The 111,689-nt window shown below is 36.9% G+C and overlaps 14 protein-coding genes, 4 non-coding genes and 3 pseudogenes across 19 annotated transcripts in view; 14 read left to right on the plus strand and 7 right to left on the minus strand.

Annotated features, from left to right (window-relative positions):
- LOC137746924 (disease resistance protein RUN1-like) overlaps window positions 1–6,516 on the minus strand; it is an 8,269-nt gene extending 1,753 nt beyond the window's left edge. The window contains exons 1-3 of the mRNA XM_068486933.1: window positions 5,984–6,516; window positions 335–1,427; window positions 1–132 (exon numbers count right to left, since the gene is read on the minus strand). The exon at window positions 1–132 is cut by the window's left edge and continues 153 nt beyond it. Coding sequence (XP_068343034.1) covers window positions 1–132; window positions 335–1,427; window positions 5,984–6,516 — 1,758 coding nt within the window. The remainder of the gene's footprint in view (window positions 133–334; window positions 1,428–5,983) is intronic.
- A 3,784-nt stretch (window positions 6,517–10,300) lies between these two features.
- On the minus strand, window positions 10,301–17,908 carry LOC137746865 (disease resistance protein RPV1-like; annotated as a pseudogene).
- A 6,778-nt stretch (window positions 17,909–24,686) lies between these two features.
- On the plus strand, window positions 24,687–27,854 carry LOC137746871 (protein LIKE COV 1-like). The gene is made up of 7 exons (XM_068486889.1): window positions 24,687–24,993; window positions 25,679–25,731; window positions 26,233–26,342; window positions 26,641–26,808; window positions 26,898–26,995; window positions 27,140–27,266; window positions 27,457–27,854. The coding sequence occupies exons 1-7, from the start codon at window positions 24,835–24,837 to the stop codon at window positions 27,546–27,548; spliced, it is 807 nt and encodes a 268-aa protein (XP_068342990.1). The 5' UTR covers window positions 24,687–24,834; the 3' UTR covers window positions 27,549–27,854.
- A 1,111-nt stretch (window positions 27,855–28,965) lies between these two features.
- LOC137749112 (small nucleolar RNA Z43) lies at window positions 28,966–29,063 on the plus strand. The gene has a single exon (XR_011070181.1). It is a non-coding gene; the product is annotated as a small nucleolar RNA Z43 (small nucleolar RNA).
- A 354-nt stretch (window positions 29,064–29,417) lies between these two features.
- Window positions 29,418–29,499, plus strand: LOC137749114 (small nucleolar RNA U83). The gene has a single exon (XR_011070183.1). It is a non-coding gene; the product is annotated as a small nucleolar RNA U83 (small nucleolar RNA).
- A 71-nt stretch (window positions 29,500–29,570) lies between these two features.
- Window positions 29,571–29,659, plus strand: LOC137749109 (small nucleolar RNA snR60/Z15/Z230/Z193/J17). Its single transcript, XR_011070179.1, has one exon. It is a non-coding gene; the product is annotated as a small nucleolar RNA snR60/Z15/Z230/Z193/J17 (small nucleolar RNA).
- Window positions 29,660–30,048: 389 nt separating this feature from the next.
- On the plus strand, window positions 30,049–30,138 carry LOC137749113 (small nucleolar RNA Z43). The gene has a single exon (XR_011070182.1). It is a non-coding gene; the product is annotated as a small nucleolar RNA Z43 (small nucleolar RNA).
- Window positions 30,139–31,393: 1,255 nt separating this feature from the next.
- LOC137746870 (uncharacterized) lies at window positions 31,394–34,165 on the plus strand. The gene is made up of 3 exons (XM_068486887.1): window positions 31,394–32,790; window positions 33,306–33,491; window positions 33,577–34,165. The coding sequence occupies exons 1-3, from the start codon at window positions 32,338–32,340 to the stop codon at window positions 33,853–33,855; spliced, it is 918 nt and encodes a 305-aa protein (XP_068342988.1). The 5' UTR covers window positions 31,394–32,337; the 3' UTR covers window positions 33,856–34,165.
- A 5-nt stretch (window positions 34,166–34,170) lies between these two features.
- LOC137746869 (chloroplast processing peptidase-like) lies at window positions 34,171–36,664 on the minus strand. Its single transcript, XM_068486886.1, has 5 exons — window positions 36,107–36,664; window positions 35,316–35,453; window positions 34,891–34,977; window positions 34,680–34,747; window positions 34,171–34,555 (listed from the first exon to the last, which is right to left on the minus strand). Exons 1-5 carry the CDS (start codon window positions 36,593–36,595, stop codon window positions 34,327–34,329), a joined length of 1,011 nt encoding a protein of 336 aa, XP_068342987.1. The 5' UTR covers window positions 36,596–36,664; the 3' UTR covers window positions 34,171–34,326.
- Window positions 36,665–37,008: 344 nt separating this feature from the next.
- LOC137746868 (pentatricopeptide repeat-containing protein At5g21222-like) lies at window positions 37,009–40,184 on the minus strand (annotated as a pseudogene).
- Window positions 40,185–40,317: 133 nt separating this feature from the next.
- On the minus strand, window positions 40,318–44,327 carry LOC137746866 (disease resistance protein RPV1-like). Its single transcript, XM_068486885.1, has 5 exons — window positions 43,653–44,327; window positions 42,415–43,519; window positions 41,927–42,220; window positions 41,000–41,836; window positions 40,318–40,899 (listed from the first exon to the last, which is right to left on the minus strand). The coding sequence occupies exons 1-5, from the start codon at window positions 44,183–44,185 to the stop codon at window positions 40,318–40,320; spliced, it is 3,351 nt and encodes a 1,116-aa protein (XP_068342986.1). The 5' UTR covers window positions 44,186–44,327.
- Window positions 44,328–46,487: 2,160 nt separating this feature from the next.
- Window positions 46,488–48,880, plus strand: LOC137748550 (uncharacterized). Of its 2 annotated transcripts, none has more exons than XM_068488717.1 (3): window positions 46,488–46,807; window positions 48,061–48,155; window positions 48,235–48,880. In XM_068488717.1, exons 1-3 carry the CDS (start codon window positions 46,655–46,657, stop codon window positions 48,644–48,646), a joined length of 660 nt encoding a protein of 219 aa, XP_068344818.1. In that variant the 5' UTR covers window positions 46,488–46,654; the 3' UTR covers window positions 48,647–48,880. The 2 variants fall into 2 exon arrangements, with proteins under 2 accessions (XP_068344818.1, XP_068344819.1); XM_068488718.1 differs by having other exon boundaries at window positions 46,490–46,807; window positions 48,064–48,155.
- A 2,129-nt stretch (window positions 48,881–51,009) lies between these two features.
- LOC137748568 (subtilisin-like protease SBT6.1) lies at window positions 51,010–56,165 on the plus strand (annotated as a pseudogene).
- A 2,243-nt stretch (window positions 56,166–58,408) lies between these two features.
- Window positions 58,409–62,825, minus strand: LOC137747052 (proline-rich receptor-like protein kinase PERK1). Its single transcript, XM_068487055.1, has 8 exons — window positions 61,898–62,825; window positions 60,632–61,195; window positions 60,310–60,396; window positions 60,122–60,192; window positions 59,803–59,879; window positions 59,392–59,539; window positions 59,140–59,301; window positions 58,409–58,977 (listed from the first exon to the last, which is right to left on the minus strand). Exons 1-8 carry the CDS (start codon window positions 62,442–62,444, stop codon window positions 58,654–58,656), a joined length of 1,980 nt encoding a protein of 659 aa, XP_068343156.1. The 5' UTR covers window positions 62,445–62,825; the 3' UTR covers window positions 58,409–58,653.
- A 6,660-nt stretch (window positions 62,826–69,485) lies between these two features.
- On the minus strand, window positions 69,486–73,374 carry LOC137747679 (probable chlorophyll(ide) b reductase NYC1, chloroplastic). The gene is made up of 10 exons (XM_068487835.1): window positions 72,852–73,374; window positions 72,140–72,218; window positions 71,911–72,046; window positions 71,582–71,656; window positions 71,288–71,480; window positions 71,071–71,139; window positions 70,825–70,964; window positions 70,557–70,679; window positions 70,153–70,345; window positions 69,486–70,047 (listed from the first exon to the last, which is right to left on the minus strand). The coding sequence occupies exons 1-10, from the start codon at window positions 73,212–73,214 to the stop codon at window positions 69,862–69,864; spliced, it is 1,557 nt and encodes a 518-aa protein (XP_068343936.1). The 5' UTR covers window positions 73,215–73,374; the 3' UTR covers window positions 69,486–69,861.
- A 1,938-nt stretch (window positions 73,375–75,312) lies between these two features.
- LOC137748244 (uncharacterized) lies at window positions 75,313–78,642 on the plus strand. The gene is made up of 7 exons (XM_068488363.1): window positions 75,313–75,577; window positions 76,417–76,527; window positions 76,665–76,763; window positions 76,861–76,971; window positions 77,060–77,363; window positions 77,519–77,658; window positions 77,754–78,642. The coding sequence occupies exons 1-7, from the start codon at window positions 75,440–75,442 to the stop codon at window positions 78,288–78,290; spliced, it is 1,440 nt and encodes a 479-aa protein (XP_068344464.1). The 5' UTR covers window positions 75,313–75,439; the 3' UTR covers window positions 78,291–78,642.
- Window positions 78,643–79,062: 420 nt separating this feature from the next.
- LOC137747160 (uncharacterized) lies at window positions 79,063–82,821 on the plus strand. The gene is made up of 3 exons (XM_068487191.1): window positions 79,063–81,217; window positions 81,512–81,641; window positions 82,523–82,821. Exons 1-3 carry the CDS (start codon window positions 79,160–79,162, stop codon window positions 82,558–82,560), a joined length of 2,226 nt encoding a protein of 741 aa, XP_068343292.1. The 5' UTR covers window positions 79,063–79,159; the 3' UTR covers window positions 82,561–82,821.
- Window positions 82,822–84,567: 1,746 nt separating this feature from the next.
- LOC137748466 (uncharacterized) lies at window positions 84,568–87,268 on the plus strand. The gene is made up of 5 exons (XM_068488619.1): window positions 84,568–85,044; window positions 85,154–85,191; window positions 85,839–86,115; window positions 86,200–86,486; window positions 86,678–87,268. Exons 1-5 carry the CDS (start codon window positions 84,691–84,693, stop codon window positions 87,117–87,119), a joined length of 1,398 nt encoding a protein of 465 aa, XP_068344720.1. The 5' UTR covers window positions 84,568–84,690; the 3' UTR covers window positions 87,120–87,268.
- A 1,413-nt stretch (window positions 87,269–88,681) lies between these two features.
- LOC137748983 (polyol transporter 5-like) lies at window positions 88,682–90,997 on the plus strand. Its single transcript, XM_068489166.1, has 2 exons — window positions 88,682–88,959; window positions 89,269–90,997. The coding sequence occupies exons 1-2, from the start codon at window positions 88,842–88,844 to the stop codon at window positions 90,657–90,659; spliced, it is 1,509 nt and encodes a 502-aa protein (XP_068345267.1). The 5' UTR covers window positions 88,682–88,841; the 3' UTR covers window positions 90,660–90,997.
- A 6,009-nt stretch (window positions 90,998–97,006) lies between these two features.
- On the plus strand, window positions 97,007–97,997 carry LOC137746421 (transcription repressor OFP8-like). The gene has a single exon (XM_068486441.1). It carries the CDS (start codon window positions 97,048–97,050, stop codon window positions 97,927–97,929), a length of 882 nt encoding a protein of 293 aa, XP_068342542.1. The 5' UTR covers window positions 97,007–97,047; the 3' UTR covers window positions 97,930–97,997.
- Window positions 97,998–103,548: 5,551 nt separating this feature from the next.
- LOC137746925 (uncharacterized) lies at window positions 103,549–104,262 on the plus strand. The gene has a single exon (XM_068486934.1). It carries the CDS (start codon window positions 103,573–103,575, stop codon window positions 104,260–104,262), a length of 690 nt encoding a protein of 229 aa, XP_068343035.1. The 5' UTR covers window positions 103,549–103,572.
- Window positions 104,263–111,689: the final 7,427 nt, after the last annotated feature.

Consider the following 111,689-nt stretch of genomic DNA (forward strand, 5'->3'; position numbering starts at 1 on the left):
CTTGAGCTGCACGTTGTTGAGCTGAAGCAATCTCAGTTTCTTCATATTGGTAAATGCTTCTGTACTGAACTCATAGCTTTTGAAATCTAGTATTGATAAATGTAGAGAAAGTCCTTCAACTTCTTCAGTTCCCTGTTAACAACACGTTATATTGTGGTAAGAAAAGGATTATCTGCATATATTTTCGTCCTTTTGCTTAATGGAGCTTTCCTTGTGCAACCACATAAATTTACACATGAATGTTGTTTAATATATAATAGACATACGTGGTATAATGTATAATGCTTTGCTTATACGGTGCATTAATACAAAATTCTAAAGGAAGTGTACTTACAGATTTATTTATTAATACATTGATGACCTCTCGAGGATTCCACAACCTACTCCAATTTCCAGGATGATCAAGGGATTTTTCAGAAATGATTACTCTTGCCATTTCTCGAAGCAAATCATGCATATTCAACTCGTTGCGTTCAACAGTTACAAGGCAACGTTCACGAAGGACACTAATTTCTATTGCTGCAGAAAATTCACATTCATCTAATACTTTTGCGACATAGTCCTTATCCCATCCAATAAAGAAACAAGATATGTCAAGGAATATAGCCTTCTGTGTATCATCTAGCCCTTCAAAGCTTATTCTTAGTCGTTTTATTATTCCTCCAGCAGGAGTTCGTTTTAGTTTCTCCAATTGACTTCTCCACTCTGCTACGTTTCTTTTAATCAAAAAAGAACCTAAAACTTCAAGGGCTAGTGGCAAACCTCCACAGTAAGAAACAACTTGTTTTGAGAGTTCATAATATCCTGTGTTAGGCGATGTATATCCAAAGGCATGCCAACTAAAGAGCTCCAGAGCTTCTTCTTCATTCATTTTCTGAGCCATAACTGTCTTATCCACTTGATTTAGTAAATGTTCATCTCGTGTTGTTATGATAATTCTACTGCCTGGACCAAACCAATTGCGATCTCCAACTATTGCATCCAACTGTTTGACTTCATCAATATTGTCCACGATGACCAGTACCCTTCTATGTGAAAATTGTTCTTCTATCAGATTGATACCTTCATCAACATTGCTTATTTGAAACTTCTGTTTCAAGACCTCAGAAATAAGTTTTTCTTGCAAATAAACCAGACCATGTTTACTTGTAGTGTTGCTAACGTCGGCAAGGAAACTTTTGAATTCAAACTTATGGTGAATTTGGTTATAAATGGCTTTGGCAACTGTTGTTTTACCCAATCCACCCATCCCCCAAATTCCAACCATGACAACGTCATTTGATCCACCACCTGAAAGATAACTGATAATATCTCGAACGCGAGAATTGATTCCAATTGGGTACTTGGCCACATTTAGTTTTTTTACCCTTGGAAGCCATTCCGTAGTAATCTTGTCAACAATTTCTCTAACAAGCGTTGCTTCATGCCTGAAAATTGAATTCCAAGTGGGACTCAATGAAGGCTCAGTATAAGCTATCAGTACATAAACAATTTTCTTTCCTTCGTATGTATAATATATATATATATATAACTATAACTTTAATCCTTAAAGAAGGTTAAAATTTATTAAAAATCTGGTGTTAGATATTGATTTTAGTCATTTAAGGTGCATTGTTCTAGGGATCTGAAAAGGACCCTAACATACTAAATTCAAATTCATATTATATTTTTGTTCTAATATTTAATAGATATCTTATTTAATGTCTCCTCATTAAATTTTAAATTTATTATTATATACACTTTAATTCATTAATTTTGTTTAACTTCCTCTAATTAGTGTACTTAAATGTCCGTATCATAATATATTTTACTAAACTAGTATACCGAAATGTCCGTACCTAAATATATTATAATGAATTAGTGGCACATAAGAAAATGTGCAAAAACAAAAGTGTATCGAAAAGTCGGTACATAAACATATTATACTAAACTAGTGTACCGAAATGTCTGAGCCTATATATATTATACTAAACTAGTGTACTGACATGTCTGTACCTAAACATATTATACTAAACTAGTGTACCGAAAGGTCCGTACCTAAATATATTGTAATGATTTAGTGGATCATAAGAAAATATACAAAAACATAAGTGTACCAAAACGTCTCTAACAAAATATTTTCCTATATAAGATACTTACCATAAATTGTTGATAGAAAATGTCAACAAATAAAAGCTAATTTATCTGAATTTCAAATGAGTGTTTTGATTTAAATTTTTTTCATAAAATAATTCATGGACACCTTATAAAAAAAATAATAAAAAAAAAGACATTAAATGCATTTGCTGACATTAAATAGAGTCTAGAGACTAAAATCAAATTTTAATCTTGTATAAGACATTTTTCTAAACTTTTTCTTATTTAAGGATTAAAATCTAATTTTCTAATGAGAAAATTAGAATTAGATGCCTCATTTTAGACTTTTGTAGATTAAACATTTATACTTTTTGAGTTTTTGATTAAGCTTTTGAAACATTTGATTAAGATACTCATACTTGAACTACTTCAGATTAATTGAAATTAATTTACATTTAAATATCTGCTATATATTTTAAATAATTTCAACTATATTTAAGTCTAAAAATTTAAGCTTATCAAATCTAAATGTACACCACGCCAAATGTGTTACATCTCACATTGCTCAGAGGGGTGGATCATATGTGCCTTATATATATATATATATATATATATTCTCATCTCTACCTAGCACGAGGCTTTTTGGGAGCTCACTGGCTTCGGGTTCCATGGGAACGCCAAAGTTAAGTGAGTAGCGCGCGAGAGCACTCTCATGATGGGTGACCCACTGGGAAGTTCTCGTGTGAGTTCCTAGAAACAAAACCGTGAGGGCGTGGTCGGGGCCCAAAGCGGATAATATCGTGATATGGTGGAGTTGAGCCCAAGATGTAGTGGGGGCCCGGGCTGGGATGTGATAAAATGGAAACGTACCAACATTAAATAAAAACGTAACAATGTCAAATGAAAATGTACCAACCATGAATTAAAACGTACCCGATTATAAACTATATTAAAATGAATATTCATCTGTTTGGAATGTTTTAAAATATGTTTGATTCATACACAATGCGCTAGATAGTCTTATTTTTTGGTAGATAAGTCTCTGGAACAACTTTTAGTTGATCGGAGATAAATCCTTATTATTGTAGATAACGCTTAATAATAACGATAAATCATATAATTTTGATTTAATAAAAAGGCTATTGTTCGTTGATTAATGACTCTTTTTATAAAAAAAAAATTAATTAATTAAAGTAATTTAAACTTTTACATTGTTAACAACTCTTTCTATATAAAAAAAAATTAATTAAAGAATTCCTCATTATTAGGACAAAAAGTAATAAAATTTATGTTTTGAAAACAAACGTACCAAAAATTTAAATATACCCAAATGGACCAAAAATTCAAATGTACCATTATAATCAAATGTACCGATATAACCAAATGTACCTAATAACGAGTTTTGTTACATTCTATTTAATTTACTAAAATAAATATTTTAATAAAAAATAACAAAAATCTTAAATCATCATAATAAGAGATGCATAAAAATATGAGGAAAAAAAGGGAATGCTAACGTGAATAGGCTTCTAATGAATTAAAGTACCAAAATTGTAGGGAAAATGTTTGATCAAATTTGCAAAATGAATAGATGTTTAGTCTATGACATTTAAAAACGAGGCGCTTATATCAAAACGTCCATTTTCTAATATATGTATACTAACTAGCTACTAGCTAGTATGTGATTTTGTGACCAACTTGAATAAAAGAACGCAAGTCATTCATTGGTATATAATAATTAGATGTATTAATTAGACACTAATTATGATTGAATAATACTTAAGTACTCACTAATGAGTACTTTATATATTCACTTTTTAGATGAGTAAACTTGATATAAGTCCAATTGTAAGTCATTATTGAGTTTAGTTCATTTTGTTGATTTAGGGCCGTTCATTGATTATCCACATCAATTTTTTTTTATCTTTTATTAAATTGTGATAAAAAAAAAAGTTATCTTTTATTTATAGGATTATCTTTTACTTAATTTTAGGATTAAATATTGTTTCTCCTACTCTCAATCCGTATCTCAATTTTTTCTTCTACCTACATGACAAGTTAGTTGTGTTAACTATGTTGTACTTACAATATATAAAGGGAATTGTTATTGTCACTCCAAAATTCTCATTTGGCACTCCAAACAATTTCTATATTTAAAAAGAAAAATACACTTGTGAGGAGTGCAAATTGAGATTTTTGGAATGCTAATAACAATTCATTACACACACACACACACTAATATGTATTTATAATGTAAGAACATTAATTTTCTTTGAACTATATATTTTCATGCATGATTCGTAGATTAAGTTTTATTTATTTTCATATGTTCTACCTTCATCATAGGTTGAATGTATATAGTCAATCTATTGTATAGGTATCATATATGATGACAAAGGTGAAATTGAATCACAGTATTATGGCAAGCCCATTGTAGGGTTTAGCCAACTCCCTTGCACCCTTAATGCAAATACTATCGTTTGTTAAAAAAAATATTAAAAAAAACTAAAAATATGAATAAAGATGCATAAATCAAAAAGTTTAATTAAAAGAAAAAAAATAGAAGTTGAAAATTCAACAACAGTTCAAATTTTTAGATCTAGATCAAAGCATCCCTTTTTAGATTTGGCACAATGATATTTTAAGTTTTTTTATTGTTTTAAAAAATAGTGAATATTTTTTTTTTAAAATTTTCTTGGATTTTAAATAGGAGCTTTAAGATCTAGGTCTAAAAATATAGATGGTTTTTAGGAGTGAGTCCAGTTATCTAAATACATGTTTTTTTAAAAAAAAAAAATTTATACCCATTTTAGATTTTCTAAAAATATTAAAAATCAATTAAAATCTTCTAATTAATATTATGTATTTTTCAACTCCAAAAATTCTAATTAATATCTTATAAAAAAAAAAAACTAATATACTAAAATAAATCTATCTACAAAACATGTTATCTACTCAAGTAACAAATATATGAATGTATATTATACTTATAAGCGAGATATGAAACCTAACTAAAAGGTAGAAAGAAAAAAAAACATAATATACCTACAAGCAAGAGGAAGAACAAGAAATATAACTAACATGTGATATAGGTTGATTATAAAAATTAAAAATAAAATCTATAAATGGAGTTTAAAGCAGGAGTAAGAACAAGAAATAAAAAGAAATCATTAGAAAGAAATTTGATTTTGATAATAAATCTTATCATTGAAGAGATAATTATTGATAACTCATTAATTAAATTTAAGAAATTGGATTTATTTTAATAAACTAGACTATTTCTACTATTGGCTAAAAAAATTGGACTTATAAACACGTGTCCTATTTTAATTAGGCCACAACAGAAAGTGAATGTATCCTTGTTGGTAAGTACCTAAGTATTATTCATTATAGTTAGGTTTTATATGAGAGATTTAAGGTGTATTAATTAAGCATGTTAATAAGAGTAATACAACTTAAAGATGTCTAAATTTCAGATCTATTTCTTGATTTTATAAATAAAAAATTCTACTATGACCACCTATTTATATCATCATTTGTAACATCTCTCTAATATGGATATAACTCATATGCGTTGGCGGGCCCTACCTTTATTAGAGAGATGATACAAATAAGTGGTAAGTGTAGCATTACTCTTTATAAATTCGTATTTTTTTTTTCTTTGAGTGTGGTACTCACTCGTCTAACAATTGTCCACTAAAATGTTTCAAGAGAAATGTTAATAAGCCTATCAAAAGTAGGGCTTCCCGTAGACTCTCTGTCACCTCATATTTTATGCACAATATTTTATAATATTGACACGTAAATTGACGTTAAAATGTAAGGTGACGTGTAGTCCATAGAGAGTCACTTTTGAGAGTCCCCTTAGCATTCCTTGTGTTTGAAATCTTGAAAAGCAGTGAGTTACCCATTGTCAGTGATTTGAATAGGGTGGCCAGACAAATTTGCAGCTTCAGTAAGAGCCTCTCTCCACTGCTTTACCCTTTCTTGTTTAGCTTCACGTTTCTTGTCATCTTTTTCTGCACCGATTCTGTTCTCGTGCTTCTGAAATGCTTTGGCTAAATCTCCGTCCTGCTTCCTAACATGTGAAGGATTAACATGATAGAATATTGGCAAAACACGTCGCCCCAGTTTGGATCTGCACTCCATGATCTTCACTAGCTCGTCAAGACACCAACTTGAATTAGCATACCTCTTTGAGAAGACAATGATAGAGATCCTCGACTCTTCGATTGCCAAGAACAGTTTCTCTTTTATTTTTTCCCCTCTTTCTAGATCGTCCTCATCAATAAAGACCCTGTATCCTTTGTCTTTTAAAGCCGCGTGGAGGTGGCCCGTGAAGCCCTTGCGCGTGTCTTCGCCACTGAAGCTCAAGAACACGTTGTAATTCCAAAGTTTTGACTTGGATGAAGATGAAGAGGAGGCTTCGTGGGCTGTCATGGCGGTATCCACCATTATGGCACTGCAGGCGTTCAGATCACGACTGAAAAAAATGGCAATGTTTGTGTTTGTGTTGCCGAACAGATGATACTGAATTACCTAAACCCAAGTCCACAAAAACAAAAGTTTATAATATAATACTATTCGCATATGGACTTGAGAAATGAGTCATAACATACCGCCAGCCAGCAAAGTGTAGAGAAAGAGTAAGAGAGAGGAAAAAAAAAAGAAAGAAAGAAACGAACACAAAAGGACAAAGCCTATCAATAGATTATAACAATGACTTATTGGCAGTGATTAAAGCTATTCAACTATCAATAATGCATTATTTTAGGTTGAAATTTGAAAGTATATGAGCAATAGCATGACATCAACCATATAAATAATTCCTTTCAATAAAAGCTTGGCATCCCACCATTTAAAGCCGCGTGGAGGTACGTGACCTGTGAAGCCATTTTGTGTCTACACCGCTGAAGCTCAAGAACACGTCATAATTCAAAATTTTTGATTTGGAAGAGGATGAAGAGGAGGCTTCGTGGGCTGTCATCATATTCACCGTTTAGCAGTGCAGTGTTTGTGTTTGTAATATGATAATAATGAACAAAAATTAATATAAATATTGTTCGCGCATGGACTTGAGAAACCCATATGCAGCCTGGCGGGAAGAAAATAAACAGAAAGGACAAAGACAACCAAAAGATTCTTGGCGGTGATTACAGCTCTTTAACTATCAATAATGCATTGTTTTAGATATGAAATTTGGAAGGGTCTGAGATTTAGCATGGCAACTACCACACAATGAATTAATAAAAGTGAAAAGAGAAAATACCCAAATGTGAAAGGATAATTAAAAACAATTTATTTAAGATGGGCGATAGATAGACGTTCCTTTGGAACGAGGATTCTCTCCTGATCCTTTTTGTGAGGATTTTGGGGATCTTCCAATCACGTCCGTGCATCGGACATCATATGGCCAGTTTTCGTCAGGTACTGTTTATATTCAATTTAAGATAAAAAATTTACAATGATTTCTAACCGCACGATGTACGATGAACAGACGTGATTGGAGGATCCCCAGAATCCTCACAAAGAGAATTCGAAGAGGATCCTCATTCGGTCCTTTGTGAAAGGATAGTTAAAAAACAATTATTTTTGGTGCAATAAAAAAATTGCTCTTTTGTAATCAAAATGCCACATGTTTGAGTTGTGGAAACAGCATTTTTGCAAAATAAGGGTAAGACTGCGTACGACAAACGTTTCTCTCCCGACCCTCGCAAAGCTGAGAAAGTTGTTGGTTTGGGGTCATGCTTTATGCAAGATGGGCAGTAAATGATTCAGTCATTTATAAAATTTGAACTTAGGACCATGATCTACTATATTGTTGTACTATTAAATGCCACTCTAATATAATTATTAGGAATTTCAAGGAGGCATCTGGGGGTGGATATTTTTTAAAACTGCGGCTATACAAGGAAATTTTTATGGAAGTTTTAACAAAACAGTCCCAATATTGTTTACTTTTAACGAAAAACCACATTTTCACATTTCCCTGGTACTATGCACTACACCTTTATTCGTTATTTTTCATTAAAACTTTTTAGACTTTTCATGAGTTTTCCTAAATTTTATTGATTAACGAAATAAGAAATTACATACAAAGGTGTACCATATGATACACCCAAATTGACCATTTTTGGGCTCCGCTGACAAAAATTATTGCAAAATGAGCATTAGGATTAAACTTCTATTAGCTATCTTTCCACAACAGTTTCAATATATAATTGGAAGTAAAATAACAAATAAAACTAAAAGTAAATACATAATGGATATTAAACAGACTCTGAGGAAATTTCCTGGATTTGAAACTAGAGGCAAATGAACCATAGAATACAACCCAAATGGATCCATATATGCGTACATAAACAATGTTTTGAAGGGACAAGGGAGATAATTTACGGTGTCTTTTCATATGACAAATTTGCATGCAATGACTTTCTTTGGGGTGATTAGCTAGTACACTAAGTGAACAGTAAACATGGTTTTGTACATCAACTGTTATAATACAAGCGGTTGAATTTTTTGTTTTCAAGTATCCAACTATTTATATTATAACACTTGGTGTATCAGATCATTTTATTCGCACACTGAAAAATCTTTCTCTATGAAATAAAAAAAAAGATGCCACACACACCACTATTTAATAATTGGGTTTCTAGTGCAATCTCGTAACTTTATCATACGGGCTTCGAATTGAGTTCCGTCTTCACTATGCTCTCGTGCTGAGGAGTACAACTTGAATAAAATACTAGGAAAATGAAATTACGATTAATTTAGGGGACCGGGTATAACACTTAGTACGGTGGGTAGATGTCGAATTTGTGACAACCTTTCGTCTCTGCCTGCCGAATAATTCGCAATTGGACGATAAGTGATGCTTCCGCCGATTATGTCAAACATTGATCTTGCAGATGAAAACCCTAAGGCAGAGGAAAAAGAAATCTATGGATCTTAGAGTAGAGGTATGGCCTTTCTTGAATTGCAAGTAACTTTACTATGCAATGTCAAATGTTGACTTTTAAGTATAGTGATATTGGTAAAATGAGAGCGAGGTTTGACCTTGTGTATAAGGATTTATAGATACAAAATCAAACATAATGAGGAAACTCAAAATGGTAAACTGATGTGATTACGAAATCATCTAGCTTGATTGTCGTCATCTCTTCCCTCAAGTTGAAGGTGTTGGAACTCGTGAAACTTGTGGGATCTTTAGTCCCACATCGCCCATTCCTCTTTTGAAGATCCACTTTATAAGTGTGTTTCCACACTTATGGTTTGAAAGAAATTGGGCCAAAGTCATGGATCCTGAGCCTTAAACTTGGAGAGTTTGGGTGCATATATTAAATGTCAAGGATTGGCCTTGGGCCTTGGGGCTCGGATGGACGAAAAACACAAGTATCATTTTTACGTTTTTTATTTTTGCATTCAGTTTTTTCTAAAAGGATAAAATTGTTCACGTGAACAGTTACAACTATTCTTGAAGATAAACATGAACGGCTTTAACTGCTTCATCACGCCATTATAAATATGGTCGTAAGATCAGAAACCGAAATACAATTCCATCACTTCTTTTTCCATACTTCACAGAGAAACACCACAACCAATTCGCCAAGAATCCAAGTTCGAGTGCAAGAACTTGGATTAGATAGTTGTATTGTGCAAGATAGATGTCCGTTGAACTACTGCACTGGTGTAGGGGCGAATTTCTGTCTTAGGAGATTGCTACTGCAAGCCTCTATCTTCCTAACTAAGTCAGTGTTTTGTGATTTATTATTCAGTTTTATTAATTGTTTATATTGTGAGATATATTGTATCCTTATGAAATTTCTATTCGAAATAAACTGTGCAATTGTTGTATATTATATACTTGACATTTGATTGGTCTCCAACAGAAGGGAAAAAAAATCCCAAACAGCCGTAAAGGTCCAGCCGTTGGAGAAATGGTGGTGTGGGCAAGGGCGAGGGTACTAAATACTAATGTTGATGGCGGTGGCATGGGCTGATTAGTACATAAATTGGCAAGGCCGAGAGGAACATGGTGCAGTACCGCTAATTGTTCACCTTCATCTGTAGTACTACTTATCTGATTACTGAGATGATCAGATGCGTCCTCGCTTGCTCCTGCCTCGTCATATAACCAATTTGGATGTGGGTCAAAACGATACAAAGGAAGATACGAATCATGCACATTTTCCTTCATATATTTGTCCCGTACTATATTAATCCCTATTTTCTTCACTCTCACGGAATCATCTGCAGTGTCAACAAAAAATACCAACTTTGTCCGCACTTTGCAAATTGAGCTTATTATTCGATAAATGTCCGTCTTCAAGTGATTCCCCAGTACGCTTGGTACAATTTATAGCAGTAATGCCTAGAGGATCTGCATCTTTTTTGTTTGACGAGTAAAGCAAGCACTAATTAAACCTTTAAAATCACAGCCATTACTTTGAGGAATATCGAAATCAACTTCCTTGCCCTCATCTACAAACTCGGAACACTCAGGAATATCATAAATTCCATTTAGAAAAATGCCACCAAATCCGCAAGAAGTCCATTCCTACACAACGTACGCTAGTGTCACCAGGGAACAATATGCTCCCGAGTTTCGCAAGTCATTAGTCAGTAATCTTTAGCATCGATATTGTTGTTCTGTGAAATCTTTAGCATGAAGTATTAAATTTTCTTGTTGTAGACTGTTGCTTAGCACAAAAGTTTTAATGTGCTTTTGCAGGGTTCTCTTGTCATGCTTGGCAAGTTGCAGGAAGCTTCACATTAAATGTCTCACTTGAACAAAAACACAATTATGTGACGGAGTTTGAAAAACCGAGGCATTCTGCGGATGGTTTTTTGAGGAGTGGAAATGAAGAGCTTAAGAAGGTGATCAGAGACAGCCTTGTGACTCAGAAACTGGTGGAAAATACAGAATCTGTCGAACAAGGTTTTACTTTTGCTCTCGAAGATAATGGATTCGTGCTTGGATACTCCCTCCACCAGCTCAAGCCAGAGTTATATGTTTCATACCACCAGCGACTCCGCCATTGCAACAACAGCTGTCTGGGCCAAATCGAATAGCACCCCTCGGGACCTTTGCAGGCCGCCTTGAAAAAACTGCTCAAGGAAGGTGAGAAGACTGTTTCAAGTCAGCAGAGATCTATGTTTGATATCGATAGGCCAAAAGTTAGAAACCCTCAAACTTTAGCTCAAAACGTTGATCACGCAAAGAGGACCTTGGGGGAAGTTCTCGAAACGATGCAATTTAAAGGACTTTTGAAAGGCCCTTCTGTGGAAGAGCATAGGCTTGATTTTCGTCAGTCCAATCACTCCGGTTCCACGAAAATATTCACCAATGATAGCCCTCCCATTGCGCTTGTAAGGACTTTTCCTGTTTCAGAATTGGAGGAGCCTCATGCACCATTGGTTCGAGGAGAGGAAACATTCTACACCAAAAAGAGGCTGAAGAAAGAAAGGCCAAGACTCTAGACAAGTTGGTGGAGGAAGTTTGTAGCAGAATCGAGAATCTGAGAAATTCAAGTAAACTTGCCGGTGAGAGGCTTCTTGCGGACAGTCTGTATTTGATGTTTGAGAGGGACATAATGTGCAGAGGAGTGGTGAACAGGACATGGGATTTGGGTTGAACGGATTTTCGAGAGATGAAGCCGAAGCAAGTAGTGAATGACAGAGAGAAACTGGTTGTAGTTGTAGAAGGATTGATTGAGGAGGTGATTGCATAATTTCTGCTCTAGTAATATCATACACGTGCAAATAGTGAATTTATGTACACAAAAATAGTTCTCAGATTAATTAAAACGGTGTAGAAAGTATTGACTGGCATCTTGAGGCTATCATTATTTTTCTCACCTTAATAGTAAATTCCTTGAATATGTGGTGGAAGTAGAGCAAGTATTTCTGCGAATCTGAGTGGTACTTCTCGAATCATCGGATGAGTGTCTTATATCGGTTTTTGTAATGTTGAAATGTTTCTAGATGCAATATATCTTTAAACTTCAAAACAATTACTTACCGAAAAAATCATAAGAATTTGTAATGTTGAAATGTTTCTAGATGCAATATATCTTTAAACTTCAAAACAATTACTTACCGAAAAAATCATAAGAATCTGAGATAAGTATGAAATATCGACTTGCTGATGATGAAGCCGGTGGTGATCTGTAGTCCAGAAATTCAGATATGTGATGACGATGATGACGACGCATGACCCCTGATGATGACGTTGCATCGCTGTCTTGATCGTGCCTCACCATAGAACCGATCTGGGTGTGACTTAATCTAGACAAACGATGTTTTCACTTCAAAATTTTTGCCTTTTTCCATTCTAGTCATGTGTAGTAATTCTCATCATAGAACCGAGCTCGACGTGGGTCCAAATCATGCAGGTTTTCCTTCATAGGTTTGTTCCCTACTAGATTAACCCATGTTCTCTTCAATGTCCCAGAAAAATCAGTAGAAGAAGGGGACTAATTGCTTAGCAAGTACATATTTTCAACTCTGAGTCTTTCACTCTCTCTAAATGGTAAAGGCCAACAGAGTCAGGCGTCCGGCTGAATGTGGGTTGAGAAAGTAGATGAATGATCAGGAGACAAAGAAAGGCATGCAAAGGATTTGCAAAGGCGTGCAAGAAGATCATCGTCCAATGAGTTGGATATCTGCTCTCCACTGTCACTGACCGCCAAACCATGTGGGTGCCGCTGGAGAAGAACTGGTAGATTCCGTGGACTTGATCGAGGCTGAGAGTGAGGCCGTCGTGAACGACGCTGGATATGACAGCCTGCACGAGGAGTATCAAGAGACAAGGAAAGACGTAAATGTGCAAGGCCGAGAGGGTCATGATCATGCACTGCTACTGCTAGTTGTTCTTCTGTACTACTCATAATTTGATTACTACTCGGATCATATGCTCCCATTGGGTCGGATATCTGCTCTCTACTGTCACTGACCGCCGGACCTTGTGGTTGTCGCTGGAGAAGTACTGGTAAATTCTGAGGACATGATCGAGGCTGAGAGTGAGGCCGACGTGAAAAACGCCGGATACGACGGCCTGCATGAGGAGTATCAAGAGACAAGGAATGATGTAAATGCGCAAGGCCGAGAAGATCATGATCATGCACTGCTACTGCTAGTTGTCCTCCTGTACTACTCATAATTTGATTACTACTCGGTTCATATGCGCCCATTGAGTCAGATATCTGCTCTCTACTGTCACTGACCGCGGGACCCCGTGGCTGGAAGAGTACTGGGAGATTCTCATGACGAGTTTGAGGCTGAGAGTGAGGCTGAAGCGAATGAGTCTGTCGCAAGCGAGGCTCAATACGGCGGGCTGCAGGAAGAGTATCAACAGACAAAGAAGGACGTAAATGCGCAAGGCCAAGAGGATCATGATCATAGAACCGAGCTGCATGTGGGTAACCAGCTTGGTCCAAATCATGCATATTTTCCTTCATAGGTTTGTCCCATACTGGATTAACCCCTGTTCTCTTCACTGTCTGAGGAAAATCAGATTCCGCAAAAATTATATCAACTTCAACTTTATCCTTGCCTTGCAAATTGAGCTTATGGTTCGATAATTGTCCCTGCCAAATATAATGGGCTGGTTTGTTATCTATTAGCCCTTCCCAATCTTCTCTGACTATGCAATCCCCCAACTCTGTACATTTGGTATTATTTATTATAGTGATACTGGCAAGAGGAAGAGGACGATTAAATCTGTTGCCTGAGCAATAAAAGCAAAACAGAGTTAACCTTTCAAAATTGCAGAATAGAGTCAACCCTTCAAGATCACGCTCATTACTTGGGCGAATAACAAAACTGACTTTATCGCCTTTGTTTACAAACTCGAACCAATCAGGAACATAATTTCCATGGAGGAAAATGCCACCAAATCCACAAGAAGTCCATCCCTACATATACAATGCAAGTGTCATATATATGCACATGTACATGTGCGTTTGTGTGTGCATGCGCATGATAGGAAGGCAATAGAGAGAGAGAGAGAGAGAGAGAGAGAGAGATATACCTGTAGGATGTTCTTCCTAAACTCAGCTGTGAGATTGGTGCACCTTTCCATAGCATTCCATGTCATGGTGTTTAATGACTTACCGGAGCCTACAACCTTAGTGAGTTTGGTTGAATCACTTACATTCAACTGTCTCACATCTGCCATTTCTGAAAACTTTGGCACAATTCTCAATGCAGGGCAATCAAACGCATACAAAAATTTCAAATTTGTTGGTAGATCAGGGATCGTTTGAAGCTTTCTGCATCTACTTAGCCGTAGAGTTTCAAGCTTTGAAAGACCGGTGAGGCTGGGTAGGCTAAGAAAATCATTCCCTCGAAGATTCAAATCTTGTAAGGAAATTAGACTCCCAAGATCCTCAGGAATTGCATAATCACGTAAATGGCACGCTGAGAGATTTAATTCCCTTAAAGAGTGTAAGCCATGTAACGAAAGGGACAAATGAATAGGCATCCCCAACAATTGCACACATTTTAGGGACAAACGAGTGAGATTTTTCAGTCACACCATGGAAGGTGGTACTTGCCTTATGGCTGTATTCTCTGCTTCAAGTACTCTCAACGATACCATCTCCCCTAAATCCTCATGTAGTTCTATGAATTCTAAACATCCATTAAGAAGAAGAGTCTCAACAGATTTCGACTTATAGAAATCCCTTGGAAGAGAACGAAGCTTGTAACATCTTGTAAGGTTCACCAAAGACAGTCTTTCAAGATGACTAATGGAGGGGTGAATCTCGGACAAACTAAAACAACATTCCAATATCAGCTCTTCAAGATTTGGGAGTTGGGAAAACTCCGGTGATTTAATTAGTGAACGGGAACAACTGAGATTAATGATTTTCAACTTCAGCAGCGACTGTTGCACAAAAGCAAAGGAAAATTGAAATTAATCCAAAAGGAATATCTCATAAAAAAGAGGAGGGAATCCAAAAACAAATAGAAACAGAATATCATCATGTGTAATTGATTGTACCTTGGAACCCTCCCAAACTTGTACCAGTTGGCTAAACTGCATGTCTAAAACAACTAGTCTTGGTTGATTAATAAAGTCATCTGGTATGGACTTTAAAGGGAATCCATGCCAGCACAACCATATTAACTCGTTGGGAAGATGTTTGTATTCTCCATTGAGCTCTACGAAGTTGAGCTGAAGCAATCTCAGTTTCTTCATATTGTTAAATGCTACTGTAGTGAAACAACTGGTCCTTGGTAGAGCAAGTCCTTCAACTCCTTCAGTTCCCTGTTAACAAAAGGTTATGCTGGTAAGAAACATATTATTTGCATATGTTTACAAGATTTTGCCTAATGAATTATACTTGCAGTCCCCCTTTCAAGTAATGTTTCTTCTTCGTACAAATTTCATATCCAGAATCATTCCATTCGTTAATCTTCATATGGATATCATCTTTAAAAAAAATCATTTGATAAAAGATCATTTAATCTAGTTATCCAAATGTATCAAATAAATGAACAATTCATCATTAATATGTTACTTGGTACTTACACTATTATTTATTCGATATATTTGACTAAACGATCTCCGATTATGAAATTTGCAACTGAGGGAATGAGCTCACCATCCCTAAAGGGAAATGCAAGTATTATTCATTAGGTAAAATCACGTATGTTGAATATGTGCAAGTACTATTGTTGGCTAAATGAACTTTCCTTGTGCAACTACATATACACATGAATGTTGTTTAACGTATAATAGACATACGTGGGCTATATATGTTTTTATTATACGATGCATTAATCTAAAATTGATTGGGAGTGTACTTACAGTTTTATTTGTTAATACATTGGTGACGACTTGAGGGTTCCACAACCTACTCCATTTTCCAGGGTGATCAGGGGATTTTTCAGAAATGATTACTCTGGCCATTTCTCGAAGCAAATCATGCATATTCAACTCGTTGCGTTCAACAGTTACAAGGCATCGTTCACGAAGAACACTGATTCCTATTGTTGCAAAAAATTCACATCCATCTAATACTTTTATGACATAGTCCTTATTCCATCCAATAAAGAAACAAGATATGTCAAGGAATATAGCCTTTTGTGTATCATCTAGCCCTTCAAAACTTATTCTTAGTGGTTTTATTATTTTTCCATCAGGAATTTTTTCCAATTTCTCCAATTGACTTCCCCACTCTGATATGGTTCTTTTAATCAAAAAAGAGCCTAAAACTTCAAGTGCTAGTGGCAAGCCTCCGCAGTAAGAAACAACCTTTTTTGCGAGTTCAAGATATCCTTTGTCAGGCCAACTATTTCTAAATGCATGCCAACTAAAGAGCTCCAGAGCTTCTTCTTCATTCATTTTCTGAAGCGGATATATCTTGTCCACTTCCACTTGCTTTAGTAAATGTTCATCTCTTGTTGTTATGATAATTCTACTTCCTGGACCATACCAATCACGATTTCCAGCTATTGCATTGAGTTGTTCCTTTTCATCTATATTGTCCACGATGACAAGTACCCTTCTACGTTGAAAGTGTTGTTCTATCAGACTGATACCTTCATCAACACTGCTTATTTCAGACTTCTTTTTCAAGATGTTAGAAACTAGTTTTTCTTGCAAATAAACTAGACCATGTTTACTTGTAGTGTCGCTAACGTCGGCAAGGAAACTTTTGAATTCAAACTTACAATGAATTTGGTTATAAATGGCTTTGGCAACTGTTGTTTTACCCAATCCACCCATCCCCCAAATTCCAACCATGATAACATCATTTGGTCCACCACTTGAAAGAAAAGCGATAATATTTTGAATGCGACAATTGATTCCAACTTGGTGCTTGGCCACATATAATTTGTTTGTGCTTGGAAGCCATTTAGTAATAATCTTGTCAACAATTCCTCTAATAAGCTTTGCTTCGTGCCTGAAAATTGAATTCGTAAACATTAGTGGGACTCAATGAAGGCTCAGTAGGAGCTATCACTACATTAACAATTTTCTTTCCTTCTTTCCGTCATATATACCTGCTAGCTAGTATGTGATTTTTGACCAACTTGAATAAAAGAAGGAAAGTCATTCATTTATATAGTTAGGTGTATTAATTAAACTCCATTCAAGGTTTAGGTTTTATATGAGGGATTAAGGTGTATTAATTAAGAATGTTAATTAGAGTAATACAACTTAAATCTTGAAAAGCAGGTGAATGATTACCTATTGTCAGTGATTTGAAGATGGTGGCCAGACAAATTTGCAGCTTTTGTAAGAGCCTCTCTCCACTGTTTTACTCTTTCTTGTTTAGCTTCACGTTTCTTGTCATCTTTTTCTTCACTGATGCCCTCTTCGTGCTTCTGAAATGCTTCGGCTAAATCTCCGTCCTGCTTCCTGACATGTGAAGGATCAACATGATAGAATATTGGCAAAACATGTCGCCCCAGTTTGGATCTGCACTCCATGATCTTCACCAGCTCGTCAAGACACCAACTCGAATCCACGTACTTCTTTGAGAAGACAATGATAGAGATCATTGACTCTTCGATTCCCCGGTAGAGTTCTTCTTTTATATCTTCCCCTCTTTTTAGATCGTCCTCATCCATATAAGCCTTGTATCCCCTGTCTTCGATTGCATGGTAGAGGTGGCCCGTGAAGCCCTTGCGCGTGTCTTCGCCGCTAAAGCTCAAGAACACGTCGTAATTCCAAAGTTTTGACTTGAAGGAGGATGAAGAGGAGGCTTCGTAGGCTGTCATGGCGGTATCCACCGTTATTGCACTGCGGTGGTTCAGATCACAGACTTAAAAAAATGGCAGTGGTTCCGTTTGTGTTGCCGAACAGGGAATGGGAGAGGAAAAGAGGAAGGAAATGAACACAAAAAGACAAAGAGTATCAAAAATATTCTTGGCCGTCATAACAGCTATTCAACTTCCTAGATTTCCTTAGTGAGATGAAGGTTTTAGATTGAAATTGAACTACCTCTCTGAATGAGAAGCCATTTAGATTACACAAAAAGATTTTATTTTCCTAAAATTTACAAACACTGCCATTTTCAAACAAACAAACAAACAAAAATCAAACATTCGGATTTATTTTTTTTTTTAGCAGAATTTAGTATTTCAAATTCCATTAAAAATTATCATTATCCTACAAATCTAGAAATATTGGCTTTATGGAATTTGAATTCAAATTGTTGATAGTTACTTGCTTGCTCAATAAATGACAACGATTATACCTATATTTTCATATTACAATGAACCAACTAGCCACACTAGAAATATATACTATTGTTAATGTACTATTTCCAAAAAACTAACAATAAGAGCATATCCAAATTATGTCAAAACTGACACGTAGATATACAACAGTAAAAAATGACAGCAAACTCTCTCCAACTAAGCTTTCAATTTCTTACGTGGCGCTGAGTCAATTGATTTCAAAGCCTTTTCCTACCAAATTTGACATCAAATGTCAAATTTATTAAACAATTTTTTAATAGATTAATATAATATATAATAAATATTGTTGTGTTTTCAAGTATGTAACTCAAACAATTTTTTAATAGATTAATATAATATATAATAAATATTGTTGTGTTTTCAAGTATGCAACTCTGAAACCAAAACGAATGTAAACAGTGCATGTGAACTGCACGTGAAGCTAGTCCTTGGCCCAAGACAGTACAAATAACTAAGACACACCGTGCAAACATGTAATAATGAGCAGATAAAATGCAAGAATGTCATGCCACAAGTTTATGCTCACAAATAATATTAAAACATAAAGCGTACAGAAAGCCTATTTGTAAAGCTAAACATCACATGTCGTATCATTATATATAAAGCAGTTGTTAGGAAAATCACATATACATACATACATATATATATATATATATATATATACACGTAAAAACAAAATACCCACTCACATAACCATAGCTTGATCAGTCTTGATAAGCTTTGTCATTCGTCAAACCGAATAAGCTTGTCCCTATACCAAGTCACATTGACTTAACAAAATATTTAAACATAAATCATACACAAAATGGGCAGATTAACTATAATCTGTCCAAATTTTGCATTTTACCAAATTGCCCCTAAAACTAGAAGTAATTGCAAAAATACCCCCAACTTCTTAGAATTACCAAACAACCCTAAAGCTTCAACAATTTTTTGCAGTTTGGTCCTTGTTGTAAAAACAGTACAGCAACATCATTCTTTTCTAAAAGGGTAAATTACATTTTCATACCTCAAATTTGGGACTTATTTCAATTCCTTACAACATCTTTAAAACGTTTCACTTTCATACCTTAAGTACTATTTTATTTCAAAATAATACCTCCGTTACATTTTTCATCCATTGATCCTCTAAGTGCTGACGTGGCTGTCAAATGTCTGATGCGTGGTAAAAAAATTTTTTTTACTTTTTTTAAAAAAACACCCTAAATCTTCTAAAAAAAAAAAAAACCAAAATAACCAAAAACAAAAGCTAAACCCGCAACCCCTATCCCTCCCTTCCCCCCAACCCAACCTCCAACCAAGAAGAAAAGAGGGAGGGAAAAATAAAAAAACCCATCTTTCATCTTCCTCCCCCTCCCGTCTTCCCCAAACCCACCGTGCACCCACCCTCCACCTCCTCCTCCGCACCCACTACCTACAACCCAAGAAAAAAAACAAAAAACCAAAAGAAAAGAAAAAAAAACTCTCTATTTCCATACAACCCAAATCCCGTTTTCCCCAATGAATGTGGATTTAAGGAGTGGGGTGTGTAGAGGAGGGAAGAGGTTGCATGCGAGGGTGGGTGCTCTGGGTTTTTTTTTCTTTTTCTTCTTTCTGGGTTGCAGGTTGGACTCAAGTTGGAATGGGGAAGATGGGAAGATGGGTGCACAGAAGAGGTGGAGGATGAGTGCGGAGGAGGAAGTGGAGGATAGAAGATGATGAGGCTCCGACACTACTCGAGGGGGGGTGTTTGACAGGATCTGGGGAGGAGGGTGTGCGGGACCTGGGTTTTCTATTTTTTTTTTCGATTGAAGGTTTACGTATGGGGGGTTTCCCGGGGAGGGTGATGGGATCTAGTTTTTTTTTTTTTTTGGTTGAAGATTCAGGTTTTTTTTTTTTTTTAAATTAAATTTTTTTTTTTTTTTTTGGCCACGTAGAAGACATTTGACAACCACGTCAGCACTTAACGGATCAATGGATGGAAAATGTAATGAATGTATTATTTTGAAATAAAATAGTACTTAAGATATGAAAAGGAAATGTTTTGAAAATGTTGTAAAGAATTGAAATAAATTCCAAATCTAATGTATGAAAATGTAATTTACCCTTTCTAAAATTTCCCACCAAACAAGCATATTCTAACATTGTATAATTTCTAACACCCAACGTGATTAACGAAATATACATTTTCCGTCAAAGATTCCGTTAAATTTAACGGCGGTCGTTAGATTTCACGATCACCGGAGTTCACTGGAATCTGCATAATTTTCCCAGAAAATTACAGAGCTTCGGTTCAACTATTTTCATAAGGACTTTCATTCCGGTCTCAGTTAAAATCATCTAAAAAGGGTTTATAAAATTACCTAAGGAATGATTAAGATGAATTGGGGGAGGTTTGTCATGAATTTCATCGGAATTGCTCAGGCGAAGGTTCACCAGTTTTTTGGAACTAATTGCAGAGGATGAACAGAGGTGAAACACCTCGGTTCCGAAAGACTTTGTACTAGAACTTCACCAGAAATTGAGGTAATTCATCAGAGCATCAACACAGACGAACTCGAGTCGAATCCACTTCGGATTCGACAGATTTCCTTCGAACACACTCGACAGTTTCTGGAAAAATAGAAAATGGAATGCATACGTACGTTAGGGTCTGCCATAAGGTCACGAATCACTTCGAATTCATCACCAACACCTACGGGTTTAGAATCACCGTGAGAGAGACCCCAGCAGGCTTCGAACTCAACGGCTCTCGCCGGAGTTCGTCGCCGAGGCTGACGATACACTCACAGACAAATGGCGGAGACTAAACCCACGGGTTTCAACTCGAAACACATAAAAAACCAGAGAATAACTCAAACAATTGAAGTAGGGCAATAACCTCACCTGGGTTTGAGCAATGGAAGCTTGAAGCTCTCGGCTTCAATGGTGGATCACCCAAATGGTGCTCTGATGATGCCTGCAAGGATATATTCGAGTTCCTCTCATCCAGGGGATTAAGATTTCAGAGTATGTTTAGTTTGATTTGCTTCGGTTTCGAAGAAGAGGAAGGATGAGAGCTCTCGGAGCTGTAGAAAGAGAATGAGAGTGTCGAGAGCTTAAAGAGAGAGAGAGAAGTTGCAGAAATGAGGGGGAAGGGTTCAGTCGGCAGAGAGAGAGAGAGAGAGAAAGAAAATATATTTTAATCAAAATGTAAATGAGTGATGTCTGATGGTGTTTATCGGGTAGAGAGAGAGAGAGAGAGCGGGAAATGATGGTGTCATATAGGGTTGGAAAAATGGGTTGCATTTCACTTCAATTTCCACCAACAACAAAAGCATGTCTTCTCATTGTACGAAGACCGACCCAGACACTCGATAATGTTCCAGCAAAGGTGCGTGCTGCAGGAGGGAAATTTATAAGTTTAAGATTTGCCTTAGATATTTTTACTAAGTTTTAAACCTAATTTGTTATAAGGCCATTTGTTTGTAAAAATAAATACTATTCGAAAATAATAAAATAAGACTGAAAAAGTGAAAGAAAAATTAAGGTCCACATGAAAGGCCTAAGTAATATATCAGGGGTATTTTGATAATTTTACTATTACTGAGAATATAATACAATAAACTCGAAATGGAATGTCACATCACATAAGCCATCAAATATCATTTTGATGTATAAACTTAACACTTTTTTTGAAGATGTTCTAAGTATATATCCAATAACTTTCAACAAACATATTATTAAGGAGTTTTTTGAAATGGGTCCAAAGTAACTAAAAATTGGATCTATTTTAAAAGTAAAAAATCACTAAAAATTGAACATATTTCAAAAGCTAATCTATAAAATTGAACCTATTTCAAAATTTTCCTATTAAAATAATAAATTCGAATAAACATACCTAACTATAGAGCAAACCTACCAATACTTCCGACAAAACGTACCATACTGTAGCTTTCATCTCTGATTTGAAACCTTCATTGGGCCAAGGGTGCATTTTCATGTCCAAAATCCTATCCTTTCTAGGCTTTCTCTTTTCTGGCCTTTTATTTTCGGCCTCATTTCTATACACGCTTTTTTTTTTTTTTTTATCTTTTTTTTCATTTCAAATTGACGAGGATGGGAATTCAAACTCAGAAACGAGGAAGCGGGGATGAGAACTTGGAGCTCCTCTTTCGGTATTGTTAGGAAGAAAGGTATATGCAACTAGAGGCCAGTGCAAGCAAGCAGTCAATGAAGCTCCTCGAACTTCAACTTTCAAAAATGTTGCAATCATAAGAAAAGAAGATGACCAAGTCCATATCCCAAGTCATTTTATGTCTTTCCTTCCCTTTAACAAAAACCTACTTAAGTTCATTTATTTTTGCTTCCCTTTGTTCATGTACTAATGCAATCTCCAATAAGATGATATGTAAAAGTTATTTATGTATATACGTTGAGCTCCACTTTTAACTTTAATTGTAGAAATAGGTGGGCATGGTGGTTTAAAAAGCAATAATATAAGACAATGTCAAAATTGACAGCACATAGTAAAGCCACTATTTCACATGATTAAAACATTTAAGTTAAAGTCAAATTCAATTGGAAACGAAATCCTTTTCGAATCTCACAATCCGAAGCTGGCGGATTGAGTAATCTGAACCAATCATTTCAAATCTTACAACCCACCTTAGTCGATCTTACTAGCTCACCTCACAAAAATCAAGGGTCAGAATATCTCTCTCCCTCTCTTAAACAGTCTAGATTACGTAGTCCGTCAGCCCTGAACTACTAACTTTGTAGAGAATCCGAATTCATTCAATTGTATTTTATTAACGTTAATTATGTTACTATATATTTGACATCTCATTTAAAAGACATCCTTATCATTTTTTAGTTTAAGCCCAGCTTTGCTCATCCCAATCCAGCTTTTAGGAATCCAATACTTGGGTTGAATAATTTAAATGATCATCCAAATTACACTCCTAATTAAGAAGTGGGTATGTATAAATAGTAGAGATTCAACACTCTCTTATCTAAATATTGCATTGCCACAGAAGAACACCAAATTGCAGGCCAAAATTGCTGGCATCCTATCATTGGAAGAGACATCTCATCAAACATGGCATCCTATCATTGGAAGAGACATCTCATCGAACATCAACACACAGTATAAATTCAGAAACAAAGAGAGATTAAACATTAATTTATCCTCCCATTTTTTTAATTAGCGGTAAACAAAACACAACATTTCCTTGAAGTCTTTAGATGCGCGTAATATATTAATCCCCACAATATTATAATTATATTTCTAAATAATTGAAAAAAATGTCATTTTCGTCAATTACTTTAGAATTTTTGTTCAAATAAGTCACATGTCGCGTATTAGGGATTGAATCAAAGAGTAATTATGAAAGTACCAGATGTAAAAATTGTAGCAATAGTTCATTAACTTTAACGTCCTTTAATTTTAATCTAATTGGAGCAATGATCCTTAAATTTTAACGTCAATGTAGTACTAGTTCTTCCAACGTGACTTATTTTAATAGAAGTTATGACGAAATTGGTGAAAATGACCATAACTACATGATTTAATGAATTAAAGAACCAATGATCACATATTTTTTAGGTTAATATTTAAAGACCGTTACCCTAAATTTTTTCAATTCCTTAGTAATCCTCACCTAATTAAAATAATAATTAACTAGCATATGGCCTCACACAAAGTGTGCGAAATTTTTTTATTTTTGCTTTTGAAGTAGAAGGAGAGAAGAAGAGAGAGTGAGAATGTGGGAGTGGGAGTGAGCTCTAATTTTTTATTTTTTTTTAGTTTTTTAGTTTTTATTTAGAGATATATTAAGACTTGTTTGGATGTGTTTTTGAAATGACTGAAAGCGCTTTTGGTGAAAATATTTTTGAAACCAATCGTTTGTAAAAATGTAAGAAAATCCTGGAAAAGCACTTAAAGTGCTTCCTAGAAGAAGCACATAACTGGTGTTTCTTGCAGAAAGCACTTCAAGTGCTTTTGAAACTCAAAAATATTTTCTTTAAAAGCGTTTTCATTCATTTTAAAAGTATATCCAAATGAACCCTTAGAATCACATGTAAGTAAGGTTTTTTTTTAATAAAAAACAACAAAATTTTCATGTGTGAATTACGTTTTTGTCCACATCTTTTATTCGTGTTCAGTTTTAATTAAAGAATTAAACATGTAATTTCATATAATTTTAATTAACAATTAGTGTTTTATTATTAATATGTAATTTAGATTAAATAAAAAAAATTAATGAAAATGGTTTGAAAACTTTGAGTTTTAACTATAAAAATAAAATAAAAGATAAAATGAATAGTATTAAGATTGATTTTTAATGTAAAAGTATAATTTTTTTTGTTAAGATGAACGGTCCGGAAACTTTTCCTTAAAAGTTCCCTAAATAAAAACCGAATATTTGAAATGCCAAATTTACAAAGGAAGCAAAACGAGGATCAGGAGAGCTTCTCTCTAATCAAAGTCCGTCGTTCTTCTGGAATTTCACTGGCAAAAAAGCCCCCGCGTTGCCGCGTTGAAACGGCGTCGGATATCAATTTGGGGGTCTGCTGGTGATGGGCGATGAGAAGTCGTCGTCTTCGATCGTAATGGCGAGCAGAGACAGGGAACCGCGAGATCGTGAGCTTCTCATTCCGGTGGCGGACTCCGGCGACGAAGATGCATCGTCGAAACCCTCCTCGTCTTCCTCCTCCTCCCACCACACCGGCCGCGAGGTGAGTCTCGATTTCTGTTTCAAATTTCATTGCTTTGTGTGTTATGTTGTGTTTGGTTGCTGAGAAAATGGAGGAAAATTCGTGGAAGGGGCTGTAATTTTTTGCATAGGTTGCGAATTGAAGTTAGTGTATTTGTGTTAATTGGGATTTATGGGTTGATTTTTGCTATTAAGTTTCTAATTTTGTGTTTGACTTACTGTTTACCGAGGCTAATGGAGGAGCAAACTCAGATTCGGGTCTTGTTTTGTTTTTCAAATATTCATCAGTTCATTTGGACTTGTAATGTGCTAACATGGATTTTCGGTATTAATTTATGTTCACGGTTTGAAATTTGGGTGTGAGTGTAGCTCTATTTCGCTGCTCGAGCTTCCGAGTAATGTGATAAGAAGATCAAACAATTGATTCGCGTATATATAGGCATTTCGACAAGAAATCTGGTGACATCGTTGCGTTTTACTTTTAGTCAGTTTAAGGGTGTTGCTGCTGCATTATACTACTGATACGCACATAAAAATTTGTCTCGTAAGTCAGCAGTAATTTATCAAGAAACGGTTACAGTGTGTCAAAGTTTGTTACTTTTTGGTGGCCTAAGTTGGGGCATAAGTTTTATGATGCTTCGAGCGTTTGTGCTCCTTTTTCTTAATCTTCATAACTGTCATTCTGATCTCTTTTTGTCTCTGTGCAGACGTTTTCCAAAGTTGTAAGAAGTTGGGCATCAAAAAAGTTCATGACAGGATGGTGGGCATTTCTTTCTTCAGGCTCCTTTTTCGTTCAAATCATGTTCATATGCAATACTATTTTCTGTTTGATACTGTGTGTGTAAACCATCAATTCTATGTTGTGGGGAGGGTCAAATATCTTTAAAGTTGGTGGATTTCTGATTATTCTTAAGATTTAGAGTTGAAAGATGGAATGCTTTAGTAGTGATAGGAACTTAAACTTAGATTGTTGGCATGCATTTATAATCTGTTTTTCTATCTTTCTGAGTAGAAGTATATTACAAGTTAGCTAAGACAGAGAACTAGCTTCTTGCCAGATGAATTCAAGAAATGTACAACTTAGCTTATTACAAGTTTTAGACTGAGCCCATTTCATATAATTACGCTAATGTCATATGTTTGTGGATTTTTTTTTTGATGCATCCATTATGTAGTAGCTAATGATATCAAAGCTTTGTTCTCTTTCTTGCTTTTTGCTCATATATATCATATTAGCTGCTCACACTTTGCTCTTTTGCAGTGTGATCCTATTTCCAATAGCGATCACTTTCTATATCACGTGGTGGTTTATTCACTTTGTGGATGGTTTCTTCTCTCCAATCTACGCTCAACTTGGAATCGACATTTTTGGTATGTAGTGTTCTGAAATGCATCCTTAAATCCATTATTTTGATTGGTACATTCTAACTTGCATTAGTTATGGTCTGGGGTTTGACGTTGCTGAGCTTGTGCTAAGTATCTAGTCCATTTTTTCTCTTTATCTAATCATAGAGACAATAATTTTGGTGCGATAATTCAACTTCAGTAAAGATACCGCCCATTTATTATGTATTGACTTGTTTACAGTCAAAACATACGCTTTCAGTGATTCATTTTTGTTTTGGTCTTACAATGTATAACTGACCTTTCAACTTCATATACATGTTAGGTCTTGGATTTGTAACTTCTATTACATTCATATTTCTCGTTGGGGTGTTCATGTCATCATGGTTGGGTGCATCTGTCCTCGGCCTTGGAGAGTGGTTTATCAAAAGAATGCCGTTTGTTCGTCATATCTATAATGCCTCCAAGCAGATTAGTTCTGCTATATCCCCAGGTGAGCTCTATAGAAATTTCAGTTCCCTTGGTTGGAATGAATGAATTAGATGGGCAAATCTTTAATCCTTAGCTCTTTATAATTTTTAGATCAAAATACACAAGCTTTCAAGGAAGTGGCCATAATAAGGCATCCACGTATTGGTGAATATGCATTCGGGTTCATCACTTCATCCGTTGTCCTTCAGGTATGCTAGTAACTTTTTATTGTGAAAAACGAGGACACAGCAGATGAAATGATGCTGTGCAGCTTGTGCTTTAAAATATAATTGGTTTTTCAGACTGTAGTAATGGTGACTTTATTTCTCCTTGTCCCCAAAATTATTTTGCAGAGCTATTCTGGAGATGAAGAGTTGTGCTGTGTTTATGTTCCCACGAACCATCTTTACATTGGTGATGTGTTCCTAGTCAACACCAAGGATGTTATCAGACCAAATTTATCTGTACGGGAGGGAATTGGTGAGTAAGCTTTTGTATTCTACTTCAACTAGAAATAGAACGGCAGGGATGAATGGACTTGAGCCCTTAGCTTGAATTTTCCTACCACGTACCAAACCTGAAAATGAAAGATTAAACTAGAGAACTTTTATCTTCATAGAGTTGTATTTATCACGATGCGGTATCTTATCAGTTTATCCTTTGAATGCAGAAATTGTTGTGTCTGGAGGCATGTCAATGCCCCAGATCCTGTCAACGCTCGATCCACGGATCATGCCAGTTGAAGCTGAGGGAAGGCGTTAGATGTAGCTAACTTGCTCTTTAATTTGATTACCTTATTTGGTTCTGCAATGTCATCAGACTGGCCATGCAATCAACGTGCTGCTTATGCAGGATTTAGGATTAGATTATCGAGTGTCAGATTCTGGTGACATTTGTAACATCGGTTTTTAGCGGTCAAATTCGTAACATCGTTGTGATGTTAGAATGTAGAATTTCTAGTGTTTGCTTGAAATATAGCTAGATGGATGAAGTGATAATACAGGCGTATTATACCTTTGTTTTGATGTTGAGTTTTCATATTTTGTCGTAGAAACGCTTTCTGTATTATAGCCTTGTTTTGATTTTGAGTTTTCATATTTTGTCATAGAAACGCTTTCTGGAAAAGGAAGCACTGAAGTGCTTATCTAGAAAGCATATTTTGTTCCTTTTCCACAAACACACTTCTAACAAAAGCAACTAAAGTGCTTCCTACATAAGCGGTCACAATCTCAGCCTGTAAGACCAACTCCAACCCATGAAGTAAGTCTCAAATTTTCCCTTCTATTCTCCCATTTCCTTCCAACCCTTATTCTAAAATGGAGTTAAGTGTTAGAACTAAAAAAAGAGCCAAATTTCGACCAAGATTTAGGCCAAAGTTAGTGGGTTGCCCCACTTGTGCGAGTTGGAAACCAGCAATTAGAGATCACTTCCCCAACTGACGCGTCATACTCTCCCAACTCTTTAGCGCCTGCAAGGTGGCGACCCCATCCATGTGGGTTGTGTTGGCCACTTGTCGGCAATAAAGTTGGGCCCAACGGCTTTTTTTGTGATCAACATCTCACATTCAAATGACCGTTCCAACGGTCTACATTTAATTTAGTTAATGTTTTTGTTTTATATTCATTCTTTAATAATTTGGGGTTAAAAATTTAGGTTTTAAGGGTTGGAGCAAAAAAGTTGTTTCTGGGATAAAACATAAATTTTTAAGGCTCAAAATTTTAGGTTTTAACCCAAAATTTAGAGATGGTCTAAGGTAAGCGCATCACCTCCTCCAATAAAATAGAGATGAGGTTTGTTTTCTAAAATTATTCTTTTAAAAAACTCGAGCCAAAATGGGCCCATTTAAAAGGTATATCCTTCACTATAATGGGCCGGCCTTATGTGGATCAGTTGTTGTTGTAGCCCAACTTCAACGCCATTGTGAAGGGCGCACTCTATAACCATACACTCAATTGTACTGTATAATTAACCCCATTCCGAAGGCCCTAAAACCCGAAACGCAAAACCCTAGCCCCGAAAGCCTTTATAAATCTGCGAATTCTTCCGCTCTAAAACACCAAGAATCTCCACTCGGCGGCTTAGGGTTTCGAGCTCCTCAGGAATTAGGGTTTTTAAACTTCTTTCGTCGCCATTTTTCTCTCTCTGTTTTCGCTTTTTCAAGTTTCGATTTCAAATTTTGGGGCAATGACGATTCATTGATATAAGGTCTCGTTCGTCGTAACGGCCGTTAAGGCCTTGCCGACCATCCTGCTATATCACCACCCATATTCTGAGTCTCTTTTAATCTAATTTCCCAAAATTCAAAAGCTTTTTGTTCTTGATTTGTTTCGAATTAGGGTTTTATCGTACTTAATCGCTTTTAGCTAAGCATAAGTTCTGTATTTTTTGGGTTTTTTTTGTGTCAGCCGATGATTAAATTAAATATTTAGACAAGCATATGTCTGAATTACACTATGTGGAACAAACTAATCTTCTCTATGAGGCTGATAATAATTTTTTCCAAACTTTAGGAACATTAAATTTTGACTCTTTTTATTTTTATTTTTTGAATTTTTCTGGGTTTGGATTTCTGAAGATACCCACCAAATTGTTTCACAAAAAAATGAACATGATTTAGGATTTGAGCTCAGCTGCCAATGACGATAGTACGGTTTTCGTGTAATCTATGATAATCTGTGATTACATACACACCTACTGCCTTCCTTCTGAGGCCGATCTCTTTTCTTAAAATAGTAACATACTTTTGATGAATTTAGCGTAGATTATCTTATCGATTATAAGTAATAGGGTCGTGTGATGATTTGACGCATAGTTCAACTGAATCTCTGTGATTAAGTAATTTTCATGTCTTTCGCTCCTATCTGACGACCCTTCAGTTTCTTTCTCAAATTTTGTGTTGTAAACTTGGTTTTTTGTGTCCAAATTGTGCTTTTTACTGCCAATAAAAAATTTCCCTTTTGTTTTTGCATTGTTTGACGAATGTGGTAGATAATGCAGATGTTCTGTGATGAATTACGTTCGGGATTGCTGCAGCGGGTTTTGGGCGGTGCATGATCTTGTTGAATTATTGATTTTGCACCGTTCAGGAATGATTTTTTTAGAAGAAAAATGTCTTTAACGTTAAAAATAAATAGTACTAGGAATGTTTCGTTAAAATTTCATTTTATAAAACCCCCTACAATATATACCTTGATTTGTTATTTTGTTTGTCAACTATCTCATACTACCTACGGCAACACGGATTCGTCATACGAATCTGACTGGACTGTGATGATTTGTATTTTGGTCTCTCGTCGTAATGGCCTCATTGGCCTTGCCGACCACTGTGATATTGCATCAGTTGTCTGAGTCCATAAATTCTCTAAGCATATGCCGCTTCAACAGCAATCTTCTCTATATCTAGTGTTCGTTTATAATTTTATGTAAGTGTTATTTGTGGTCTTGGCTTTTTGGATTATTTTCTCGCAGGTGATGGTATGGATAATCGGTGAACCGTTGTTGAATTAGTCTCATGATGATCGAGGCTCTCCGGCCGTGTGAAATCACTTGTTGAGCTCCCCCATATGAATCACTCGTCAGTTTATAGCTGGTTATGCTATTGTTCTAAGGCTTGGAGCATAGATGGTGTTGGTTCAAAGTGCTCACGAATGTATGCTTAGGCCTCCAAGCTCGGACTATAGTCAGTACTAATTATTTCAGTCGGATAGGATAAATAGCCACCAAATAGTATTGATTAAATTAGTGTAGTGTTTAATGCAATATCGAACTAATGACTATATTATTTATATTGTGTTAATATACTGAATAAGAGGAATTCAAAGTATTATTACTTTTTTAAGATAAAATTGGATGATTAATGGAAAAAAGGGAAAAAATATTTTACACTTGAATAAAATTCACAACAACCAAATGGATCAAATTAAAAAGTATTATTACTTTTCTAAGGCTTGTAGCATAGATGGTGTTTGGTCAAAGTGCTCAAGAATGTATGCTTATTGTATTACCCAATAAACATTATGATTCAGATTGTAGGCATGTTAATTGTTGTCCTTCATTGCTCATTGTAATTTATTGTTAATAAAGTTGGCTTTTTCTTTAAAGTGGCATGTCTTGTATATATGGATTTAATGTGAGAACAGAGTGTTAGTTGTCGACGCTATCTCTTTCCATCTGGATTTGAAAACCTCCTTACATGGTTACATATGAATGGATTTCTTATGAAACCAAAAAAAAAAAGAAAAAAAAAAAACTCAGGAGTATGAATCACCTTTTTAATAAATTATACTATAGATGCACCGATTATGTGATAATTTATCTTCTCAATAATATAGAGATAAACTACATATATTATTGATGAAATCTCATATCGTATTATGAAAGTTCTTTTACCTTCGAAGTTAATAGTCAATTGTAACGAGTTTCAAACTGAACTCATCTATTGTATATTTTGGAGTGGTGAATACGTTTACAAGTGTTAATCTAACCCAAAAATCTTAAACCAAAATCAGGCGTCAATCAGTACCCGCCACCGTGACAACGTCGCTATCGCGCGCGCCAAACGTAACGCAGCTACACTACTAACCCGTCAAAATTCACATGGGCAACGCGGGTAACGGGAAGAGTGAGAAACTGCCGACACCCAACCTAAATCCAAACCCTTGCTATATCTAAGCCAACATTCCTCTGACTCCTTCCACTCCAACTCCGTCTGTCTCTCACTCTCTCTGACTGGCCAACAAAAAAAAATGATGATTCTGCAGTATTGTCTCAGTGCTCTGCTTTTCTCTGTGTGCCAATTCACGAAAACGCCACTCTAGAGAGAGAGAGAGAGAGAGAGGATAACACACCGACTGTCCGAAGTTTCTGAACCACCAAAGGCACGTACTTTTCTGTTCAATTTATGCTCTTTCATCTTCCTTCTAATTCTGCCATTTTCTGTGTTTTGCCACCAACGCAGTTGATTTCCGAGCAATCTCGCCAAAACCCAGATCAATTTTCCTAAAAAAGTTCGAAATTTCCATCTGGGTCTAATCGAATTCAGTTTCTGAGCTGAAAGATTCAATTTTTTCTGTTTAATTTGATCAGTTTGCTGTTTGTCTTCTTTCCAATTCTGGTAATTTTTCTCTGTTTCATTCAAAACCCAAATCCAATTTCCAAAAGACCTTCAAACTGTCCATCTGGGTCTAATCAAATTCAGCATTTTTTGTTTAATACCAAAATCTCTGTTCCCGAGCTCACAGACTGAAATTTTCTGTTCCATTTGCTCAGCTGCTCTTCATCCTCTTTCCAATTTTGGCATTTTTTCCTCTGTTCTCATTTAATCAATTCACAAAATCCAATTCAAATTTCCAAAAAAGCTTCAAAATCCCCGACTGGGTCTGATCAGTTTCATCATCTTTCACCAATTCTGGGATTTTCCTCTGTTTAATCAAAATCCAAGCAATCCCCACAAAACCCAAATCAAATTACCAACATAGCTTCAAAATTTCCAACTGCGTTCTAAGCAAAATTAGTATCTTCACACATTAAATACTGCACCCCTACAGTAATTATGATGCACGCGAAATCCGACTCAGACATGACAAGCCTATCCCCATCATCACCCAGATCACCCAAGCGCCCGCTGTACTACGTTCAAAGCCCCTCCAGGGACTCCAACGATGGTGATAAATCCTCCACAATGCAAGCCAGCAGCCCCATGGAATCCCCCTCGCACCCCTCCTACAGCCGCCACTCCCGGGCCTCCTCTGCCAGCCGGGTCTCGGGTACTTTTCGGTCCTCCAATTCCGGCCAGAAGGGGGGCCGGAAGCGCAACGAGAAGGGGTGGCCAGAGTGCAATGTGATCGAGGAGGAAGGCGACTACGGAGGGCTTTATGGGAACAAAGGAGTTTCCAGGAGATGCCAGATTTGTGTTGCTCTGTTCGGATTTGTTGTGATTTTCTCTGTTTTTTGCTTGATTCTTTGGGGGGCTAGCAGGCCGTACAGAGCAAGGCTTGATGTTAAGGTACGTTGGTTAATTAAAGTTCGGCAAATTTGAATTTTGGCTTTTCTAATTCTTTATTGTTTGGGGGGTTTGGTGATGCATTTTGGATTATTTTACTGATTTTTGAGTAAAGTAATCTTTTGCGAATGTGTGATTAGTTTTCTAATCCTAATTTAGTAAACTCTCTTTGTTGGGTAATTTTTCCCGTGATATATTCTCTCGTGTCTATCTCTTTCATAGCCAAAGATGAGAGATATATACATTCAATGGAAAATACGATTGGTTTACATAGCCAAAGATTTTATTAGAAAATGATTTCCGAACAATCCTTTTTGTCACACCGCTGTTTATTTATGTGTCTTGATTTATTTAATTCAATGACTAAAATCAAAGACGAATGGGCATGAGAAGAAAAATGACGTATATAAATCACTTTCTTTTTTTTTTTTTTTTTTGCTGATTTTACTTTCTATTGGTAACTATTTATGTTTCAAATGACCTTTAACTGAAGTGTTTTCAAAACCCTTTTCCTACAGAGCTTGGTTGTGCATAACTTTTATTTCGGTGAAGGATCGGACATGACTGGCGTGCCTACAAAGATGCTGACAATGAACTGTTCAGTGAGGATGACAGTGTACAACCCCGCTACCTTCTTCGGTATCCATGTCAGCGCCACGCCGGTTAAACTAATGTATTCAGAGATTGCAGTCGCAACTGGTCAGGTAAGAATTCATACATTCAGGGTGTGATTTGAGAAGCTGCTCTACTTTCTTCACCTTGTGCTTATTGGTAGCAAATTCAATGCAGTTGAAGAAATACTATCAACCGAGAAAGAGCTACCGGACTGTGACCGTGAACCTCCAAGGGATCAAGGTTCCTTTATACGGGGCTGGGGCAAGCTTAGCGGTAGCTGATAACAACGGAGGAGTTCCCATGATGCTGGTGTTTGAAGTCCGGTCGCGAGGGAATGTGGTGGGGAAGCTGGTGAGATCAAAGCACCGAAGGCATGTATCTTGCACCATGGAAGTCGGCTCTCATAATACCAAACCCATCAAGTTAAAAACGAGTTCATGTACTTATAAATGAGTACCAAAGGCGAATCTTTCCATCTTGCTGGCGGAGTTTTTTCATGGAACAAGCACATTTTTATTACAGTTATCGTGGTTATCGTTGTGTGATGGTGTGAAGTGTTATTGTATGCCTTCTTCCTAGTTAATAAGCTTCATCTTGTCATGCAACATTTCGCAAATTTCTGCAGAGAGTGATTATACTAGTTGGATCGACGATATCCATCTTACATGACAGTAGTTTTTGTTTCCAAGTTATTCGTTTATGTATGTTGAAAGTAAAGCTAGAGTGAGCAGATTTTGAAATGAGAATAAGTTACTTAAATCGAGCGTCGCTTTGCAATGTACAATGTCAATAACTATGAAGAACTAGGGCCTTCCAAAAATTTGCCCGTATGCGTGTTTCCTTAGAACAGAGATGTTACATAAGGTCGAAGGCAAAAAATGAAACAATTTCAAATAAAGCGCCGGAAGAAACTTCATATGGTTACTAATTCAATGATACACCTTCCTTTAGCTGAGACGCTGGAATGCTCTCCTGACCTTCCTTTACCTGAGACGCTGGAATGCTCTCCTGACCTTCCTTTTGCTGAGACGCTGGAACACTCTCCGGCTTATCAGCAGCACAGCCAGTCTCAAGAACCGTGGGACCGATCCTTTTTGGTGGCCAATACCGAAACAGGGATCTTCCTAAAATATTCTTGGTTGGCAATGGACCCCTAAACATTTTCACAACTTGAACGATCAATCAACAGGAGGAGGAACTAAAAGATAAAAAGTAAATCGAAGTTCTTGAAACTAAACATATCTCGCAATTCTGCACTTGGGTTTTAGAAACATTACCATACGTGTGAGTCATAGCTGTTGTTTCGATTATCACCCATCACGAAAACTGAGTTCTCAGGCACACGCTGTGCAACATAAACACGAAGAAAAAGATGCAAAGTTAACTCTCTAGGTAACATTCTTCTAGAAAAGATCTAAAACGTGGAAACCACCACATCCCCTCAAATAAATAAATAAAAGAACGTAAATGTCATAACATAATTCTTACAATAGGGGTCATATCATAAGCAGGTGGTTCAAGGATGAATTTTTCATCTCTCTCCACTCCATTAACTATGAGCTTCCCATTGCGTACCTGCAATCAGTCATCGTTTTTTGTAGTTAGGTTCCTAAAATTCAGATATTGATAGATACAAGACAACTTTCTTGACAGACATATAGAAACCGTCGCTGTATTAGTATAAATCTATGAACTTTCAAAGCAAACCAGAATTAAATTTTAATATCTAGATTGTCATATTACTCGTTCTAAACAAAACTTATTGAGATTTCACGTCTCACAGTAGACATGGCAAGGTATATTGGTCCGATCAACCTCTTGGTTGACATCGGGATATAATTAAGTGTAGCAAGAATTATGAAACAAAAAAGTAACGTCACGAAATTTATGACATGCAAAAGTGCTAGTCTCACCTCTACAGTATCACCTTCCTTGGCAACAACTCGTTTAATGAAGACATCATAGTCAGTATATCCTACTTGTTGAAGGACTGGTGGACTTTTAAAGATAACTACATCATTGGCACATGGCTTTCTGAAATAATATGAAACCTGACAATGTTAAGAGGAAGAGTCCGTCAGGTAAATATTCGACAACTTATCATTAAATGTCAAACAAAATAACATCACAAACTATAGACAAAGCAACTCTCATAAGACTTTACCCAGATCAGTGGTCATACAAGCGCACACAAATCTGATCAATTGAGTTTGAAATTATGAGAAATCTCTCACTATGTATAAAATGCATTTCCACTATCTCCTCAATTGTCTACCACTCATTCTAATTTTGTGCCCCGAAAGATTTTTTTCTTGCGAAGCCTCGTCCCCCGAAAGTTCAATCTTCATCTGTCATCCCCTTCTTCATCATCCTTCTATGTAACCTCAACCTCTCAACCATTGCATTTCAAGAAAATGGTAACTCCATTCTCACCCCCCCCCCCCCCCCCGCGGGTAATACAAGACCGATGCGTAAACTGGTCATTCGAATTCAATGGCTCCATCCAAATTCTAATTTCCGAAATCCGAATTATAATCACTAATTAACTTCAAACATAAGCTTCATCTAAAAATGTAGCTAAGCAGCAATGTTGCCATTACAATTACGACTTCTAAAGCGAAATCAATACGTTTCAAACCTCAGCAAACAGAAACCATACAGCATAAGCAATATAATCACCAGAAAAAATAAATAAAAATCTGACCTTTTCTGCTACAATTCGATCTCCCACATCCAAGGTCGGATACATTGACAACGAAGGAATGAACCTCGGCTCAGCTACGAAACTCCGAAACGCAAGCGACACTGCAATCGCCGCAAAAACCGTCTTCGCATCGTCGGTAGTGATACTGAACCATTCCGGAAAAGGCCCACTCTTTTTCTCCACCTGCTCATCATCCCCTCCGTCATCACCACCGCCTCCTCCGCCATCATCGCCACCCCCACTGCCCAAAACCGGCTTCGTTTCATCGCCGGTGTCTTTCAGAGCATTGCAAGAAAGTTTTCTGAGCTGGGTTTTACAATTAGGGAGCTTAAATCGTAGAAAGTTCTGGGCTTTGAAGTGGGTTTTCGGAATTGAGTGGAGACTGAGGACAGTGAAATTAGGGGTTTGGATTGGGGTGGAGAAGTGGGTAGGGTTGAAGTTAGGGTTTTGGAGGGAAGGTGATGGAGGGAAGACATGTAGAGAGAGCATCTCTCTTTGGTTCAAGCTAAGATATGCGTTCAATTCAGTCTCCGCAAATTTTGTAGCTTTTGGGTAACTTCTCTCTCTTGTTTGGAATTTTATCTGTTTTGGGTGGAAAATTTTGATCCAGCTACCTGTGCATGATTGGCTCTTGTCTTGTTTGTGGGTCCTACTGGGGTGTAAAACAGTAAAACAAGTGTTGACCCCAATCCAGCACCCATTTTTACTTCTAACATTTTTTTTAATTTTCCACCGTCGGATCAAATGAATTAAAGAAAATCAATTAACAAAAATTAGCAAATGATATGTAAGAAGTAAAAAATGATGTGTGGATAGCACACCCCTTAGTTTAACTTATCATTTTTTACTTCCTGCACACTTTTATATACAATCACAAATTAAATGAATAAATTAAAGCCAAATCAAGAGACCTAACTTAATAGCAAACGAAAAAACACACTGCTCTAACCAATTGGGGTAAGTTTGGACATGTTGTCTTTTCTTTTGTTACGTGGGTCGATTGGTTTTGTAGTATCTTTTGTTCAGTAAGGCTCTAGGTTGCATTTGGACATCCAGATGTAGATTTTTTAGCCTTGAATTATGAACACATATAGTATATGTTACACAATTCATGTAGCAAATTACACAATTTCAGAACACTTTAACTTGCACAATTGATCAGCAACACCAAAAGGATCAAAATAATCATCACCACTTTTGAATTCAAGAGTCAGAACCAAGGAATCCTTCTGCTCGCTGATCACCGTGACCGCCTTTGTTTCCTCGTTTACATATTTACACCACCGGACGTGTATTTACAAAATGCCTGAACATCCCAACTCGACACTGAAACTGCCTCCTCATACAAACAGTGGCTGCTGCCCTCTAAACGTAGATGATGTAGTATGCTAAGACACATGGTTTTAGCAGCATTGTGCTGCATACTTTCAGCTGAAAACCCAAATCCTCTTGAAATCATATGACCTCGTATACTGGCAGCAGATCCGCCGGTATCAGAAACTACTACTCTAGGTATCTGTAAAACATTAGGATAAGAGTACTTAAGTCATCTCCAAGCTCTGCTCAGGTACCTTGTCCCTCCTACTTTCTACTCCGAATCATTTGAGACTCTCATGGCTTCGATCACTAAACCTATTGAGCGCCACGCTTCAGCCACAAGCTGGATAGTTCTCCTCTGAGGAAAAACACCCTTCTCTTCCATTATATGGAGTAAGTCTTCGGCTTTCCACGGTTGCTTAGCTTCTCCATATCCCCATATAAGAGTCTCAAAAAATTTCAAATTCAGGGGATTCCCATTTCGCACATTTTCTCATAGACACTCAGGGTATGCTCCATTTTTTCCAGCAGTGCACCACCCGTTTATGATGGTTGTGAAGATTACAACATTCGGGTGCATGCCATACTTTCCCATGGATGTCATAAGTGATTCGACCTTCCCAGGCTCACCAGCACACACATAAGCTTTTGCAAGAATGCTGAATGCATGGATGTTGGGTTCTCTGTCAGATTTTATCATGTCATTGAAGACCTCCTGGCATTTTTGATTTTTCCATGAGTCCTGCTGAGCTCCATCCATCCATTATGGTGCTAAATGTTATTACATCCGGTTTCATCCCAAATTCTTCCATCGACATTAGTACCTGTGAAGTTAAGCTCTTTGTGTAAGTAAATTTTTTTGTGAGAAATTTGAGGAACTAAGTGCTAAAGCATCGAAGGTAAAAACTCACCTTGTCAACTCCATCAGTGTCAGTAATGTCCAGAAATCCTTTGATAAGAGAGTTAAAAACAACAAGATTTGGCTGCATCCCGAGATCCTTCATTCTGTATACAAACCTCTAGGCATCTGTCATGCTACCTTCTTTACATTAGCCATTTACTATGATGCCACAAGTTCGCTTGTTGGGGTGCACCTTGTTGTTCTGCATCTCGAGCATCAGCCTTTCAGCCATATATGTCTCTCCACTCTTGGAGTAAGCCCTTGTCAACGTGTTGTAAGTGGCTACATCGGGTTGAATACCAGATGCAACCATCTTATACACCACATTCCAGGCTTGATTCATTTTCCCCTCGCTACACAGGATCTAACAATAATTTTATACGTCCTGTCATTTTGTTTTGTATTCTCATCCTGCAACATAAGCTGTAGCAGTTTTAAAGATTCTTCAGGTTTACCAGCAATTCCATATCCTTTGATAAGAGTGTTAAAAATGCTGGTTGTGGGCTTACATCCACTCTTCTCCATTTTCTGAAAGATTTTCATGGCATCGTTGATATTTCCAGATTCAGAGGAAGCATTGATCATGGCATTAAAAAGTAATGAATCGGGCTTCGTACCATTCTCTCCACCAGAGAGGAGCGAGGGAATAGACTTGAAACGCCTCTGGCCTGTCAAAGCAGCTTCTAGAGTTGTGCAGGTTATAAGAGTTGGCCTGTGTCCTTCTCCCGCTAAACTCTTGAAAACGGAATGGGCCTCATGAGGCTTCCTTTTTTTCAATCAAAACATTCATCAGTTTCGTTCTTGAACGCACTACTTGACAACTGCTCCTGCCCAAACACCCTAGGCAGCGGGATTGGATTCCTGAATCTACCGGAGTTGATCCCTTCTTGCGCAAATGTGGCTCCTAAGTAGTCACAACGATCAGAATTAGGCCATTTACCATGCTTAACCACACACACGTATAAACTACGCCTATGTACAAAGGTTAATGAAAGAGCAACGCATTGTCAGTCTAATTAGTACAAGTAATGCAGATTAAGGAAGATACAGAATGCACATTGATCATTGAACCGTAAAATTATGTACGCTGCATACCTGAGTACAGATGATTTGTTGCCCAAATGGAATTGTTACCTCTTGGCGTCTACCCATGAGCTGAGCCCCTAACAGCACCAAACTCTCCCAATTCTTTTCTCCACTCCTTCCTCAATTTCACATGTAACTTTTTTGATTAAATTCAGATTTTGACTTCCAGTGCATACCTGCAGTGGACAAATTTGAGGCATGTACATTCAGTATATCAGAAATTTATCAAGTCTTAAATTTGAAATCTCAATTTATCCGTAATAGATTTTAGCTCGGTTGGTTAACAGCATTCGTCTCTGAACAACCCAAGGTCCCCTCTTCAATTCCCTGCTTTCCCAATATCGCTCGTATCAAAAGAAAACATAAAAATGAGGGAAAAGAATCTCGCCCAAATTAGAAAACATCCCAACCCACATCTTTCAAGAATCAAATCTTCATGCAATCAAATGGGTTTGTGGAAACCATCACAGTTATCATAACCAATGATTAAAAACACACTTAAAGAGTACAACTTGGGCATTTTACACAGCAGTTAAGTTCAGTAAACTTCAAAGCTACAAAATTTAGACCAAAATTACATGCTTAAAAATCCAATTAACTTAATGAATTAAGCTGCCTGGGTGGTAAGGATATCTACCTATTCAGCTGACAGTGGCAGAGGTTGGAGAGAGAGGTGGAGCCGACAGTGGCAGATGTTGAAATGTTTCTAGGTGCAATATATCTTCAAAATTCAAAACAAAAGAGGCTGATGATGAATGTTGCAGTGATCTGTAGTCCAGGAACTCAGATATGTGATGATGAGGATGAGCCTGATGATGACGATGCATACCGCCTTGTTCGTGCCTCACCATAGAGCCGATCCAGGTGTGGATCAATCTCTAGACAGATGACAGATGCTTTTTTGTCTTCAAAATTTTTGCCTTTTTCTGTTTCTGTCATCTGTAGTAATTCTCATTCGATTACTGGGATGATTATCAGATGGCCCATCATAGAACTGAGCTGGATGTGGGTCAAAAACATAACCAGCACGATCCAAATCATGCATATTTTCCTTCAGAGGTTTGTCCCATACTAGATTAACCCCTGTTCTCTTCATTGTACCAGAAAAATCGGAATCCGCCACAAAAATAATTTCAACTTTATCCCCGCCTTGCAAATTGAGCTTCAAGTTTGATATTTGTCCCTGCCAAAGGTAATAGGCCTCAGGTTCGCCACATGTTATCCGAGAATCCTCCCAATCTCCTCTACCTATGCAGGCTCGCAACTCAGTACGCTTGGTAGTATTTATAACAGTAATGGCAAGAGGAAGATGACAATCAAAACTACTGCCTGAACGATAAAAGCAGAACAGAGTCAGCCCTTCAAACTTACGACCATCACTCGGGGGAATATCGAAACCGACTTTATTGCCCTCATTGACAAACTCAAACCAATCAGGAACATGATTTCCATGAAGGAAAATGCCACCAAGTCCGCAAGAAGTCCATCCCTATATATACAATGCAACTGTCATACACAGATACATGTACATGTGCTTTTGAGTGTGTGAGCGTGTTACAGAAAGATAATTTAGAGAGAGAGAGAGAGACCTGTAGGATGTTCTTTCTAAAGTCAGCTGTGAGATTGGTGCACCATTGCATATCAATCATTGTCATGGAGTTTAAGGACTTATCCAAGCCTGGAACCTCAGTGAGTTTGGGTGAATCACTTACTTTCAGTTCTCTCATATTTGACATTTCCGAAAAATCTGTCATTGTTTCCAATGCTGGGCAACCAAACGCATACAGAAATTTCAAATTTGTTGGTAAATCAGTTACTGTATGAAGATTTCTGCAATCATTTAACCTCAATGTTTCAAGCTTTGAAAGACCGCTGATGCTCGGTAGGGTACAAAAATCATTCTCTTGAAGATCCAAATATTGTAAAGAAATTAGACTCCCAAAATCCTTAGGGAGTGCATCATCAGTTAAATTGCAGCATGACAGTTCTAATTCTCTTAAAGAGTTTAAGCCATATAACGAATGGGGCACATGAACATCCCGTAGAGATAAAGAAGTGAGGTTCTTCAATCTTACTATTGAAGGTGGTACTTGTCTTATGGCTGTATCCTCTGCTTCAAATATTCTCAATGATACCATCATCCCAAAGCAGTCAGGCAGTTCTTTGAATCTCCAACAGCCAGTGAGCCGAAGAGTCTCAACAGATTTTGACTTGTAGAATTCCCCTGGAAGTGAACAAAGCATTTCGCATTCATTCAGGTTTACCAAAGACAGTCTTTCAAGATGGCCAATGGAGGGGTGAATCTCATACAAACTCACACAACCTTCCAATATCAATTCTTCAAGATTTGGGAGTTGTGAAAAGTCTGGTGATTTTTTTAGGTAATCAGAAAAACTGAGATCAGTGCTTTTCAATTTCTGAAGCGACTGTTGCATAAAAACGAAGACAAATTGAAATTAATATCCAAAAGAAAGATCTCATAAAAAATAATAATAATAAAAAATAATTGATTATACCTTGGAACCCTCCCAAACTTGTAGCAGTTGGCTAAACTGCATGTCTAAAACAACTAGTCTTGGTTGATTAAGAAAGTCATCTGGTATGGACTTTAAAGGGAATCCATGCCAGCACAACCATATTAACCCTTTGGGAAGATGTTTGTACTTTCCATTGAGCTGCACGTTGTTGAGCTGAAGCAATCTCAGTTTCTTCATATTGGCGAATGCTTCTGTACTGAAACTGGACTTGTTAGAGCTTTGTACCGAAAGATGAGGGAAATCTAGAGCAAGCCCTTCAACGTCTTCAGTTCCCTGTCAACAACACGGTGGGTAAGAAAAGGATTATTTGCATATATTTTACGTAATTTTGCTAATTGAGCTTCTTAATGCAAATACATATATTTACACATAAATGTTGTTTAATGTACATAGACATTCGTGGTATAATGTGTAATGCTTTTCTTGTACGGTGCATAAATCCAAAGTTTTATTGGAAATGAACTTACAGATTTATTTGTCAATACTTCGGTTACCACTTGAGGATTCCACAATCTACTACATTTTTCAGGGTGACCAGGGAATTCTTCATAAATGATTACCCTGCCCATTTCTTGAAGCAAATCGTGCATCATCAAATTGTTTTCTTCAACAGTTACAAGCGACCGTTCACGGAGGATGCTTATACCTATTGTTGTAGAAAAGCCACATCCATCTAATATTTTTGCGACATAGTCCTTGTCCATTCCAACAAAGTAACAAGATATATCAAGAAATATAGCCTTCTGTTGAACATCTAGCCCACGAAAGCTTATTCTGAGTTTTTCTAGAATTTCTTCCTCAGGTATCGTCTTCAGTTTCTCCAATTGGTTTTTCCACTCAGCTTGGCCTCTGTCAATTAGTAAAGAGCCTAAGACTTGTAGTGCCAGTGGCAAACCTCCACAATAAGAAACTACCTTCTTTGACAGTTCATAATATCCTTCATCTGGACAACGATTCTCAAAAGCATGCCAACTAAAGAGCTCAAGAGCTTCCTTTTCATTCATTTTTTGAGCTGGATATATCTTATCCACTTTTAGTAGCTTTAGTAAGTGTTCATCCCTTGTTGTAATGATAACTCTACTTCCCGGACCAAACCAATCACGACTCCCAGCAATTGCATTTAGTTGGTCAAACTTATCTACATTGTCAATAATGACAAGTACCCTTCTACGTTGGAGATGATGTTTTATAACAGTGATCCCTGCATCAACGTTACTAATAATCTGAGGCTTGGCAAGTTGTAAGATGTCAGAAACAAATTTTCCTTGCAAATAGACCAGACCATGTTGGCTTGTAATGTCACGAACGTCGGCAAGGAAACATTTGAATTGGAACTTATGATGAATTTGGTTATAAATGGCTTTGGCAGCTGTTGTTTTGCCCAATCCACCCATCCCCCAAATTCCAACCATGATAACTTTATTCGATCCACCACTTGAGAGATGACTGGTAATTTCTTGAACACGAGAATCGATTCCAACAGGGTGCCTGGCCACATGTAATTCGTTCGTGCTGGGGAGCCATTCCCAGATATTCTCATCAATAATTCTCCTAATAAGCTTTGCTTCATGCCTGGAACACACAATTCGTGAGGAGATACAAATGGCAGTGCAGCCTTGTAGTTACTTACTATTTGCAAGACTTAACCAATCAGAAGAAAATATATATTGTTGATAAAAAAAACGTAGATGAAATGCGTGGTTACCCGTTGTCAGTATTTTTAAGGTCCAGACCAGACAAGTTTGCAGCTTGAGTAAGAGCCTCTCTCCATTGCTTTACCCTTTCTTTCTTGGCTTCCCGTTTTCTGTCATCTTTTTCTTCACGGATGTCATCTTCGTGCTTCCGAAATATTGGCGCTAAACTACCTTCCTGCTTCCTGATGTCTGAAGCTTCAACATGATAGAATATCGGCAAAACATGTCGCCCCAGTATGGATTTGCACTCCATGATCTTCACCAGTTCGTTGAGACACCAACTTGAATCCGCATACCTCTTTGAGAACACAATGATACAGATCCATGACTCTTCGATTGCCCGGAACAGTTGCTCTTTTATTTCTTCCCCTCTTTGTAGATCATCCTCATCGATATAAGCCCGGTATCCCCTTTCTTTCAAAGCCGCGTGGAGGTGGCCCGTGAAGCCATTGCGCGTGTCTACGCCGCTGAAGCTCAAGAACACATCGTAATTCCAAAGTTTGGACTTGGAGGAGGATGAAGAGGAGGCTTCGTGGGCCCTCATTGCGGTGTCCACCGTTATGGCACTGGCAGTGGTTCAGATCACGACTGAAAAAATGGCAGCATTTGTGTTTGTAACGACTGAGTTCCGGCCGGTATGGGGGAAGAGGAAAGAAACTGAGAAACTGAGTGAGTGTTTTTTTTGGTCAAAGGAAAGAAACTGATTCCGGAAACTACGGCCGCCATAGATCCATTAATATTATAATATAAAATAACAGTGACGCACATCTAAGGCCCTCGTTCACGAGTCCGGATACTGATCGGATCTGAGAATCTGTAAATCGTGTATATCATTATATATTCTATTATTATAAATTATTTTAAATATTTTTATTTAAAAATAAATATAAATAATATTTGACAAAAATTAGCCGTATGATTTATGATAAATGAACACAATTTATGAATTTCTAAAATCCTCATCAAAATAATCCAGAGAATATTCTGTTGGCTCATTAACAGCCTCCAATCGAATCGTTTCCACTTGGCGTCTACCCATGAGCTGAGCCCCTGACAGGCTGACAGCAACAAACTCTCCCAATTCTTTTCTCCACTGCTTCCTTAATTGCATTAGTTCCACAATATTATAGCTTATTTTATTTGAATCTAAACGATATTATCTAAAATTATATTAATAAAATTTTCTTTATTAATCAAAGGAAAGTAAAAAGATATTTTTATCTTTTACTATAAAACAAAATCATGAGCAGTAAAGTAAATTCATACAAACTAAATTTTACTGTTTTTTTTCAAAACCTCACCCAAGAGTGATCCTAAGTCCTAACATCCTCTAATTTTAAAAAATAAAATATAAAAAAAAAAAAACTTCTCTCTCTAATCCACATTCCTTTTTCCTCCCTCTCTCCTTCCCATTTTAAAATTAAAATAAAAAGTATTTTCACACACGAAAGTGTGGGGCATATGCTAGTCTATACTAAGAAAACAAGTAGGTTTAGTCTCACAATGAGCTAACAATAACATATCTCAAACTCGTCTTTGATCAAAACTTATGTTTGTTTTTAAATGGGAGGGAGGGAGGGAACGTGAGAATGAGAGCGGGAATAGAGGTTTTTGTTTTTTATTTTTTATTTTTTAATATAAAAAAATCACTTGTAGTTCAAGCATCATAAAAAACAACAAAATTTGATTTTATGAAATTACATTATCTCTCATTATTTTTTTATGTGATAGATTACTAAATAGTATTTTTACCTTCTTTTAATTGACAAAAAAATTTATGTTAATAGCTAGTTTGGATTATAGTTTATTTTATTTAGTGGTCGAAAATTACAAGGACCACAATATTATCCTCCTTTTGTGTTTTTTTTCTTTCTCTTTTTGGACCATTTTTTTTCTTTATTTTGTACCACTTGAGTTCAAACCTTTGTGGTCATTTCTCCTTGTCTATTATCCAAGATTTCCTTATGCAAGATTTTTCCACAATAAAATCAACAAAATAGGAAAAAGGGCTTAACAAAATATCAATCAAAATCAACACTATAACCAAAGAGAAAAGGCGGAAAAGAACACCATAACCAAAGAGAAAAAGCGGAAAAGAACAAGACTTGGTTGCTGAATTTTTAGCATCTATTCCTGCTTACACCCAATCTTGGGTGTCAAAACTTGGACACGTGTCCACACGGGATTGGGTGTAAGCAAAAGTGGTTGCTAAAATGTTCAGCAGCCAAGTTAATTCCGACGGAAAATATCAAACTTTACATATCCGAGCTCGATTCTACCTTTTTCAATGTCCTTTAAATATTAAATATGAATTAGAATAGAATATTCACCTTGTCACACCGTGTTCAATTTTTTTCTTAAAGTACTTTAGAATATCACAGTTTCTTTATTAAAAATGTTGATACGAGTTGTAATTTAATAAAAGTACGTAAGGTTAGAGTAAAGTATCAAACTTATTAGAGTCGTTTAGAACATCATTTCAAAGAATGACTTTCATAACACAAATTAGTCATCGTGACATTCGTTAATATCAAAAAGGCAATATATTTGTACTAAGTAAGTTGTTTTGATCTCTCGCATATAAAGTGTTATGTTGATAACCTCGTAGTATCTCTCTTCTTATTTATTAATTTTTATCAAAATTAATTTTTAGTTTTTTATTTTCTAATTTTTTTTGAACAACCTATATTAACTACAGTAAAATAAGGTGTTGAGAATCGAATATAAAAACTCTTACTTACAGGTGAAAAGGAACTACAACGTATCAGTAAGTCCTATTTTAGTATTAGCAACTAGCAAGTCAGACAAATTACAATTAGCAAAAATAAATCAAACTCCCTCATTCCACGGTTGGCAAAATCAAGAAAACGATCAGTCTTACCAACTTGTTCACAAATAAAGGGACCTCCGTTGTCAAAGCTTCTACCTTCAAAGAAAAGCCTCCAACCTCCTCCGCCGTTTGCCGTCTCTCCTCCCACATACGCCGAGCACCGAGTCGCAGTAGCCACCACAAATGATGATGAAGCTCTGGAAAGGGTACCAGAACTGCCTCTCTTTCCACCCACTCAAAACCCAGGTCATCAGCTCCGGCGTCCTCTGGGGCGTCGGCGACATTGCCGCCCAGTACGTTACTCACTCCAACGCAAGAAGGCGCCTTCACCTTTCTGTGAGTTGGGTTTTTCTAATTTCGTATCCGGAACCTGTAATTTCATTTCTTCGATTCAGTTTCTTGGTTTCGGGAACTGGGTAGCTGCATATTTCTCCTTTTGAGTTGGGTTTTTCGAAAAATGTTCGGTAATTTACATTGCTTTGTGTAATTGTTATTTACTTGTTTTAGAGTGAAGTTTCCTGTTTTTTGAGAAGTAGATACCTTGTTTGTTTGAACTCATGAATCTGTTCTTCTGAATTCGAGAACATTGATTGTGGGTCTGTTTCTATGTCTTGTAGAACTCGATACTTTCGACAGTTTTCAGTGTATCATTTATCATCCAGAATAAGGATACTATGGACTATAGACTGCAGATAATGGAATGATTCAATGGCTATGAACCGGCAATGGCTTCATTTTTTGTAATGGCCAAATTGTTTATCAATTAAATCGATGAATTCCGTTACAGAAAATGGATGCCATCGCAACCAGAGATGATAATTTCATGACATGATACTGGAAGATTATCTACTAGCGTTTGCAGATGAGCTTATTGGTTTTAGCTATGCAACCCATGCTATTTGCTCACACCTGCAGTCGGTCATCCTTTGATTTATAACTACATAAAGGAACCTTGTTTCATTCAATTCTCTTCTTTTATATTTTACTTATCAGCGAAACATTGTTTTATTCTGAAATAAGACATCGGATTAGTATTTGATATAATTGTCTTGCTCAGATGGTGCATAATATCAGGACTACCTTGTTGGCACTTTGCTTCAAATATGTTTTTCCTGTCATTATTTTTTGTATTTAAGTACTAGGATAGGCTTGTCAAGGAACTACTTTTATCATGTGCAGGAAAAGATACTTTTCAGTTCAGTTATGTCTTGCAAAACGAAAAATGAACTATGAAATTCAGGTACCACTGAAATATATCATTTTGTGCGTGTGCGCGTGCGTGTGTATGTGCAAGTATGGGTTTCCAATGTAGCTCTTTCTATCTTGTTCTTTAATGTAGATTGTATCTAATAAAGCCTTGATCCCTTTTTCTCTCCACTTATTTGTTTGCTCAAACTTTGTTAGTTGTTGGACTTAACATCAAATGATGCAGCTGAACTTTGTGGAGCGGAACCTGATTGATTTTTAGTTCTAGTCGTTGTTGGTGTCTGTTTGTTCACTTCAAGTCACTGTGTAGTTAAGCAGTTTAGCATTTTGTCCATCAACTACCTTCTCTGCACATATGATGAAAATTTATATATTTCATGCAGCAGGATACAGACGCAGACTTCAAGGTTAACTGGAAACGGGTAGCTATCACAAGCACATTTGGATTTGCCTTTGTTGGACCAGTTGGCCATTTCTGGTTTGTTTTACCTAAATGTTTCTTTTCCCTCCGGCTATAAGAAAATAAAAGGAAAAGGTATAACATTGCTTGTTTGTAGGTACGAAGGCTTGGACAAGTTTATAAAGCTGAAACTTCACCTACAACCCAAGTCAGCGCGGTTTGTTGCTGCTAAAGTGGCAATGGATGGCCTTATCTTTGGCCCCTTGGATTTGTTGGTGTTTTTCACTTACATGGGATTTTCCACGGGCAAGAATTCTGTTCAGGTGAAGGAAGATTTGAAGAGAGATTTCCTACCAGCTCTTGCGTTGGAGGGTGGTGTGTGGCCAATTGTTCAGATTGCGAATTTCCGATATGTTCCTGTGAGGTACCAACTCCTCTATGTAAACATCTTTTGCCTGTTGGACAGTGCCTTTTTGTCATGGGTCGAGCAGCAAAAGGATGCCGCTTGGAAGCAGTGGTTCACATCTTTTACTTCGGTTAAGGAACGAGGAGGTCAGGGCAGATTATGATTATCTTCTGCTTCTACCAATTTTCTGTTCTTTTCTTCGCTTCTTCGGTTTAGAGTAGTACAAAATGGAGGAAAAAGTATGTGCTTTGGGCAGAAAGCATCATAAGCCCTCCTGGGACTACCAACCGCTGGTTTTCGATGTTGGGGTTATGGGAGTGTGATGCAATTGTTTTCAAGTTGTATGTGTTCAATAACACTTTTACAAGGAAATGAAAAACACAGTTTAATTTTTTCAGTTTTCCGCCTTTTTCTTCGTGTTCTTCATAAGTAGATTAACGCATCATATATTGACTCAAGAAATACATTTTTAGCGTACAAAATGTTTCCCCAATGGAAATTTGGGGTTTGAAGCTTGCTGGGGTAAAATACATGTTGCAACATAATCCAATGCAGTACAAAATTGGGGCTTGAAGCTGGGGGTCATATATCGACTCCAATGTCCCGCAGAACTGGAAAGTACAGCGACTAGATGAACGAAGTATGACCTCCGCCAAGTGGTACTTTTGGCTTGAATGTTGCAGATGCCGCTAAGCGTGGGCAGTGTTCGAAGGCAATGCTCCCCAATATCCGGAGAGCAAAACAAGCGAAACTAAGCCCGTAAAATGAAAGAAAAAAAAGCAAGTTATTAATTTGCAGAGAACAGGGAAAACAGACCGATGCGGTGGTGGGGTTTGAGTCCCGCCATGGCCATTCGTCTGGCGAAAGCTTCCTTGTACTTGGCCATGTCGACGACTGCGGAGGCTGATGCTGCTTGGGCGGACGAGCACTTGCAGAGAACTTGGCGCGACATGAACGGGAGTTTCCATGTCGTTAGGGGTATTTTGGGATGGAGGAAACTAATGATTGGGTACTGGTTTGCGAGGGTAGGATTACAGCTCGCGCCATTTACAAAGCTTCAAGCTTTGAGTGGATTTTGCTCTTTTTACAGATAGCGTTGGAGATGGAGGCAGCGTTAGGCCATCTCCCGAGAGCTGCTGAGCTCGTTTTAGCCTTTGGACTTATAAAATATTAATATTTTAATGAATAATACATGATCGTATTCGCTTTCGTCTCTAATAGATGGGTATAGGGCTGGTTTTAGCCTTGTCATAAAAAATCATCTCTAACTGAGGGCCATAGTATCAAACATAATTTATTATTTAAATTTAACTTCTACAACTTAAATTCAAATCTAACAACAACTTAAATTTAAAAAATATAATTTATATTTAAAAACTACAATAGTAATTGGGCCAAAAAACCAAAAAAATTAGAACTTAAATTTAATAAATGGTTTAGGTATTTATAGGCAAAAAATTAGAATTTTTAAGAATTTGAAAAAAAAAAAAAAAAAAAAAGGCCCAAAAAATCAAAATTTTTTTTTTTTTAATACAACAATTAGTCAGTTAGCCGTTGGATTCAAATTTTTTTTAAGCATTCCTGTTGGTTATAACCAACATGATTTTTTGAATTTCTGGCTAGCCACGGGCTGGCTAGCTGCATGCAGCCAACCTCTTGGCCCTTTTAGATTATGTGGGGCCCACGAGCCCTCTAACTTAGTCCTCAGTTGAAGACGATTTTCGGGCTATTTTCGACCCTCTAAACCCTTCGGTTGGAGATAGTCTTATACAGAGCCGTAGTCGTCGAAACGCAGCATTCAAGCAAACAATTTAAAACAAAAATAAGGCCAAATTTACTTTCGGCCTTGTCATTTTCCCGTTTTCCAATTTAGTCTATGTGGTTTTCAATTCTAGTGATTTTACCCTTGTAATTTGGTACCCTTACAATTCTAGACCACATCAAAAAAATTTATCCAATTGATTGACAGAATCATCACACGTCGTAGAGATACTTATGTCTTTTTGAGATATTTACATTAGGCTCGATTGGAACTAATGTTTGTTTAAAATTGCAATTTTTTTATTAAATTTCAATAAATATTTATTCAAACTCTTAAAGAACTGAAGCTGAATTTTAGATAAATCAGAGTCCTCAAATTGAATCTAATGTGAAAATAATAGGAGAAATAGATAAATAAATATTTCAAAGATTCTTTAGTACCCTTGAACGTGTTTAAGACAAGAATTTGCATGTACGTGTCCTTGAATTATAAGTGAAATACCATAATACAAGAATAAAAGAATAAAATCGTTACAATTGAAACCACGCGAACTAACTGAGCTACCGAGCAACAATAAGAACCAAAAGTCAAGGGCCATTCTACAAAAAAGAAAAATTTGATGGGCCATTCTACCAAAAGAAAGAATTGATGACCAGATATGAATAAAAAATGATTGCTGCACAAAATCTGTATTATTTTATTATTTACGTAAGTGGTGAAAAGACGAAGAAGAATAAGAGACAAGTTATAACTGACGATTAACAGATATTCTCTGGAGCGACCCGAATTCTCTCTCTCCGATGCGAGAGTTTTCCCGCCAAATCAATGAATCCTCAACTCCGCCAATCTCTATAGCGCCGCCGTCGCCATGACCGCTCCTCCTCCTCGCGCCACCACGTCATCGCTCTCTCTTCTCTTCGTCGTCATCTCCATTTCAGTTTCCATCTCCATCTCTCTCCTCCATTTCAGACCCCAAAATTCCCCAACCCTGAACCGAAACCTTCCCCCAAATTCGTCGCGTCCCCAGGCCAACCGCCAAAGGTACGTCGTTCGATTTGTGGAGTACAGGAGGGCGGAGGAGTTCCGAGAGTATTTAAAATCAGGAGTGCGATCCGATGGGTGGGATTGGATCGAGAGGAACAACCCGGCGAAGAAGTATCCGACGGATTTCGGGTTGGTTTGGATAGAAGACTCGGTGAAAGAAAGGGTATTTTCGGAAATTGGGAGCTTGGGAATGGTGAAGGATGTGAATGCGGATGTGAGGTATGGAAGGGGTTTGCTTGCTGAGGGGAAAAGGGACAGAGTTGGGGCTTTTGTCGATGGGAAGAAGCGGCCAGGGAAGATCTTGACGGGGATGTCGTTCAGTGAAGCCGACGGTGATGCATTTTACTCCGCCACAAGCAATTCTTCGATTAGCTGGAGAAGGCAGCTCATGTCTCAGGTGGGTTTTTGGTGCTTTTGTGTGAAGTTTTGGGAAAAGTAAGAAACTTGGAAGTTGGTACTTTTATGTTTTTAACGGTCGTTTATCTTATTAGGTTGAGTAAGTTACAAGTTTTTCGTAATTCAGTTTTCAGGGGTGTTAATGATTCCGAAAACAAAATGGCGTTGTGGTCTGTTTTTGTTTTGTATGGTGTTGCAGTGGAAGCTTATAATGCAGAGCGCCAATTTCTTAAACTACCAAAATCACATTACGATTTCTAACTCGATAATCGAAGGAATATTGAATGCAGCATTTTGTTTTTCTCACTGATACTTATGTATATTGACCTGGAGAAGCCATTTTTTGTGTCTCAAAAATCGGCTGTTTTGATTCTTGAATATTTCCCTTGTGTTTATTCTTGATTCGCCCTCTTTGGTCACTTTTTTTCATGCAGAGATCTCAAATTACTTCATTGTTTGGGGCTGAGTCCCTTTGGGAAAAAGGTTATACTGGTGTAAATGTCAAAATGGCCATCTTTGACACTGGAATTCGAGCTAATCACCCGCATTTTCGTAATATCAAGGTAATTTATTATGGAAAAAAGGTTGGAGTTTTTTTCCCTTGTGTGTTTTTGCAGTCGGTTAATTGGCATTATTTACCTTAATACATATTTGTTTGATTCCAAAAAAAATTCTCAGTGCAATACTGGTTTTAAAGTTTGAGCAATTATGCAGGAGCGCACAAACTGGACAAATGAAGATACTTTAAATGACAACCTTGGGCATGGGACATTTGTTGCTGGTGTTATTGCTGGTGTAGATGCAGAGTGTCTTGGTTTTGCTCCTGACACAGAGATTTATGCTTTTCGTGTGTTTACAGATGCACAGGTAACGACATCGGACATTTGAAGAATTATTGACGTGACATTTTGACTAGAATAAAATAGCATACTAAGGGAAAAACACAAAGTTACATTCATTTTTCACGTTCTATCCCATAAGTGGGTGAAGTGTGTTTTTTTGTTGCACATATATGCATTGTTGATTCACAAATATTACTATATTTGATCTCGTTTTTGGAAGAAAGGAATGGAGGCTAGATTTCGGAAACTTTGTATCGGCCTATGATATATAAGTCAACGTGTTATTTGAAATACTTGGCTTCATGGTGTTTCATTTGGTTAAAATCAAATTTTGCAAAATTATGAGAAGCTTGTATTCAGCTTATTGCAGGTATCATACACATCATGGTTCCTTGACGCTTTCAACTATGCAATTGCAACCAATATGGATGTGCTAAATCTGAGTATTGGTGGACCTGATTATTTGGACGTCCCATTTGTAGAGAAGGTAGTTTTCCATATTGCGTAAAGAACCTTAGTGTGGTGGCTTTGGATCTCCATCAGTGATTGCACTCGGACGATTGTGAGCATATATTATACTTATGCTTTTGAATCATGAAACATATTTTGCTTAGCTTTGTTCTGCTCATTTGCTCACCAGGTTTGGGAAATAACTGCAAACAACATAATTATGGTTTCGGCAATTGGAAATGATGGACCACTTTACGGAACTCTAAACAATCCAGCAGACCAAAGTGATATCATTGGCGTTGGTGGCATTGACTACAGTGATCACATTGCTTCTTTCTCGTCACGTGGCATGAGTACATGGGAGATGCCTCATGGGTAATCTAATATCTTTTCTTTCGTACTGCTTATTGCGATTGCTTTAGTTTTTTCCCTTCTGGAGGTTTTTAACTGATCTTGAGATATATTGAATCATTTGTTATTCTTTTAGCGGTACAATCTATCTTTGTTATAACATTGAATGTGCAAATCATGAACTATTTGAGTTTTCTCCGTACAGTTATGGTCGGGTGAAGCCAGATGTTGTTGCATATGGACGGGACATCATGGGATCCAAGATCAGTACAGGCTGTAAAAGCTTATCGGGCACAAGTGTGGCAAGTCCTGTGGTTGCTGGTATGGTGTGTCTTCTTGTCAGTGTTATCCATGTGAGCATTAGGAAGGATATTTTAAATCCAGCAAGCATGAAACAAGCACTCGTTCAGGGTGCTGCGAAGCTTTCTGATCCAAATATGTATGAGCAGGGTGCAGGCAGGGTTGATCTGTAAGTACTCCTTATTTATAGGCCCCTTGGTTTTTGCCTTAAAGTCCAGCTGCTCCAGCATTGGCATTTATGGTTTTTAGTTTTAATTTTTGACTTTTTGGTCAGGTTAGAATCATACGAAATCCTCAAGCGTTACCAACCTCGTGCCAGCATCTTTCCTAGCACTCTCGATTATACAGATTGTCCTTACTCTTGGCCCTTCTGTCGTCAGCCCCTTTATGCAGGTGCCATGCCTGTTATCTTTAATACTACCATTCTAAATGGGATGGGTGTAATAGGCTACGTTGAAAGTCCACCGACATGGCATCCTTCAGATGATGTAGGGAATCTTCTAAGAATTCACTTTACTTATTCTGAAGTTATTTGGCCTTGGACTGGTTATTTAGCACTTCACATGCAAATTAAGGATGAAGGGGCACAATTTTCTGGAGAGATAGGAGGCAATGTTACTCTTAGGGTATACAGTCCTCCAGCTCTAGGAGAGATGGATCATCGGATGAGTACTTGTGTGCTTCAGTTGAAATTGAAAATTGTCCCAACTCCACCAAGATCGAAACGAGTTTTGTGGGATCAGTTTCACAATATTAAATACCCTCCAGGTTATATCCCTAGAGATTCTTTGGATGTCCGTAATGACATTCTTGACTGGCATGGGGATCACCTGCATACGAATTTTCACATTATGTTCAACATGTTACGAGACGCTGGGTATTATGTCGAAACACTTGGTTCGCCATTTACTTGCTTTGATGCTCTCCGGTATGGGACACTTCTTCTTGTCGATCTTGAAGAAGAGTACTTCCAGGAGGAGATTGAAAAGCTTCGAGATGACGTTCTTAATTCTGGACTGGGATTAGCGGTGTTTTCTGAATGGTATAATGTGGACACAATGGTGAAGATGAGATTCTTTGATGATAACACACGGAGCTGGTGGACTCCAGTCACTGGTGGCGCAAATATTCCAGCATTGAATGACCTTTTAGCTCCATTTGGGATTGCATTTGGAGATAAGATTCTGAATGGTGATTTTTCTATTAATGGTGAGCATAGTCGATATGCATCTGGAACGGTTATTGTGAGGTTTCCACGCGGTGGTTATTTGCACAAGTTCCCTTTAGTTGATAGCTCTGAAAGCGGGGCCACTCAAAATGTACTTCGGACTCCTGAGATGACCACGGTGAGCTCAAAGGCTACTTATTCACTTTTCTACTTTCTTTTTTTCCATAATCAAACTCAATCATGATTCATGTGATATGATGATGATGCCCGTTGATAAATGTAGGCAGATTCTCCCATTCTTGGTCTTGTGGAAGCGGGTGAAGGTCGTGTTGTAGTCTGTGGAGATTCTAACTGTCTGGACAGCAGTCATATGGTGACAAATTGTTATTGGCTCTTGAGGAAGATATTAGATTTCACGGGTGGAAACATCAAAGATCCCGTGCTTTTCTCAAACTCGGTTAAACAAAATTCACCTTTACATATAGAAGACAACCAATTACCGTCTCGTAGAACTGACGTGAATTTTTCGACATATTCTGCTGTTATGGGAAGGGAATTGATGTGTGGGAGTGACTCTGTATTTGAAATCTGGGGGACTAAGGGTTACAGTTCACAGGTCAGGGGAACAAACAGAAGATTACCGGGCTATTCTGTGGTTGACTTGGATAGAGGTTTAAATTCTACAGCCGATACTTCAAATTTGAAGCACACCCAGTTGACTGGAAAATAGAAGTGATCCTTTGGGATACTTGGGCCTGTTCTATGGGGACGAGGTAAGCCAGAATGGTTAGAAAACGATATTTTCCGCTATTCCATTTACTGTCACTATCATACTATAACACGGTTACATGACGCTGAGAGATTCCTGTAATCCTTCCTGCAGCTTGACATGCCTGTGTTAGTTCCTACTCATTGGTATGTTCCTGCAATCATTCTTGCAATTGGTAAGTGGTCATTTAGTTCTACTCATGGGTTTGTTCCTGCAATCATACTGGTTTTTCGGATCGTCATTTACTTGTGAATTGCTTGGCTACTATTTGTAGGTCTTTTGGCATTTTTGAGCTTTTGGCGAATCCGACAGAAACGCCGGTGGCGAAGGAAAGGATCTGGTTCCGGTCGGTATTCTAATTTGTAGTTCCAGATGATTTTTTTTTTTTTTTTTTTTTCGTTTGGTAACGTGAATTAGCTAATACAAGAATCTTGGAGCTAATGCAAGAGTTGGTGCAAAACCGAGCGCAATGGGATTCTAGGATTTATACAGCCCAACCCACTTAGTGGGGGATAAGGTTTGGTGGTTGTAAGGAATTTGATACAAACAAATTTTGATTTTCTTTAATCTATATGTATTTATGCTAATCATGAGTATTAGGCAAGAATTTTGATAACCTTTCTTGTTGATATTATGAACCGCAAACGAACTGCAAGCAACTATTTTCCGATATTCTAACGTTATAGGGAAATGCACTTTTCCCAATGCCAAACCGTATTCGGATTCGTGTATATTATGTTGTTCGAGATAACCTTCAGCAAGATTGTTTGACCACGTCGTATGAAGGTTATTTCGCGCAAACAAGTGGGATATCTTTGCATTTGGGTCACACCAACCCCAAACTTGTGAAAGCTCCTCTTCAAATAGAGATAACATAACGTGACCTTTGGACCACCTGTCTGTGCAGTCACATATATAACACCAAAATCTCTTCTATACGAGATAAACTCAGAACTGAAGACATTATGTGGCACATATATTTATTGAACAAGTGGTACACTTAATAAAAACATGACAAATATTTATTATACAAATAATACTACTAAAAACTACGTTTTATTATACAAATAACATGACACGAAGAAGCTGTCCTACTCGAGAGTTAATCCGGTTTGTCATTCAAAATTTTCATGTACTTTGTTTATTTTTTTAGGTGAATTTCCATGGGACAAGGATTGTCTGTACTTTCGTGCCCTCTTGTTTTGTATGATCACGGTTAAGTCACGTTAAGATTTTATATTATTTTTTTATAAAGATAACAAGATAAAAATAAATAGTAATATAAAATATTAACTTAACTGTGACTACACAAACAAAAAAGCGCGAAAGGGCACCGGAAATTGAATAGCAGACGATCCTTGTCCATTTCCATGTACTTTAGGAAGGTCCCTTCCCTACAACCTAGCCAGTAGCCAGTCGCCACCAGAATGGTAGGGCAGATGGGAGGGTATAAAATAAGTAGGTAGGCATGTGCAAATACAGCACACGCACAGCGAACAAGCATGGGTGGCGGTGGAGGCCATTTTTCTTCGGATATAGATCACAGTCAAATTTATATTGATTTTTTTTTATAAAGATAATAAAATAAAAATTAATAAAAATATAAAATATTAATCTGATTTAACTGTGATAACATAAATAAAAAAAAGAGAAGCCAAGCAGAAGAGCAGACAACCTTCCTCATTTTTCTTCTCCAGCAGAAAACAACTTTATTTGACTTTGTCAGAGATTAATTATACATGTGAATGGTGATCAGTTTTTTCCTTTCTTGTATTCAGAATTAGATCCGCCCCAAACTCTAGATTGTATAAATTCAATCGAACGATCTTCATTAACTTATTTTTCTGGCTTATTACATAAAATCAATAGATTTGATTTCTTTTACACATCAATCAACGATCCAGATAATTTGATCCTTAAATTCCAAATACTAAGATCCGGAACGGATTCAATTCCTTGTATTCCACATGTGGGCTACGAGATTCCACTAGAGTTAAGGGTTAGGGTTTCAGGTTAAATTGACTTGGCTTTTAATGCCATTCAGCAAACCAAACCCATCATTCAAAAGCTTGCACGAATTCCCAAGGTTTTCTTGGTCCCCATTTTTCTTGAGCAACTACACCCACCTTACGTATCAGACACACATCTAACTATTGAATTTGATTCAGCAAAACTGTCTTTCTTGAGTAACTACACCCACTCAACGTAACGATACATATTTGATTACTGGAATTTGATTCAGCAAAACTGAGTGACTGAGGACTTGAATCTAATTCAACAGTCAAACATGTTTTGACATTGAGTTTCTATTGACACCGAAGAAAAATTGGCAGCCAGCACAACTTGACATAATTTGTGCATGGTTCCACCATAAAATCAATTGGCAATATGAGGAGTAACCCAATATCATATAAGCACATAACAAACTTTGTCCCTTACCGATGTGGGATAACTCAATATGAGAAGTAACCCAAGACCATATAAGCGCATAACAAATTTTGTCCCTCATCGATGTGGGATAACTCAATATGAGAAGTAACCCAAACTTTGTCCCTCACCTATGTGGGATAACTCTCAACATGCCCTGCCGCACGTGTGGCGGATTTTCAAGTCTACACGTGGACAACAACTGGGTGACGTGGAACGCGTGTGGCCGTTTGACTTCGCACGAGAACAAATACCATAATGAAATTGAGGTTCCACCGTAAAACCAATTGGTAATATGAGGAGTAACTCAAGACTATATAAGCACATAGCAAACTTTGTCACTCACCGAAGTGGGACAACTCTCGACACATGGCAGAATTGTAATGCTAAGAAATAGTTAGATATTTGGAAACATGTGAAAGAAGAGAGATTAAGCATAGATAAAAAGAATTGGATAACAATCTTTGTCAGCTGTTGTATAAACACTGCTAAATACACTATAAAAACCGATAATTCGAATAAGTCAAATGGAGGGGAAAAAATAGATCGAACTGGTTCACAAACAAGCCGTTCTTGAAACCGATCTGATATAAGTGTTAAGAATATGGGAGGGGGGCGGGGGGGAATTTTTACAGGAAAAAAACTGGTGCATTGGCTGTGTTTAAGAGGTTCCACTGCTAAAACCGCGATTGTTTTTCTTTATCCTTCCCAATTCCATTTCTCGGGTGGTTTGGCGGCTTTGGCCTTCCCCGCTGCTTGAGCCGGATGGGTACAAACCGTATTCACTGGTAGGCGCGCTATACTCGCTGCTAGCACCGTACTCCTGGCTTCCCAATGCCATCTTTCTGAACTTTTTCATGTCCTCTTTGTATTGGCTTGAGTCATAGTCTGAGCTCCCGTAAGAACTGTAGACATTGCTCTGTCCAGGCTGGATTCCTTCGTTGAGGTCGGACAGAGACACATCTCCCTCTAAAGCACGGACAACCTGTATGTATTGAGTAAATATGGTCAGAAGACGCGTTACAGAACCCTGGTAGATCTTGAAAATCTTGCTTGTCCAATGGAGACAGATAAACTACCACCTATGACATCTAGAAGATTCATTCGTGGAACATGAAAGATTAAGCTCTTACTGAAGAAAATTTACCTGACTCATTCGTGGTCGACGCCGTGCAGAATGACGTATGCAAGCTGCAGCACAAGCAACCATACGAGCCATCTCGTTGGGATCATAACTATTCTGAAGCTTAGGATCTACTAGTCCATCAAAGTTTCTTTCTTCCAAAGCTCGAGTTAGCACAGGCCTTGCCTACAATGCCAGAACATGCTCATTAGTCATCATTCTCTAAAAACACCAACCGCAATGCACATTGTTCACAGACAGTGACTTATTACTCACCCATTCAACCAAACTATCCTCCACGTAAGTTTGAGATGCATCAACAGGCCGACGTCCAGTAATCAACTCCAAAAGCATAACCCCAAAGGAGAAAACATCTGACTTGTCTGTGAGTTTTCCACTTGAAGCATATTCCGGAGCCAGATACCTGAAGGTAGCGAGCATGTAAGAACATGAATGATAGGTAAATATACATCTAGCAAGGCAACTTGAATATGTGGTGATAGATCTAGACAAGCTAAACTAAGATGAAATCCGGTCATGACACCAAACAACGTTTACTACAATCTCGAGAACTCAATCTTGATAAAATGATGGTCAAACTTTGGGTCAATCTTAAACTGAAATCATTAAGATAACTAAGTCCATTGGAAATTATAATATGATAGGAGTGGGTTTCACAACTCTTACCCAAAAGTTCCCATCACTCGGGTGGAAACGTGAGTATTAAGATCAGATGAAAGCTTGGCAAGTCCAAAATCCGCAACCTGAGCCGAAGACGGTGAATCTCAGATATAGAAAACTAAAAACTCCATGACATGATCACACCCAATATATTTTGACTGAGATTAACTTAACCGCCAAATTGACAGGGCACAGAAATAGCTGGTCCCTTATATCAACTAGAACAAAACTCAGGCAGGCAACGACTTGCCATTCAGTAAGTTTAACTTTTATTTTAAGAATTGTAAATATTGAAAAAGCCATAAGAAGTTTATTCAGTCCATACCTTTGCCTCAAACTTGAAATCCAAAAGTATATTAGCGGCTTTAATATCACGATGAATAATTTTTGGATGACCTGCATATCACGTACAGATTATTAAAATGTAAAATCTAAAGTTCCGATGTCAAGGACCAATTCAAATTAATTCTTTGTCAAGTGCCTTGTGCGTCTGCACAGACTCGGATAACTTACAATCCTCGTGAAGATAGGCTAGTCCTTTTGCAGACCCTAAAGCAATTTTTAGTCTGGTTGACCAATCCATGGTAGGTCGTCCCTTTCCTGCAATACGTATATTCTATCAGATCCTTGTAAGCAGTACGGACCAACATCACAATGATAAATATCATCTACTCATAACTTGAATCCTATTGACACATTAATGAGAGTTCAGCATAAAACAATCAAGCAACGGTCTATCAACTACAAAGACATTATAAATTCACTGTCTTACTTTTGATTATAAAGGTGTTTCTAATCATCAATTCAATATTATGTGATGCAAAATCAAACTTACCATGTAAGTGAAACTCCATAGTATTATTGGGAACAAACTCATAAACCAGTAGTCTCTCAGATCCAGTCATGCAATATCCAACAAGTGAAACAAGATGCCTGTGATGCACACGGCTAATAATTTCAACTTCTGCCTGGAATTCACGCTCCCCTTGCCCACTTCCAGCTTTCAGCTGCTTAATTGCTACTTCCTTCCCATTCGGAAGGACTCCTTTGTGTACGTATCCAAATCCACCTTGACCAAGAAGATTGGAATCCGAGAAGCCTTCAGTTGCCAACGCTAGTTCCTCATATGTGAATGTGCTTTTAGAGAACCCCAAGGAATAGGCTGGGGGAGGTGGTGGTGAGGGTAGATCACCCCCTGAATAATTGGAACCAGAACCTCCACTGCTGTTTGTGAAAGGTGGTGGTGGTGCCACCGGATTTGGCTTATATTGTGGTGAGTGTGGTGGCCGTGATGCTACTGGTGGTGGCAGAGATGGCTTAGGCATCATTTTGACTGGATGATTTCCAGGCGGAGGAGCATGTTGTTGCCACTGATGTGGCGGACCACCGTATGGGTCAACTGGAAAATACCAACAAACACGCGGAAATCAGTATTCAATTCCAGCTGGATAATTCAATGCAATACATGGAGGAGTCACCGGCAACCAAAGTTAAACTTCCTCAGAAACACATTCTTTCAAACTCGAATAAATTAATGAGTGACAGAAACAAAAACAACAAGACAAACCACAAAAGATAAAAAGAACACAATATATTAAAAAATTTGAGACTAAAATTCATAACTCAAGTCAGAGTATTACAGGCTGGAAATGTTTCTACTTGATGCTTAACACAATACAGTAACGTAATATGCACAATCATAACCCCTGAACACATCATGCTTTACCAGATTCACCAGTACTTCATACTAGTTCATAAAATCAGACATGGAGATGTCACGAATTCAGACATTGAACGATAAAAATCGACAACAATGCAAATCAATGAGAACCTTGGAGGGAGAAATGCTGAAGAACATTTTCTAATACAATGACCAGATCCAAAATCCCAAAGAATCTTAGTCAAAGACCGCTGCGCTAAATGTCCGTTTGATAACCATTTCGTTTTTAGTTTTCACTCAATCGAACTTCAAAAACCCGAAAATATAGTTGCCATTAAATTCTACATGCAGAGCAATCAAAACGTTCCAAATGAAATCAAATTTAAACTCAATTAAAGAAACCCAGATCGAAAATGTAAAGAAAGAAAGGAAAGTCGATACCTTTGGGGCCAGGAGGCGGCGGCGGAGGCATATAATACTCTTCATCTCTTCTTCTCCTTTTCTTCTTCTTACTGCAAAAAATGCAGCAAAGACTCAGCACCACTAAGATCACCACAGCTCCAATGGCAATCCCGATTATAACCCCCGACTCCAAGCCTGAAGATGGCGGTGACGGCGACGAAGACGATTTTGGCGGAGGCGGAGGACTCTTTGAGGCGGTAGAAGGCGTAGAACCCGAAGAAGTCGGCGGCGGAGGAGACGGGGTGGTTGATTTCGGCGGAGGAGGAGATGGGGTGGTTGATTTCGGCGGCGGCGGGGATGCAGAAGAGGCCGGAGGTGGAGTCGTCGATGGTGGTGTGGGTGTGGTCGACGACGGTGGTGGTGACGACGAAGTGGCTGGTGGTGGTGCGCTCGGGGTCGCTGGTGGCGGTGCGCTAGGAGTCGAAGGAGGCGGTGCGGTGGGGGATGGCGGCGTAGGCGCAGAAGGCGCCGGAGCTGTGGGCGGTGGCGGCGAGGTTGTGTTGGTCGACGGCGCCGGAGCCGACATTGTGTAAATCAAACGAATCTAAAGAAATGGGCACTTATCAAAAGCAAAATTTAAGAAAATGGGTAGCTGAGAAATAGTCCTTTCTGGCTCCGGCGAGTGAAAAGCTTCGATCTTTTTCCACTTTCTCTCTCTAAAAAAATAGAGAGAGAGAATGTAGAATGGTTTTAATGGAGAAAGCAGAGAGAGAGGGAGGGAGACAAACACAGCAGATAGCGTTTGCTTTTTTGGTTGCGGGAATTAAAGGAAGGTATTTTTGTTGCTTTTTTTTCCTTCTGCTTTTTAAAAATTTAATATTTCATAAATTTAGCAAAAGAAATCCTCAGTAACATGGTTAAGAGAGAGAGAGAGATCATCGTCTTCGTCTGTGCTTTGCTGTTACTAAGCTGGGAGGAGAGAGAGAGAGAGAGAGACACCGAGTGGGGAGCTTAGTCTCGTCTTGTGGGGTCTTAAGGAGTGGGGCCTACACGATTGGCCCGCGCGTTTCTCCGTCCATTACTCGGCTGGGATTATACTCTTTCTGTTTTGGTTGGTGGTTAAATAGGATGGGACGGCTTTTGTTTTTTATTTCTTAATTTTATTATTATTTTTCGTTTTTCTTAGTCGTTCTTGCACGATATTCGTGTTTTATGGGTCCAAATTAATTTCCACAATATTTATTTTGTGTGTGTAAATTCCATTTTTGAAGAAGAAAAAATTGGTTGTCTGAGTATATTTTTCAATTAAATATTTGTATAATTGTTTGTTAAACATTTTCGATTACATTTGTACCAAGTATGAACACCTTGAAATTATCCATGATATTATTCACATATGGAAAAAATGAAAAAAAGAAAAAAAGGTATTATATAATTGGGAAGGGTGATGATGTTCTTATCCAATTTGGAGAGTTTTCATCTCTAACCTTGTATGTCATAATCCAAAATAAAACATGTGTCTAAATACTAGATTTTGGGGTTGTAGGGTATTTAGCAATTTGTTCCCATTTTGTAATTCAATTCATGAAATTCGTAATTTGTATAGAACTTTTTTGTTCTTTTTCAAATATCAGCTAGTTGCTTCACTAAGAATCGAATCAAGACTTAATAGAACTTTGAGGTACTGTACATTTCATTGGAAACTATTATCGGCACTTCAAAAAGTCATTTTACACTCTTCATAAGTGTATTTTTCTTAAATATATAAAATTTAGTATGTAAAATAAGAATTTTGAAATGTTAATAACAATTCATTTTTTTTAAAAGAATAACACTATTTATTCAAAAAAATCAAGAGAACATTAAGGTTTGTGATGGAAAAATTCACCCCGTGTGAAACACTCAAAAATTCTAGGAATAGGAAGGGTGGCAAGTAGAAGCTTCGCTTCCCCTAATTCCAAAACACAACAATAGACTTGCAACTATAGTGTAGGAAAAGCTTATATTTGATAGCGGTCATATGGGGGAAAGGATCCGATCCTAAGATTCAACAAACAAACTATCTACCACACTGAACTTTTTTCTTTGGGAATGTCATAAGTTTCAACAAACCAAACTTTCATTACTTTAAGAGAGAGAAGGTAGTTGAAAATATGATGGTGTTATCTATATACTCATTTTTTCCGTTCACACTCACTTTTAATTTCTGTATTTTGATTTTCTTCAATTCATTTGAGACAGCCAGAAGTTGAAGAAGGTGTGTGAGAGCACTGAGAGGTAAAAATAAATGTGTGTGTAGCACCACCCCCTGATAATATATTAGGGCAATTTTGTTAAGGTGGGATTGATTCTGTTAGCGTATCGAGCCTTAACAAGCTTCCAGACAGAAGTCCGAAGTCTTGAAATTCCAAGCGAGAAAGGAACAAGAGAGATGCATGCGCCTCAGAGAGAAAACTACTGGTTTGGTATGAACTTTTTGATATTTGCAGCTGCTTCCCTTGTCACAGGTGCTAAGTGTTACTTTCCATCATTTTTAACCTAATTATCTTGTGCAAGGAGGAACTACTAACTAGTGCATGCAAATAAAATAGAGGGAGTGGTTGATCTTAGGTTTACGTCAGCAAAATATATGATTAAGAACTTAAACTGTATAATTATTATTCATCATGAAAAGCAAAAAGTGAAAAGTATCGTATCATTAATCTTAATCATATTAGGGTTTTTGATTATTAGGTGATAGGTATAAAGTGATAAGTAGGATTTGAACATAATATCAACACTCAATCACTTATAATTTCAGTATTCTCTTTTGTTCTTCTATTCGAAAACTCCAAGATATACATGATTAATTTAAAGTATAAACTCATATCGTTCCCTTAAATAATATATAGTACGTGAAATAATGGCATCAAGTAAAAATATTGCAATATCATATAATATATATCTTTGTAACCAAAATGAGTGTCTATAATATGAATATGTGAAGGTAAACGAGTCTCGTATCGGTGAAAGAAGCAATTTTGGGGGGTGTGAGGATATAAAGGTAAAAGTATCCAACATCAGTAAAAGGAAAAACCTTACAATGGCCTATAAGAGACTGACTATTACTCCCATATTACTAATTAGAATTCAACAGTTGCTTGGGTTGCCTTGCATAATTTAAAAGGGATGTGTCCGGAAGTCTGGATTTCTAGACCCCCATCCACTCTTGTGCATATCTTATCCATTGATGGTCTTCCCTGTCCTCCTTAGGGAGGTGAAGGGGCATTAGGTTCCGTGGTTTTGGCGACTAGAGTTTCTTCTCCAAGTCTTCTTATCCTTTTCTAGGGTCCTTTTGCTCCCAAAATTTTGTTGGTCCATCTTGGGACTAAGCTTCCGTACCTTATCTCTTTTGTATGGTCTTGCTGTTTCAATGAAATTGTTTCTGATATATATATATATATATAAAGATTTATGTTTCAACTTTTTTCATTGTAGCAAAGCAAGTTGTCCCAGGTGTGAAGCTCAATGGTTATACATGCTCCATGTCATCCAATTTGTGTTGTCTGCGTGTTTGGTTTGGAAATTTCTCACACATGAGGAGGCGTGTAAGAATATAAAAGTAAAAGAGTTTAACATCGTTGAAAGGAAAAACCTTTCAAAAATTTATAAGAGGTTGAATTACTTTTCATATTGTCACTTAATTTTATGACATGACCTCAACTTTTTGCACATAACCTATTTTAATAGAATCAAGATTCAAGGCAAATATGAAATAATGCAATATTTCTAATTTCTTTTCGCTTTATATATTAACAAAGATTACAAAGAATTATATATGGCTCAAGGCATAGAGAATACCAATGTGAAAGTGAGTTGTACAAATTAACCGTATCAATAACGTTGCCCAGATACCATAAAAGAAGGCAATAAGTTGTGAATTAGTCAAGGATTAGGTGATCCTAATTGATCTGATTTGAAATTTTAATTCTTTTATATATGGCATATAGAGGAATCTGTTACTCTAAGTAAAGCCACACCAGCTGGACACCAACAGCCAAACCCAACATTCAACGAAGTTGACAATGCTTCCTACACAAAAGAGGGATGGCCTGGCCAACTTGAACAGTTGAATTCTAATTTGAAGTATTGATCTGCATTTTATATTCTCTTCAAGAATATGTTTTTCTTGCTATAATACTATAAGAGTCGACAGTTGAACTCGCAGACGCAGATGTACTCCTTTCTCATTGGTTATAGTGAATCGGATGTACTCCTTCCTCATATGCGATTTATTTTTCCGTATTAGATTAGTTTCAAGCAAAATATCTCTTAAAACATAAAAAGTTAAGAGTCGAATTTCTTTTTGTGAATACGATGAAATGTTTTACGTACTAAACTATAAGTTTTCAGTATGTTTTGAGTTGCATTTCAGGTAGATTTTCAGTACATTTTGAAAGACTCACCTACTGTCATTTCTTGTACATTACAAGATTATTATCCGAAAACCTATATGCTATGATTAATTTCAAACCATGGAATCAACTTGAACGGTCGAAAAATGAGATGCCAAGTGGCATGCAAAACCCTAGTTGTCCATATATATCAATGCATGGACCGTGGCAGGAAGAACTGGTCTGATATTCGTGCGTGTGGCGTTGCAGCAGAGGTAGCAGCACAAATTGCGGGCAGGCGGAGGTGGACGTTTCGCCCTCCGCCTCTCAAGTCAATTCCTTAAAAATGAGCAGCACCACTTGGTCGAATGTCACATCCTTTAACGTCTGCAATAATTAGTGGATTTGCCGGCGATTATTTCATGTTTAATTAATTTTAATTAGGATTAATATCCCACTATTTGTCTAAACCCTGAAGGAAGCTTCCCATTAGGTCTTTGATAGTGTGCATCATAAACCAGTCTTTGTTTTAAGCTTTCAGTTCAAAAGAACCCAGGTCAAAATTGTACTATAATTCTAACGATGCCTTACAATTTGTGTTAGAAAATGCCACAAGTATATTGTGGACTCGCATGAAAGTACTTTTAAAATATCTAAAAGCATTTTGTGGATATGTTTTTGAAACGGCTCTTAATAGAAATACAAGTTAATCCTAAAAAAACATTTAAAGTGATTCATGCAAGAAAGAAATAACTGATTCCAAAAAGCACATAACTGATGCTTCTTGCAAAAAACACTTCAAGTACTTTTAGAATCAGAAACATATTTTCTCTAAAATCGCTTCCAACAAGGAAGTAAAAACCCCAATGTCATTTTCATAGGGTTGGATCGGTTGTCATGACTACGGTGTTGTTAGTCATCTCGCATTGTGTGTGTTTGGATTTACCCATTTATAGTTGTCATGTTTGTGTTAATTATTAGATAACTTTGAAAAACTATCATTTTATGTTAGTGTTATTCATGTACAAATCGAGTCTTATAGACGCATCTTGTCTTAAATGTCGATTGTAAATTTTATTGTTGTTAAAGTGTGAAAATTACACACTATAATTTAAACTTCTAATCATCAAGAGGTGCTCCTACAATATGCATGCATGTCTTGGTTTTCCCTAACAAAAAACTTATTTCTTTTAATTTTTAATGATCATGAGTAATTTGACACAAAGAAAATTGAGATGGAAGAGAAGCAAAGCTGCTGGCAAATGCTTCAAAAAATGGTGATGAGCTGGTGGAAGGTGTTCAGTTTTTGAGAAGGGATCCGGAGATTATAAACGGTTTCATTCATAAATTTATTTTGTAAAGTGAACAAGCGCTGTATTAAATACTAACCAATTAAAAATTGAACACATATCAACAATATCTAAAAAGTAAATAACGCTTTTACGAAGTGTAAAAAACAATTATATCTATACATCCTCATACGGATTCAATTCCCACTGACTTTCCTCTCTGTAACAATGAGTTATCTAATCTATTAAAGCTATTATTTACTAATAAACAATATCTAAACGGAATTGTTATTATCATTCTAAAAATCTCATTTGACACTTCAAACTTTATATAATTAGAAAGAAAAATACACGTGTGAAGAGTGTAGAATGAAATTTTAGAATGCTAATAACAATTCCTTATCTAAAACAAACAAGATAAAAATGATTAGGCGGGGTTGAAATTTGAATGAGAGAGAGGTCGAATTGTTGTGGCCTCACATGGCTATGCCATTATACTATTCCGCTTCTAATAAGTGCCATGACATTCGCCTTCATTTTATTTTGACTAAAGTGAGAAAAAGGCAATTAGTCAGCACATTCCAGCTATGTACTTTATTTATTATTTCCAATAAATATAATAATTCTCCATTTTTGGCAATTAAAAAACATAACAAAGTCTTACCCCTGTTTAATGTCATTCATATAAGGCTTTTAACCTGAGATTGGGATAACTCACCGTCAATCATATTGATTATTTCGTGAAAAATCTCTATTAAATAAAAATAAGATGACAAAAATATCCTTAATTTTTGTCAAATTATTTTGGCCAATTGTTTATTAAATTGAGGTATTTTTGTTATTTTAGTCTTTATTTAACATAGTTTTTACAAAAGAATCAAAACCTGCCTTTGTACAAGTATTTTGGTTTTATTCATGATTATTATTATGGAAACATCATGGTACGAAATTATTTGGACTACAAGATCAAACCAGATTATAGAGCAAGATTTGATAAGTAATAGTCAACAAATTGGAATTCATTTATCAACAGATTTTTTTTTCTTCCATTTGAATTCGCTTCGATAATTCTTTTGAGTGCATTTTTGCTCACCACCCTATTTATCACCGTTAGATGAGTTTGAATTTTGAGATTTGTGCTTATCCACTACACAAATCTTGAAATTCAAACTCATTTAACGGTGATAAATAGGATGGTAAGCATACACCACACTAAATGGGGAAGCAAAAATGCTCCCAATTCTTTTAGCAGCTTTGAAAGGTGCAATTACCGTGGCGCAACAGTAATTTTTTTTTATAGAATTAGCAATGCACATTAAACTTTGTCCGGTTTTATCACATTACATTTATTTCCCTTTAATTAAAGATTGTTTATGTATAAAATAGAAATTATTCAATCTATACACTATAAACAACAGAAAATCCGCCTTTGTTCCGTACTTCTTTTTATTATAGTCAATTGAATTTGTTGAATTGTTGTTCAGTTCATATTGAAATGAATCGACATTGATAAGGAGTTGGTCAATGATGCTCAAACATGTAATGACCAAATTCAGTGATTACTTCTATAAATTTCAAATCTTAATAACCAAACTGAGAAGTTAAACTAATCTCAATAACCATTTCAGCTAAATAATTTATGGATTTAACAAACTTCATTAAGTCCAGGTTTGTAAAAGAGATTCGAACATCACTCGTATAGAGTTTGTGCATTAAGCGGTTGAGATTAGCCTAACTGGCGTGGGTGAGCAGACGTTAAGCGGCAAACAATACCGCACGAAAAGAAAAAATTTCGATGTGTCCAAAATACGCGACAGTACGTTATATGTTATTATACAATTACATTACATGGGCATTTGAAAAAGATTAAAAAAAAACCTTCATCCAATTGTACATGGCATGTTTTATAACACTCCGTATTCCGGTCAACACTGAAAATTTTCTTGTACGAAAGAAGTCAAGAGAGAAACAATGGCACTGCTGATTTTATGGTGAATCATATCGATTTACGCCATGTTGTAGCATTGCTACCCGTAGCATGTACAAATTGGAATCAAATATTACCAAGAACTACTCAAGTTTCTACATGATTTTGCATATACAACCCCCCACAAAGCTCGGATTTGTAAACGTTGTGCAGCAGTCAAATAGGCTTATCATGATCTACAACGAATGCTCTACAAATGATTAGTGTCCGATCGACGCAGGGTAGAAAAATGGTACCCCGACTTTCTTCCGTTGCATGCGTTGTCCCGAGCAATGTGGCTGGTCTGGTCCTTCACAAATAGCATCTGCCTGAGGTAATTCCTAGTGGTTTCGGTTTCAACTGTGCACGAAAATCTCAAGTACCAGGTAAGTTGCTGCTGGTGCTAGAAAGAATTATGAAGGCGCAAACAACGGAAAGTGAGAAGACAGACACCCATGTGTTCTCCGTGTACATCTCCATTGCATCAGTGAAGTAAAAACGGGTGCGGTTTTCCGCCCAGTTCCGAAGTCTGTCTGCTTCTGCTGCGTATAATGCCTTGCCCTGCAAGTTATATCAGAACCGGTTTGAATAACTGTATGATTTTCCTGCTGCACTTATTAACTGAAGAACTTCATTTGTCACAAAGCATACAAAAGTAAATGTTACCTGGTCATCAAACCAGCGACCTCGTCGCAGCCATGCAGTTACTAAAGCGAGTAAGATCCTAGGAGGTGTCAAGTAATTGATGGCCTTTCCTGTTCCTTTTACAACTCGCATCCGTGGAACCAAAGTTCTAGCTACTGTTTCAGGAAGCTCACATATGAAGTTAAACATTTGTTTATTCTTCAAGGAAGAACCACTGCAAACAAGCCATAGACAAACTCAATTACACAGTATGAATCAAAGCATTTTTACACAGCATGCAATACAATCTGCAGGGGAAAACTCAATTAACGATGGGCTGGTGCATGGAAAGATTTGAGGTGAACAATCTTGTTTAACAATAAGCATTGAAAATCCGTGCAAGTGAAACAAGATATGCATCACTAATGATAATTCATTAAGTGTACCTCAGAAGAAGATCGGTAAGAACCATGCCAGGAGATGCTGTGTGTACTCCTACTTTGGACCGCTTGCACTCCTTTAAAAGTGATGATTGAAGTTGTCTAAGACCACACTTTGTCGATCCATAGCTAAAGGTTGAGGATATAAAATAGCATAAGTATCAATGTTTAATTGTCACCGATCAGAGATCTTAATTGTGAAAAAAATAAGTGAAAGTTCAGCCTCTTCCCACAAAAGAAAGGCTATTTTCCATGAACAAGGCAAGGCACTCACACAGCTGTCAAAGGGGTACTTGATCCCCCAGAGCCTGCTCCATCCATATTAAATATGTGCCCACCTTTAGGCTGATTCATCATTATATGCATTGCTTCTCGAGTGCAGAGTATTGAACCAACCAGGTTTGTGGAGACAATCTGACATAAAATTGGAAGGTTTAAGCTAAATTAGTGAACCAATTTGAAGTGGTTTATTTCACTCTCTTCACATAGCAACAACAGAGAGCCATTTTTTCGCACATACCTGCTTAATGTCTTCGTCCGTAAACTGAAGCAATGGTCTAAATCCTTTATTAGCACCAGCATTGTTTATCTGTCAAAGGGGTTACAAATTAGACGGTAAAAAATTTGAAGCTGGTAAAATACATGGACGAAGTCCACAGACATCAAGTGAATATCTAAAATTACACCCCGCCCAGTTGCAAAGTGATAAGCATCAACATGATAGTTCAAAAGCTTACCCAAATGTCAATATGACCGAGTTCACTAACAGCGAAATTTGCCAGTTTCTGCACATCACCAGGTTCACAAACATCACATGCTATGCCAACCACTTTTGCATGTTTCAGGTTCTTGGATAAGCCACCTGCACTGTTTATACCTTCCTTTAGGTTTTCCTCGAGCTCTTTGACAGTTGCTTGTACAGACTCAGGGCTGCCTTGACAAGATTCAGTAATCAGTTGAGGTGGCAGCACCATGGCATAAAGCTGTAGACAGGTTTATACACAAATACATATCATAATCTAAAAAATAACCTTCGAGAAGCGACCACTACACGATCTCCAGAAAGAAGAAATTCACGAGCAAGTGCTTTTCCAAGTCCCCTTGTGCTGTACCAGCCAATGAAAAGATGCAAAAACATGTAAATCACACACGTTATATGCACTCTTAAAGCAATCATATATGAAAATATTATACGAGATGCTTCTTCATGATAATACTAAATTGAAAAGCCTCCTCCACCCATATCACCCCTCCTCATACGAAGATTATAAGGCCTCTAAGTTGTAACCAAATTACATAAAATGTTGAGACAGATAGACTGCTTAATTAAGTGGAAGAGAAAGCAAGAGAGAGTTTCTACCTTCCACTGATGACAACATTTCGTGGACCAGCTCGACAGTGATCCTCTAAAACCATGTTAGCTCCAACCATAGTTCCGATAATAATTCCACCAAGCCAGCTATACCAAACTAGCTCATTCAAATCAGCGTCTCCACCTTCACAAAACTTCCAATAAATTAGAGGTCTACATATGGAACATTACATTTCGGACAGATAATATGAAACTAAATAGTAACATGCTTTCTAACCTGACAACTGAAACCCAATTGCTAGTATAACTCCTGTGCTCATCATGGTCACAATATATCTTCCGATTTGAACAGCAGCCTATTTTTAGAGACAGAGAAAAGGTTAAATATGAAAGATACCTAGAAGCATGTGACATGTCAAAAGCCTGATAAACAAGACAACCTTAAACAGTCCCTAATCACTTGAAAGATGTTTTTCATTAATTTTAGTGGAAAAAGGACGAAATCTTAAGGCTTAAACTTCTTAGTACAGTTCTTGCTTTCCCTAAATTTTAGTGAGAACGATAAATCTTGAGCTCTTAACTTCATTTCTCTTTTCATTCGTTCATAAGAAGTTGAATAACCAAACTAACAGAACAATCATTACCAAAAAAAATTATCAGTTTCCTCCTTGGATTTTCTCAGCACCCAAACAACCCAAAAAACAAGTTTATGAAAGCTTCAAGTTTCAAAATTTAAAACCTCAATAGTTTTCCCACCCAAATCAGTGGAAGTTTCAAACTTCAAGATTTAAAGGACTTTGAATGGACTTTTTAATGGACTTTAAAATCCAAGTGTAGTCAATTAGAATCGCAGTCAAACTTTTCTTTGCTTGGATTTTCTCTGCAACCAAACAACCAATAAACAAACACATGCTCCAACTAAACAAAACACAATTATTTAACTCAAAAATGATTAAACGAAAACAAAAACCAGTAAAAACATTACTCACAGATTGACAGATCTCCTCCAACTTGGCCACAGCCTTCCTGTGTTCATCCCCATCTCTAAACCCCCAACCAAAACCACCCCAAACCGAAGATTTCAAAGATTTCAAAATCCCACCTCCCTTCTTCAAATTCCCACGCTTTCTCCCACTTTCTGCCTCTCCCTCCTCCGCATCCCCCCCGTTATCCTCCCCCCTAAACGACCTGCACGGTTTCAAGCAAAACCCATGTCTCCCCGCGGCCAGCAGACCCCCGGAACGCCGAAAACCCGACCCGATTACCACCGCAGGGCGGGTTCCGCGGTGGTCCTTGACGTTGAAGTGCTCCAAGCTCTGTGGGCATGCGTGAAACCTCGCAACCATGGCCATTGCAGACAAAATAACACAGTGACTGTAAGCACATCCAAAAGTGGCTCCAATATTTCGTGAGCGCAACAGAATTTTCGGTCAAAAAATCATTTTTCTTTTTTCTTGTCAGAAAGACTAATGGAAAAAGTTACGTTAAATAATTATATTTAAATCAAAATTTGATTTTTTTTTTTTTTTTTTTTTTTGTGGGTGACGGAAATTATCTGGTTGCTAAGGAAGATATTTTCGCGGGAGATTTGGGAGGAGGAGAGTGGCAGCGTGCGGACAAGGAGGTCCGTGATGACCACACGTTAGGGAAACCTCATCTACTAGTGATTGAGTGACACGTGTTGTTTTGGGTCTGTGTCATCGTGTCGTTTTTGCGTTGGTTAGGTGGGAAGGTCCAAGATCAGTCTTGCGAAGCACGGCTGTGATTGAGTGGCGTAGTGGTTAACTGCCGACCGTTGGATTAGCATGGGAAATTTAACACCTCATCAATTTGGGCCCAAGTTTTAAGACAGATTAGGCCCAACCATTTTCAGTTATAATGGATTGGGCCAATCCATGAACCGGTCTTATTTAAACTTTCTTACTTCGATTCAGCCCTAATCTTTTGTGGGCCCGATCAAATTCAGAAAATTAGAAAATTATATTGCCTTCTCTCTTCCTTCTTCGTACTTCGATTCGATACGTACGTAGAATTCATTCAAAATGCATAAAAATTAGGGCTCGTTTAGAAGTATTTTAAAAATAATTAAAATACTTTGTAGAGAAAATGTTTTGGGATTCCAAGAGCATTTGAAGTGTTTTTTCAGAATTCAGTTGCGTTTTTACTAAAGATTGACTCTAAAAACATTTTCACCAAAAGCGCACAACTGATGAGGGTATTTGTCCGCCTATGTAGGCTTCATAACTACCACCATCATCTTTGTCCTCCCCATCACGTGCCTATAGCCCATATCTGAATTATTTTGTGTTTTCAATCATTTTAAAAACATTTCCAAACGATTCTTAAGTATACATATTAAACTGTGATTGACAATAAAGTATAAAGAAGGTCTTTAGTTGGTATTTTTATTTTCTCATTCTTACGTATTCTTGATTATACCGTCCTTTGATTTAATAAAATAAAAAGAAAACGAAAATTGAAAAGGAACCAAATCAAATGACGAAAACAATACAAAAGCGTATAGAAGATAAAAATATATATACGAAATACGGATATTATTTTAAAGTATAAAACACCCTTCGGAAGGAGCCGTGTACTTTCCGCAAAAGTAAAAGAAGTGATCGACTCGACAGCTTGTGCTGAGCTCACATGTTCTCAAGAATAATATTTACCATTATTGTGTGTTTTTTATTTTTTGGCAAAACAGTATTGTCTTATTTTATTGTTCAATGATTATGATAATGGAATTAATAATCATGGATTAATTACTCTAATTAACCAATTAAGAAAACATTTTGCCAAAAAAAAAAAAAACCAATTAAGAAAATAAATCATGTTCACCCATTTTCTTTGCTAAAAATTTAAGTGCAGTAATATGGATGAGCCACATATTAAAGTATGTCCCATTTACGCTCATCTTCCGAACATATGTTTTGACATGAATCACATAAGGGTAAATTGTTACCTTAGAAATATTTGATAAAATTCCTACCTTCTCTAGCAATACCTAAACCTCAAATGCTCATGAATCTTTTCAAATGCTTGTTTGAGATTTATCATCTTGGTTTAAAAAGAATTTAAGAAATATATTTTTGTCTTTAATTGATGTAATTAATGAATTAAATTTTAAAATTTTTAAAAATTTATTCAAAGATAATCATAATATAAAATACACCGCCAGACAAACTGAAAAAAGACTAAAATTATAATTTGGCTGATACAAAATATTCTTTTCTTCCCACAAATTACACAATTGAAGTGAAACTTCGTCCAAATTACAAAGCATAAATTAAAGTTTTAGCCAATAAAATTGATTTCTTTTAGAATTTGAGGATTTAAAAAAAAAAAAGGAGGATCGAGGAATAAATTAAAAATCAAGCTTTAGAATTTGAGAATTTAAAAGTACTAGAAGTGTAAAAAGCCAAAAATAAATAAACGCGCATACTTGGAGGCTTCCCTCTAAAATCTCTCCCCCCTGCTTTCTCTCAGTACATTTTCAACCTGCTTTCTTTTGTCCGTGAGAGGAGAGAGAGCTAGCAAGAACCCCACGAGTCCACAGGAGGGAGAAGAGGGAAGGATGCATAGGCGCCCAGATCAACGGTCGAGATCCGCCAAGCCCACTACCATCCACGGCTGCGCTCAGTCCGGCGACCTTATTGGGTTTCAGAAGCTGCTTCGGGAAAACCCATCTCTTCTCAACGAGAAAAATGCCGTTGTAAGATCTCATCTTGTAAATTCACGAAATTGGGTTGTCAAGAATACGATTTCGTGTCGAAAGCTGGCGTCTTTGCAATCCTGGGTGCATTTTGTTTGATGGGTTTTGTGCCATTTTTATCATTAGGAATGTTTACCATTTGGGTTTTGAAAATTTTGTGAATTTCAAGTGTTTGATCATGTTTCTCAATCACCCTAATGTAAGATTAGTGTTCTTCAATCTTACTATACTAGATTTTCTTGATTTTGTAATTGTATGTGGATGTCGGTGCAATTTGTTGGGAAAAAATTGGGACTTCCATTGCATAAGGGAAGGGAATCGTTGACCTTTTTCTTGGCAAATGTATTTTGGTAGCCTTTAAATTGCAATGTAGTTGTGGATTAAGTACCTTTTGATGTTTTTGGTGGATTGAAGAGGAAGCAATTGTGCTGGATCTAAATGTTCACTGTTCAATGATGACGGATACGAGAGTTTCTTTTTAGGGTTGTCATTACTGATAGATGATCATGCTACTAATTTAAGCTAATTGAGTTTCATTTCTGGAATGTATGCGTGGCCAAATTGAAGATCCAATCCTGTACTGTATGTAGTTTTTGACGGCATATACTTTTCTTTGGCCGGGTCATAAGCCTTAGTTTTTCCAACTAGAGAAAGGGTAGTTCAAAAAAGGAATATGTCATTAGAAGGTCTTCTTTGAAGTTCCGGTTAGTAAACCAGCAGGGCATTTCTTTTATCATTTTGGTGATAATTATGTAGGAGAGTGTCATTATCATTGAATGTGAACATTCAAGTAAGGTTATCTCATCCTCTAATTAATATTTGTGTTTCCCCAAATGCAGATGGCACAAACTCCTCTTCATGTTTCTGCTGGTTACAACAGGGGTGAGATAGTTAAATTTCTTCTTGATTGGCGAGGGCCGGGTGAAGTTGAGTTGGAAGCCAAGAACATGGTACGTAAAATGTTTATTTTCAGATCTGAATTTGGCATTACATTTTCGAAACTCAATTTTGGAACTGAATTTGTTGTCTATTTGCTTAATAGATTTCTTATTTGATTTGCGTGGCAATAACATGTTGAGCTTTGCAGTACGGAGAAACACCATTGCACATGGCAGCAAAGAATGGATGCAGTGATGCTGCACGGTTGCTTCTTGTCCATGGTGCTTTTATCGAAGCCAAAGCAAATGTAATTCGTTTCTCCCGAGTCAGTTTCTGTTGAGTTTTAGATTTCTGACCATTGTCAGTGTGTACTCATGTTTAAAAAGTCTCTCCTTTCCATGCAGAACGGAATGACCCCATTACACCTTGCTGTGTGGTACTCACTTACCGCTGATGAGTTCTCAACTGTCAAAACATTACTAGAGTACAATGCTGATTGCAGTGCTAAGGACGATGTATTCCTCATTTCATTTACTTGCAACATTCTATTTACTCAAGCGTAACACCAAAGTATATGCTAATGCTATTGCCTTTGAATTGTAGGAGGGCATGACTCCTATACATCATGTATCAAAAGGCCGTGCAAATGGAAAGCTGCGGGAACTATTACAGTGGCACTATGAAGAGCAGAGGAGAAAAAAGGCAATTGAAGCATGCAGTGAAACTAAAGCTAAGATGGATGAACTTGAAAGTGAGTTATCAAATATTGTTGGTTTGCATGAGCTCAAGGTACAACTACGGAAATGGGCAAAGGGTATGCTTTTGGATGAGAGGCGTAAAGCTCTTGGGCTGAAAGTTGGTGTAAGGAGACCGCCTCATATGGCCTTTCTTGGAAATCCCGGAACCGGTAAGTGATGTTTAGACCATGAAACCTATTTCTTTAAAGACATCATAATACACCACTAACATTTTCATAAGTGTAAAATGAAACAAAGGAATATGCTTTGTTGGGTTACATCTTTTTATTATCATTATGATGTATATGGTTATTGCTATCAACAGGTAAGACCATGGTAGCTCGAATTCTTGGAAGATTACTCCATATGGTGGGAATTCTACCTACTGATAAAGTAACAGAAGTACAGAGGACTGATCTGGTTGGGGAATTTGTTGGTCATACTGGACCCAAAACCAGGAGGAAGGTAAGACAATGATCTTTTTAAACTATTTCTGTTCTACTTTCACACTCAGGACATGAGTACTCAACTGTGACACCCTAATTGTAATGTTCTGACAGATTAAAGACGCAGAGGGAGGAATTCTTTTTGTAGATGAAGCTTATCGACTAATACCTATGCAGAAGGCAGACGATAAAGACTATGGCTTGGAAGCATTGGAAGAGATCATGTCTGTCATGGATAGTGGAAAAATTGTAGTCATATTTGCAGGATACAGCGAACCAATGAAACGTGTGATAGCTTCAAATGAAGGTTTCTGTCGACGCGTGACCAAGTTTTTCAATTTTAGCGACTTCACTTCAGAAGACCTAGCAAAGATTCTCCATATCAAGATGCATAATCAGACAGAGGAGAGCTTGTTGTATGGATTCCAGTTACACTCTTCATGCAGTATAGAAACTGTTGCAGATCTGATCGGAACAGAGACCACAGAAAAGCAGTGTAAGGAGATGAACGGAGGTTTGGTGGATACTATGTTAGTGAATGCTAGAGAGAGTTTGGACCTTAGGCTCGATTTTGATTGTATAGACACGGAAGAACTTGGAACAATCACCCTAGAGGATTTACAAGCTGGCCTTCGGATTTTGTCACAATGAGGCAGGTTTGGAGTAAATTTAAAAATAAATCAAGAAGACGGTCGTGAGATCATAAGCATGTAGAGAAAGCTTTGCAGGTATAGCTCAGATTGATTTGAAATGTTCGTTTCTCCAGCTCTCGTTCGATCTCTAGATGTGGTCACGATGATCCGTGACAGTTTACTGCTGGAGATGTAGAGGTTTTCAGAAATTATTTTGTTCATTGTGATTTGATTACTTGTTGGCAGGTATTGGTGTAATTTACAGTTTTTTCTATGTTAGTAGAAATCCATTGTTAAAGAACTTTCAAATTTTAGTTGCTTGTCTAAAGTTTTGTTCTAATGAGTAAAAAGAATTGTCTTTCATTGAGACTTCCTTTGCCTCCACTTCTACTCCGTAGCTATCACACCTGATGTGATCGTCATGAGTTCGCGTGAGATCAAAATACAACGGTGTCTTATGTTTTCGTGAAAATTACACACAATTGACGTGGTTGGTATTATTATAGAAGATTTAAAAAGAACTTTACCGGTAAGGGATCATTCATGGTTTTACTTGCAAATCAAAGCTTACTAATGCAAAATTAGAAAGAAAAAAAAAATAATGTACACATGCCAAATTATGATTCGTCTAATGAAATTTTCCACGTCATGTAACACATGGTTTGGTAAAACTACGTGCCGTTAGTGAAATTATTGATAGTTTTGAGGGGTATATATGCCATTTGGGCAGTAAAACTGTTGGGCCTAAAAGGGCCAAGACCCAACAGGAACGCATGAAGTTTGGTGCACGCTGTGTAGCTCGAGGCCCTATTCGTCTCCTCCACCAAACCAAACCCTCGCAAAATCCTGCAAACCCCTAATTCATCCCGTTAGCTGTTTCAGACGAAAATGGTGAAGGGCGAAGCCAAAGCGCCGCAGCCGGCAGAGTACACCGCCGCGCTGCTCCCGAAAGTAGAACCGAAAAAGAAGAGGTGGGAGAAGAGGAAAAAGAAGAACCCAATCGCAATCTCTGTCGATCCTGACGGAAACCCAATAGTCCCAGCGGCAGTCCCGGGCGGCGAGAAGAGTACACGTACAGTTCGGGTCAAGGTGGTATTGGAAAACCCAGCGGCAATCCCAACGCCGCAGCCGGCAGAGCACGCTGCCGTGCCGCTCCCAGAAGAAGCTCCGAAAAAGAAGAGGTGGGAGAAGAGGAAAAGGAAGAACCCAATCGCAGTGTCTTTTGATGCTGACGGAAACCCAATTGTCGATTCTGAAAAATCTCTTGAAATAATAGTCCCAGCGCCGCAGCCGGCAGAGCACGAAGCTGCGCTGCTCCCGGAAGCAGAGCCGAAAAAGAAGAGGTGGGAGAAGAAGAAAAAGAAGAACCCAATCGTAGTGTCTCTTGATGCTGACGGAAACCCAATTGTCGATTCCCAAAAATCTGTTGAAATAATAGTCCCAGCGCCGCAGCCGGCAGAGCACGAAGCTGCGCTGCTCCCGGAAGCAGAGCCGAAAAAGAAGAGGTGGGAGAAGAAGAAAAAGAAGAACCCAACCGTAGTGTCTCTTGATGCTGACGGAAACCCAATTGTCGATTCCCAAAAATCTGTTGAAATAATAGTCCCAGCGCGGCAGCCGGCCGAGCACGAAGCTGCGCTGCTCCCGGAAGCAGAGCCGAAAAAGAAGAGGTGGGAGAAGAAGAAAAAGAAGAACCCAATCGTAGTGTCTCTTAATGCTGACGGAAACCCAATTGTTGATTCCCAAAAATCTGTTGAAATAATAGTCCCAGCGCCACAGCCGGCAGAGCACGAAGCTGCGCTGCTTCCGGAAGCAGAGCCGAAAAAGAAGAGGTGGGAGAAGAAGAAAAAGAAGAACCCAATCGTAGCGTCTCTTGATGCTGACGGAAACCCAATTGTCGATTCCCAAAATTCTGTTGACATAAAGGAACAAGCTTTACAGCCAGAGCCAGAGCCTATAGGCCCAACTGCAGTCCCGCTTGAGGTGGGATTGGAAAACCCAGTCGTTGATTTGCCGAAATCGATTGACCAAACGGTCCCGAGCAATGAGAAGGCAATCACTGTCCCTGTTGAGGTAGGATTGGGGAATCTAGTTGTTAATGCTGCGAATATTGAAGCAATAGTCCCGAGCAAGAAGAGCAAGAGAAAGAAGAGCAAAACCACAGTCCCGGGATTGGAAAACCCAGTTGCTGATGCGCCAGAAGCAGAGCAGACGGGACTGATTCCGAAGCCTGAGTCGATAGTTCCAGTAACAGTCCCGGGCACAACCAGAGTCTCTGTCGAGGTGGGCTTGGAAAACCTAGTTGTTGATGCGCCAAAATCTGTTGAAGCAATAGTCTGTAGCACAACAGTTCCGAGCAAGAAGAGGAAGATAAAGAAGAGCAAAACCACAGTCCCTTTTGAGGTAGGATTGGAAAACCCAGTTGCTCATGCACCACAAACTATTGAGGTGGAACAGGCGGGACTGGTTCCGAATCCTGAGCCGATAGTTTCAATGACAGTCCCCAGTACAACCATAGTCCATGTCCAGGGCGGATTGGAAAACCCAGTTGATTTGCCAAAATGTATTGAAGTAGAGCATGCTGGAGTGCTTCCGAAGCCTGAGTCAGTAGTCCCATCAACAGTGCCGAGCAAGAAGAGGAAGAGAAAGAAGAGCACAGATAATGTCCCTGTTGAGGTGGGATTGGAAGACACAGTTGTTGATGCGCCAAAACCTATTGAAGTAGACCAGGTGGGACTGTTTCAGAATCTGGAGCCGATAGTCCCACTGACAGTCCCGAGCACAACCACAATCCCTGTCGCGGTGGGATTGCAAAACCCAGTTTTTGATGCGCCAAATTTTTTTAACGGAATAGTCTTCAGCCCACTATGTGGAAGCTCGAGAATATATGAGAAAAATAATGACACATCCACGTTCCCTATCGATGTGGAAGCTCGAGAATATGTTGAGGTGGGTTCAATTTGCATTTGTCATAGGTGAATCAATTCTGATTTTTATCTGTTAGTAAGTTGATAATAATTCCTAGTAGTTAGCATAGATTAGGAAAGAAGGATTGTCTGATGAATATTTGATGCAATTTTGTTGCTTAATCCTGGAAATATTGTGTATGCCTTGAATCAATTTTGGGTTTCCCTCAAGTGTTTGAAGAAGTTTTAGTTATTGCAGTCTTTGGGGAAATGGGTTAGTTCTCTAGTTTTATCAGGAGTCGACTTATAGTGATGATCTCGTGTGTGTTGCTTGCAGATATGTGTCCTGTGTCGGAAAAAAGGGCATAGCATCCCGACTTGCCCTGAGCTGAACAACCTCCACGTGCATAGTGGAGGCCCGAAACTTGAAATGAAAATGAGAGAGAAGTTACCACCGATGCCTTGGGGTAATGCCCTTCCTATGTTGCTATTACTTAGTTTTGTCTCTTTGGTTTATGTGTGCAAAAGATCACTGTATGTTGCTTAGTTACATTTTTGGTACCTCGTCATAATATGTTTTTCCGATGATAAAATCGTGCATCTTTTATCAATTTCCCTTTTGTTCTATCTTTTATGCAACAGCATGGATTTGAAGTTTCGGGAGTTTGAAGGGGTTTATCGATATATGTTGATTTGTTTTCCTGCTGCTTTTTGTGAAGCCAATAATTTGAGTTACCATTTAGGGAGATCTAACCTACAATGTAGGAAACAAGTAGACCATTAGGCAATAGTTAAAAGACGCTCAAATTATAAGACAAGTTTTAAAATTTTCGATTATAACCTCAGAGACGTTAGAATATAGCCTCTTTTCCCCTACATCTTCCATTTATTTTGACTTGCAGACTACATTGATGTCCTTGGCGTTTTGGCTTTACAATGTCTCCGACAATTATCATGACTTTCCCTGTAAAATTGGAAGTTTGGTTTATTGGTTTGATCATAGATTTGGTTCGAACTCCAGTGGGGTCGAGAATTTTAAGTTGGTGTGCAAACTTATTCCAACAGATACGGAAATAATTTGACCCCCGATACTCATTGTGTACAAATAAATCAAGTAGTGTTACTTTCACATATGAGGTTAGTCAGTGTAATTCAATCCCTGGTATTTTCCGTAACTCCCTTGAACTTCCTAAGCTGTTTCTAGTATGCTGTGTTGGTAGGTGCTTTTCGAGTCTGATTCCGTGGTTGGGGAAATGCAAGGATGCAGTGATAGACTGATAGTTTGTGAGGGTGTTTATCTTGGTTAATACCATGCAGGTTACTAAGTTTATAGCTTTCTTGTTTTCAGGTAGACGGAAGAGGAAGAAAAGCAGTAGTGGTAAATAAGTCAGTCCATTGTGAAAGCGGGTTCGACTTCTCGATCGCAAGAAGAAAAGGAGTTTCATGAAGATTTTGTGCGATGAAATTCATGGGATTTCTTCTTGTTCCCTTTTGTTTTTACTTTTCCATCTACGCCCGGCTCCAACGTATCTTTGCTTGTCCGGTGAAATTTTTTCGTGATGGACTCGAAATGTAGGCAAAGAAACGACCGAAAACTGTCGATTTTCCGTGATTCTGAAATTGTTAAGCACTGAAGTTCCATTTCAATTTCTGTGGCCTTGTACTTGGTGTGTGAAATTATGTTGTTAGTCTCTTCCAAGAACAAGGAAGAGTATGGCTTTAATCCCAATGTTTTCTGTTTGGATAATTTTATTTGAACCATGTAACTTATTTCCACACGTATTTTTTACACCCATATTATTTTTAAAGAAACTGTTAATATTCCTTTAAATCCAAATTTATTACCTAAACCACCCTTACAAGCCTAGTTTAATATGTTTACATTTATCTTTAACCCAATAGATTAAAAGAACAAAACCAGAAAATATGTTAGATTTCGTGTCAAGAGTGAATAATTTCATTAAAATAGAGACAAAACTTCAAAATAAAAAATTGATTATGTTAGCTACAAACTTTGAATAATGCTTTGTCCATCACTCTGGAATGGTCAATATGATTCTTGAGTACACATCAAGAACTTTGTGCAATCATAAGATTAAGAGGGTTTTCAATCTTGCGTCATGTGTTGCGGCTCTCCGCTGAAAAAAGTGCTCTTGCAGATAAACTAACACTGATTGGACCGGTCAAATGTATCACGAGTTTGTCCAAAGCTCCTATGAATACGAGATTGGAAAGAGAGGTATTGGTTTAAGTCAATTCTTAACTGCATTGAATTTGTTATCGTTTCACCACAAAAAGAAAAAAAAAAAAGTGTTATGGGTAATGAGGGTAGAGTTCGTAACAACTAGGCTGTTGAGATCGAACTAAAGTTATCTGCATGTTGCTGGTAGCCAGCTTGCATCGAATGACATAAAAAAAGTCTCCCTTCGGTTCTTCCGATGTTCTTTTGGTCTTGATACATGGGCTACCACAACAATTCCAGGTTTGTTGGGTGTGTTGGTTGAGACGGTGCGGACAATACCCTTATCTATGAGAGCGTCTTAGGGTTTAGCTGTCATGAATACCCTTAGCGTTTTAGAGTTCTATACATCCACCCCTTCTCAAGGACCTTCTTTAGACAAAACTCTGTTTTTTCCTCTTTTTGGGTGGTAAATATTTTTCAGAACATAGAGTATGAATCAAACCCATGTGCCTAGGTGATAGGTGTGGGTTTATTGATAAATTTTAGTTTTATTGTTAATTTCATCATATACTTGATGGTAATTATGCAAAAGGGTAAAAAAGACAATTCATATTTAAAATTTAAATTAAGTGTAAAAAGAAGTTATATGGGTTCAAATATTTTCTTTCTGTTTTCTATCACTTGCCCATTTCTAATGTGATACAACCTGAAAAAGAAAAGAAAAATGAAAATATACATGAATAAAATCGGTTAATTATAAATTACTTTTTGGCATTTTTTAATAAACTTTATATTTTCTAAAAAATAAAGAGCAATTACAGATTAAAAATAAAAGAAATTCACACGAGTTAAATCAATTTTAATACGAAAAATTTATGGATGCCTGCACATATACTATTTAAAATACACGATCAACACCGTCAACAACGTTGAATTCAATTTTATCCTTCATGTGTAAACTTTTTCCTGAAAAAACTATTGATCGTGTTGTTTTATGTGGTATATATATATATATATATATATATATATATATATATATATATATATATATATATAAATATAATTTATATTTCATGTGTCATGGTCTGAGATAATATTATTTCAACGAAAAAAATATTATATTTTTTGTCATATAATTTCCAATTTTCCAAAATGAAAATCCAAAAAAGAACAACCCATTTCCAAGATTTTATTAAGAAAAAAATCCCGCGAGGTTCAACCACCTTCCTTTTTGGCCAATAGATATTCACTCCATCGACCAACTCCATTTCCTCTTTGTTTTGTTTATCTGGACGCCCCCCAACTCTCTCTCTCTCTCTCTGGAGAAAGCAAGCATGGTCTCAGCCTCTCTCTCCATTCTCTCCTCCTCCTCCTTGTTTCCCTCCAACTCCGCCACTCACTGCGATGCTTCCTCCACCTCCACCAGCTTCAAAGCCAGGCCCTTCGAATCCTCCAAACGGACCCTCAGATTCTCCAGACCCTCAAAGCTCCTTCCTTTCAAGGTCTTCGGCTCTTCCTCCCTCAGCCCAATTGAGGACGGCTCCGCCGACCAGTTTTTGCAGAACAATTCGCTTGCGGATTTCATGCGGTTCAAAAGGGGTCCCGATGGCGGAACGGGGGAGCTGCAGACGGCGGTTGTCAGCTACAAAAAGCGGTTCCCTTGGTCGCTTTTGAGGCCGTTTCTTCAGGTATTGGGTGTAAAGTTGGATTCTTTGATTTGAGTTCTTTTGTTCTGTTTGTGGGGGTTTGTTTCTAATATTTTTTTTTTTTTGGGTTGTTCTTGTTTTGGTGTTGTAGGTTGATTTGGTTTCGACAATTCACATCGCGGATAAAGAGTATGTATCTTCAAGCAATCATTGTTATTTTTGCGCAATTGCTTCTTCTTTTGTCGTAGTTTTGCAGTTAGCTACTTATGATTGGAATTGTTTAATTGTTAGTGAAATATATGAACTCGGAAGCTAAAGCCTTATTAGTTCTAAATTATCGATTGAGTGGAAAAGTTGTTGCTCAAACATCGTGCGTGAGTTGAGCTAAATAAATGCAATGCTAGTGGTTTGAGAGATGAAGCTTTAAAGGGTAGCTTTCATATAAGTTTAAAGTGTTTTCAAGAAAAAGAATGAAGTTTTGAAGTTTAGCTTTCGTATAAGTTTTACACATAACTTTGCTGGGCTGTGATTTCAAGGAAAAAAATGTACATTCGACGCTAGAATGCAATGAAATGCATGCCAAGATTGTTAGAGACTTGGTGCTAGGAAAGTGCCTTGATCAATTTTACGTCATTTTTTGAAACTTAACTTAAATGATATGCAGAATATTTCGTTTTGGGCTCGATTTTAGATTCCCCTTGGTAATTGTTATTAACTTTCGGCAGTGGTTGATATTTTTTTTTCGGTAACAGAAGTTGATGTTTACTTAATCTGTATGAGTATAGATTGGTTGTCCCAGCCATTACAATGTTAATGATCTTAAATACAATTTCCAGGTACTTTGAGACCCTCCAAAAGGAACTTGAGTCCTATGATTGTGTCCTTTATGAGATGGTGACTAGCCGGGAAAGTTTAGAGAACAGAAGATTCCTTGCTGCCACGAAAAGACTAAAAGTCAAAAGCTCACGCTCAAGAGGATTTAACATCCTCGGATGCATTCAGCGACAGATGGCTCGGGTTCTGACTCTTGATTTCCAATTAGACTGTCTTGATTATGAGTCTGAGAATTGGTACCATGCAGACCTCGACTTCGAGACTTTCAAATTGCTTCAGGTATGTATCTTCTCTCTCCTTTTTGGAGGGTGTAAAATGCTTGAGGATCATTGGTGCATCTATTGCCTTTTTCATTTCTTTCAGGAAGAAAAGGGCGAAAGCTTCTTCACATTTGCAAGAGATATGACTGTTAGATCCACGAAAGCTATGATTCAAACTGTTTCAATTCCAGAAGGCCTTGGTCCCTGGAGATCTAAGCTTTTGTGGGCCGCACGTGTGCTTCCGATGCCACTTGTTGGCCTTCTCATTATCGGAGGTGTCTGTGCAGACACGGGCAGTCAGGAATCGGAATTTCCAGAACTAGAAGCCTTGTCTAGGCTTGATTTAGGTGCTGCGATGAAGGTCTTCTTGGCCAAGAGATTAACATCTGAGTAAGTATTTGTCAAGAGTTTCGCTTTCCGTCACTTCTTCTTGATGAACGAATTTTCATAACTGATCAAACGAATTATCAATTGGGTTTTTAGTCTCAAAAGGGAATTGTGAATTGGTGCAAAAATTTGAATAGGAAAGTTGTTAGTGTGCAGGAAACTCAAAACTAACACACATGTATTACTTGGTTAAGATTCACGCAGGCTACAGCCGATGTAGAAGAGAGCTCTGTGATCATTGGTGAGAGAAACAGAGCTGCCATAGATGCTCTTCAAAAAGCAATCGACAGCGGGAACAACAAGATTGCAATACTATATGGAGGGGGTCACATGCCAGACCTGGGGAGACGATTGCAGGAGTTGGAGCTGATCCCTACTCAGGCACAATGGATTTCCGCATGGTCCATAAGGAAGCAGGATCTGAAGAGCAGTTCCCTTCCATTTCTGAAGACGATGGCGGAAGTATCAGGTTGGCCTTTGAACCGCTACCAGACTTTGGCATTGCTCATATTTTCCACGGTCCTCGCGTTGGATCTATGGTTTTGGGAGCTCTTTTTCGGCACCGCTGTGAACTGGACGTATCAACTTGCTTCACAAGTCGCTGAATATATTGACAATGCTGGGATGAATTTGTAGAAATAGTCTCCGAATCCCATTGCTCTGATTCTTTATATGTAAATACAGTAAAAATCTCTGATTGGATAATAAAAATTTACAAACCAAAACTATTTCTGAAAAGTAAATGCAAGGATCTAACTTATAATTCATAGCCAAAGCTCAGATGGAAGCTGATGATCTACTTCAAACGACGACGAGGTTCTCTTCTTTCTTGGAGCTGCCTCAGTACCTGCAATTCACAACCACCACAGAGAAAACCCGAAACACGTGAAGTGGTTTAGCGGCAAAACACATCATGTGTGGAGTGTGCTTCTTTGTATAAGTAATTTTATTTTTTGATGAAAAGTCAAGTAAGTAAAAGCACTTATACAGTTATACTGAAACACTCTCAATAGCTTTATCAAAAAGCAAAACGAACCCTTCAAACTTAATCGATAATGATCTTTCTCGAAGATTGCTCTCTTTCTTGGTGTTTCCGTATTTTTGTTCATCACGCTCAACAGGTGGTAATGCTCGTCATTTTATTTTTCAGTATTTAATGAGTTTAAATTTTAATATTTGTATCTATTCAATACATATATCTTAAAAATTAAAATCACCTCACTGTAATAAATAAGGTATGTTTAGAGACTGGAGCTTCAACAAAAAGAGTGTTAAAGAGTGGTGAGCTTCGATAAAACCGATATCGCGTTTCAATAAAAAAAACATCAAAAGAAATACGAAGTTGTTAAGAAAGAAGTCGAATGACTGAATGGGTTATGACTCAACCCAAAAGAAAATTGAATGACAGAGAGATGACCCAAAAATTTGTCACTCTGACTCAAGGAGGTACCTTAATCACCACTTTATCATAGCTTATTGACTAACAAAATAGCCAAATAAAGACTTAATATCTTTTTGATTTCGAATTCAATGAAAGTATTATCTTTTCGATAAATGACTCGTTTGAAACTATTTTTAAAATGATTGAAAGAATTTTTAGAAAAAATGTTTCTGAATTTCAAAAACACTTAAGTACGTTAATGATTTTCGAGGATTCACTTATATTTTTAATGAAAATTGGTTCTAAATGTATTTTCACAAAAAATACTTTCAATTATTTTAAAAACACCTACAAACGAGCCTATAAAAATTAAAATAGAAAAGAAAAAAAAAAGAATAATACAGATTGAAGTCAACAAGTCTGTGTAGAAGTAAGACTTTGACTAAAAGGCAAAAGTAAGAGTAAATCCTTATTAATTAATAAAACACTTACTGTCAACTAAAATCTTACAAAATTACCAGTTTAATTTTCTAATTAAAACAGAACATGAATAATAAATATGAGGCAGAAATGTAATTTCACACAGTCAAATTTTGCTTTTTTTTTTTTAAATCTCTATATGTAATCCTAACATATCTCTAATTAAAAAAAATTAAAAATTAAAAAAAATAAAAACACTTTCCACTCCTACATCCTCTATCACTCTTTTCCTCTCTTCTTTTATTTCAAAAACAAAAATAAAAATTTTCTCACACAGTTTATGTGAATTAATAGAGAAAATGCCACTACTGCTTCGGTTGCCGAACGTGTTGTTCGTTCCCAAGTTATGCCGAGTTTTCTCACTCCTCCTTCATGCAATTTTGCTCCCTTCTGCAACCTAACAAAACCTATCCACTCTCAGTCCCTCCCTCTCCAAACCAACAGAAACTGAGATCTTTACATAAAATATCCTCAGAAGAAGGAGAAGGAGTTGGGAAATGGATGTGATTAGGGATCCAGGGGAGGGGCAAATCGATCAAAGAAAATCCGGGATGAACAAGTACATAATTGTCTGCGCTCTCTTGGCCTCCGCAAATTCCATTCTTTTGGGTTATGGTAAGTTCTTTGTGGGTTTTTTCTACCATTTATGTCTTGTGAGATTTAGAATCGATATGTCTACTGTCAATCATTATGTGAGAAATCTTCAGGCAACTTTGTCAAATAAACATGTGCCCTCCAACTGATGTTTTCTTGATCTTAACGGAGATTTTTCTACAGAATGACCAAAATAATTGACGGAACTATTTTAGATAAAAAGCCAATAAAGCATCGGAGAGAAAGAAGTATGGAATGACTGTTTTGGAGCGTTGATAACAGTTTCATTTCCTTCAATTTTACCGAAGAAATTGTGTAAAATTTGTGCAGATATCGGAGTGATGAGTGGTGCGGTGCTCTACATCAAAGAGAATCTCAAGATCACATCAACCCAAGTGGAAATTTTGGTAGGAACCCTAAACGTGTTCTCTTTGGTAGGATCACTAGCTTCCGGCAAGACTTCAGATTATATAGGCCGGCGTTACACTATAGTCCTAGCCGCTTGCACATTCCTAATAGGTGCACTCCTCATGGGCCTAGCGCCGTCCTACCTATCTCTAACGGTCGAACGTGTCGTGGCCGGCATTGGTGTCGGCTACGCCCTCATGATAGCTCCCGTCTACACGGTTGAGCTATCCCCCGCCATGAGCCGGGGATTCATCACCTCTCTTCCGGAAGTCTTCATCACATTCGGGTTATTACTAGGTTATATTTGTAACTACGCCTTGTCCGGCCTACCGCCGCACATAAACTGGAGGCTGATGCTCGGGTTGGTGGCGGTGCCGGCAATCGGAATTGGGTTGGGAGTTATAGCAATACCTGAGTCCCCTCGTTGGCTTGTGATGAAGGGGAAATTAAGGGAAGCAAAAGAGGTCTTACTGAAAACATCATGTTCTGAAGAGGAAGCTCAACTGAGGCTTGAGGAGATGAGTAAGGCTGCTTTGGATTTACCTATAGGCCCATTAACGGCCCAGGAAGATTCTTCAGCTGGTGAGCCTAGACGAGGGGCTTGGAAGGAACTCTTGTTGCGTCCTTCTAAGCCCATTCGTTGGATGCTCGTTGCTGCCATAGGGATCAACTTTTTCATGCAAGCTTCCGGCAACGATGCCGTCGTGTACTACTGCCCGGAAGTATTTAGGGCAGCTGGAATTCACAGCAAGAAACAGCTCTTTGGCATTAATGTCATAATGGGCCTTGCCAAAACATCCTTTGTTTTCATCTCGGCGAGTTATTTGGACCGGTTTGGGAGGCGGCCCCTTTTGTTATTGGGCTCGGTCGGGATGGTGGTCTCGTTAGCTAGGCTGGGCCTCGAATCAAAATTTCTGGAGCATTCGAGTAGTAAGCCCACATGGGCCATTGCCTTGTGTATCGTGGCTGTTTGCGCAAATGTTTCGTTCTTTTCGATTGGGCTTGGGCCCATAACTTGGGTCTACTCATCGGAGATCTTTCCTATGAGGTTACGGGCCCAGGGTTCAAGTCTAGTCATATCGGTGAACCGGTTGGTAAGCAGGGTGGTGTCGATGACATTTCTAACCATCTCTAACAAGATAACATTTGGGGGAATGTTTTTTGTGTTGGCCGGAATAATGGCGGTTGCAACGGTGTTCTTTTACTTCTTTCTGCCGGAGATAAAAGGCAAGACCTTAGAAGAAATGGGGACGATTTTTGAAGACAAAGACACAACAAATGTGAATAGGGTGACGGAAATGAGAGAGATGTAGTGATTGTGCTGCCCTAAACGCCTTGTATTTTTTGTTCTACTATGAATTAAAAACATGTAATATGTTAATCTACACTGTTGAGATTATATATTCAAAAGATATCAAGGTGAAAAAGCTACAATTAGAAGTTGCTTGTAATTAATTAAGGATGAATGGTGGTGAACAAATCCGTAACAATAGTGACCAAGGGGAAGGTTGATATACTTGTATTCTTCAATAAAAATGAAAATTCTGTTTCATTCCTAACGTTGGCGAATCACACGATGACAGCCAGAAGAATGCTGAAATGGTCTTTGTAAGTTTTTTCAACAAAATGGATTGTCGTAGCTTTGCTACCAGCTATTCTTCTTTTTTTTTTTTTGAAAGAAAAGAATAATAAACAATTCGTACATGTTGGCCCCCAATTGGTGGTCAATGGAGATTGTTAATTAAGTACATCAGATTAGATTATTACAGACTAATATCCAACATCAACCCTAAATTGTACTATACCTATATGGAATATAAAACAACTGTAAAACTGTACAACCAGTCTGTTCACAAGTAAAAAAAATAGAAGAAAAGAATAGAGAACTTAGACAAAGACAAGAGGATGACAAACAACTAGGAGAAAAATGGTGGTTGTTCACGGGTGGATGGAAAACCTGTGCCCGAAGAGTTTGCTCGCTGCAGTCAGTGAAGATCTTTCTGCCCATGTTCACCGTCAAGCCAACACCGTTGCTCATCGTTTATCTAGGTTCAGTCTAAATATTGACAGTCATCTTGATTGGATTTACCAGCCTCCTAGTTTCATTATTGATCTCCTTGTGGAGGATGTAATGTAACATTTTTGTACAGTGACTCTTGGCTCCCAATGGCCTCTCTATCAATATACTACCATCGTTTCTATCAAAACACAAAAAAAAAAAAAAAAAAAAAAAAAAAAAAAAAACCTGTGCATCCACACGCATTCTAACTATACAAAATGAGTTCGATTGACTTGAGTTACTAAACATGGTAAAAATTCCAAGCAACTTTTCAACTTTGTTACTTTCCCATCGTTTAGTGCCTGTAATTGGGTTCAAATCTTTCTTTTCTCTGATTGATTTTGAAAGGCCTGTCCCCTTTTACCCATCAGTGCCCAACAATCCATATCTTGTATTGTTGTATGGGATGCTTTTGCCAAATTGCCAAAATTAATTGCGACTTCAAACAGTTATCATTGATGTGAAGAAAGGACTAGGTAAAAAAGAAAATCGCAAAACAAGAAGGGGAGATATACTTGTAGGCCTGCATGTTAAGACATTTAAATGCAAAAAAGGAAGAATCTATATAGAAGAAGAGACTTGACATACAAATGAAGACAAGAGAAGGTCCTAAATTAGCTAATATATGTTGGCAATTGTATTCGATCGCTTTTCAAAATGTATGAGAGCAAGGAAAACCATGTGCCACCACCTGGAAATATAGTTTTTCCAACGGATCTGTAGCGACCAACGAGGAGAAAAATAACCATAAGCAAAGCAAGATATCACACTAGAAGAGTCACTTTCAAGCCATAAGCTTTGCCAACCTTGCACATACGATAACTTCACAACAAGGATGACAACATGAAACTCCGCATAGAAAGAATATAATGCCCCAAGTTCAAGGAGAAACCACCAATAAATCTACCCGCAGAATTTCGGAAAACCTCACCACAATAGGAAGGACCTGGGTTAAAGCTGTTTTGGAGTATGAACTAATTAGAATTAGACACAGAGCAGTCCAAAATTAGATAGAGCTTGGCTTGTTATAAAAAGATTGCAACTAAACCCTAGAAATTGTTCATCTTGTTTTCATTATGAATTTAACTTAAAAGTTGTTCATCTTTTTTTTGAAGTTCGAATTAACCACAAGTAGACACGGATAAGTTGGAATTAGCCAAAGTGTTGCTTGTTTTCATAAATACTACACATAAACATTAAATTACAACTAAACCCTAAAGCTTGTTCATTTTGTTTTCAGTCCGAATTAACCATAATTAGATCCAAATCAGATACCAAAACTTGGCTTGTGTTTATAGAGACTTCAAATGGGCTTGAGATTGCAACTAAAACCTGAAGATTTTTCATCTTGTTTCAGTCCGAATTAACCTAAAGATTACTCATCTTGTTTCCAATTTGATCGAATTAACTCCAAAGACTGTTCATCTTTTTTTCGCGTCTGAATTAACTACAATTAGACACATGAGTTCAAATTAGCTATAGTTTACTAAACTCTAAAGATTTTCATCTTGTTTACAATTTCAATTAACAAGAATTAGCCATAGATCGGTTGAATTACCTAGAACTTGGCTTGTTAGATAAGATTACAACTTGCAAGGGGGTGATGAGAGTGTTATGAAAGCTTATTGGCTCATAGCTTGGTTCATTACCCTTGTCTTTTTTACCTCCAATCCTATTCCTTTATGGTATTCATGGAAATAGTAACCACCATTTTCACCCAAATTGCATTCTCAACACGTCAAACACTAACCCCTCTCGCAAGTCCAGATCGATTTTTTTTTTTTTTTTTTTTTTTTAAATTTTCAGAGCCTGGACCTTTTAGTCATAACAAGAGCATGAAAGCGAGTGTAAGTGAATGACGAAATCTATGTCGTGGCAATAAGTTTCTTCTTGTCAAAGAGCAAACTTTGACTTGAAAAATGAATCCCATCTGCAGAAGACTGTCTGTTAGCTCTTGGTTGCATGGGAGCATTGGTTGTAAAGGTTAAGAACCTGGGCTCCCCAATCTGTATTTAGCTGTTGGAAGCTTCTAAGGCCATGAGATGCTCATCTTCAAATATATATACGTGCGCGCGTGTGTGTGTTTGAAGAAAATATAAATATATATACGTATTATATGCCACTAGGGTTTTTTTTCGAGAACTTTAACGAAAAACTTCGGGTACTGTTTATTTTAACTAAAAATCACATTTTTATACTAAAAAGTCAATCCTGATACTATTCACTTTACCTTTTATTTTGTCCTTACTGTTAAAACTCAAAATTTTCAAGTTTTTTTCATTTGTTTTTTTTTTTTTTTTTTTTAATTTTAATTGTGAAAATTGAAACGTAAGTAGTACTCAGTAGTCAGTACATGAAACCTTTCAAGTTGTTCGGTGCAAGCCGAGAGTTTTAGGTTCTCTCAATTTGTCTTTTAACTGGTGGACAAATGGGAAGCAGACACGAACATATTGACAACAGATATAAAACCAAAAATTCAGATTGAAAACATCAAAAAAGCCTGTTGAATAATAATATTTCCCATGTACAACATGGAAAAGGTGACAATATAACCTTTGTCCTCCACTCTGAATCTCACTAACCCCTCTCTTTCATGAAAATATGCATGTAACCAGGGGTGGTGGGTGACAAACCTGCATGTTTGGGGAGGTTTTCCACTTTCCAAGGCATTCTTTTTTTATGCAACGTCTGCTTATCGAAACTTCCAATTTCAAGAGCTAAATTTGAACTCACAAGGAAGAATATAACTGATTCTGAAGAATATATTGTGCATAAGTTTTATGGTCTTTCGGAAAAGAAAAGAAATGTAGCTCATGTACATAGATTACGCAAGAAGAAAATCTGTTTTTTAGACTTCAAAATAATATTTTTATGATAACGGACTCGACAATTTTTCTAAAACGCCAATAACAATTTTAATCATCAATAAAAACTAAACTATTGGGTCACGAGCACATATAGTGTACATGGTAAGTGGTTGAATGGAGCCAGGCTGCGCTACAAATATGTTGGCTAATGACCCTCCCATTTCCATGCTTCATGCATCTGTGTGTTTAATTTAAGGTGCTTACCAACATAGAGACCCCACTTTATATTCAGAAACAAAAAAAGGACCAAATCCTTGTCTCTTTACAAACCTGTTTTCTACTTAAAGATAATATTATACCAATGAGAAGAAAGGTTCTCACAGAGAGGAAATTTTTCAGTGTGTATCCAACCACTTGTATTGGGCTACCGAACCGTATTTCCAATACACTGAAATTTCTTCTTACAAAGATAGAGTTAGGGCATCAGTCCATGTCTCATAGTCTTTACTGATTTTCTCTCGTACCCACTAATATATTTGAAAAGAGTGTTAAGATCAATCGTCTATATATGTATATTAAACACGACCTGACACATTGAAAAATTTCTCCTTACAAAGATAGAGTCAGAGCCTCAATCCAGGTCTCATAGTCATCACTGATTTTCTCTCATACCCACTAATATATTTCAAAATAGTTCTACGATCAATCGTCTATATATGTATATTAAATATGATTACTCATGGTTTACATATCTCTCAAACGTTTCTTTTGATTTTTTTTAAAGTCAAACATCTCTTTTTAATATTACAAGTGATATTCTACACATATTAATCTACACTAAAAAAATCAAAGAATTTAAACTCGAAATACATTAAGAATAAGTTGAAGTGGAAGTGGAATACTCTAACCATCAACACAATATATCACTTGCTAAGAATTTTTAGATTCTAGTTTCTTCTTTCTTTTAATTTAATATATACCTACATATAGGTATATATTACTGCAACGTCATAACAAGCCGCAGGATTGTTTGATTCCTATACAGGAACCAAGAAAGCAACATCCACAGTTTATAATAATTTCTGCATCTGCGGTGTATATTTGACAGCAATATTTTACCCTCTTCCTTGTCATTAATTAATTCTTGGAAGTGCATATAAAGGTTTCTACTTCCTTGTAACATAATCATCAATCTAACTTGAAATTGGATAATGTAAACGTAACAAGTCTTGGAAAAAAATAAAAACTATACTAGAATGTCATGAAGCCAAATGACATCGAAGAAAACGTCTACAAGATGGAAGAGCTTGCTCGGAGAAATTGATTTCAAATAACATAATAAATCCAAACAAGTGAAATCAAGATTATGCCATAATTATGAAACATATTCAATTATTTAGTCACACATGTGAAAAATGCCAAAAAGAACTGTGTACATGTGAGAAAATGCCAAAACGAACTGTGTCGATGCCATATTTTTATGAAAGGCTTAAGAGCTTTTAGTTCAAACTTAGATGACCTAAAGAGCGGCAGACAAGTAGCATTTCTAGTATGGTGATATTCTACATGTATAGGTGCATAATTTAATGTTCCTCACATCTTAAGCTAGAATTTTGAATTTTCTTACGATACATAGTTTGATTATATCCAAATCCTGCTTCACATACAAGGCTTAAAGCTAAAGTGAATAGGGTAGTGTGACACTTCCCTTACTTCGAATTCAAATCCTCTCGCGTAAACTTCATGGTTTAAAATTTTTTTTGACCAACGAAATATATAAGCTTATATTCTTTCAACATAGTTTAAACTACAATTATATATGCCCATAAATAGCCTCAAGATCACTAAAGTTTTTGGTCCATCCTCCCATGCACAAGACCTAATATAGTGCGTGGGCAATTACGCAATAACCATAGATAGAAGGCATTCCCCAGATCTGCAGTCGAATGGTTCATCATCTAGCTGCCCATGCATGCGTAACATAACTGTGTAATGATTTCATATTCATAAATTCATTCTCAAGGCAAGATTCCAAATTGGCTGAAACCCCAAAAAAAAAAATTGAAAAAAAAAATGCTAAAATACAAAAGATTAGTTGGGAGGTAAAGTTGGACCATATATCATCTTAGAAAAAGAAAAATAAGAACTATTTTTTTATACCAACGAGATTTTACTTTTACTTAATTTAAACTTTAAGGGAAAATTTGTAGTCAAATATACGTAATAGAGATTGCATCCGTTCTCACTAATGTGTTCACTTTCGCATCTAAGAAAAAAAAATTATGGCTACAAGTCAACAATATAATCAAATAATCAAAACCAGTATTTCTTGAAGTAATGCTATTCATACATTGTTTTTATACCACATTTTTTTTATATCACCTTAGGTGACATCTGATGTGGACAGCCACATCATTTGAAAAATTTGCAAAACCCAAGGAAATGAAGGAGTTGTATAACACAATTATCATTTAATTAACTAATTTTTCTTAATTATTAGTTTATTAAATAATGAACTAAATTTAAAAATCTGATTAATTTAAATGAGGTGGCTGTCTTTATTAAATATCACCTAAAATAATACAAAAATGTAATATAAAAATATAGTGTGAATAACATTACTCGTATTTCTTGTAGATGACAAAGGAGAAGACAAACCAGCAAAAAGTTTCCTCAAACAACTGTTAAAATATCATTTAAAACGCTCCCACTTTCGGTTTCTCATGCATTTATACCCGTCTCATCCAAACTCCTCCATCTCTCTCTCTCCTCTCTCTCTCTCTCTCTCTCTCTCTCTAGAAACTCAGTTCTTCTCCACAGCTGTCTGCAAGTGCAATGCAAAACCGATTCAAGCTCAAGCTCTCAAACATGTTCCGATCCTCATTCGGCTCCTGCAGGACCCGAAACTTATCGGACGTGATCGAAAAAGCCGTGTCCTTGCCTGAGAACCAGCAAGACTTGCATGTTGCCGAGCCGCCGCCTAAGCAGTTGCCTCCTCGACAGTTTCCTTCCATTTGCAGACCCAAATGCTCCGACTCAAATCAATCCATTATCTCTACCAAAGACGCCATGCTCCCAAGACGCAAGATTTTCGAAAAGTACTCTCCTTTTGTAGAACCCTTTAATCCCGACGGCCACACATGCCCTCCAGCCTCGCCAAACTCGCCGCCGTTAAACCCCTTCTACAACCTCCATGAGAAAAACTCGAAACAAAGAAAAACAAGAGTCAAGAAAAAGAAGAAGAAGACGAGGAATTCAAAGAAGAACAAAACCAACGATGATTTTTTCCCGTTTAGTTCTTCATCTTTCGATAGTAACAACTACAGAGGATGGTGGTCGAGCAGCGATGACGAGACTGACACACTGTTTTCTTCAAAGAGCCACTCTTCCGACTCCTCCGGGCCCCGCTTGCGCGGTCGCTCACGGCGAAACGGGAGCAGCGGCAGCCGGAGAAGAGCGAGTTCCGACGTGGGTCTGCTTCCGTTGCAAGGAAGAGTGAAGGACTGCTTTGCGGTGGTGAAGAAGTCGAGCGATCCGTACAACGACTTCAGGACATCAATGGTGGAGATGATCTTCGAGAAGCAGATATTTTCGGCGAAGGATCTCGAACAGCTTCTGCAGTGTTTTCTGTCTTTGAATTCCACACATCATCACGGAGTGATTACTGAGGTTTTTACCGAGATTTGGGAAGCTTTGTTTTCCAACGGGGGGTCTTAATGATAGAGTTTTCTGTAATCTGTGTTTTCTAGTGGATTTATTAATAGTTAGAATCAAACTTTGGGTAACTACATTGACGGGTTTAGTGGCACTTTTCTTCCGAACGCTGAAAGATATCTCAAGTTTGAATCTCACTATTCAGTCGATTCCTAAAGAGAACTACATTGATGGGTTATTATCTCTTTAGCCTCAGTTATGTGATCTCTATGTATTTTAATTCCTTTGTCTTTCTTAGTAAAAGTATATTTTGATTTTTTCTACGGATGATTTCTGAGTTTTCTTCTGTTCTTTTTATGATTTGACAGAAAAAAATAAAGCATAAACAATTGGTGTTTGAAAATATGAAGCAGAAAAAGAAAAGCTTGTGGAAGTTCATTGATGCTTTTTTGAAAAAAGATTGGTTGAGGAAAAAGGGTCTGAATGTTTCCATTACTTTTTTGAGTGTGGGATGTCAAGTTTTTCAACTTTTTCAACTTAGAACACTTGAAAGATGGGGAAAGCAAGTGGTTTAGATCACATAAAGTTGCTATAATTTTTTGTATGTGGTTGTACCTTTTTGAATCTCCATGCCAAAGATCGCACCAAAAGAATACAAAAAGGTAATCCAACTTTCAAAATCCTCTAGGTAAAAAGTCCTTGATTGAACATTATTTTTGTACTATACTCAGGCTTAGCTTCTCCCTAACCTAAAAAGACTAGGATTAATTAGAAAAAGCTTTTGGGGGCTTCCCCTTTTAGCCTTTTAGAGTTTTTTCAAATTACAGTGTAATTATTATTAGGGATGGATAACGGTTATGTCAAACAGATAATCGTGGTTATTTACTCACTTTGGCAAAGGATCATTTCATTAGTAACTCATGCACTTTGATAATCGTGGTTATTTACTCACTTCCGTTGGCATAGGGTCCTTTTGTTAGTAACTCATCACTCTGCTCCTCAATATGATCCTCCACAGACTTTTGGTATTTATTCTTGATGGACAAGCGTTTTAAGAAAATTTTGCTCATAATTAATTTTGTTCAACATTGGTTATTATTATGTAAAAGCAATATTGAAGGAGGAGAATTCGAAAACATAACATTTGATACAAAAACAAAATACTTTTAATTACTTTATTCTTAAATTTTTGATACAAAGATAAACGTTTTCGATCACTTTCTTCTTAGTTCACAAGTTTGAATGACAAACATGTGTTTATTGGGAGATTAAAATTACAAACAATTAACTGGGGATTATTGGCACAATGCCAATGGACAAGAAAACCAAAATTGTTAATATTTGCAACTTGTTAAGAGAGACAATATATATCATTGGGAGTTAGGTGAATCTATTGTGCTGTCAAACTACACATATGTTTAATTAATAAAATCAAATTTGATTCCTTTACTATATATACAAACAATTAACTGGGGATTTTTGTTAGTTGTTAGACTATGAGCATCCAAGTCATAACCAATTAACAATCTCATAATATAAGAAAACATAAAAACTCGAAAGCGTATCCATCTCTGTAAGCTGTTAAGCTGTTAGCGTCCAACTCAGAATCAATTGACAGCCTCATAATTTGAACAAACATCAAAATTCAAATGAGTGTTCCATTTTTAAGTGCAAAGTAAACAAATACTAACTTGCATGTGTTGTTAGTACGTAAATTTGAATCATTAACTGTGTAAATTATCATTTCAATGTGTGATTCAGATTGTTCTAACGTTACTGTAAATGCCACCCAATTTGTCAATAATGTTGGTACGTTACCCGAATTGCCAATCGATTGATACGTGAAAGAATGTGCATGAACAAAAGAACGGAAAGAAGAGTTTTGTTTTTTTTTTTTTTTTTTTTTTGTTCGTAAGGAGGAATATTTGGCAGCAGCAGTAGCTTTCTATTGAAAGCTGATATGTCAAGTAATTGCAGCAGTAGTAGCTTTCTATTGAAAACTGATAAGTCCGTTTCAGAGGAAAATAGGGCAAATGGGTTTTTGCCGAAAAATAAAAATTGAAATGAAAGAGAAGACACGATGGAATGGAAGGAGAAAATATAGATTTTGAACCAAAGCGGGGACCTTTTGGTAGAATGTGATATCTAGAAAGCTATGTAACATAAATTTTGGACAGATGAGAAAAAAAATGTGATTTCTCGAAATAGAATTATCAGTGCATCCAAAAATTTGATGTTGGTACGGCTACTTAGTATTATGATCTAGTGTAAGAGGTCTTATGTTCGATCCTCGTTAAAGGCGAATTTGAACCACATTATTATGACTAACTCATTGTAAGGCTTAACTCATTCCCACACTCCCCTAGTGTAAATAATATCGTTTGTTAAAAAAAAAAAAAAAACCGATATATGTGCACATTATACTTATATTTATATTGTAACATATGTATTTATTTAAATTACAAGAGTGCAAAATATCAACCTTATTATTTACTTGTATATGATTTTTTTAAAGATTAGCTATATTATATTGAAATTATATCAATTTACACACATACAAAGACAGGCTACGTAACAAGTGTTCCAGTTACGCATAAAAAATTTATCCTACTCCTTTCTCCAATGAACTTTTTGATGACCATTATAATTGGAGGGCTGAGCTGAGGTGTCAGATCTGCAGGCACAGTCCTGTCACCTGTGTGTAAATACTGCTTACCAAAGTTGGAAGCGATTTAAAAGAATGTCTGACTATTGCCATTGATGTAACATTTGATGGGTGCCTCCGGTGGGCTGCATGGCATTTTTTGGGTTACTGAGCCTTAATGCTCTTTTAATTTCTCCATTGGGCTAACGATTTTGGGTTTCTGTGCCCTCTCACTGTCTCACACATATTCCCAGGTAAAGTAATTGGGCTTTTTGGGTTGGGCTATTCGTGGAAAGGGAGTAAGAACTCGGACCATATCTGTACCCAGCAAGACTGACAGGTGACAATTGAAGGATTTTGGGTTGGGAATGGACCACAGTTTAAACCCCTGAAAACTCACTTGAGGTTTTGATTTAGCGGATTCAAAATAAGAGATGCGGTGTGTCATATGTTATTATATAAGTGAAATCTTTTTCTTTCTTAAGTATCCTTCTACTTATATAATGACATATGACGTATGTGCTCGTGTTTTAGGAATACTAAAAAATCTCTTCTAACCATGAGAGAAAGTTTTTTAAAATACGAGAATAAAGTGTATGTATAATCCATGTTCCATGAGGTGGACGAAAAATAAAATAATGAGGTAAAAATAATATAGAAATTATGTTAGAATTGATATTAAACACTTAGATGTGTTTCCTAAGAAAAACACTTACTTGAAAAAAGGCACCTAGGGAGCGGTTCAAGAAGCATCAAGTATTTAACGCGGGTTTGGTATTGTTGTACTTTAAAAAAAAGTTGCTTCTGCTGTGTTGTGAGAATAAGCAACTGTGAAATAAAGCAGCAGAGTGTTTGGTAAACTTTTTTGTAAAAGTGCTTTTGAAAAAAAAAAAGAGTAGTATTATAGTGTTTGGTAAACTTTTATGTAAAACAGATGTGAAAAAAAGTCGGTTTTTCAAAGCTGGGTTTTGCAGCTTCTTGTTTTTGGCTTTTTTTCACCTGAAACTGAAGCTGAATGTTTACCAAACACAAAAAAGCTCTCTGCTTTTTTTGATACTAACTTTTTTCAGAATCACCTAAGTATCAAACCAGGGCTTAGTAGGTGATCTTCCAAAAAGCGCTTCTATAGCCTAAGAATACTTAGGTTTTTTCTTTTTTTTTTCCTGCTAAATGTAGTATGGATTTTTTTTTTGGTTGTGAAAAAACCCTTTTGGTCCTTACAAAAAAACACTCTCAAGAGATTTTTTTTTTTTTTTTTTTTTTAAAGTTTTCTTTATTAGATAAGATAGGTTTGATACAACAAAACATTCTGATCAAAAATCAATGTCCAAGAAATTTGAACACGGACAATTAAACTTACTGCAACATTTAGAAATTGGGTGTCCATAGAACAAAACGTCATAAGGAGATTTCATTGATAGATTGAATCTTTATGTTCATCATTGTTTTGTGTAATCTACTATGAATACATACGTATGTAGATGCTGTAACATGATTTTTTTTTTTAACAAACGATATTATCCACACTAAGAGAATGGAGGAGTGGCTAAGCCTTACAATGGGCTTGCCATAGTAATGTGATTCAACTTTGCTTTTGACAATAATCGAACTTAAAATCTCTTACTTAATGATGATGCTAGAGAGACCATCTTTGCAGAACATCTTTTTGTAGACCAGATGTTACGTCAGTTGGTGATTGAAATCATTCTTTAAATCATTAAAAATATAGTCCAACCATCAATCATCACATCTTGTAGTTTACAAAATATTATTGGGTATATAAAACTTAATTGGTTAGTAGTAATTTCTAATAGCATGGCATTTGCTGAGGGTTGTGCTATAGAACAATCAAGCATGTAAAGTCTCAAGTTAAATATTAAAATCTATGAGACTAAGACAAACCATTATAACCCTTGGAGTGCTTTTGGAGAACCACAAGTACTCAATTGCTCAACAATAAAAGTATAGAGAGACCATAAAGCTAGTAAAACCCACATCATTACAGCTCAGTAACCCAAAAGTACTATCCGTTGCCTTTTAAGGAGTTTAAATTTTCTGTCCCCAAAATTCTCTGTTGTGTTTCTATGACCTATCTCATTTGTTGACACTTGATCATTCATTTAAACATCTCTTAAAAGCTAAAGATAAATTAAGTCAAAAAGACACGTGTTACTCAAGTAGATAAGTCATAGAAAGGCCACATAAAATTTTGAGTACAGAAGATTTTGAATTTCCTTCCAAGTGAGTGATAGATGAGTCATTGGTGGCTTTGCTTTGTCATACCTAATTGTTCATGAAGAGTACATCGATTTGAAAACTTCCATTTGCAAGAGCCAACTACTGAAACAAAACATAGGAAATCAAGGGAGATACAATGTCATTATCTAAGGTGGAGTGATTTCATTATCATGACTCTTTTATACTTTATTAATAAGAGGTATGTGTATAAGGTAATGACATTGATAGTTCGTATATCAAATAATCATATAGCATCATGGCAGTAACATCGAAAAAATTCGTTGTATGTAAAAGAAGTATATAAAAGTGGGAAAAGTAAAGAGAATCGATTATCAATCAAATTAGCTAGATGAGAGAATTGGTCCAACAACCATCCCGCTCCTTTCATTCTCCTAAAGCGGCTACACACCAACTCCCACCTTCTAAAGTAAAAGCAACGAAACAATCTTTTTGTACAAAAAGGAACAGTCGCCACCTTAAGCTACAATACATCTCTCATTTCATCACCATATGATCCATGATCTTTGATCAGAGAGAGAGAGAGAGAGAGAGAGAGAGAGAGAGAGAGAGAGAGAAGGAAGGGAGCGTGTGTAGACAAAGAAACATAAAGGGAAAAGCCGAAGGGAGGAGGACTTCCCTCTTTCCGTAGAAAGTTAAACAACCTTCCATGGCTCCTCTGATTCTATTATCTGTATAAAGAAACCCTTCCTTCGTCACTGAGATCATCACTTGCAAGAAGCCAAAAGTACTGAAAGATCTCTCTCTCTCTCTCTCTCCCTCTCTCTCTCTTTTCATTTATTAAAACACACCACAAGCTGCCGCCAATGTTGCTTAGGAGCTCCATTCACCACACCAAGAAGTTCTTCCAGAAAACCCTAGGGAGCTTGAAGAACTTCTTCTCTGACGGAAGCTACCAAAAGCTCCCAAAATCCCCCACTTTCCACAGCTACGACAACCCCTTTCCCCATGCTTCTGCTTCTACTTCTGTTTCTGTCGTTGACAACATGAATAATCTCCACGCCACAACATACAAAGACTTGGACAAGTTGTACACCGACTTCACAGACCAATGGGATTCAAAAATCGAAAACATCAGGCGATCGACGAACAAGAAGAAACATCCCTCCACACCCGCCAAATCACAACATCTTCATAAAGATCATGTTCAAAACCCTTCAAGCTTATCTCCACGGCCACTCAATTCACATCCTGCAGCTGCAGGTTCTCCTCCTGCAAAGATTGAAGCCTTTTCAAAGGAATCGAGGGCCGTGGGAAGGGGTTGTTTGGTGGAACAGAAGCTGAAGGAGTTGGAGATGTTGGACGTGAGCAATGTAGATCATGTTTTGGACATCGAAGAGGTTCTTCATTATTATTCTAGACTCACTTGTCCTGCCTATTTAGAAATTGTGGAAAAGTTTTTCATGGAAATGTATTCGGAGTTTTTCTCTCCGGCAGCCGCAACTCCGGCACGCAGCGTCAATTCTGGCCTGAGGCCGAGGCCTGTGAGGTCCTAACTAAACTTTTGGAAATTTGAGAGATGGGAAAAAAGTTACTAGTGATTAAATCATTCCACTTGTATTTAAACCTCTCATCAGTTATTGTACTTTACATTCTATTATTCTTATGTTAGTTTGTGGTCGACATTTGTTTCAATTGTTTGTGTGTGTGACAACCTCTCTCTGAATAATCTGATTTCTTGATTCATTCTTCTTTGATTCGTACTGATGAATTTAACTTGCAATTCTGACTATATATTTCTTAAAAGTTTTAGTATTTTAGCGTCATGCTGAATTGGATGGATTTAGGTAATACAAATTTTAACCTTTTGCTTTAAAATAAAGTAAAAAAGGTAGTCGGAAAACATATGCTTTAACATCCCGCGAAGGGCTCGTTTTGACAGTACTACTAGAAAGCTTAAAATACGTTCGTATAATTAAAAGTGTTATGGCAACAATTGGAAGAATAACTCAAATGTGGATTTAACAACACGGTTTAGTGTCTTTGGGAAAATCATCTACAAGCGTATTATAAAGAGTAGTAGAAGTTTTTCTATAGTAAACATTTTCAAACGGACCCTAACCTGCATAAGAGTGATTAATGAATAACAAATATTCTTTTTCTTAAAAAAAAAAAAAAAAAAAAAAAAAAAGGCCATTGCATTTGTTAGAACATTATCTTTTTGTTCACATCGCTCAATAAAATCTAATTTACCTAATTTTTTTTGTTTAATTTTTTATGACCAACACGGTTGCAACTTGCAACGATTCATATTAATAAGGGCAGAATAAAGTCATTGGTCTACTGGTATATTTCACTTCCATAACGTTGGAAGGATTTGACGGACGAATATGGATTAAATCTTTAGTTGTAAGTTGTAACTTTGAATTATGGGCTATTGGACCAAGGCAACAAAAAGATTGATGAAGCTTAACACGTATGGTGTTTGTTCTGATTTTACCAACCCAATTTGTTTTTTGTTATGCAACCCAATTTGTTTAATGGATCAGGCATCTCATCTCATTTTGTCGGTTACAGTAACACTAGCCCAAAAACTTTTGTTGGGTACAGTAACACTAGCCCAAAAGTACTTCCTTTATTGGTAAAACTAGCCCAAATACTTGGACCGCACACGATGATTCTGTGTTAGACAATCTATCAAAAATTGGGGTAGGGAAACCAAATTTGAGGCCTCATCTTATATCAGTAAGAGAAGTACTACTATACTAAAAGCTAGTTTAATGGTGTTACATTTTTTTCACTTTCTTTTACAGGAGACTAATATTGTTGATTATACACATAACCGTCATTTTACATAAATAAGATTCCTAAATTTAGACTAACAAAACATTTTCTTCCACAGTTAACATCTTTCCACATGAAATGTTACTTTTGTAAAAAGAAAAATTTCCATATGAAAAAGAAGTGTGAAAATGATTTTGTATTGGAAAGTTTTAAAAGTAAAATGACCTTTATGATTTCCCCAATACCTCACTATGTGTAGGAGCAAAAAAATAAATTATTATTCATTCCACGTTTGCAAGTGTTTTGTTGCTTTTGGTGACCTTTATAACTAGACATATCTTGTACTAGAAGAATGTGAGTCCAGCACCATGTAATCATGTTGTAGTGGCTTGTAGCAAGTGATTTGATGTCTAGGGTTTTGCATTGTTTCTAATGAAGAAAGGGAAATATTAAGGGAAATCTCTATGAACTCTCAATCACTTCATATTTTAACGTCAATTCCCGTGCAAACATTATGAAATATTGTGCAAAAACATGATACGGAAAAGAGTTTATGGGGAGTCCTACTTAGAGAGAGTCTCTGCCTTAACATTTCTAGAAGAAAAAAAAAGTGCTGCAAGTAAAATAAGATGGAAATGGTGCGAACTGATTCAAGAATCTTGGATCTCTCCACTAAAACTTTGGTGGCACTCAACAAATATCACATCAACTATCTCATGAGGCATGAGTACCAATAAGTTGGAACCCCAGCAACATGGAATCAAATATGCACGGGAGTTTTGTTCTTTCTTGGTTGAAAAGCAAAGGAAGATTCGCTTGGATCCACTTTAGATTCCAAGAAGATGAGGGAAAACTATGTGTCACTCGAGTACTAGACTAGAAAAAGTAACCAAGTGGGTTAAAATACGACTCTCTCCTTTGAGTAAGTGTGCAGCTCTCTTTAATCATCTGCATGCTCTTTTGAAACAAAAAACGCACAGTAATAATAATAAAAAAAGAACCATCTTTTTACTGCTCTCTCTCAAAACCCTAGAGCTAGGGGTCATGAGGAATACAGAATTCAACCTGCAGGCTTGCTGTGATCATCATTTTTAAATTGACCAGTATTTGAGCAATTGGTCGGGGTATCACAAACACGATCTTATTCCAGTCAAAATATAACAATGTGTCTTTTCTTTATTTATATCTCCTGAAAGTAAAATATATCGAACATTTTGTCTGCTGTTATAGCACGTAATATCATATCACAATGCCTATAAAAATTTCTCCCAGTAAACAACTTCATGACACGATTAAAGTGCTATGTCACTTTAACATAGATATTGGGAGGCATTTTAAGTGGGATTATATAGCTTTCATGAGTTGAAAACTTTCACACCCTTCCAGACCTTGATATGGTGTACGTATATAGTGACAAAATTTGAGAGAAATTGACAATGACAATATTGGTTTTACACAAGGCCCGCGGCTATGAAATTAAATGTTATACATTGAAAAAACGTGTTGCTAACTCAAACCAATTTTAGCTAATTGGTGGGGAATGATCTTGTAGTACTGTTATAACACATACATAATTGTGACGGGTGGGCAAACCGTCATTCTCATAGGACTACTAACCCTAATCAATGTATATTGCTCATCTGACTAAATAAGAAGCCTTTGAATCAGTTGCATGCATGTTCATGATGTTATTAATTAGTCAGCTATGATCACATGAGTTATTACATACTACTCAAAAAATACTGTATTATCTGTTGTATGTAAGAATTTATCGAGAACTAACTCCAATTGTATGAGAAAATATATGTTGCATGTAGGAAATTTTTAACGGACATTATAAGAGAAGTGTGGAGAGAGATTTCATCGATGGTGAAAGTGGAGGGTCAGTATGGGGATCGATGGATGGGGCGCGATGGAATGATTGAAGAAGACAAGTTGCAAGTGGTGGTCAATAATCGATGCATGTAGCTAGGTAGGTAGTTCAATAGAATATATAGCTTTAGCTAGCAAAATTTAAGTTAGGTATGTAGAGATGGAAATATTATGCAAACATATATGTAGGATTGGAAATATATATTTGGACATACGTTTTTGTAGCTTTCATTGTATAATGTTTTTTAAAGATTTAAACCGTTTTATTTCAATTCATCTAGATCATTCTTATAAAAAATTATACAAATTCATAACCATTAAGAGATTCATTTGTAATTAATAAAATACATTAATACAGTTCTACAAAGAAAAATTAAATTTAATGTAATAGTAATATATATTCGAATATGGGTAAATTTTGGTAGAGTTATTATTTGAAAAAAGACATAAACATAAACAGTTTAATTGTTGAAATACCATACAAAATGAACTATAAAAAAATATTTGTCGCGACCCCAAATTCTAACCTCTATATATAGTGAACATGTGGTCTGCGAAATTATAAAAGTGACGATCGATCGAGTACGTGGTAGCAGTCATGTCCATCTCGAAATTCCCCAAATGCCTCTGACAATTCGTCCTGCTCCTACGCACGCCCTTGCGCCTGCATGTCTTGCCTTTTTCATCTGCTTTATAAAGTGACTCTATTGTATCAAATTTAGATCCGTTTTCATGCCATCTGGTTGCTTGACCAGATTTGCTCGTCGCATCTTTTTTAGGGTTTACTAAGCTCGGTAATATAAGACTTATTCATTCATTTAATCCAACGACTTAGAGAAAAATGGTCCTGCAGAATTTTTTAGGGTTTACTCAATTATCAGAGAGTTACTTGCCCTAACCAATAAATATTTAAGGACCACTAACAATAAAGGCAGTAAATCTATCAAAATTCGACGGTCTAAATCGACCAGCATGCGCACCATGCATGTTTTCATACACTGAGGTTCACATATTATAGGCCTGGCTATCACGTGTAATCTGGACCATTTACGTCGTAATCTGCAAGGCAACTAAAAGGTGGTTGAGGGCCGGTCAGGCAATGTTTAACGCACAGCAACAGATACCCAGAACTTGAAAACCCTAGTTTGCATATAATTAAAACGGATGGAATCTCTGTTTTAGGTAAAGCAATGTATTGTATTTGAAAAAATAAGAATTACACAAGAAGAAAACTTAGCTCATACTTTAAAGGGAGCAGACGAGTCAAACTAGATGTAAAATTTCGGATTGTAGCAACTATGGAACTATTCTCAAGGAAAGCAAGTAGAAGAAATTTTAGATGTTTCTTGAACCAGACTTTTTGTAACGAGAAACGTTTGGAATTGAGCCAAACAGTGAGAGAAACTTCGTTAGCTTGTCGGTTGGATGAAATTAATGTTGTGATTAAATTAAAATTCCAACCAAATTAACGAAGAATATAAAATTGCTATCTATAAAGAAGAGGGATTCACTGGAGACTTATTCAGAAAAAAAGACGAAAGAAACAAAAAAAAGATTCTATTGGGATGTCGGTGAATTCAAGCATGCATTGCTTGGGATGGATCCAGCTCATGCAAAGAGAGAGAATTGTCACATTATCTCATCATTGAAACTTTCCTTCTCGACTATATGTTGTATAGTATAATTAAGAGGACTTTAATCAAATTAATATTTACAGTTATGGGATCTCATGGGCTTTAGGGCCACCGGGCAATTATTAGTAGGGCACACTTGCTGGTTCTGATTAGGGTTTTAGAAGTTGAAATCCCTCAGTCTCACAGATGTTGATACTCTCTCTCTCTCTTCTCTCTCTCAGTTTACTCTAGTATTGTCTTCATGCTGAACTTGAAGATTCGTTTTGTATCATGCTTCATCAATTCCAATCGGTCGGAATAAAACCCGCCAACAACAAATCTTTAAAACCCTAACACACACCCTCAATTGTAGCAAGTATATTTGTCAATGTCCGTATCACTGCAGCACTGCTGCTATCCCGTTTTTCTGTTTTCATTTGCAATTATATATCTTAGACTAGTTGCACCATTTTTATCACATCACATGGCTATCCTCTCATGTTTACTCAGTAATCATCATATTCAAGTATTTACCATATATATAATTTAATTACTAAAACTTACTATGTTATAATATTTTATTGATCACTACCAAAGTTCAAGGTGTGAATGGTGTTTTTTGAGTTTTTCGTGTTTGTTTTTGGCCGAATATACCTTATGAAAATGGGAACGACGAAACAATTCTAATTGCCACGACTAAAGATGGATTTTGGTGTTTGAATGACGTTTTAGTAGGTCAAAAATAGTGTTTATGTTGTATGGTCTTTTTGGATTTTTTTTTAGTTTCCCGTTTTATTGTCCTTCCGTAACTATGATTGTATTTCAATCAAATTATCTATTATTATTATTTTTTTGAGTCAAGTAATAGCGTTAATAATTTCCATCATTATGGTAAATAGCCACTTGCTAATTATCTATCAATTGAAAATCAAGAGTTTTTCTCAAACGTCCAAAGTTTCAGAGTCCTATCTAAGGATGACTACTTGTGACTCATTTACCCTATAACTTCCGCTCTGTCATAAATTGATATACTTTTCCTTTGTCTCAATCAAACAAAAAGTAAGAAGTTTGATGTCAACGATCAGAATAATAATTCAGAAGTTAGTCATGATCACCAGCTAAGAAATGATACTGATCCATCCAGCCTCGTTGATTGGTTCACATATATAATTTTCAACATTCAGGCATGAATGTGACTTCATATATATTCACAGTATATATGTAATTGGCATAAATGTTAGACGATACATAAGTATTGACAAGGTCAAGCAGTTGTGGTGGATATATATTCTAGGAATGCTCATGAGTCTGGAAGCCGCTGGTAATTGTGGTCCGAGAAACTGATAGGATATAAAGACTGACTGAGATAAGGGCCATAAGGCAATAAGGATAACAGTTAATGCAATTCATCATCAAATATTTGCAAAGATTATTATCTGTACAATACAGATTTGAGATCCTGATGATGATCATGATTCATGAGGGCCACTATCATCTTAATGGACACGGCGGGGACCTTTTTATTAATTTGGCGCAAGGAACTTTTCTTTTTTCTCTTTTCAAATCCTTTTTTATTTTTTACCTTCTCATTAGATACTTTATATATATATATATATATATATATATATATAGGGATTCCCATTTTTCTAAAGAAATGGGGACACCCTCTTAACCGTTGGATTTGACTTTAATGAAATTATATGCCTGTGATTTAATCTCAACCACAAATTTCATTAAAACCAATCCAAATGTCAAGAGGGTGTCCCTATTTTTTTAGAAAAATGAGGATCCCTTTTGTTATTTATATATATATATATATATATATGTATGTATGTATGTATGTATACGGGTCCTTAGGTTTAGTTCGTTTGAACAGAACTAGGTGTTCTCCAGGTGTTATATACAATTATCAACATATAATGAACAGAAGATCAATAAAAACACAAATTAACCCCTCAAAACTCAATTTCATAGTTCAAACCACTTAACGCTCTTTTGGAAGTATATTTAAAATGAACGGTTTTGAGTTCCAAAAGCACTTCTTCAAGTGTTTTTCTAAGATTCACTTGCATTTTTACTAAAGATTAATTATAAAAATATTTTCACAAAAAACTCTTTCAGTCATTTAAAAGCAGTTTCAAACCCCGTCTAATATTATTTGCACATTTGGTAAGTGAGAATTTGTTTTTTTATCGTTTCATTGTGGAAGTGGTTCTCGGTCACTAAAGTTTGTTAACAGTTTTCAGGATACCTCGATCACACCGCAAATTCTAGTGCCACATTTAAGAACAGTATTGATCTTGAGCTTGAAAGCGTGACATCAAAGAACTACGATAATTATGTACATAAGAAAGTACATATAAAAAATTATAGATAGAATCATATCTTGATGAAATATCATATTTTATATGCAGCAATCACAAATACAAACAACAAAATGCACCTTATACTTCACATTTCGCACCACCATATCATAAAATCAGTTACTGAAAAATATAAACCCTAGAAAACCAAACCTGAGAAACCCCAACCCTTTCCTGATTAATTAAACATTAATCCTCCTAATATAATCCTATCTCTAGCAAACTAAAGTTAAAAAGTAGTAATTTACAAGATGTGAAGGTACACATTTGATGATGAGAACCACCCCATCCATGAAAGCTAAAGTTTCTCCTCCTCCCCAATGGCCAAAAGAAACATATTAAGCTTTTGTT

The sequence above is a fragment of the Pyrus communis genome, chromosome 10 (genome assembly GCF_963583255.1).
Source record: "Pyrus communis chromosome 10, drPyrComm1.1, whole genome shotgun sequence".
NCBI classification, from domain to species: Eukaryota; Viridiplantae; Streptophyta; class Magnoliopsida; order Rosales; family Rosaceae; genus Pyrus; species Pyrus communis.

Coding starts and splice junctions, on each gene's coding strand:
- LOC137746871 (XM_068486889.1), top strand. CDS start 24,835: ATGGGCGATGAGAAGTCGTCGTCTTCGATCGTAATGGCGAGCAGAGAC. Junction 24,994..25,678: donor CCCACCACACCGGCCGCGAG/GTGAGTCTCGAT, acceptor GTCTCTGTGCAG/ACGTTTTCCAAAGTTGTAAG. Junction 26,809..26,897: donor TAGTTCTGCTATATCCCCAG/GTGAGCTCTATA, acceptor TATAATTTTTAG/ATCAAAATACACAAGCTTTC.
- LOC137746870 (XM_068486887.1), top strand. CDS start 32,338: ATGATGCACGCGAAATCCGACTCAGACATGACAAGCCTATCCCCATCA. Junction 32,791..33,305: donor GAGCAAGGCTTGATGTTAAG/GTACGTTGGTTA, acceptor CTTTTCCTACAG/AGCTTGGTTGTGCATAACTT. Junction 33,492..33,576: donor TTGCAGTCGCAACTGGTCAG/GTAAGAATTCAT, acceptor AATTCAATGCAG/TTGAAGAAATACTATCAACC.
- LOC137746869 (XM_068486886.1), bottom strand. CDS start 36,595: ATGCTCTCTCTACATGTCTTCCCTCCATCACCTTCCCTCCAAAACCCT. Junction 34,978..35,315: donor AGGAAGGTGATACTGTAGAG/GTGAGACTAGCA, acceptor GACTGATTGCAG/GTACGCAATGGGAAGCTCAT. Junction 34,556..34,679: donor AGCTATGACTCACACGTATG/GTAATGTTTCTA, acceptor GAAAATGTTTAG/GGGTCCATTGCCAACCAAGA.
- LOC137746866 (XM_068486885.1), bottom strand. CDS start 44,185: ATGAGGGCCCACGAAGCCTCCTCTTCATCCTCCTCCAAGTCCAAACTT. Junction 42,221..42,414: donor AAGTATTGACAAATAAATCT/GTAAGTTCATTT, acceptor TGTTGTTGACAG/GGAACTGAAGACGTTGAAGG. Junction 40,900..40,999: donor TTAGAAAGAACATCCTACAG/GTCTCTCTCTCT, acceptor TTGTATATATAG/GGATGGACTTCTTGCGGACT.
- LOC137748550 (XM_068488717.1), top strand. CDS start 46,655: ATGATGATGAAGCTCTGGAAAGGGTACCAGAACTGCCTCTCTTTCCAC. Junction 46,808..48,060: donor GAAGGCGCCTTCACCTTTCT/GTGAGTTGGGTT, acceptor TATTTCATGCAG/CAGGATACAGACGCAGACTT. Junction 48,156..48,234: donor GGACCAGTTGGCCATTTCTG/GTTTGTTTTACC, acceptor GCTTGTTTGTAG/GTACGAAGGCTTGGACAAGT.
- LOC137747052 (XM_068487055.1), bottom strand. CDS start 62,444: ATGTCGGCTCCGGCGCCGTCGACCAACACAACCTCGCCGCCACCGCCC. Junction 60,193..60,309: donor AGCCTATCTTCACGAGGATT/GTAAGTTATCCG, acceptor CGTGATATGCAG/GTCATCCAAAAATTATTCAT. Junction 59,880..60,121: donor ATTTCAAGTTTGAGGCAAAG/GTATGGACTGAA, acceptor TCTTCGGCTCAG/GTTGCGGATTTTGGACTTGC.
- LOC137747679 (XM_068487835.1), bottom strand. CDS start 73,214: ATGGCCATGGTTGCGAGGTTTCACGCATGCCCACAGAGCTTGGAGCAC. Junction 71,481..71,581: donor GTAGTGGTCGCTTCTCGAAG/GTTATTTTTTAG, acceptor TTGTCAAGGCAG/CCCTGAGTCTGTACAAGCAA. Junction 70,346..70,556: donor CTTACCGATCTTCTTCTGAG/GTACACTTAATG, acceptor GCTTGTTTGCAG/TGGTTCTTCCTTGAAGAATA.
- LOC137748244 (XM_068488363.1), top strand. CDS start 75,440: ATGCATAGGCGCCCAGATCAACGGTCGAGATCCGCCAAGCCCACTACC. Junction 76,764..76,860: donor TTATCGAAGCCAAAGCAAAT/GTAATTCGTTTC, acceptor CTTTCCATGCAG/AACGGAATGACCCCATTACA. Junction 77,659..77,753: donor GACCCAAAACCAGGAGGAAG/GTAAGACAATGA, acceptor ATGTTCTGACAG/ATTAAAGACGCAGAGGGAGG.
- LOC137747160 (XM_068487191.1), top strand. CDS start 79,160: ATGGTGAAGGGCGAAGCCAAAGCGCCGCAGCCGGCAGAGTACACCGCC. Junction 81,218..81,511: donor AAGCTCGAGAATATGTTGAG/GTGGGTTCAATT, acceptor TGTTGCTTGCAG/ATATGTGTCCTGTGTCGGAA. Junction 81,642..82,522: donor GTTACCACCGATGCCTTGGG/GTAATGCCCTTC, acceptor TCTTGTTTTCAG/GTAGACGGAAGAGGAAGAAA.
- LOC137748466 (XM_068488619.1), top strand. CDS start 84,691: ATGGTCTCAGCCTCTCTCTCCATTCTCTCCTCCTCCTCCTTGTTTCCC. Junction 86,116..86,199: donor AGACTTTCAAATTGCTTCAG/GTATGTATCTTC, acceptor CATTTCTTTCAG/GAAGAAAAGGGCGAAAGCTT. Junction 86,487..86,677: donor GCCAAGAGATTAACATCTGA/GTAAGTATTTGT, acceptor TACTTGGTTAAG/ATTCACGCAGGCTACAGCCG.
- LOC137748983 (XM_068489166.1), top strand. CDS start 88,842: ATGGATGTGATTAGGGATCCAGGGGAGGGGCAAATCGATCAAAGAAAA. Junction 88,960..89,268: donor TTCCATTCTTTTGGGTTATG/GTAAGTTCTTTG, acceptor AAATTTGTGCAG/ATATCGGAGTGATGAGTGGT.
- LOC137746421 (XM_068486441.1), top strand. CDS start 97,048: ATGCAAAACCGATTCAAGCTCAAGCTCTCAAACATGTTCCGATCCTCA.
- LOC137746925 (XM_068486934.1), top strand. CDS start 103,573: ATGTTGCTTAGGAGCTCCATTCACCACACCAAGAAGTTCTTCCAGAAA.